Genomic DNA, 121,896 nt, shown 5'->3' on the forward strand with positions numbered 1-121,896 from the left:
GGACAAAGCTCTCTCTTTCCTTGTTTTAGAAACAGCTTTTAATATCCGTCCCCTTGGGGGGGCGCCAAAGATCGCAGGGGGGACGCCAGGCCTCAGCTGATTTGAGGCTAAATATCATATTTTAGTTTTTTTTAATAATTTTGTTTACATATAATTGTAACGCAATACATGATTATCACTAAAAGCCTTGTTTTTACATTACAATAAAATATAAAAAATAGTTGATTAATTAATTTGAATACAAATTCAAGTTAGTAGCTATTAAAGGCATAAAAAGACAGAAATGTATAATTCTTTCTTTAATATAAATGTTTCTTCTGCCCATAAAGTGTCCAAACCAGGCATGTCTGGATAAGCGCATTTTTAAAACATAGTCATTGTCCATGCCTGTTTCAGTTGGATTATTTGTCACAGTTGCTCCGATCAGATCGGTCTCCTCCATTTTGTAGATTATTTACGACTTTTGAATCCACATAAACACATCGGCAAAATCCAGCTTACTTTGAGCATGTGTTGAACAGTTTAATCCCTTTGAGAATTGTTTCCACTTGCGCCGTCCTTTAATTTCTTCATACAGCGGGAATCCAAATTAATTAATCTTGAGTCCAATAACCATCAAAGTCACTCCAATAGTGCTCCTTAATTACGCTTTCATCCTCCTTTAACAACATACTTCACATTCATCCAGTTTGTGACAGTAGTTGTAGCATTTTTGAGACTTTGACACTTTAATTACCGCTGCTGCTGCGGTTCTGTGGTAGAAATATACTGTATAATAGTAACGTTATTTAAGATGATGCCATATTTATTGAAGATTTTACACTTGAAATATTCCCCAAAATTATTCAAAAGCATATTCTTCCAAACTCCTTGCTGTAGTATGACACACAGGAGACTATTGATGTGTGTGGTGACGAGTTTGGTAGTAATAAACTGTATAATAGTGATTGAATATTATTGTATTCTCTTTTTTCGGAGTTGCACTTTGCAGACGGTCCCTGAGAACTCGTTTCTTCTCCGGCTGCGGAAAGAGACCAATGTAATGTGTCCAGCTCGGAGGACGGCGTGTATTGGCTTTTTTTAAATCAAAATGTGATTGTAGTTCGTTGTTACCACGGTACTTAGGAGACGTCATTTGTGTCTGAATAACGTTTTGTTCATGAGTTATTGATCCGTGAAATCAGAATCTCCCTATATCGTTCCAACTTTACTGAACTAAGCCAGAAGACCGTCTCATTTCGTAGACCGCTCGGTTTGCTGTTCCTTCACTTTATTTTTATATTTATATACATTTATTTTGGACGAAAACTTAGCGTGAGGAAAGGCAAGTGTGGCGTGAGTGCGTGAGATATGGGTTAATTGCGTGACTCTCACGCTCAATGTGTTGGCAGCCCTGACAAAACTGAAGATACTCAGGGTAAAATGTTATTATGTATAGCATGAAGGTCTGGGAGGGAATTTGGGATCTATATTATACTGAAAAAACGGAAACGTTGACTTGAATGAAATGTATAATGTCAACACATTTCACTTTCACTGTAATAGGTTAGTTGAAAGCAATAATATCAAGTTTAAATAAAAAATGTAGGTTAAACTTAATATCATTTATTTCAACTAACCTAGTACAGTTATGTGAATTCAACATTTAATTAAAGTCAACGTTTATGTTTTTTCCGTGTATGCGCCGAGGTCAGAGAATGAATTAAACAGTCATTTGGGCTAAAAACAAATAAGAAATATGCTTTGGGTTAACTATGTGAAGTGTTGTATAATGGCACATTTCCATTGCAGGGCCTTGCTCGGCTTAGTACGGTATAGTTAGGCCTTGTTAGGCCCGGCTCACTTTATGCTGCGTTTCCATGACAGTTTAGTAGCTGGGGTAGTAACTATAGTAACGCAGTGTAGGCGGAGCTGTGACGTCATCTTCAATGCGAACCACAGAAAAACATCATCAGCCGTTAGCTGTTAGCACTCAGAGCTCACAGCTCTTCATATCTGTTCAGAAACTAGACCAACCTGATCTCACCAGAATGCGTGACTCCACCACGACTCCTTTACACCACAATGCGTGGTGGAGTCACGAACTTTGTTACATTTACGTGTCGGCACCACGCAAACAACGTAAAGTGAATGAGGCTCCTTTGTCGTGGTGCACACACGCATTTCTACAACGTCCCGCAGTGAGCTTTTATTCTATAAAACGTTTTTTAAATCTACTTTATAGCGTGTAGTAACTCACGGGAGGCTTCTTTTATTTTATTTGTATTCATAATTATTTTTATTTTTCGTCAGAATGTAAAAATTACATTAGTTACGAATTTGTGTTCTCAAAAAACAGTGCATTGTGTGTAATGCAACTGTGATTTTTATTAAATTAGTTAGTTTTTAAGGAAGGCCAGAGCTTCAGCTGTGTCAAATAGATTGTTCCCTTCAGTTAACGTTATTTAAAAGATAATGATCATGTCCCCTGTATTGTATTACGAGCGTCCATTCCCATTGGATAACGGAGAATTGTACACCCGGAAGTAAGATTTCTCCTTACTGTCGATTGATTTTACAGTGATATCTGCACTACTCATCGACTAAAAAACACCAGATTATCCTTGTTAATTACACAACATTGATTGGTTTGAATTGTGTACAATGCTTTTGTATTTTCCCCCTTCGATTCGGAGAAACAAATGTTTTTTCTGAGTTTTAGGACAGCAGAAGACACTACACTACCCAGAATCCTCAGCTATCGTTTGGGACTACACCATGTGCTTAGCTTGACAAACCCGTGATCAGTCCTCAACCTCTGTGATTGGATGTTGGAGTGGCAGTGTGCGAAGTTCACACAGAGCGTCAAAAAGGACTTTGAAATGGAATGAAACCCATCGACGGCACACTATTCAAAACAGGAATCGAACGTGTCCTACCCCCCCCCCCCCCCCCCCCTTAGGTCACAGGCTCCTCCAACAGTGCTACGCAATAAAACAGATACACAGAAAAAATAGTGAAATAGTGCAATAAGAGTCTACAAGTGATTGGAATATGATATATTAGATAAATCATTTCTAAGTAGCAGCCAGATGAATGTTATGGATGTTGTTTCTAAGTTCAGGTGTTTAATAATCGTATAGCCTGTGGGATGAAGCTGTCTCTGTGTCTGGTGGTTTTAGTCCGAATGCTGCGGTACCGCCTGCCAGACGGCAGCAGACAGAACAGTTTGTGGCTGGGGTGATGGGAGTCTTTTATAATCCTGAGGGCTTTCTTTAAGGTTAACCTGGTATTTTTACTCCACTACATTTATTTTAGTTACTTTACAGATTCTGACTAATGATGTGAAATATAAACAACCCTTAAATCAGACTTTAGTTACACCTGAGTGAAATTCAGTGAAGGTGATTGTCAAGTGCCAACAATCAGGCAAGATATTTGATAGTTGGTGCTTGAGAAGACTACATATTTATCTGCAGATCCGTTTAAAGCATATTCATTACTCGTTATTCTCTAATAGTTCATTAAAGACTGTATATAATTGCTACTTTGTACATCCCTTTCAAGATTTCACGATTTTCTAAGGTTTATTGACATATCATATACACAATAGTATAGTTATGTAATGAATGAAAAACTTGAGTCACAGGTTCCTCAACAGTGCATTACAAGACATCTATCAATATGTGTGTACCTTCCACCATTACACTGTCGTATTCTGCACATTTCTTATACTATCTACATACATAAGATTATAATTAATGTGTATAATATCAGTTAAAATAAGTGCTTCAACATAGTTAACATTGCAGGAAAGTTGATTGTCAAGTTCCAAAACAAACCATGCAATTTAGACTTTGTCAGGCTTAATATTTAGATACCCCCAAAGCTTTTTTCCTATTTAAATGAAGACCTTAATCTAAAGTATTCTTTAATGTTTAAATAAAGCCTTATTAGTTAGCACATCCTCCTATCAGGCACTAAACTGTTTTATTCTAGATATCATTTGAGTATCTTCTTGATATTTTCTATTCTATATTTATATCATTGCCCTTCTACTTTCCCACTATTTTGTATGTACTCTTAATATTTAAATGCGTTCATAAAATATAAACACATTCAAAAGTGCGTTACAAAAATGAAAGACATTAAGAAAAAGGCATTTTAAACAGTCGTTAAAAAGCAACACAATCTTCCTGCATTGCAATTACTAACGTGCAATAACGTGCTTTAACCAGTAGGTGGTTTGGGTTAAAAAGCTGTAAAGTTTACAGTGTTAACAAAATAAGATATACTGCTGTTTCTGGTTTAGTTTACAACGAATATTATTTTGTTATTGTTTTGATATTTGTAACACAATAGCGATGGAAAAACCCCACAGCAACACAGAAAAGATGGCCTTAACATGACCCAGCGGTCTAGTAGTTAATAAAAAACAATAATATCAAAACAAAATATGACTACTAATTTATTGTGAAATTAAAACAGAACGGTAAAAGAATAGTTTCCGGTCTATTCTGAGCCCGATCTCTGGAGATAAATAAAGAACTACGACAGATGTGTAATATTTAATGCAGCCAAACCATTTATTACAATGCATTCATGTGATGACTTTCAAAGAGTAAAGCAAGCACTGCTGAATAAAGTATGATTTTCTCTTTTACGAAACCTTTTTTTCACATGGAATGCAGTTGGAGGTCAACCAATCAAAGAGCTTGAGGACTGATCACAGGGTTTGTCAAGCTAAGCACATGGTGTAGTCCCAAACGATAGCTGAGGATTCTGGGTAGTGTAGTGTCTTCTGCCATCCAAAAACTCCGAAAATATATTTGTTTCTCCGAATCGAAGGGGAAAAATACAAAAGCATTGCACACAATTCAAACCAATCAATGTTGTGTAATTAACAAGGATAATCTGGTGTTTTTTAGTCGATGAGTAGTGCAGATATCACTGTAAAATCAATCGACAGTAAGAGGAATACTTACTTCCGGGTGTACAATTCTCCGTTATCCAATGGGAATGGACGCTCGTAATACAATACAGGGGACATGATCATTATCTTTTAAATAACGTTAACTAAAGGGAACAATCTATTTGACACAGCTGAAGCTCTGGCCTTCCTTAAAAACCAACTAATTTAATACAAATCACAGTTGCATTACACACAATGCACTGTTTTCTGAGAACACAAATTCGTAACTAATGTAATTTTTACATTCTGACGAATTCTTTTAATTATTATGAATACAAATAAAATAAAAGAAGCCTCCCGTGAGTTACTACAAGATATAAAGTAGATTTAAAAAAACGTTTTATAGAATAAAAGCTCACTGCGGGACGTTGTAGAAATGCGTGTGTGCACCACGACAAAGGAGCCTCATTCACTTTACATTGGGGTTGTTTGCGTGGTGCCGACACGTAAATGTAACAAAGTTTGTGACTCCACCACGCATTGTGGTGTTAAGGAGTCGTGGTGGAGTCACGCATTCTGGTGAGATCAGGTTGAACTAGACACAAGTTAAACAAGTACAAACCACAGACTGTCTGTGTCATGGCGAATACAGTCGCTGGTTTATTTATGTTTGTATAGGCCGTTGTTGTGAGTGTGGACGGTCGGAGCATATACTGCGTTAGCTTAGCCGACCTCCATTCAGAAAACACGCATTTTAAAAGGGTTTTTCGCCTGCCGTCTGTCTGCAGACTTATCAAAGCATTAATTCATGGTTTTTACTAACCGGTATCAGTATGTTGTTACTTCGGCATTATTTTGAAACGTGTATTACAATTAAATCACGGTCAAATATGTTCATCTTGTTGTAGTTGTAGCCCCCTTGCCAGCGATTCTCTCTCTAGTTTAGCATACTCAGCCCGACTCAGCCTGGTTGTTGGCCCGCTAAGAACCTCGATTCTATGGGGCCAGAAAAACTGTGAATAGTACCCGCTAGCCGGTACTACGCCTAGTGGAAATGCAACCAAAAACGGGCCGTGCCCGGCACGGCACGCTTAAACCGCGCTCCGCGCTGTAGTGGAAATGCGCCATTAGTGTACTTCTGGAAAGTACAATACTACTACTTTTGAAAACTAAAGTGTTCATGTTTTTTGTGTTTGTATTGTTTTTTTTGGTGAGATGAGTCTGTAATGAAAGTCTAGCAGACTGGACCTCCATTAGCCTACTTTCAGACACACACACTCAGCAGCACACCCACACAACTCTGTACATTAATAGAAGAAATTATATCTCTTCATTAAAGAATCGTCTTTCTGAATGGACAATCCCAGGCTTTGTGAGTAGGTCTCCTCATGACCGAAACCACACCAATGCAATGAAAGAGGAAAAAATGAAACATCCAAATTGCTACTTCAATCTCCAAGAGCTTTGAAGTGCTGTTTTCATCCCATTTTGACCAAAATAAATGTGTATTTTTATTATAGCATGTGTCGGGAGGTTGCTAATGGGTTTGGAATAAAAGACAACATTTTGATTCAGCCGAGCGCTGGAAGCACAGAGACCCTTTTTACTTCAGCTCATTTTAGAGCCGGAGTGCCGCTGCTCCCCTATCATTGGTTGATCAAGTCAAAGATGACGACCCACTCAGTGTTAATGCTTGTCTGCAGTTAGAAGTGATCCCCATGAACCAAATCAAAAGCCTGGCTCCCTGCTGAATGGAAGCAGTGTCTTCTCTGCTGCCTTCAGTGAGGGATCAGCGCAGGGTGTCCTCTGAAAGGCTAAGGGCGTCCGGCCAAGGCTGCTCTCTCTCCGGAGCGACTCCTCTGTGACTGAGGGCGAGCTTATTCACGCCGGGACCAGTCAACGCTTCAGAACAAAGCTGAGGAGCCAGTGAGGGGCCGCTGATATCTCAGGCATTCTGCACTAATGCTGCAGACATGTCATCGTGTTACACTGTGAAATCATCCTGATGCCCACAGGAACGTTTTTAATCAAACAGGAGAAGGGGATGAATCCACAAACTGTCCACACAGACCTTAACATGTGTAAAACAACCACAGAAGATTTGTGGAATTATATAGAATTATATATGACTTACAAAACTAGACATGATGTGAATTGTCAGTGGCAGTTCTAGAGCTGGGGGGCCAGGTTGGGGCCAGCTATTTCATGAGAGGGGCACAATAAAAGCGGGTTAAAAAGACAAAGACAGTATAAAGTAATTGTGTAAAATAAACATAAAATAGTAGTTGTTTTTGTAAAGGTATTTGTTTTAGTAAATTTAAGTTACAGTCCATTGTTTCAGTAGTTTCTTTTCATTTAGAGCAGGGGTGGGGAACCTTTTTCCTCTCAAGGGCCATTTCAATTTTTTCAACGTCCTCCGAGGGCCGCACAAATTATTGACCTCTGCTTAAAAATCACAGCCCATTCATTTGGCCTTTCTTTCATGCTGTGCAAAGAAAAAGCAACCTCTGAATCCAGATATCTTGCCATGACTCGCGCATGCATGCACGTGCACGGTTGTGGCATTACCACCAAACAGAAAGATATGGACACAAGATGTGTGCAAATGTCTTTAGTTTCCTATCCATGTGGACATTATTTAAGTGGGGGGGGGGGGGCTAACCTCCTCTAGGGGGGTCCGGAGGTATGCTCCCCCGGGAAGATTTATTTTTAAATGTTGAAGTTAAAGCATCAATCTGGTGCACTTTGAGAGCAACATTAAGAGATCTATGGATACATCTCTCAACACCCATATGAAACAGAACTGGAAGCAGATTTACTTTTTCTTTATGGATATTTTACAAATCACTCCTCTTTCAAACTGTATTCTTGTTTATTAATAACAACTTTTGTTACTGTCATATAGTATTTTATACCTGTTTACTTTATTCTCTTGTTTTTTGATAAGTATAATGATCATATAAAGATGTGCCTTTACCTCACTGGTTGGAGAAAAAGCTTCTTATATTCGTTAGCATAGCTAGCTAACCAGATGCTAATAGCAACAAAGTTATTGTCTGTATGATCAGGATGACAGATCGCCACTGGACTTTCAACTAAAGACACAGCCACGCAGAAACTGCAGCATGTGTACGGCTCCTTATGGCTACTGCAATTCTTTGAAGTCCCGGAGTGGCGTTCTGGTGCTCTCCTCTCCATCAGAATTGCACCCTGTCAGACGAGACATATACCACGTGATGACACGTTAGGCTCGTGTTGTGTTCAAGGACCATGACCGTTGCCAGGAAAAACAGGCACTCGCTTGTTTCATTATTTTGCGGTCGAGATTTCTTTAATTTTTTTCTTTTTTGCGTGTGTTTATAAATTACCTCGAGGGCCACACCAAATGGTCTCGCGGGCCGTATACGGCCCGGGGGCCGGAGGTTCCCCACCCCTGATTTAGAGTATTTGTTTTAGCAACTTTAAGTGACAATTGAATCAAAATAGGTAAACAGTATTTGCTTTTATACAAGGTATAACAGTTTAATCTCCACTGTACATCCGGGTCTCTGATTTGATTTAGTTCCAATAAATCATAATATGGGGCCCCCCTCCCCCTAGAACCGCCCCTGCGAATTGTACAGTGTGTTTGTGATTCTAACAGTATACGTTTCTGATAGTGGGGATAAAGTGTGTGTCTATGTTTCTTCTGTCTTTGTCTCTATAGTGGCTTCAGTAACACCTGAAGAAATCTTCATTTTAGAAGCTAATAAATAATTATACTGGGGGACTAGGTGTCAAATTTAAATGAACAAACAGTAGTCTAAATATCTCAAGTTTATTGATTTGTGTTATAATTATAGAAGGGATTATATGAAATGATGTGCTTTATGTTGATGTAAAGACTACCGGTCAAGTGTAAGCACATATGATTGGAGATAAGAGCTACAAGCAGGGTTCCAGTTATAATCTGAGCTTTATGGGGGTCTTTAAAACTAACGCGTGCAAGCACACACATACACACACACACACACACACACACACACACACACACACACACACACACACACACACACACACACACACAGCAGCAGCAGCAGCAGCAGCAGCAGCCCTCTTGCTACAAACTTAAATATGAAAAGGTTCAACTCCGCACAAACACATCATGTTTTTCTGTTAGCCTGTTCACCTCGTTAATGTAAATAATACTCATTACATTGACACATGCATTATCTGTGATTAAAATAGTGGTTGTTGGTAATGTATTAGCGACCCCCACAGATGTATGGTTTCACTGCTTTCACAGGAGTCAGACCCCTCCTCATGGAGCTCAGCTCCCATTGGCTCCCACATAGTCGGACCCTGGCTAGTGGCTACAAGTGTATAGAATGACACTTTGGGTCGCTGTTGGGTTACAGAATCACATCGCCAATGATCATGTTATCTTCTGGCAGGAAACATTTGGGATTTTGAAACAAATATTTTACTTATTTTACAGCATGCTGGAGGAGTAAATATATTCATTTCAAACAGCTTCCACATTAGAAGATATAGGATTTGTCCTGGTGAAGGAAGCTCGTGTTTATTAAAACATATAACAGACATGATATTCAAAGATATTTCTGTTTTTCTAACTCGTGGAGGAGAGTGCCATGTCCCAACCAAACTCAGACTCCATCACCCTGACCAAAAGGAAAGATCCAAGAGTAATTTATGTAAGAAAAATACTTAAAGGATTTGAGAGATATGGAAGGAATTCCTCCCATTAGAAGAGGGAATATCATTCTGTCTTCTCAAGAGTTCTACATGAAATGATAGAATGATATACTCTGATGTAGCACTATCTTAAACCATGCTTAACATGATTAAAACCGCAATTGGACAGCAAACAATGGAAATTAGGGTTTTATTGGAACAGAAACAAATGTTTTCCAATATATCACTAAATACAGATTATATTCCAGAATCTAAATGTGAGAATCTTTTAAAGACAACCAGTAGCAAATGATATTTAATATAATATGCGCTTTGGTTCTATTATATATCTGTCAACTAGGGATTTTTTTAATATGCAAACAAGTTGATATTTGAAATTCATTAATGTTGTTACAAATTGACAAATATTGAAAGATATTTAAGTGTTAATGTGAAAACATGTTGATGGACAACCATATGATTGGTCATAATCATTATGAGAATAGGAATAATTATGAAACAGATACAGAATTTCCAATTGTTACTGAAAGACAACTCAGAATCAGAATCCAGTTTGCTGCCATACACACATACAAGGAATGCTCTTTAGTGTCAGGCGGTCCTCAACATACAGAACATGTTCCCGCTTCTTTATTCGTCTACTGTGCACAGTGGTACAAATGATTTAAAAGATGACATTCATTTAGCGAAGTAATTTTCTAAAGGGACTTATTCGGTTTACATTAGCAGTCTTTCTTGAGGCAGAGAGAAATGACTCCATGTTGACTTTGTACCAGCTACCTCTGCTCCGTGAAACCTGCACATCCTGCTGTCTCTGGGATGATTTACACCAGCGGCTGGCAGCTTCAAGTAAACAATGTTCTCTTCTCTCAAACAAAACACTATTTGCCCTTTTGGCAGGGAGCATGGACTTGATAATGAGAGCTATTTACACTGTGCTCAAAACTTCCTATTTTATCTGTAACAGCTTCTAAAGGGCTCTTGAGCTCTCACAGTGTTGGCTGAGATGAAAAATGGCAGAGAGTGCCGTGCCATGTTTGAGGCCTTTCTCAAGGCTGGCTGCTGTCTCAATTTGTCAAACCTGACACCTTTATACACCATCCGAGCCCAGGACGTCAAATGTTGCTTGAAAAGTGACTTCCTCTGTTTGAGCGTCATACATTGTGTACGTTTTAGAGGGAAACAAGTAGAGCATAAAGGACAAGGACAAACATTGCTCGTTTAGGGGGTTTAATTTATGCCTGTTTCCATGGTAACTATCTCCTTGGTCTTTGCGAAAGCAGTCACCTGACAGAGGTCCATTAGTAACTGTATCTTCTGCCTGTTAGGGAAAATGTGTATCAGTGCATACAGGCCGCTAGTCTAAACAGGCCATCTGTCAGGCTGTCATTTTGCCACCTTTAAGTGATGCCTTCAAGTTTCCTCGGGCAGCTTAGTGCTCATGAAGGATGGCTTCTCTTTAGGCCGAGGGAGACCCTAGAGTAAGTGATCACAGGTCTGCTTAGTGTCAAGTCTAAAGGGAGCCTGAAAGCCAGGGCTATGGGATGTTTAAGGAAAGATTGAGGTCAATTCAGATTGTAGGATATGCTATAGGTTTAGGCAACGAAAGCACTTTGTCTTGGTGAGACACACTACCATCACGTTAAAGCTCCTGTAATATGAATAGCAATAAGGCTGTCATTATACTGGTGCAGGAATGAGCCCTAACAAGTCAATTAGTTAGCATCTAACCACTTCCTGTTCCCTTGTCTGGAAGTCAACATTGAATGCGTTTTTACTTTGGTTCAAAGCGCAAGAGATTTCACGTGTTATTCGACAACATAGCGCTGATGGGAAGTCATGTGACAGTGCTAGTTCCATTAACATTAGCTTTTGACTTCCGGCGTTTGCATTTATGCTTCAGAAATGATAAAATGAGTGTAATATGTAATGATATCCTGCTGAACAAAACGTTCAAGTATCATTAACGTATATTTGCCGATGTTTTATGTTCTGCAATATTCCAAAATCCAATAGAAAAATCCCATTGCTTCTTGTCGAGGGAGCTCTTGCCATGCCAAAGCGATAATGGAGTCAGATCACCGCGGGGCAAAGAAAATGTCAATGTTTTGTCTTCAGTTCAGAGGAATGGTTGTCTTCTTTAGACTCGCTGGGTACTTGGCTCTCAATCAAAGTTAATGACGTGAATGATTATTTTCACCTTATTTATCGTGCTCCTATCATTCAGAAAGACGAGTGTCTGCTTCGTGTTGAGTCTATTCAAAAAGCTGACTGACTGAGAGTGGGTGTGACCTGTCAGTCTGAAAGGCTTAAGAAGAACGTTAGCAATGATCCTTTTGATCCCGATGCAGCTGTTATTGGCCCCAGATGCTTTTGACCCAAAGCATCAGCAGCTACAGCTGACGGATGGATGGATTCTTCTTCAGTGCACAACTATTCCACCTGCTGTTACTTTGCTGTGTGTACTCTAAACATACTGTCAAATAAAAGAAAAAGCCACGTTGCTCAAGTCCATGGCTGTGTTCAAAGGGGCACTCGTTTGCTTTAGTGTCTCTCCTGTTACATTTGTCCAGGCTTTAATGTTCAAAAACATCTATTTGTTTTTGTTACGCTTATTGGTTAGCTGGACATATCTAACCTCTTGGATATGTCCCGCCCCTCAGCCTCTCACAGTACAATGTGTTGGAGCACTAGCCAATAGAAATGCCAGATAGATAAATTACTTTATTGATCCCAATTTGGGAAATTATTATTTTAGATAGATAGATATACTGATTTATTCCAACAGCACAATGTGATGTTATCTTGTGTGTGTCTCTTGGAACTCTCTAACTGTCACTTGTTGCATTCTGAGCTCCATGATCATACGGTCAGTGAAGCGAGAGGTGTTCCACGTGTCATGTAATCACTGTTCATTGCGTCCGTACTGAACAACAACCAGACCCAGGCTGTTGATTTCTGCCTGCCAGCGTTAATTAGCATCATGTTGACTTATGAACCAGGCGAGAGGCGATCTCTCAGCTCCAACTTCCAGCGAAGCTCCAATCAGACAAATGAGTCAACCCACTTGCCCCCCCCCCTCCCCCCACCCACTTCCACTGCAGTTGTGCTGAATATAAACCTCAGGCCTCAGCCGATGACGAATCAGCAGCAGCCTCACAGGTCACACTGTGTTGTGTTAATAAATCCAATGTTTATGAGATAGTAAGACAAAAAAGTATTATAGTTAAATATAATAATCCTGTCTGGGTAAAGGTCATTCAACAGCCAAGACATTTCCTCTCTCTTTATCCACCTATCCCTCTTCAAAGCCTGATTTCACAGTAACCTTTAAGTCCCTTTAAAGATCCAAAACATATATTATATATAAATATTTTCATTTGACTATTGTGATTGAATATTAGGTTTACACATTTCACTCAGACGACCACAGAGCTTCACTTAAATATTCCTCTGAGTACCAACACGTCCTTCGATGCTCACCGCTGATGTTTTAAACTCACAGTTCACATCTGAGATGTATCAGGAGTTTGGAAAAAAAACATTATTGTACAATTATAGGGGTATTACTTTTCAGAAACAGAGTATGAACCCAAACTACATTTTAGAAAACAGATTTATTTCTTAAACCGAAGCACTTCAAAATGGTGCTAAAATGCGCTAGGCGTTTTTCATAGTAGTTACAGACAGTAGATACATCGGGTATACATTTCACAGGATGTCATGTTGAAAAGGAAACACAAGCCCCGCCTGCTCCATCTATTCAGTGCCTCGTGGAGTTTGCAACAAGTCTTTTTGATGAAGCATAATGAGACAAATGAATCTGACGAGTCACAAAATGGTGATACTGAATATATCAGCAAAATGTTCGCTGGCAATGTTTGTATAGATGTTCACAGACAGATTGTTCTAATGTCACGTCTCACCAAACAGGAAAAGCACAGACACCGTACATGTTTTAACCTCCGCTCTGATCATCAGGGTCCCAGAGACATGTGGAATACAAGACCCTGAAACATGCTCCATCTCTGTATCCATTCCAACCGTAGTGACTACACACTTGTTGTGTTAAGCCACTTGTATGGACACGTTGTGGTTTGATACAGACAGGCTTGGGGACTAACGGATTTCTTGTGACGACATTAGGTCATCAGGATTTTTTTTTTTAAAGTAACTGTATTCCCGTACAGGTGCATTACAAACAGATTGTACTGTTACATTTATTTAAAAACCGGGTTACAAGCAGGAATACATTTCAAAATAAAAATGCATGTATTATATGTAGACGTACTACTTGTTCTTTTTGATTTTCCCAAACCTGAATACAGAAAAGTACACAGTGACCTGAGACATGTCCTAAATCTGAGCCTGACTCCCGCACTTTGTACGCCTCCATGCATCCTAACCCCCCTCTGCATGTTTCCTTGGCTTACATCAGTTATAGTTCTATGAATGAGGCATACTTATTTCATCCACTTGAACACTTTTTAACCTGTATCTCATTTCTAATAGCACTAAATATTCTTTATAACTTTATTCTCACTCAGAGTTGTATTTATAGCTTGGAAATCAAAATAAAAGTGCAAATCAATTTGAAACACCCACATCAGTATTGATCACCGTTACAAGGTCTCAGTCTGTTTGAAAAGGTGATTCATCTTAGAGTGACTGTTTAACTGATTACACACATTCATGGTGACTTCAGATGTCACAGCCCTGTGTAGTTTCTCTGACCAACAGGGACCAGGTTGATATAATATATATCGTTTTGTATACGGTATATATATATATATACTATAATTTCATTAGTTTCCCGTCTGTGAACACAACGCTTGCACCATGGTCAATTATTTCCAAACAACACAACTGTTTACCTGAACAAGTAAACATCTTCTACATCCTGAGTCTTCTGTACGATGTGGAGTGGAGCAGGAATGAATCCAAAAACCCGGACGATGAGTCAGCATTTCACAACTGTGTTGGAAGCCAAGGACTGTGGTCAGAGGAGGCTAGTCAACCAGGCTTACACGTAAGCACACTCATTAGCCACCTTTAGCTTAGCTCGTGCAGTTTTTACTTAAAGTTTATTTCACCTCTGGCGATTGCATTTAAGCTTCAAAAATCATTAAGGTGGTGTTAATATGTTGAGTGTATCCTTCTGAACAAAACATGTACGTATCATAAGTGTGTGTTTGCCACAGGGCTGATTTCAGCAATTTTCCAAAATCCAAAGAAAACAATGTCATTGCTTTTGGTAGAGGTCGAGCCCCAGGATCGGCCGAGGAGAATATGTTATCATGCTCCATGTAAACCATTAGTGTCTCTTCGACATAGAAGCTATTGGAAATAGGAGATGGCTAAATGTGTGGACTTTGCATGTGGAGAGATTGAAACAAGTTAAAGGATTATATATCTTGAGTTGCCAGCACTGGGAACCTGGAAAGTGGAGTACCCAGCACATAGAAACGGCCGGATGCTAACTTCATACATTGGGTGATTAGCATAAGTTGCTTTAATTAGTATTAATCAGCATTATAGCCTGTTGACAATAGTTTAAAAAAAATGGCTTGGCCGATTTTGGATTGGTTTCGGGGGTTATTGAGGATGCTAAATCCATTTGTGACATTTGAAGGATCAACTCAAGAAGTGGCCATATTCTTCCTCTCGTGGGCTCATTTTTATCACCATGATGATGTTGTGACCATTGGATATAAAAAATGATCTCATCTACCCAAAATGCATCAAAATCCCCCACAGAGTACATAGATGGCCACTTTCTGGTAAGAACGGCCGTCGTTGATCCTGATGATGTCAGAAATGGAGCAGCGCGTTGGAAAAGCATGCACACGCCCTCGTGGTGGCCACACTGCTACAAACACCCATCCAGCATCAATTAGTGCTCCGTGAATATGAGTTAACGAGCAGCTCTGAGTGAGAGCAGCCACTCTTCACAGTGATGGCTGCTGCTGTTACTCACCCTGCTCCATCATCCTGACCAAAAAGAGAAAGAAAACTAATTGTTACATAATTGCTATATTACATTACATTGAGCTGAACATACAGGAATGGCGTTTGCATTGTGGACATCTTTTTTTAATAAAAACAACACCTCATGTCAAACTAGCCGCAACAGCTCTCACTCATTCTGCTTCAAAGTGTGTCCTTGCTGTGATTGTGCAGCATGTGTCATCACATTGACGGTCAAACATTGGTCGTGAAATGAAAACGAGTTTTTCTCTTTGGCTCCGTCTTGTCATTTCCATCATTTAACGATAACAATTCATCAAGCTTAGGATTCACTTTCAATGAGTTGTCCTCCCTGACCGCTAACAGTTCATACTTGTTCCTGTAAGTTGAGGAAATGTTTCTTTATGGGAGGACACACATCTTCAGAGTACACACACAAGGGATCTGTCTGTGTGTCTTTGGTGCGCACGTAACATAGTTCAAGAAGAACACTTGTAAGGAAAGGACCATCAAATAAAACAATGAGAACAAATATTTTAAGAAAACTAATAACATTAAAATAGAGCAACATTTACATGGAATACAGATGAAATATAGATATACCCGTACAAATCAAATAGAAAAAATAAACAAATATGTGCAGTATTGGTATGACAAGTCAAAAGCCAGGCAGATGGAGGACAGCTTTCTTTGGCTGTTCTTCCTGGGGTCCTCACACACACAACATACATACAACAAATGATCCACAAATGCTTTGTGTACAATGTGCACAGTCTGGAGGGTTGTGCAGGACTGGCAGTATTACAACGAACAAGATATTGTGTGCATTAATGTAAAGTAAACTTGTACATCAGGCTGATCGAATGGTTTTGAGAATAACTGGACCAGATATATTTATACCTCACTTTGACATCAGCGCAGCGCAGTGATACTGTGTGACTATTACATCTAAAAGCAAACCATTGTTTATATTGTAGTATTTCCTTAATGCCAAAACCGCACAAAAGGAAAAGGAGAGTTAAAGAGTCATTTTTATAATAAGCTACCAAGTAATCAGATTCATTTGTTTAGTTGTATGTGATTTTTTTGACATGTGCGTTTGTGTGTGTGAGAGAAAGAGAGAGAGAGAGAGAGAGCCCTTTTCAATAATGGAGAAGGTCTAATTATAATACAAAAGGAACCCCAACGCCATCGAGTTAGCAGACCAAACAATAAAGGCACAGAGAAATAACTGGTTTTGGATGGGATGATATACAGGGGTGTTTTGAGTTGAATTGGTTTAAATTAAATTCCACTCAGCATGAGCCGAAGAGGCTTAACAACCTGAGGTCTATTGAGGAGATGGAAACAGACATTTTAATATTAATCAATTAATAATTGTTTACGTCATTTGGAGCTGAGCGGGGACAACACAGAAAAGGCTTTATTCTATTTAAACCTACATTTATTACGGGCGCATTATGTCTGATGATTGACATCTGGCTGTGAATAATCCTTAGGTCAAAGTTGAAATCAAGTTTGGCTGGGTAGTCTATCAATGTTGTGTTTAAAGAAAATGACCAAATAACAAATCAAGTACATCAAACACTGACAAACCAAGTTAAGTTTGACTTAAAGGCCCCATGTCATTTCTACTGATCATAGTTCCATCGTTGAGGTCCACTAGAATAGATTTACATCGTTCAATGTTCCAAACTCACATTGGTTTCTCACAGCATCTGTGTACAGTCTGTGTATTCTCTCTGTCCTAAACGGCTTGTTGGAGCTCCTCCCCCTCCCTGTGAGCCCACTGTGCTCTGATTGGTCAGCTCGCCCACTCTGTTCTGATGAGTCCACCACCGTTACAGCGGAACATCAGTGTTTATGTGTTACAATGGCGTTTGTGAGCAACCAGGAAATGACACCAGTAATGACAAACAGGTGAGAATGCTGCGTGGGGTCTGGGTGCCGTGTGGGCGGGACGCTGCGGGGCTCGCTGCTCGAGGAGGGGACAGTGTGAGCTGGGTTACTGGTGTGGTTACCTGGTCGCTGCGTGGGGTCGGCGAGACAGAGAGACTCAGCGGAACTCTCTGTGTGTGTGTGTGTGTGTGTGTGTGTGTGTGTGTGTGTGTGTGTGTGTGTGTGTGTGTGTGTGTGTGTGTGTGTGTGTGTGTGTGTGTGTGTGTGTGTGTGTGTGTGTGTGAGTGTGTGTGTGTGTGTGTGTGTGTGTGTGTGTGTGTGTGTGTGTGTGTGTGTGTGTGTGTGTGTGTGTTAGGGGTGTAACGGTTCACAAACTCGCTACAGGGTGCACTTTGCGGGTTGTGACTCTGCAGACCGTTTACATGCAGAAAAAGCTTCATAACACAAGGGACGGGTCATAACCGGAAAAGCATGACATGGGACCTTTAACTTTAGCTATAAGCGACATTTAAAAATGCTGCATTGCTTTAAAAAACTTTCAAAATCATTCTAACACTGTATGATGCCTGGTTTTATTTTTGTTAAAATGTTAAGTACTATCGTACAATATATGTTGTTCTTAAGGTTTGCCATGTTATTGAATTTAAGCAATTGTTGGTGTATTGATCTTGTGTTTTATATAAAATTGTGATTTTAAACATTATTTAGGTAGATGCTTTAAATAAGCCTCTTCCTGCTCGTTTTGTCATGTTATCTTTTATGTGTATTATTAAAAATGAGCAAAACCATTAAAACCTTAAAATAAAAAGTATTTCTCATACAAAATAAGGCCTCTTCAAAGGTTGAACACTAACATATGCAGCATTAGACCAAATAAACAAGAACAATTCCAGAAAAAACTAGTTTTTCACGAAGCTGACAGAATACTCTGAGTTGTAATCTTCTACTGTCCTGAACACAACACAGAGCGGGCGATGTGTGGCGTTCAATGCGCAGCTAACAGAGCCGATCACTGCACACAATCAGCACTTTCAATATTTAAAATTGCACAAAATAAAATAAAATGCTGTCCTTGTTCTCCTGTAATGCTGAGTGTGTAACGCCGCTCCTCTGATCTGCTTGGTGCTATCCATGGCGTTTTGCAGCCGCGGCTGAGCTTCCATCTGACTTGTGATCAGATTAGAAAGTGGACTTAATCTCCGCTGCCCGCCCAGCGCCTTTTTCAATATTACTAATGTATATTCTATTGGCTGAATTTGACAGATGTCTAACCCTCGTCCATCCGACCCGCGTGACACTTTCACTGCTGTTCCAGCTCACTTATCTAAAGCCTGCGGCCGGAAACAGGTTGATACACGGGGCCATGTATTCGGGTCATAGCCTACTTTCCTCTCTCACAATATCTGAAGGCTGTGTTCAAATATAGGCCTACACTCAATTATACCGTTAACATTGCGAAAAAGAAAAAAAGCTGAATAGTATAAAATAGTATACAATAATTTATTTTAATGGTATGCTTGATTCTGGATGTTTACAGATTGCAAAACCTTTTATTTTAGTCATTACAATTTTTAAAGACACGTTGCTAAAATGCCACAATAACACCAACAAATGTCATCCCCTAGGTAATTCACTTCAGAAACACTTTTAACATCCCGATAGCAATGAATAAATTAAATGCTTTGACAATAAATATATACAAATATTTCATCTGTGGAAGCCGTGGCACTGTACAAAGCAAGACCAATAATGTGCCCCGGTCCGCGGCAGATAATTGGATGGCCTACCTGCCTGTCAGCCTTCCATCTCGTACACATTTATCTCGGGCCCTCATTGGTCATGTGCGCGTTCGAGGGGGTCTGTAAGGAAGTCTGAAGGAAGGGGCAGATTTTCTTCGGTTGTGTACTTTCAAATTCTAGCTTACTCGAGCTGGTTTCTCCATGCTTACCTACCCTACCTTTAAACATAATAATTGACTGTAAAACTAAAAAAGAAATAGTAGCCTACTACTGGTGATAGCCAACAAACGGGGCTGGCTCTTCCACATCAAACACAACAGCAGTTTAGCAAGAGAGATAAATGACAACATTTCTGTAACTCTGAGCCTGGATCCGTCAATGAGAAGCCGTCCTCCGTATATACTGTGTGAGAGCGGGAGACAGTCTGCAGTCTGTCCGCTGATGAAGAGCCTCCGGCGGCTCCTGCTCACCCTGCCAGCCGGGATCAGAATGACTGGAGGGAGGCTGTGTGACGGGCAGAGGCGAGCTGCTGTGAGCCGGGACGGTCACGTGGTGCCGGTAGCGTCACTGTGCATAGAGCTGCACTGACACCTGCTGGACAAACAATAGCACTGCAATATGAGCCAGGGTGCTGCCTTCAAGTGCTGCTCGGAAACACAAACTTTGGAGTTATAGGACCAGCAAGAAGGACTAACTTCAAAGTCAACTTTATTGTCAATCTCAAAATATGTTTGTACGCACAGAAAGATCGAAATACTGTTTCCCACAGTCCCGAGGTTTAAAATAAAAATGTAATTACAAATTAAACTAAGGGGGGATTAATTGGCAGAAATGGAATATAATCAGTGGTGACAGGTAACTAAGTACATTTACTCAAGTACTATACTTAAGTACCATTTTTGAGAGACTTGTACTTTACTTACTTTGCACTCCACTACAATTCAGAGGTAGCCTAAAGGTGTACTTTTACTCTACTGTGTAGCCTATGTATACCTTTAGTTACTTTGCAGATTTGGATTAATGATGTGAAATATAATCAACTCTTAAATCAGACTTTAGTTCCACCTTCACAAGCTACCCTGCAGTATACACAGTCATTCAAACTAGCTGCACCTTTACCAGCTTTGAGAACACTTTAATGCATCAATAAATATAATCAAAACATATCATATTATTCTGAAATTGGCCAATCTTCATAATGATGACAATACTTTTCTACTTTTACTTGAGTGACATGAATGCAGGACTTTTACTTGTAACAAAGTCTGGTACTTCCACTTTTACTGCAAGAGGTGAGTATTTCTCCCCGCTCTGATCGAAAGTGAAAGCAGGACAGAGGGCGCCACAGGGCTGGTGTGCTGTGTTCAGAGCAGACAGTCTGTGGTCAGAGACACGGTGCTGCTCGGTATGAAGGTAAGGAAACATATATTTATACACAGCTGAGCAGTTAGGGGGCTGAAATAGGAAAGCAAAACTCGTTTATAGTCGGTGAAAGGTTTGTTTTCAACCGTCTGGTAGTCATAGTGATAGTCACGGTGTTTGTCGTTGTTTTTTTTGTACAAATAGCCTACCAAGAAAATGGCGGCGAATGCCTCTCTTCATTTTCTTTAGTTTAAGACTATGCTTCTGTCGCAAAAGCAATCTTCTTTAGTTTTAAAGATTTCATTTCCTACTTAAAGGTGGGGTAGGTAATTCACTCCAGAAACACTTTTTGTTATATTCCATGGAATGCTCTTAAAGAGCAACTTGCAGGTTAGACACACCCATACTTGCCAACCTTGAGACCTCAGAAATCGACTGCGGTCAAGCCAGCCTCCACTCGGGAAATCCTAGTCAAGCCAGCCCACACTTGATATTGCGGTGCGCGAATATCCTATGCATTACGGTAGAATCCTGGAAACACTGCCTCTGTGTTTAGATGAGAATAAAACAAAAACTGTCCAGTATCAAATACTCATTTCACTTCAGGGTGATAGCAGGACATCCCATCGAGTCACTTAGAAAAAAATCAGGACATTCTGATATACAGTTTCAAAATAAAAGACCTTTGAAATCTTTATTGTATGAGCTATCATCCCTGTTTTTAGATGAGAATAAAACAAAAACTGTCCAGTATCAAAGACTCATCTCACTCCAGGGTGACAGCAGGACACCCCATCTAGTCACTTAGAAAAAAATCATGAAATTCTGATGTAGTTTCAAAATAAAAGACCTTTGAAGTCTCATATATGGACGGGAGGAAGGACAGATGAGTTCTGTACCGAGCGGTAGTGGTGCCGGCCGCGGGACCTTGGAGCCAAGTAGGCTGTCTGGTTCTGATAGCGATGGAGTAGCGCAGGGGTGGGGAACCTTTTTCCTCTCAAGGGCCATTTAAATTTGTTCAACATCCTCCGAGGGCCGTACAAATTATTGACCTCTGCTTAAAAAAAAAAAAATCACAGCCCATTTATTTCTTCTTTCTTTCATGCTGTGCAAAGAAAAAGCAACCTCTTAATCCAGATATTTTACCATCACTCACATATGCATGCACGTGCACGGTTGTGGCATTACCACCAAAACAGAAAGATGTGCAAATGTATTTAGTTTCCTATCCATGTGGACATGATTTAAGTTGGGGGGGGGGGGAACCTAACCTCCTCCTGGGAAGATTTTTTTTTAAATGTTGAAGTTAAAAGCATCAATCTGGTGCACTTTGAGAGCAACATTAAGAGATCTATGGATAATCTCTCAACACCCATATGAAACAGAACTGTAAGCATATTTACTTTTTCTTTATGGATATTTTACAAATCACTCCCCTTTCAAACTGTATTCTTGTTTATTAATAACAACTTTTTTTTACTGTCATATAGTATGTTATACCTGTTTACTTTATTCTCTTATTTTTTTATAACTATAATGATCATATAAAGATGTGCCTTTACCTCACTGGTTGTAGAAAAAGCTTCTTATATTCGTTAGCATAGCTAGCTAACCAGATGATAATAACAACACAGTTATTGACTGTATGATCAGTATGACAGATGAACAGATCGCCACTGGGCTTTCAACTAAAGACACAGCCACGCAAAAACTGCGGCATGTGTACGGCTCCTTATCTGAAGTGCCGCCACGTTCTGGTGCTCTCTGTCAGAACTGCACCCCTGTCAGACGAGACATATACCACGTGATGACACGTTAGGCTCGTGTTGTGTTCACGGACCCTGACCGTGGCCAGGAAAAACAGGCACTCGCTTGTTTAATTTTTTTGCGGTCTAGATTTCTATTCTTTTTTGCGTGTGTTTATAAATTACCTCGAGGGCCGTACCAAATTGTCTCGGGCCGTAGGTTCCCCACCCCTGGAGTAGCGGGAGAGGAAAAACAGACAGGAGGGACATTATCTGTTGGAGGAGATGGAGAGGACTAGGGGTGCAACAACTAATCGACTTAATCGATTACCAAATTAGTTGCCAACTAATTCAGTCGTCGATTCGTTGGTGACGTCATCACGTGTGTTTTACGTGCCGTTAAGCTCCAACGTTATCGGTCTTTTTATCGGTACTGGAGACATTTAAAAAATATCTGTCATGTATTGTTGCTACATAAGCATTATATCGCAGTCTTAGTGTCGCCAACTCGTTTCTAAAATGCAAAAAGACAACATTGCATGACATTAAGGATTTTGGGAGATGGCCCTGTGGCCATCTAAGCTAATTTACAGATGGCCCTGAGCCCAATAGAGATTGCCCTGAAAAATGCGCGCGGACAAAATGACGCACGAAGGGTTTGGGGGGCCTCCCCCTAGAACATTTAGATGTTTGCAGGTCTTAGATGCTGTCTGGTGCATTCTCTAGACTGAATTATAAGATGAACCACCACAATATTATATTGTACAATTTCAATTTTATTCTTCATTTCACTTGTTTGTGTTTGCTCGCTTGCATGCCCTGCATAGCTTTAAGAAATACTTAAGTTGTTGGTCAAGACACTTTCCATCTGATGAAGGCAAATGCCTTCCCAGATGGAAACAAGTAGAAAACATTACATTCAGTTATAACTGCCAAAACAAACATTATTTACACTATTATGGCCCCTGTTAAAAATGTTTGTAATGTTAACTACTGTAAGTTGGTCGAACGAATGCCTCCTCACCCGGAAGCTGACCGAGCAGTAGTCGAGAGGAGCCGAGCGCATCCGCGAACCACACAAAATGGCGACGTCAGAGTTCCCGTTAGCCAGCAAATCTAAATCTCTTCGGTCAAAATAATTTCCCTTTAGCGCATTTCAGTTGCGCCACTTATGTGACAGACAAGAAGAGTATGTGACAGACAAGAATAGTCAACTTTAATGTCTAACACTTAATGTGGAGAAAGAGATGTCCTGTATGGGTTGATTGTGCGTTGATCTGTTGGTAATGCTGCGCTATACTTTGTGGCCTCACCCAGTTGCATAGCGACACTTATTGTTTAGGTGTCTTTTAGGGATCGACCGATATGGCTTTTTCAAGGCCGATACCGATACCGATTATTAGTAATCAAGGAGACCGATAACCGATATTTGGAACCGATATACATTTGCAGTAAAAAAAAAAATCTTGGTGTCAAAATGTAGAATAACACAAACTCCAACACAACTTCTTTGAAATGCATTTAAGCATAGCCTATATTATGTTTAATTAACTTTTAAACATCTTACAACTGGTTTCCTCTCTGTGCCCTTTTCTTTAGTGCAGTCATCTGCAATGAGTTAGAGAGAGACAAGAAGTGGGGCTGCAGGCTGACATGTTTAACTAACAATAATGCTTAATTTATTATATCTGTCTATCTAGTATAACATCCCAATAAGCTGATAGCAACTGCAAAACACTAGTGCTAATGTTTTGCAAACTATTAAAAGTGAGGCTATTACAGTAGACCTAACGTTAGTCTAGTAGCCTCACTTCTAATATTTTGCTAAACATTTGCTAGATACATGTTGGCTAGCTAATGAGCTTCACATATCAACCTGAAAAACTGCGAGGCTCCACTCGCAGCCCCTCCCCCCCCCACCACAGTTACTCCGCTGCGAGACGCTGCACGCACCCCCAACTCTGACTGACTTCCCGCATCCCTGTGTAACTGGGAAACTGATAGAATTGGATCATAAGATCGTGGTGTTTTTGCAACTTCAGCATAGGGGATAGGGATGTTTATTGAACTTCGGTTTAACACATGCATGGCTCTGCCGCTCAGTGCTGCTGCTTGCTTCAGTCTGTGTCTGCGTTCTTTCGCACCTGCCTGTAATCTGAGAAGGTCCCGCCTCTCTGGCTGGCTCCCGCCCGGAAAATCTTCAGTAATAGCCTATCAGATAGCGCTGTGGGCGGGACATTGCTCGTGTACACAGAGTGGTGACTGCAGCCAGAGAAACGGCCGCATCAGAGCCAAAGTTTTATCGGCAATTTGATAAAAAAAAGGCCGATACCGATAATCGGTCAAATGCAGAATATCGGTCCCGATAATCGGCCAAGCCGATAATCGGTCGACCCCTAGTGTCTTTTAATAAGCAGGTCGTCATATCATTAGCTAGAACTAGCTGGATCTGATCGATATGGACATAAACGCGAGTGAAGTCTAATCTGACGGGAGAGAGAGATCAGCTGCTGCTGACGAGTCGACACGCAGCTCTGCATGATCACATGCAGCGGTGAGCGGACAAAATACACACTTCAGGTTAGAATATCACACGTAGCTATTTTAATTACCTCTCAAACTACCTAAACTAGTTATAGATAAGTTTAGTTTCACTGTCGGGTCACTCATTACTGGATCCGCGAGCTGCATGAGACTGGCATAATAGATTGCCCGATCGGGCAACCAGCAGGTGAGGCTTCATTGCCCGGGCCGGCTAAACGGATTGGTTGTACTTTTTACAGTATTACGGCTTCTACAGATGACATTTTTGTATGGATTTTTTGTCAAAGCACTTAAGATATTCATTGCTATCGGGATGTTAAGAGCATTCCATGGAATATAACAAAAAGTGTATCTCGAGCCGGTTTCTGAAACTTACCTACCCCACCTTTAATAAATGAATAACAGTTAGATCTGCTATCAGAGGCTACTCAGTTGTATGAACTTTTTCCACGTTAGAGGTTTTGATTCATGGAGCCAGTGGAGGTACTGCAGCTGATAATTGCTTTCAATAAATGGTTTTATTATATTTATCTGTTGTTAACAGATTCAAAAACCCTAGCCACAGCAGGGATAAATGTTAGTAACTAATCATGTCGGAAACAGTTTCCAATTATCTGGATCTTATAAGGAGTCCTGTATGAACTAAACAAAAGATGGAGATGCAGCTCCTGCACAGATACAATTCATTATTTTTAGGAATTTATGCACATTCTAAGTTAATGTGATGAAGGACTGAAAGTCAGTGCAAATGTCTTTAATAATAAATATCTTCCCTGGAATAAATCACAGCTAAAAAATAAATACATGTTTTTTTCAAACATTGCTATCATGCCTAACTTCAACTGTCGTATTTTGTAGCAGATCATCACAGACCTCACTGTCCAGATTGACGTAACTTATTGCAAAGACCCCAGAAGAATAAAGAAGATTCTTCAACCGTACAAGCATGAGAAGAAAGCTCACGGCTACATCGTGAGAGGAACCTTCGAGGAGGTAGACCAACTTATGGAAAAACTGTCAGACGTGATGAACCCAACCTCTCCCGTCACAAGGGGACAGATCAAACCTGTGGATGTATCCGGGGTAGTCATGGCCTACATTAAGCAAAAATGTGATGGAGAGCTTAAGAAAATTGAAGGGAATACTTTCCACATTGAACCATTGCACGATAAAGCCAGCAGCACAGAACAGGTGACCTTCAGATCACACCAGGGATCCTCAGAACCTGTTCGTGCTGACTTTGTCCGGCAGAGGTTCATCACGTTCTACCAGAGAACGGCCTCCGACCTGCAGGTCACATCTGTCTCTGTGAGTCCGCACCACCTCAGAGACCTGCAAAGGACATTTCCACGTCTGCTTTTTGAACCCACAACAACAAGCCCCAGCAGACCTGAAGTAACAGTGACCGGGCCTTTTCTGCACATTGCTCAGTTGAAAAAGTTCCTTTCACAAAAAACACCAAGCCCGAGCAAGAGTCCAGAGAACAAAGGTCCTGCAGACCTTCCAAGCAGCAGAACCCCAAGTCCTTCATCTACACTCAGCAAGGACCCTGAAGTAGAAGCATGTCCAATCTGTATGGAAGCAATCGAAAACACAGAGAAAGAGACTCTGCGCTGCAAACACTCGTTCTGCAGAGACTGTCTGAAGAGAGCTTTTGACTACAAGCCTGTCTGCCCGACGTGTGGAGCGTTGTACGGCACTTTGACCGGGACACAGCCGGATGGAGGCAGCATGGATATCACCAAAAGCTCTTCGTCTTTGCCTGGTTACCAGAAGTATGGAACAATAACGATCAATTATTACATCCCAAGTGGCATCCAAAAGGTAAGACAACAGACTCAACACTGAATAATAAAACATGGGAATGGACTTTTGTTTTACTTTAGCCATGTTGCTTCCATTGCACGACAAAATGCAGTTCAGGTCCATTTCGGAATCGCTTAAGAAACACAAACTAACTAACCAATTGAGGCCCAAGTAGAACAGGAACCAGCAAGTTTATCAAATAGAATGGTATATGCCAGCTGATAGCTTTAGCAAGGCATTCCCTGCCATTAAGACTGCCTGACAGCAAGGTAATGTGGTACAAATATTCTAAATGTATACATTTACGTTTTTCTTTCTTTATGTAACGTCTGTCTTTTGAGCAACATGGTGCAAGAATAGATATTTTTGTGATTAAGACACTTAGTGTCAGACTGCAATTCACACACAACACTGTCTGAACCCTCGTATTAAATTCACATTTTGCACCTGTTGGTTCAAATTGACTTGAGACATAATTGTGGTATTAAAGAAATATATAAAAATGAAAAATAACATAAGTCCCTAATATATATTTTCTTTATCTTAATTCCTAACAACATTTGAAGCATTTATGATTAATGTTTGCAAAGTCTCTCTGCTAGATCACTTTTAACAATGGAAGTTTCATTCGTTTTTTGTGATAGTTATAATTTATGTCAAAATCCACATCCAAAATAATAAAGACTTGGAATGCATATTCTTGCTTATCCAGCAATATAACACTATTTTCTTTCTTTGACGTTTATTATTTTGAACTTATTTAGAACATTATGTTATTATAATCAAAGCCGTAAATAAAATATGTTGTAACAATGCTTTTTGGCAACAAATCGTTGGAAAGCCTTTTTTCTTACCTTTCCAATGGTACCACATTTGTGAGGAACAAGCATTTGTGGGATGAGCAGCAGAGCTGAGTATGTCGGGTGCGCCCATGACAAATGGGACAAATCTCCTCTACCAATGCCAAACAGCAGCCACTCTCCGGTCTCGTATTGCTGCCTGGAACCTGATAGAGATTTATAGGGACAACTGGTCCGCTTTCCAAATCTCCGCGCGTCCCTAACAAGCTGGTTATCATACAGGAAGGAATCCAGAACATACAAGTATCCGTTAAAAACAATAATCTATTTTAATGGTAATATAACAATGCAATACAATCTATACATTACCATACAAAACCATATCATATCATATGCGTAATGTCAGGAGTATGCCTACTCCTGGCCCTTGTTCACAGGCTGCCACGACCTTCCGGTCCGGGCGGCGCGAGAAGAGAGAGACAGAACAAAAAGCTGAATAGGCTTTCATACCAAGAGAAACAGGAAGGGGTGGAGTTTACTCAGCCTCCACACACCCCCCCCCCCCCCCCACACATTCCAGAGACCTCAGATGTGTCTTAAAGGATATTTAAGATAACACAAATATTTCATCTCTCATATCTCCAACTTCTGGTTACACAAAATACAAAGTAATTAAACCCACACATATACTATTCAAGATATGTAGACTTCCCTGAAACATGACATGCTAGAGATATTAAGCAGAATATACTCTTCCCCCACCTAGCACCCTGTCATGCAGGCCTACACCTCCCCCACAGGGCAATAAAACCCTGTTTACTCTAAACAGCCCTTTTTTAGAGCCATTTTAGTCCTCACCTTTATGAAAGGATAAAACAGAGAAATCAATATAAAACACAAACACAAGTATTGTTTGAACAGTATTCACTTAACTGCTACTATTGATAATTACCAGAGAAACTCAAGGGACCTCTTTTAATATCTGGAAATTGCAACAAGACTTTCTGCCATTTCAAATGTAACACACTTCTTAAATATCAGATGCTGCAAACCTCAACATGTGGAGGAACATTATGTTCAGAGCACTGGAACCTCAACATGTGGAGGAACATTATGTTCAGAGCACTGGAACCCCAACATGTGGAGGAACATTATGTTCAGAGCACTGGAACCTCAACATGTGGAGCAACATTATGTTCAGAGCACTGGAACCTCAACACGTGGAGGAACATTATGTTCAGAGCACTGGAACCTCAACATGTGGAGGAACATTATGTTCAGAGCACTGGAACCTCAACATGTGGAGGAACATTATGTTCAGAGCACTGGAACCTCAACATGTGGAGGAACATTATGTTCAGAGCACTGGAACCTCAACATGTGGAGGAACATTATGTTCAGAGCACTGGAACCTCAACATGTGGAGGAACATTATGTTCAGAGCACTGGAACCTAACATGTGGAGGAACATTATGTTCAGAGCACTGGAACCTCAACATGTGGAGCAACATTATGTTCAGAGCACTGGAACCTCAACACGTGGAGGAACATTATGTTCAGAGCACTGGAACCTCAACATGTGGAGGAACATTATGTTCAGAGCACTGGAACCTCAACACGTGGAGGAACATTATGTTCAGAGCACTGGAACCTCAACACGTGGAGGAACATTATGTTCAGAGCACTGGAACCTCAACATGTGGAGGAACATTATGTTCAGAGCACTGGAACCTCAACATGTGGAGGAACATTATGTTCAGAGCACTGGAACCTCAACATGTGGAGGAACATTATGTTCAGAGCACTGGAACCTCAACATGTGGAGGAACATTATGTTCAGAGCACTGGAACCTCAACATCTGGAGGAACATTATGTTCAGAGCACTGGAACCTCAACATGTGGAGGAACATTATGTCCAGAGCACTGGAACCCCAACATGTGGAGGAACATTATGTTCAGAGCACTGGAATCTCAACATGTGGAGGAACATTATGTACAGAGCACTGGAACCTCAACATGTGGAGGAACATTATGTTCAGAGCACTGGAATCTCAACATGTGGAGGAACATTATGTACAGAGCACTGGAACCTCAACATGTGGAGGAACATTATGTTCAGAGCACTGGAACCTCAACATGTGGAGCAACATTATGTTCAGAGCACTGGAACCTCAACATGTGGAGGAACATTATGTTCAGAGCACTGGAACCTCAACACGTGGAGGAACATTATGTTCAGAGCACTGGAACCTCAACATGTGGAGGAACATTATGTTCAGAGCACTGGAACCTAACATGTGGAGGAACATTATGTTCAGAGCACTGGAACCTCAACATGTGGAGGAACATTATGTTCAGAGCACTGGAACCTCAACATGTGGAGGAACATTATGTTCAGAGCACTGGAACCTCTACATGTGGAGGAACATTATGTCCAGAGCACTGGAACCCCAACATGTGGAGGAACATTATGTTCAGAGCACTGGAATCTCAACATGTGGAGGAACATTATGTTCAGAGCACTGGAATCTCAACATGTGGAGGAACATTATGTTCAGAGCACTGGAACCTCAACATGTGGAGGAATATTATGTTCAGAGCACTGGAACCTCAACATGTGGAGGAACATTATGTTCAGAGCACTGGAACCTCAACATGTGGAGGAACATTATGTTTAGAGCACTGGAACCTCAACATGTGGAGGAACATTATGTTCAGAGCACTGGAACCTCAACATGTGGAGGAACATTATGTTCAGAGCACTGGAACCTCAACATGTGGAGGAACATTATGTTCAGAGCACTGGAACCTCAACATGTGGAGCAACATTATGTTCAGAGCACTGGAACCTCAACACGTGGACTCTCGGTTCGGGCCGGCCACATTTCGCTATCCACTGCCTCCGAATGTACTTCTTATGCTTACCTTTTGGCAACAGATGGAACTGAGCATTCTGTGGATTGTTCCTATCAGAATTGTGGCAATATTTCGCGATACAGTGAGGCATATTTGAAGAGAGAAACTACAGTAAATAACATGGAGATCAACGTGTCTTCGAAAACCAAACGCATGGATTACGTCACGTCCGGGAAATGGCGGCGCCACAGTGTTGATGTTATTTCGGTATATAATCAGTTTAAAATCACTGATAATGTCATCGGATTAAAAAAAAAAAGAGAGAGACTGGCAGAGACTGGTCTGTTTTATCGGATGATAATTTTAAAAAAATGAGTGTCATGAGCATACCATTCCTTTAAATAATCTGTGGAGTCTCAGCTTTAATCGGATATATTGTATGTGCAGTTTCGATAAGTAATAAGGGTATCTTTATTTTGAATTCTGTGCTAAAGTGCGTTAGCATTTTTTTTTGTAATGAATAAAACCGCACGTCCCTGCGGTGTGAATACCGCGCATGCGAATACCGTGGTTATCGCCATGACACGGTATATCGTTCAGCCCTAATCAGACTTCAATCATCCAATCCAACAAACAACACCAAACTAGAGTCAGCAGCAAAAAAAGCTGTTTGGCAGAGGAGATTTGTCACATTTTTCATGGGCGCAACCCACATACTCAGCTCTGCTGCTCATCCCACAAATGCTTGTTCCTATGGAAAGGTAAGAAAACAGGCTTTCCAACGGTATAAGATGTATTGCCAAAAAGCATTGTTACAACATAGGGGTGCAACAACTAATCGACTTAATCGATTACAATCGATGACCAAATTAGTTGCCAACTAATTCAGTCGTCGATTCGTTGGTGACGTCATCACGTGTGTTTTACGTGCCGTTAAAGGGGAAAGGAAACACCAATTACAGTTATAATATTCCGGTAGTTTATTCATTTTACAATGGATATTGATCGTAATATTTATTGTATATGATATTACTCGCCAAAAGAAAATTAATTATCCGCCGGCCGGGTGGGGAATTCCGGGACCATGCCGCCGCCATTAGGGGAGTCCCAAATGGTGACGTCACTGGCTGTGTTTTCGCTCCACCTGAAGTCAACACAACGTAGCAGATATGGCAGCGATGGAGGAATTTTGCAATGAGATCGACGTTTTGAACGATGAATTTGACTATTCGTCGGGAGATGACATTGATGTGGAAGCATCTACAGTTACCAGGCATCCCATGGCCTATGCTTATGAACCGATTCGGTCGAATAGAGTGGCATACGATCCGGAATAAAAAAATTAAAAAAACACAATGCTAACAGTGAGCCTCTGAATTAGCCCCGAGCGAAAATGCTAACCTATTACTGCACCGATAGCTCCCTTATTACTTATCCTAGCCGCACATCCAACACATCGTTTATGATCGCAAGGAGACACAGAATCTAACGGTGCCCACCTCAACACTGAAAGATACAAACTCGCGAGGTTATCCACAAAAACGTACATCAAAACAAGTGGCGCTAGGTACTAACATACGCCAGGCTAACGGCTTACCTTCCTCATTGTCTGGTCTAAACTGGTCTTCAATGGCATTACAACGATAAAAACGATGATGTAGTTAATCCATAGGTTAATATCCAATGGGGCTGTGTCCCCTTTGAAATGTTCTGATAATCTATAAGCAATACAACTGCAATTCCGTTATCTGCTGTCCGCTCTGGGTCCTGCAATACCATCCATTGATAGCAATACTAGCCTTTTTAGGGCTGTTTTCGACAGATGAGCGTGTGTATGCCAGTTTAATTAGTTGAGCTATAGAACACCCCCAATTCTCTATTGTGCGTCATAATAATAGCTACCATTTAGTTTGGACGCGATTGCATTAATTAATAAGGTCACACTGTGTCAGTAAATACATGTGTGAGCTAGTAATCTGGTAGTGCTGCAATATTTACCTCTCTCTCGGCAGCTGAAGCAACTCGTTTGGTGGCTCAAACTTCACGTTTGTTGACACTGTCATTGTCTTGCGCGGCCGACGTGCTGGGACGGTCGGTGTTCCCGACTGCATACGTTGAGAAATCGAATATTGTGGGAACAGATCCTGGCTTCAAATCCAATGTTTTGTATTGAACCAGGCATCCAGACTGGACTTTGAGCAGCTTCTCATCCTTTAGTGGCAGCCTATGGAAATGTACTTCTTCCTTCTTTGTATAAAATCCATTTGTGCAGCCTGGGGCAATACAATAAACTCCTGACGACGACCGTTTTCTTGTAATGTAAACTACTGGTGCATTGCACGCCATGTTGTTTGTTATTGAGCTTTGGCCCAGGAAGCCAGTCAGTGACGTCACTGGAAAAGTCCCGGAGCAATGGAAGCGCCCATGGTCATTAGGCACGTATTTCAAAAAGTAAATTCGCGTATCTCGATCGTTTACATTAGAAATAGACTAGATAAATACATTTCCTAATGGTAATATTGTCGCATGGAAAGCAGTTTGAAAAGTGTTTCCATTTCCCTTTAAGCTCCAACGTTATCGGTATTTTTATCGGTACTGGAGACATTTAAAACATTTCTCATATTTATCATTGCTACATAAACATGATATCGCAGTCTTAGTGTCGCCAACTCCGTTTCTAATATGCAATAAAAACAAAATGCGTCTATGATGTATTTTCGATCTTTCCAATCCAGACGAGAGATCTCCCCTGTCTGTGTGCGAGGGGGCGGGGCAGTTTATACACGCGGCTACTACATGCATGCAACACACACACGGCGGAGAGAATATAAGCACTCCAATGTGTGGTTAAATGTTACCCGTCTTGAAGTGGACAATGCTAGTTACCAAAAGTGCAATAAGAGTTTAGCATGTAAGGGCGGTAACACGAGCAATTTGTCTAAACATTTTGCAAAAGTGCTCCACATTCAGACGGAGGAATGCACCGGGTTCCACTGTCTTACTAGTAGCTCTGTAGCCCCAGTTAACTCAATGATACAAACATGGGTTAAAGATTAGAGGTAACTGAGTTATTTATTTTGTTAAAGTTTCAGCTATTCTGTTTACAATTCTGTCATCACATTATTTAATACGATTTGTTAAAACATTGTCGTTTCTTTTGATGTGAAATATTATTTATTTTATTTAAATAAAAAGCAATGTTAATTTTGTTCACAATTTGTTTTGCTAATTTACCTTGTTTTTTTTCAAAAGAACTGATAAGAGTACAGTGTTTCCCCTAGGATGGAGTCATAGCAGTGGTGCTAAGGCACGTGGGCCCAGCATAATGTGAGCGTGGAGCGCGTGGAATTTTTAGTGCGTGTGAAGTGCGCCCCGCCAATTTGTTTCTATGTGTCTGCCAGCACAAGAAAGGCTCTTGAGGCCTAGTAGGACGGCACATCCTCTAGGGGGGTCCGGGGGTATGCCCCGCCCCCGAGAAGATTTTTTTGTTGTTGAACATTTTAAAGTAAAATGCTTTAATCTGGTGCACTGAGCACACAATTGATAGAGACCAGGGGCCTGTACTACGAAGCCGGTTCAACATAACCTGGATATGTTTGAGTTAGCCGGTTGGCCTAATCCAAAACAAAGCCGCTCTCGCTAAACGGTCCTACGACGCGGGTTATCAAGTGGATCGCTTAAGCCAGCCGTGTCCTATCTAGTTAGGTGCGCGTTCACATGAAAGGGGTGGTATCTGGAGCATTCGACCAATCACAAACATGGAGAAGCATACTGACAGCGCAGCGCGTCATACTTCCTGAATGAAAAGTCAACTATAATATTAGACATATGAAGAAGTTAAACTTTAAACATCCATGACTTAAACACTTTATCCAGGATCAAAGCCACATAGCTGCACCTGCAAGGTGAATACAGCTGGTAACAGAACAAGTGTTTGAATGCCTACATTAACAGGTTTATGATATCACTGCCCCGTCTAAAACACGATCTGACTTTAATTACATTTAACTCGAGTGTTTCGTCAACTTAATGTGTTGCTTAAAATAATACTTCTGCATTCAGTATGTGACACTGTGAGTGTTGCACGGCCAGATACGGCTCAGCTGACTCAGATAAGGAGATATATGATACATTATGAAGTGATATGAATGATAATGGGACACATTGACGTCTGCACTCACAGTGCCGCGGACTGTAGGCTACGTAATGTTACTTTGATCCGGTTACTTATGTTGTGGCAGATATTTAATTAAGCTTTCTTAACGCTAATGTTATAATAGTCAGATTGCTCTGAAGATGGGAGGTGATATTCTATTCATTTTCACGTTCACTCAGTCGGTGATATTTGCCGGCCGTCTTTCCTGCAACGGCAGTTTTCTGTATTTCCTTTCTCCTGTAATATGACTTGATCGCTTTAAACTCCGCACACTGAGCTCTGATTGGTCAGCAGGCGGTGCTTTCACTGAGTTGATCTCTTAGCCTGCAACCTAACCTGGTTAGCCGCTCAGCATAAGTTAACATGGAGATCTAGCCCGCTAAAAAGATAACCAGCGTCGTAGGACCGGAAACCCAGAGTTTTCCCTGAAGTTAGCTCGCTAAGCGAAAATCCTGCTTCGTAGTACAGGCCTCTGATCTAGGGGATACAACTCTAAAACACCCATATGAAAAAGATCGGTTTACATTTTAATAATCAAATAAGTATATGAACATAACCAATAACCTACCATAGCCAATAACAAATAAATGTAACTTATTTTATTTTTGTTGTTCATTCATATCTTATTTTACCTAATTAACATATTTTTGTATCTCTCCAACTTTAAACAATATTTTTGGTTTACTGTCCTATAGTATACATTGGAATGATTTCAAACCTGTTTTTATTCATCCTAATAATTATAAAGGAGTGCCTTGGAAATATTTGTTTACATAATTTGTGGTCAAAACGTTTGAGACCCACTGAGATAACTTAGACTGAAATGAACTATCTAAACACTCAGAGTCCTTTACCTCACTGAGCCTCTCAGTCTGACAGGAGAGCTCTCCTCCACCCTGGTTGTAGAAACATCTACTTCTTATATCCGTTAGCGCAGCTAGCACCAGATTCTAATAACAACAGCGCCGGTACTGGTGCCCCCTCTCTCTCCCTCGCTTCCACGCTCGCACTTTGGCTGTGAGCTGCGGGCGCCAGATAAGCCAACATCCCCTACTTTCATCACTTACAGCGCCCATCGTACAGGGCACATGAAAAGTGTAAACGGGATGAAAAGGGTGTTACATTTACTTAATTATGAATGTTGTTACATCAAGGCCAAAAATTAGGATGAGCGCCAACGGTCAAAAATGTTTTTTCCCCTCCCAGAGCTATCAGCGCAGCACCTCCACAGATCTGGTGCCCTAGGCGACCGCCTATGTCGCCTATGCCAAAAATCGGCCCTGCCTAGTACATACAGTGGCAATGTCTCAAGATTTAGCAAAAATACACCTTTATTGAACATACAGTAACACAATACTACAAATCCACATAACAAACAATCAAAAATGAAACTTATTATTTTAATAAAAAAAAAACTAACCCTTTAATTATTTTTTTTGGGTACCTGGCTGGCGCCCCCTAGCAGCGGCGCGAATATTTCAGCAGCGGCGCTGCGCCGCCACTATTTGTATATAGGGGAAACACTGAGAGTACCGTTAAAAGACCGGATCAATAAGCGGTATCGATAAAAGTAGGAGTACCGTTAAAACCTTAACGATACCCATCCCTACTTGACAATGCAAAAAAGTTATCTTTTATCTGATCTGCTATCCTTGGTTTAAAATGTTGGACAGATTTTTTATTTATCTTTCAGCAGAAAGTTTAATAAAATATGTATTTTTGAATCAAGTATTCATCTGTATTGTCTTCATTGTTAGTTTCCACATGCCTAAAACAACCTCAAGCTAAATCTAAAAGTTGATGGCTAAATAAGAGCGTTTGAGAAATTGTGCAAGGCATAATCCGAATAGTCGATGAATCGTTTCATTAATCAATAGATGAATCGATTATCAAATTAGTTGTTTGTTGCAGCCCAATTACAACATAGAAATCATCTACCAAACACAAATTGCCTTACGTGTGTTAAGTTTAGATAAATAAACACCACCAGGCGTGCGGACGCCTGCGGTCAGAAGCTTTCTCAACCACCTTGTAGTCTTCCCCATGTCAGACTGGTGAAGCGTCATTTTAAGCTCTTAGACCTGCGCACTAGAGTCTGCTTTACTGCATGAAACTCAGTCGTAAACAATCATAAAAATAAACCTTGCGCAGTCCAGAAACAAACAGAGATACAAAAACGGTTGAATTATACCTCAAAGAATATGCAACTGTCTCACCAAACATACATATCTACCATAATGATAATACACCTATGGCTCTCACCACCTGGCTGAGCAGGAGACCTGAGCTGTGTTTCTGTGTGTGTGCAGGAGGAGCACCCCCACCCCGGGCAGCCGTACGAGGGGGCGTCCCGGACGGCCTACCTCCCAGACTCTTCAGAGGGCAGGGGGGTCCTGAAGCTGCTGACGAGGGCCTTCCGTCAGAAACTCATCTTCACTGTGGGCCACTCCACCACCAGCGGACGGAACAACATCGTCACCTGGAACGATATTCACCACAAAACATCCACACATGGGGGACCAACTCAGTAAGGACTCTTTTTTCACAACATATTTTATTGACAGACGTGTAAAGTAAATCTTCTCAAGTACTGTGCTTAACTACAATTTTGAGGTACTTGTACTTTATTTGAGTATTTCACAGTTTTGCTACATTGCCCCACTACAATACAGATGTAAATGGTGTACTTTTACTCCATTACATGGATTTAATACCTTTAGTTACTTTACAGGGTACTTGTGGGTCATCTGTTTTTCAGACTCTCTAAATAACCCTAACCCATCGCCGCAAAATAGGATTAATGTTTGCTATTTTGAGGAATGAAAAAGTTAATATGGAGGAACCAGCTACCCGCTATTAAAAAGTGGCGACAGATAACCCACAAGTACCGTTTACAGATCTGGATTAATGATGTGAAATATAAGCAACTCTTAAATCAGACTTCAGTTACACCTGGAGTAAATACCCTGCAGAATACTACTGTAGTATATTGTACTGCTATAATTACCTCTCATGTGATGGCACAACCTGATTTCTTTCACTTTACAATGAATCATTAATTCCTATGAATGTATAGCATGAGTACCTTCTGACACTGACATCCAGTACAGATGTCTCGTATGATTTCCCAGGAGGCACAGCAACCGTAAACCTGATATTCTTGACATGAAGTCCCTGAATGTGTGTTCTTGTGTTTGCAGCTATGGATACCCAGACCCTGAGTATCTCAGCCGAGTCCGAGATGAACTGAAAGTCAAGGGAATTGAATGAGACCCATTAAGGTTGGTCAACAAATACATGTGGAGATCAGACTCCATATTAAAGTGACCAAGTAGGAAGGATTACTGCAGAGCACGACAAACAGAAGGGATACCTGATGTCATTGTATTGTAATTACCAATCAACCATGGCTTAAACTGTCTTTATTACTGACTTTATTTCTAATGTGTGTTTTGATTATTGGATGTTTTTTCGATTTTGTTTCAATTATGTTGGACATTGTAGACTTTACTCCCTGATATGTCTCCAGAAGCGGTCATTTCCATTTTCACCGTAGGCTCTGAATGAGTGCAGTATAACACAGTTCAACACACAGCTGTCACTTCAGTGTTGTGTAGAGTTTTAAAAAGACTGACGTTTTTATTCTGCGTCTCAATTTATCAGACAAATAGGATTAAACCTCAACTGTGTAAGACATTATTATAGGGCTCGGAGCAAAGGACCTATTGAAATTGCTCTGTTTATTTTTTCTTATTTTATTTGTTTCCTAGAAGTAAATAGCCTTTTTCAAGACCATAACGTTTACTGATTTATTTATTTGTTCACAATCTTGTCAGGACTGGTGAAACATTTTATATTTAGGGGGGGTCGCGTTCTCGGACCGTCAGCATAAAGCTCTATAGCAGGGGTGCCCAACCAGTCGGGAGATTCCCAGTCGATCGCGAGATGTGTCTAAAAATAGAACAACAATATTCAGTTTTATCCTTAATGTCCTATAACATAATCTTCCTGTGCCAGAATAATGCACTTGAACGCATCAAAGCTTTGTGATTGGCCAGCGTGACCCCATGTGTCGGGGCGTGACTTGTGGGCAGTGGGCACTAGTTCGCTGACGTTGTCCGTGTCAACAGCAGTGACAGTCCGCACACACACAAGACCGCAATGGCAGAAGCAAAAAAGCCCCAAATATATAATTGTCACTCCGAGTGGGAGGATGATTATTTTTGTATCTATTCTATTCAAAGTCGATCTGTCTCATCTGCAATGCGAGCGTGGCTTTATCGAAGAAGGGTCATTTAGGAGCGGCATTTCAAAACAGTGCACAAACGCTACGAGACGGAATTCCCTCCTAATTCTGCCCCACGCTCCAAAAGGGGAGGGGCCTGAAAGGACAGCTAAATGCACAGCAGTCCATTTTCACCAGGCGCAACAACAAGAGCAAGGCTGCTCCAGAGCATCTTATCGTGTCAGTCACGTTCTTGCGAAACACATGAAGTCTTTCAAAGACGGCGAAGTTATGAAAGAAGCTTTCCTGGAGGCTGCCGACGTGCTTTTGGGGGGACAGTAAAAATAACAGAAGCATTTCAACAGGTTTCTGATATAATAAAACTCAAGTTAGATACCGTTATTAATCAGCTGTAAGTTTTAGTTTGTTTGAACTTATTCATTATAATTATTGTACAAAATGGTATAAGAATGCAAACATTAAGATCTGTTCTGTTTAAATTGATTATAGTCTATCAATTCAGGTTAAGAAACTAGTGTTGCTTGCATCCTATTTTAAATGCATTTCTTTGTATACTCTAATAAAATGCAACAAAAAAAGGGTTTGATTCTATTAATGTTGTCTCTTATTGCACTTTGGCAGCAGATTCCTGCGTAGCTTCAGGTCTGAGTTGTCTTATTAGTAAGCCTCATTTATACTTTTGGAGCAACACTATTTTTATATAATGGCAAAGAAAGGGTTCAGAGTATTTTCTTTTTTCCCTGTGTCACATGTGGCAGCACTGTTCAATGTTTCTTGAAAACATTACCCACTGTAGTGACGTGTTAATAAACTCCAACTCTGTATCAACAACACTGTTGTGTAACTTCAGTTACATACTTGTATGTGTGTCGATTAGAAAGAGGAAAGATAAAGGATCTGCAGTATTTTATGAAGTATTAATCGTACAAAGGTCAGTTTTATACAAGTAGAAGTGTGTATTTACCTGGTAGTAGGCTGTCAGTAATGGCTCTAGTTCATTTTGGACTAAAGTCCCCCAGCTGTTTGGTACGTGAGAAATATATCTGAGTGAAACCAAAGGGAGATTCACAGACAAGAGTCCACACAGGAGACAAACCATTCGGCTGTGATGTTTGTGGGGAAATATTTAAACAGCAGGGAAGAGACACATGAAGGTTTGTTTGTTGTGAAATATTATCTAGGTATTACATGGGTAAATGTGTATATAAGAACCACAACCTTTCTTATTAGGCACTTTCACACTGGAGTACTTTTCCCAGTATAGTACCGATAGTTCTTGAAATGTTGGAATTAGAACTTAGTTCATGAGAAGCTTTTCACCCCCTTTTCCGTCCCTGCTAGAGAGCAAGTACTTTCATGGGAGAAAAAGGTTCCCATTTCTGATTGGCTGGGCGGATTGCAAACCACGCCCCGTAAAACTCGGAAAAGTTTTGTGAAGCCGCCATTGTATTTGCTGGCATTAGCATTATTAGCATTAGCCCAGCACACCAATGGAGAGAGACTAACTTATGGCAACACAAAAGAAAACATGGGAGCGGTGGAGATGAGGAGGTGTCTGCGTTCTGGCGATTCACTCGGTAAAGCTTCAGTAGAAGCTTCGGTCACTTGTTGATTTGGGTGGTCACACGTCACAGAACTTCTGTGACGTGTGACCACCCAAATCTGTGACAGAAACCAGGAAGTAAACAATGGAAAAAGATAAATGTCCAACGAGGCGTTCTGGGGCAGCATAGACAGGTCTTCTCTGTGTTAGAGTTTTACTCGCTACAGGGTGTACTTTGAGGGTTGTGACTCAGCAGACCGTCTACATGCAGAACAACCTTCATAACACAAGGGGACGGGTGATAACCAGAAAAGCATGACATGGGACCTTTAAGAGGAACACACTTATGAACAACCGCTCTCTTTGCCTGGTGTAAGAGCCACAGTAGATCCCGAAACATTTGTGTCTGATTAATTTAACAAATTGACCGTTACATTTATAAATGTATTATCTCAGATGTATTAGTGCAGCTAGAAAATAAATGAAGTTACAGTCTTCAGGTGTGTGTTCTTTAACACTTTTAAATGATTTCTCAAACTTTACAAATATGGAATTAAATAATTATCTATTAAGTGTTATATCTGTAAATGACTTGGAGAAGTACCAGAGTGTAGGAATACTCTGTTACAGTAAAAGTCCTGCATTCAAAAATGTTCCTCAAGTGAAAGTAGAAAAGTATCAGCATCAAAATATAGTGAAAGCAGCGACAGTAAAAGTAGTCGTTGTGCAGATTGGTCCTTTTCAGAATAATATATATGATATGTTTTATAATGTACGGTGGCCCTGAAGTGCAAGACACCACAGCATTTCAGAAAACACTACAGCATTTCACATTGGACGGAAAGGGTATTCCTTTAGGGAGAACACTTCTTGTTTGTGATTGGACAGAGCCAGCCAGTTTTTGCTGCCAGTCAATAAATGACGCTTCGTGATTAGCCCAACACATCAGCCGTTAGCTCAGCTGTTAGCACACACTCAGATCTCACAGCTCCTCATATCTGTTCAGAAACTGGACAAAAGTTAAACATGTACAAACCACAGACTGTCTATGTCACGGTGAATACAGTCGCTGCTTTATTTATGTCTGTATGACGTTGTGTGTTTTGTGAAATGCTGTAGTGTTTTGTGAAATGCTGTGGCGTTTTGTGAAATGCTGTAGCGTTTTGTGAAATGCTGTGGTGTTTTCTGAAATGCTGTAGTGTTTTGTGAAATGCTGTGGCGTTTTGTGAAATGCTGTGGTGTTTTCTGAAATGCTGTAGTGTTTTGTGAAATGCTGTGGTGTTTTCTGAAATGCTGTAGTGTTTTGTGAAATGCTGTAGTGTTTTGTGAAATGCTGTAGTGTTTTGTGAAATGCTGTAGTGTTTTGTGAAATGCTGTGGTGTTTTGTGAAATGCTGTGGCGTTTTCTGTAATGCTGTAGTGTTTTGTGAAATGCTGTAGTGTTTTGTGAAATGCTGTAGTGTTTTGTGAAATGCTGTAGTGTTTTGTGAAATGCTGTGGCGTTTTCTGTAATGCTGTAGTGTTTTGTGAAATGCTGTAGTGTTTTGTGAAATGCTGTGGTGTTTTGTGAAATGCTGTAGTGTTTTCTGAAATGCTGTAGTGTTTTGTGAAATGCTGTAGTGTTTTGTGAAATGCTGTAGTGTTTTGTGAAATGCTGTGGTGTTTTCTGAAATGCTGTAGTGTTTTGTGAAATGCTGTGGTGTTTTGTGAAATGCTGTGGCGTTTTCTGTAATGCTGTAGTGTTTTGTGAAATGCTGTAGTGTTTTGTGAAATGCTGTAGTGTTTTGTGAAATGCTGTAGTGTTTTGTGAAATGCTGTGGTGTTTTCTGAAATGCTGTAGTGTTTTGTGAAATGCTGTGGTGTTTTCTGAAATGCTGTAGTGTTTTGTGAAATGCTGTAGTGTTTTGTGAAATGCTGTAGTGTTTTGTGAAATGCTGTGGTGTTTTGTGAAATGCTGTGGCGTTTTCTGTAATGCTGTAGTGTTTTGTGAAATGCTGTAGTGTTTTGTGAAATGCTGTAGTGTTTTGTGAAATGCTGTGGTGTTTTGTGAAATGCTGTGGCGTTTTCTGTAATGCTGTAGTGTTTTGTGAAATGCTGTAGTGTTTTGTGAAATGCTGTGGTGTTTTCTGAAATGCTGTAGTGTTTTCTGAAATGCTGTAGTGTTTTGTGAAATGCTGTAGTGTTTTGTGAAATGCTGTAGTGTTTTGTGAAATGCTGTGGTGTTTTGTGAAATGCTGTGGCATTTTCTGTAATGCTGTAGTGTTTTGTGAAATGCTGTAGTGTTTTGTGAAATGCTGTAGTGTTTTGTGAAATGCTGTGGCGTTTTCTGTAATGCTGTAGTGTTTTGTGAAATGCTGTAGTGTTTTGTGAAATGCTGTAGTGTTTTGTGAAATGCTGTGGTGTTTTCTGAAATGCTGTAGTGTTTTCTGAAATGCTGTGGCGTTTTGTGAAATGCTGTGGTGTTTTGTGAAATGCTGTGGTGTTTTGTGAAATGCTGTGGTGTCTTGCACTTCAGGGCCACCGTAATAATGATTGATCATGAAGGTGTTCTCAAAGCTGGTAAAGGTGCAGCTAGTCTGAATGACTTTGTAGACTGCGGGGTAGGTGGTGGATTTACTCCAGGTGGAACTAAAGTCTGATTAACACTTGATTATATTTCACATCATTCATCCACATCTGTGAAGTAACTAAAGGGATTACATAAATGTACATGATTAACCTTTGAATTGTAGTGGGGGTGGAAGAACAAAGTACAAACATCGTAAGTTATTGAATACATCTACTTAGTCACTTTACAACACTGCTTGTCAATTTGTACAGATTTCTAATGATATGTTTCAGGGTTTCAGAGCCAATTGGTCCTCTTTTGGGCTTAGATATTCTCAGTAGAGTAAAGCTGGTTTATATATGTATTTAGCTGTGGCTCAAGAGATACACGGGCATCTACCAATCAGAGACCATGTCTGCACTGTGCAGCTCCTCCAGCGACAGGCTGCGGCCCCGGTATCTCAGAGAGGTTCTGCAGGTCCTTCCTTCCAGCAGGGATCAGACTCAGGGTATAGCAGGAATCCTGAAGTCAGATGTAATGTTTTCTAAGACGCTTTCCATACATTTTAAGACCTCATCGCCACTTGGAGTTTTAACCGGTTACATTGGCGACACACTCTACATTTACTATATACAGTATTGATTGTCCTTCCTCCTTATCTTCCAACCATTTGGACGCAGACTTGTATTTCCCCATAACGATGCTGTTTAACAACCGGCGTAAACGGAGCTTCGTGCTATCAAGCAGTGAGCGTGCGATGTCCTGTTCAGATGACGTCACATCCAACGGGATGCCATCAATAAACTTCACAGAATCACACGACACACCTACGCCATGATTACATTCAGGCACACTGTAGAACACAACCTCTTTGGACCATTCATATACTTATTGAAAACAAGCTACAAAATGTAAAACCTTGGAAAATGTCCTTTAATACTTTTTAATAGCCTTAATTTTCACTAAATTGATTCATCAACTTTTAATACTTTTTAAGACCCCGCGGACACCCTGAGACTGTATAACCAACATGGCCCCTGGTAGACCCCACACTCGCAGACTGGAATACTACCCCTGATGTGCAATAACAGTCTGGAAATATAAAACATTTTATATGGTCTCCTTTAAAATAAATAAATAAATACTGCTACTTTTTTTACCCATGGTGTACTTATCTGCAATTTGTTTTTTTTACTTTATACTACTTAATTATTGTTCAATATGTATGTTTATTCTCTTCACTTTATCTGCAATATACGTCTGCTGTTGTATTGATGTTCATTTCCCCACTGCGGGACAAATAGAGGAGTGTGGATACTTACCCTCAAGATGATTACATCGGCATCTGAGAGGCGAGCTTTGGATAGCGTCAGCTCAGCGACATGTGATGTAAGGTTTCCAGTGAAACTCTTCATCCTGCACACATTGTTCTCTGTCCTCAGATGTGACTGAGAAGTTGTGTTAGAAAGCTTCAAATAAAACTTAAAATCAGTCGTATGTTTAGGCACTTCCAAGCTCTTGGTTTATTTTTAGTGTCAAAGAAAGTAGTACACAGACTAGAGGTCCCTTTATTTAGATAACATATATAATCTCAAATTCACGTCGCATTTGGAGGTGATTTCTGGTGCATAAATCTCTTGGTCACCACTTCTCTTCTCCCACCACCACTCACAGCTCTTTGCTACATACTATACCAGAGGGAGGCCATCTGTAATAAAGCAATGTCTGAGGAGCAACACTTGTTACAACTGAATAATGAAACAAATACAAACATTGAGGCAAAGATAAACTAAGAGCAAGGTATGGTTCATGTTTTAGAGCACGATGTAACAGTTTGAAAGACAGTGCAGCCGAGCCATCACAGACAACACAAGTATACACATCACCACCTGGAATGTGAGCCCATCGTGTGATTCCTCTGAGTCCACTGTGGTGGGCATGTTGGACCACCACGTTGAGTTCATACAATGGATTGCACTTAAGAGCATTCACAAGTAGCTGCAAAGACTCATTAAAGCATCGCTGACATTTAAGAAAACACGTGGTCGCCACGCAGAGCTCTGGAGCCACCTGATCGCCATGTGCTAGAACGTGTGCTCGAGGTTTGTTGTAGTACACAGGACTCTTACGTCAAAAAGGGACAGCACTTCAACTCGTCCGTGTTTAGAGGCAGAGAATTAGAACTAATCCCGCACATGATGTTTGAAGGAGCAATGGGAACACGTGTGTGTGATCCAGTCCGTTGGAAACACCCCCAGAACCTCTCCTTGGGCTGGAGAACAGCTGAAACCACATTCATTGACAGATTGACCAAATGTTTTCGGTGACCTCAAAACATTTGACTTGAAGGTGTTTCTTAAATGAAGTCTAATAAGTGACAACTTGTATTGATTGGGTCCGAGTCCAGAGTGTGCTTCTGCCACCAACACCTTTGAATTTGACACTGAACACTGAACAGGTGCTGATGCAAAGAGGGTTTGAATCATTCGACGGACATAACGATGAACCACCGAATCCAGTAAACTACACATTGTATCACGATAAACCCAGACTAAGATGTGAATGCTTTCAAATGATAGTACATCCTGGAATCCTGAATGTACTTCATGTTAGACGTGCACACATGTTGCCAGTGCATCTGGATAAGATTCGATACGAGCCCAAATCCTCCGCCAAAATTCCCGTGAAAAAAAACACTACTGGCCAGAGGATATTTAAAACAGTATGATCTTTTTATGACAGAAAGATTAACATAATTTTCAATTTGCCTTTTATTACCATACGTAGCACTTCTACCAGCCCCGTCAATTAGACATGTGAGCAACATTTTAGAATTTCTATTATCTCGGCACTGTGTTACCCTAAATGGGTCCGTTAAATTAATTTCTCTATATGTTGGCTTTTCCTTTTAAACTGGTTTCCCAGAATTCAATGGGGCTGAGGTGTAAGTCAGTGATAAGTCACACAAGTCAACACTCCATATTCCAGGGCCTGTGTGTGTCCATGCATGTGTAGGCAGACCATCTTCCACACACTCGTGGCCAGCAGCGATGGAATGTAGGGCGCTCTCAGGCTGGGGGGGTTAGTGCTGTTGCCATCTTTACCAAGTGCCTGCAACACCCCCCCCCCCCAGAGTCCAAAGACATGCAGGTCGGATGAACTTGAAACTGCCTGCAGGTGTGATTGGCTGTCTGTCTCTGTGTCAGCCCAATGATATATTGGTGACGTGTGCAGGGTGTAGCCCCCCCCCCCCTCCCAGTGTCAGTCTCCAGCGCCCTGCACAGGACCAACAGGTTAACATCCAGGATGGATTTAAGGGCATATCTCACATTAGTTTCTACCCAGTCCTTAATTTTAAAGTTGATGAATGCTGTGACACCGAACACATCGTATCCATACATTTAAAGACAGGCTAACCTTTCCTTCCTGTGAGTGAAGCATCACCGCCCTGCACATCTCCGTTAGTTATTTTATTCTCAGGGGGGTCAGGGCGCTACCTGGAGTCGCCTGTGCCTTACCTCCATAAACAGTTCCAAAGATACACCCGATAGAAAATTAAAAAGGATATGACTCTTGATTTCAGCCTCCACCCATATCATGACCCTACCACTTCATCCAGAGTTCTATTAGTTATTATTTTTAGCAAAAGTGAACACGAACGTCACAGGGGGGGGGGCCGTGGCCATGGAGGATCAACATGGACAGTCATCTGGAAGGAAAATAAAGAGCAGAGGAAGAGGGATGAGGAAAGAGGGCAGCCCATTCCAAAAGCCCAGGTGGGGGGGGAAACTGTAATTCAGTCAAGTCACCATGTTGGGGGCTCCGATTCCTTCCCCAAAGTACAATGCCACTTGAATGCCACAACTGCTCGCTGTCCTCTCTGTGGGCCTCATTTGGTGAAGGCGGCCACCACGGACCAAAGCAGCTCGTTGGCGTTGGCCTTCAGGCTCTCCCCCTCGGGCTCCAGCTCCAGCAGCGTGCGCACTCTCTTCATGGCCAGGTCGTACTGGTCGTCTAGCAGCGGGGCGAAGGCATTCTCCAACACATCAGAGGAGTGGGCTAAGAAGATGAGCGCCAGCAGCCGCTTGTCCATTCGATTCGGGTCGTTCACCCACTTGTCCAGAACGGACTCCTGGACCTTCTTGATGAGGCGCTGCTTGATGTTGTTGTTGGTCAGAGGGTGTGTGGTCATGTCGAACAGCAGGAAGTTCTGCTTCTCAGTCGTCAGGACGCCTTTCTCCACCAAGTTCTTGGCCAGCCTCTCACGGACGTTCCGCAGCTGATAGTGAAGCTTCAGGGGGTTCCACGTCTCTCCTGAAGAGAGACGATAAAAAGAAAGACTGTTAATCCACTAGAACACCCCTGTTGTGAAATACTACTTAAGTGCAAAATATTTATATATATATAATTATTATAATAATTATTACTACTACTACTACTACTACTGGCTGCTTCTTGTTGTTAGACAATTCAACTTCTGTGATAAATCTGTAAAAAAGCTGTGCAATATATACTTTGACCTTTAATACCATCACCTGGCTGCCATCTTAAAACTGTATACATGCTACACTTATAAATACTGTCACTTGTAACAGATGTGTATTTTGTAAATTGGGAAAGTTTAATTTCTACTTTTATCTTTAATATTTTATGCATGCTTCTTCATAAATATTAAGCGCTCTTTACTCGATGTAACAATGTAAATCTGCCCTCTTTGGGATGGATAAAGGTAGTCTGACAAAATGTTGATGTGCTCATCTATAACTAGCCGCTTTGAAAAAGACAATAAAAACGAGTCAGTATCTCGGATACTGCACACATCGCTGACGTAGGCTTGGACTGAAATCTTATGATATTAGAGCAATTATTCATTATTATTAAATTACGATTTAAAAAGAAACGTAATACAAAAGATTCCAATGTGTTTTTGTTAGTGCTGGGCAACGGTTACAATTTGTATTGCGATTAATCGCATTGTTATGCACAAAATTCAATAATTAATTCAAAAAGTAGTGTACTGCGCACTTTATTAAAAAAAATACTGCTATATGAACAAAAGTGCAATAACATTTGGTTTGCAAACACTTTAACCTGTTAAGCCCTGAGCCTGTTTTTCAGGCCTCCGGCTCGAAAATTACATTCCCAGAACAAAGGACTATAACTTCACTTCTACAAGGGGTAAATTAATCATCTTCTTTCTCAAAGTAATGATAAACCTGTGAGTTGGATGTAGAAAAGTCAGAATCAATATAGATGTTTTTATTTTAAAGTTAATTCAGATTGAACATAGTAAAAAAATGTAAATTATAATTCCGTCCAAAAAAATAAACATACCTTATAGTGAAAACCACCCTTGAATGATGGGTTAGTCGACTAAAAGCTTTAGGAATCCAAAGTACAACATATAATAAGTACCCCGTATCAAGATTGATGCAAAACACGTGAAATCTGACCTTTTTAGAGACCACCTCTGGGTACATTTGCCATATCTCTGGAACCCATTGGACGATTTTGGTGATTGACACCTCTTTTGAACCGTTAGAGCCAATAGAATCGAGGGGGGGTTCCTAAATCAACCTAAACATTACCATTGAGGAGTGAGAGTGATACGCACGCAGTTTTCCCAAACCGAAACTTTGTTACACTCTATATGAAAAATCTGTTTATTGTAATAAATGTTATGATGGATTATCAGTAATCATTTCAAAGTGACACAGAGACATTGGATTAACCTTCAGCAGAGTGTATATGCTTTTCAATGACCTTGAACACAAAGTTGATCAGAAAACAGCAAAGGTAAGACGTATTTGACGTTTTGGCCCGTAAAGTGAAGTTGTGTTTGTTTTGTAGCCTTTATTTAACCAGGTGAAGCCCCTTGAGATCAAAAGATCTCTTTTTCAAGGGTGACCTGCAGGACATTAGTTACACATGTAACATAAAAACAACAATAAGGATGACATACAACATAATGTACAGGGTACAGTGTGTTGTCTTTCCTTGCTTTCGCTGCCGTGAGTTTTGGTCGCAGTAATGATACTTATACCATTGGAATCTGTGGAATCTCAGCTTTCACATGATATCTATCAGATAGCATTAAGTATACCATATTGCTACCGTGAGTTATGTGCTAAGTGCGTTAGCACTCTTTCGCTTAGTGTCAATTCAGACGCTCGGCGTTAGACTTGTGTTTCGTTTCCGTAAAAATGGTTCATATCGGCAGTTAGCTGAGTTTCTTCCCGTTAATAGGTTGTTATATGTAAGAAGCCCCGAGACACCGTTTGTGAATATTGTTGCGCGGGCGGGGGGGTTTAACAGGTTAAACAATAAGGTGCTTTTTAACAGCAGTATTCCCTTTACAGCAGTTACAAATATTTCTTGTAAATCTCAACTTCAACATTAATTAATGTAATCAAATCAAATATAAAACCAAAGATATTTGCCACTGCCACAGCATTCATGTGTTATCTAGTTGGTTACAAATAACTCTGGTTCTATCAACTCCTCCGTCTGAAGAGATATAAAATGTCCTTGTCAGAGTTCGGTACCTTCCTCCATGTTTCTGTCCCCGCCACTTGTTTCTGTTTCCGTTCATGTGAGCGCTGCAGCAGTCTCAGGCCCTCCCCCTATGCTCTCAGTGGTTGAGACGTGTGATGATTCCCATCCTAAGCCAATATTGATCAACATCCCACCGATGACCCATGTTTGGTCTGTATGTGTATTCAGAGCCATTGAGCAACGGACTTTCTAAATAATAATAATAAGAAAAATAACATTTTTGCCGGCGATAATAACGCGTTAACTTGCCCAGCCCTGGTTTTTGTACAAAAGCATAAACAGATTATTTCTTCCCTCAGTATCATCAATTCTTAAAGTTAAACAGTAAACTACCATCACTTAAAATTATTATTGTTGCTGCCTCAAGTTGAGCATCACCACGGGGTGCAGGGCCGATGCAGGCCCTGAACTCACCACTCAGCAGCTCGATCCAGCTCTGCACGGTCTCGGGGGGCTGAGTGTCTTTGATGTGTTTGAGTGCTTCGTCCAGGAGCACGTCACCCGTCGGAGCGTCTGACTTACAGATCACCTGCACGGTCAGAATGATGACGGTTACAAAGTGTTATCAGAGGACAGACGCTGACATTGACACAAGCTTCAGTTTTTTCCGTTAATTCTCTACTAACATCGCTGAGTAACATTCGCGTCACAGCACACACGGAAACCGATGGCAGGTCAGTTGTAAATTGTGTGTTGTTTGGTCAATAAAATATGTGAAGACGATGTCAAATGCTAGAGGCCCAAGCTGACATCTTTAAATTATATGTTTTGTTCAACCAACAGCCCAAATATAGTTTGTTTGTTTATTTAAAAGGACAGTGCACATTAATCCACATTGCTGTAAATGAGCCAGTATTAGCCAACGGGCACATTCTCAGCTGTTGTGCTTGGCAAGATGTTAAATAACCACAACCAGACTAGAGAAATAAAAACACAATTAAATAGAATACAGACAACAGCAGTACAACAATAAATAGGAACAGACAAACATGCAAACAGATGAAATACTATCATACTATGATACAGTTATAAGTGTTCACGTTTTTGATTGCTGAAAAGCCAGTTCTTATGATAGTGGTTAAATGTATGATAGGAGGTGTTATTCCTTATCTGTATCGGTATTGTGTTCCAGAGTGGTGGTGCCCTTACAGAGAAACAGTGTTTACCAAAGGACCTGGACCTAAGAGGGACTACACAGTAGGGCTGAACGATATACCGTGCCATGGCGATAACCGCGATATTCACACCGCAGGGATTTTTTTTTTAAAATGCTAACGCACTTTAGCACAGAATTCAAAATAAAGATACCCTTATTACTTATCGAAACTGCACATACAATATATCCGATTAAAGCTGAGACTCCACAGATTATTTAAGTATAGTATCTAAGCGATCCGATCTCGCAACAGTGAAAGCAAACACAGACATCACAGCACGTACCTTTTACGGGAGATCGTCTCACCGTAGCGGTCAATCTGATCAAAAGACGTGTTCAATGGCATTAAAACGAGAAAAAACGCGGCTGAATCGGTTGATCCATAGGTTGATAATGTATCTGTGGCTTTGAAGCAATTGTTTATAATCCATAATTCCATTTTAATGTAAAAATCGGAGCACAACAGTTAGCTGCTAATGGTAGCCACCAGAGTGTATGCAGCTTCCGGTTTTGGCTACGCGTCACTCTCACTCCTTATTTGGTAATGTGTGCGTGTTATACTCAAGCCCCCAGGAAGTGCGCTGGAGTCTGATGAGAATATTCGTTGTGGCCAAACGGCGGTACTACACTTCCTTTAGGTTGCTGGGCCCGGAAACACTTTTTCCCATTGACTTACATGGGGAAAGAGTGGTCTGTAACTCGTTGGATAATTTTTTTTAAACTAAATAAACAACCCAGTATGAACACCTGTTCTTATTATACATCCATAGTTATACTGTGCTGGACTGCCGCGTAGCCAAGACCGGAAGCAGCAGCATGGTGGCTACCATTAGCAGCTAACTTTTGCTCTGCGATTTTTACATAAAAATGGAATTATGGATTATAAACAATTGCTTCAAAGCCACAGATACATTATCAACCTATGGATTAACCGATTCAGCTGCGTTTTTTCTCGTTTTAATGAACACGTCTTTTGATCAGATTGACAGCTACGGTGAGACATCTCCCCTAGAAGCTAGGTAAAGGTACGCGTTGTGATGTCTGTTTGCTTCCCCTGTCGCGAGTTCGGATCACTCAGTGATGATACTATATACCTAAATAATCTGTGGAACCTCAGCTTTAATCGGATATCTTGTATGTGCAGCTACGATAAGTAATAAGGGTACTTTTATCTTGAGTTCTGTGCCAAAGTGCGTTAGCATTTTTCGCTCAGGGGTCATTTAGATGCTTCTTATGAGACTTGTGTTTTGTTTTGGTAAAAATTGTTTGTATCGTCAGTTAGCTGAGATTATTCCCGTTAATCTGGTATAACACATTAATAGGTTCTTAAATATTAAGATCCCCTGAGACACAGTGTCGTGAAAAAAAAAAGTAAAGTACCCGCCGGGACTTTGGGGCTTAACAGGTTAAAAAAAACGCAATATATATACCGCAGGGGGGGGGGGAAATCGCGATGTCAGTTTTTTTCAATATCGTGCAGCCCAACTACACAGTCCCCTCTTAGGGCACACCTTGTGGTTCTGCTGCTTGAATGTTTCTGCTGTATAAAAGTGCAGAGTGGTGGGGGTGCCTTGCCGTTTAGAATCTTAGAAATGTTTAATTTCACATTGACGTAAAACAGAGAAAAGCAGACATTCCTCAGATTGCAGAATGTTGTAAATGAATCAATTCATCCGAGTACATTATGAACATAACTGGAAAACTCCTTTGGTTTCACTCTGCGCTTTATAAATAACGATGAAGAAATGTGGAACAGTAAGGAGTTTAGGCATGTAGAGAATAGAGTTGAGAGGAAACTTTCCTTCCGGAATACACTTACCATATCATAGACAGAAAGCATCCATTAGTTTGAAAACATATCTATAAATGTTTCAAATACTTAGACTTTACAAGTTGAATAGCTTGCAAGTTGATTAATGGGTAAACTTTGAAATGTCAAGCCAACAATAAACACTTAGTGCAAAGCTAGGGTCTAAATAAGTGTTTACAAGAAGAATACTGGAATAGGATAATGCCTGCTCAATGATTCTACACCCACAGGTAGCTGAAACCTAGCAGAAGATGTTAATAAATGATAAACTGTGTACTTTTCTTTAGGTAACCATCTGCTGGTAATTCAAATATAATTAATCTCAACTATATACTCTTCGGTATTATGATGCCTGCAGTCAGTAAGCTCAGACAGTGCACATAAGACCTAGTATTGTTTCTATATGTGCCCCCCCTCGACCCAAATAAGTTCCCTTTTTAAAAAAAAAAGGTGCACTTAACTTCCCTTGGAAAATGTCCACACATTCACTAAGTCTTTGGAACACTGGTAGAGTTAGTTGTTACGAGTTTGTTGAAGCTGGTTGTGAATAACTGTGCAGGTTGCAATACAAGATGGTGGTAGAAACACAGATTAAGACAAACGAAAAAAAAGCTGCACAAGCAGACACAGGCGTCCTACCTTCCTGGCCAGCAGACCTTTCCTCCTCATGCCACACGCCTCCAGCTGCAGACGTCCTCGCAGAGCCAGCTCGATCAGCATGCACCCCCGCAGCCCTGATGAGATGCAGTCATTCCAGAACGAGGTGTAGCCCTGCAACATGGAAACACATGTAAGAATCCTGGTTTGTCAAAAGGTTACCGTGCAACTGCTAAACTAACAGAAGAGCTCACTGGACCCGGACTGGCTGCCAGGAGAATTGCTGTTGCTCAAGTGAGTAAACAGACACTTTGAAAACAACACCTACAGTTCCTGTCAGTCAAGTCATAGACATGAGTTTTAAAAAAGTTAGAGAAAGCTTTACAGAAACACAAGCAAATAAAACCAAAAGAGCTGATGCAGATTTTAAACACAGACACGAAAGTCACTTGATACCAATCTAATACGTTTTCGGTTGAAAAACAAACCTGAGCTTTCAACCATATTGCACTCGGTCTATTTTTTTTATTTTATTTGTATAGGTGCCGGGGGAAGTATGAATGATAAACCAATACCATACCACAGCATTTACAGCCTGAGCAAATTAGCAACGCCTATCCCTAAATACTCTACTTTACAAACATCCGGTGCAAGCAGTAAGAACTCAAACTGTTGGGGATCTAAACTTGTAGGCATCAAACTGCCTATCCACACTCAATTGTAGTTAAAGGATGAAGAAGCCTTCCTATAAAATGCAGGTCAAGTTCCTTAGGTATGTGCATTGCTTTGTGTGCAGCATCAGGTTTTTCTCCATCAATCACTGCAACAGAGTTGGCTGCAAGATTGGAATGTGTCAGTCAGTCAAAAGTCAAATTGAAAGTTAAACAAATCAGCTTTTGATATTGATCGAATAACACTTTCCTGACTCATACATTTCATCTAACTTGTAACAGATTAGATATGGATTTTTTTATTTGTATTATGTAGTTTCTTTTGAGATTCGAAAAGAAAATGCACTAGCCATGTTAAGACAGTAATCCTCCGTAGAAATTCTAACAAAACGTATATTTGAAATGGGTGCCCGAGAGATAGTTCAGACTTTTAGATTGATTTCCAAATATTGGCATTTTTTCTGTAAATCAGTGTGAACAAATCCGAATCAACTCCACTGGGATACGATGTGTCAGAATACAAATTAAAAACAAGTACAAGTGGGTTGACAATACTTTAGAATTCTCTCACGAGTACCACCTTTTAATCAGTGATAGGTCACATTAAATTCTGACCCTATAGCAGAAGATTGACATTCAGCATTCCTGTTATCTAACATGTTTACCAGACTGTACAAACCAACAGATCATTAACACATGGCCATTTGTTTAAGTTACTCTGGCCACTGTTTGTAATCGTTTTCTCTGTAGCTAGCTAGCATCAGCGTACCGATAGGCACAAAAGTCCCAAGAAACACTATCTGTAACAAGATAATATCCAATTCACTGACCACCACTGCTGAGTTATGTTATTAGTCAAAACCGTGTTTAGACTCAAGGCATAAAGAGCTCGGCCTGCCGCTCTGAGGCCCATTATTATTGTTAGCTATAGCTAGCGTTATAGCAAACAAGGGCGCTAACGTTAGCTTGGGCAACATACCATCGTCTAATGTTAAGATTTACCTTCATGTTACTGCGTTAGAGACCAGGATGTATCTGCTATTACCTCTCGGTCCTTCAGTCCTAACAACAGCACTTCTTCCATCAAGGTGAGACGTGTTTCTTTGGAGTCTCCGGTATCATCATCGTCCGGCTCGTCTCCCCGGCGGGGCTCCTCGTCCTCCTCGCCGTCCGGATGGTCTTTGTCGGCGGCGTTGCGCGAGGCTTCGGTCCGCCTCTGCACCAGGCCCGAGCTCCGCTGAACCAAGGAAGTCATGTCTGCCGGCAACTCTACGAAACAACGACGAAAACAGCACGCCTTGGACTGCACTGCCCGAGATGTTTGACTCAATTACTCGTTGTCAACCATAAAACATTCACCTCGAGTGTTTTTAGAATTGACTACTGCGGCCTGAGAAGCCTTGTCATCTGGAGTCCAGTTCCCTTTCCTTGGCTTCGTCCGCTGCAATATAATGTGTATCTAATATGGCGCCGTGTGGTGATGTGGTACCGAAGTCCTCCAGCAGGTAGAAACCGAGATAAATTGAATACCGCAAACAGGATCTAATTTAAAGTCAGGTTTAATGCCACATCATCTTTTTACACTCAATATTAACAACAGTAGTGGTGTACAGTAACTAAGTACATGTACTCACTACAATTCTTAGGTAGGCCTACTTGTACTTTACTTGCAGGACTTTTATTTTTTATTTAAGATAAGATAGTACTTTATTGATCACATCCCAAGAGAAACTATATGGAGCAAAGAGTTCTCTTCCAGCCAGAGGTGATTTGTTGTACAGTGTTATTGCAGTAGGCAGGAATGTGTTCCTGTATCGGTCCTTGTGACAGTGGAGCTGCAGCAGTCTGTTGGAGAAGGAGCTCCGCTGTCTGTCCAGCTGCAGGTGGAGAGGATGGGTGGGGTTATCTGTCTGTCCAGCTGCAGGTGGAGAGGATGGGTGGGGTCGGTGGGGTTATCTGTCTGTCCAGCTGCAGGTGGAGGGGGGGGGGTATCCAAGATGGACAACAGCCTGCTCAGTGTCCTCTTCTCCACCACAGCTGCAAAAGGGTCCAGCTTGATGCCGATGACAGACCCAGCTTTCCTGATCAGTTTATTGATTCTGCTGGTGTCCCCGGCTCTGATGCTGCTGACATTAATATAGGAATGAATATATGTAAGAATGAATAAATACAGATATAAATAGATGCAAAAATAGTCCGCCAAAACCGCTCGCTTCAAAAACAGCTTCTTCCCCTTTGCAATACGGACACTAAATGGACTCTAAATAACCCCAATGAACAATAACAATCCACCACACCTTGAACTTTATGTTATATGTCTTTGCCCTGTGCTGTGTGTTGTACTTTTTATTGTATGTTGAACTGTATGAAACAAGCTGTAATACTCTGCACTGAACATGAATTCCACCAGCCTGGCTGTGTGGTCATTAAAGATTCTAATCTTAAAGATTCTAGAAGTAATTTCATCGAGCAAGTGTTCAAATAAATATAGAAAAAAATGAATTAATACATTTATACAGATATAAATACATCTATAAATTAACATAGGAATTGATAAATACAGACATCAATAAAAGCAAATCTGGAAATAAATACAAATAATAAATGAATGCTGAAATAAATATTTACATTTATATATAAATACATCTATAAATAAATATGTAGTACATTTGAATGACACCAGAGGGTTAGTCTAAACTGTGTTGATCAATTGGAGAGCCACATAAGTAAATCTGCTTCTATAAAATGCAGTTGCAATGAAAATGTTTTATGGTGAATTCAGGTTTTAGTTAACACATGTGTTGTATGTGTGTGTCTTTGTTCAGGCCTCTGAAGATGCCAAGATGGACATGGCAAACACAGTCATGGGCATATACACACTTCAAAGAGATGTGGATGGGCAGCCAGAGGACATGGGAATTGTCATCGAAGGTAATATAGTCATGGACACCTTGGGCAGCGTGATTGTGGGGTTTGTCATGCTATTGTGACTTATTTATGCCCTGGATTTGAGCTCTCAAACACACCTTCGAGTTCATGCAGAAGGTAGTGATGAATCTGGCACAAGCTGAATGGTAGAATAGAAAGTCTGAAGATCAAGTTGTTCGATTGAAATATGAAAAAGAAGTGACTCATGAGTTCATTGTTGTCATTTTATTCACGAGTTTCCTACTCAGAGCAGATTAAGCAGTTATATCAATCATTTGTTCTGTGCTTTTCTGTATTTGTTTGTTTCAACTGTGAAACTCTATTTCCATATGTTGGTGTTTGCACTCTTTATGTTATGTGTTTTATTTCCCTGTTAGAAGAGCAGTGCACCCATATACCCTGTTATATTGTATTCATTGTATTCATTGTATTTGGCAAAGGGAGATTTGTAAGTTAATTCTAGGAGTTCCATTTCTCTGCCATTTTAAATTTTTTATTATCTTTCAGAAATGTTTTTCATCTTTCAGTGTGAATTCATTCATTTTTAAAACACTGTATTGAGTGGAATGGAGGATTGTTTTGAATGATGTCAATTTCAAAATAAAACAAACTAAACCATGTTTTCTATCATGTGTAATGCTGCGTTCACACCGGATGCGATGTTTGGGGGCGGCGCGATTACATGTAAAGTTAATGCAGAGACGCAGACAGACGCGAATTCGCTCCGACGGCGAGCATGAAGCGGTGGACGCGGCGCGAATCACACGATTGAGGCGATTGAACTGTGATCAAACGCGAGAGTTCAATTTTTTCAACTCGAGCGTCAAATTCACGTGACGCGTTCTCGCGGAAGCCAATCAGCGGTGAGAATCTCAGCCTGCTGTTACTGACGTTCAACCAGAAAACATCAGCCATTAGCTGTTAGCAGTTAGCACACAGAGATCACAGCTCCTCATATCTGTTCAGAAACTGTTCAAAAGTTAAACAAGTACAAACCACAGACTGCCTGTGTCATGGCGAATACAGTCGCTGGTTTATTTATGTCTGTAGGCCGTTGTTATGAGTGTGGAGTGAGCATATACAACGTTAGCTTAGCCTGGACGACCCAATCTCCATTCAGAAAACAAGCATTTTAAAAGGTTTTTCGCCTGCCGTCTTGTCTGCAGACTGCATTTACATTATACTGCATGGATGTCATTAGTTTGAGTTTGTGCCACATATATACATTTTATTGGATGGAAAACCTGCCAACAATCAAATTGAGTTAATCCAATGAGTTATTTCTTTGAGTGCAGTAAATATACAATACGCCTAAATAGCTAAGTGTGGCTACTTAAACAAAACCCAGGATTTAAAACCTGCATTTTAAAAAAGTCGACATTAATATGTCTTCAGAGATAATATAATAATACACTTCATTTATACAACACATTTCAAAACATAGTTACAATGTGCTTTCCCATATAAATACATATAATTAAACAACAGTATATCATAAAAACAAAGAGTAAAACACATAAAGTATAATAAAACAAAAATACATATATTAAGAGTAAATGAAAAATAAAACACCAAACCTGCTCCGGAGCAGGTTTGGTGTTCAGCATAAGTTACCATGGAGATCTACCCCAGTAAGAAGTGAACCAGCGTCGTAGGACCGGAAACCCAGAGTTAACCCTGAAGTTACCTCGCTAACCGCAAATCCTGTACAGGGCACTGGTCTGATCTTTAATACCAACGTCAAGTGAAAAAGTTAGAAATCATCCTCTGTGGACATTGCCTTCAGCAGGCTGCAAGTCATTACAATAAATACATGCCTAAAGAAATCCACCATTTTTTATAAACATGGTGATTAGGAGTTTTAGCTGTAGCCTATATGCCAACTATTTATTTACATTTAACTGAATGTTGCATTGGACAAATGTGTCTGTCGAATGAATAAATGTACACGTTGTGAATTATATTTGGTTTGTAATTCCTTTCTGTAAATCTCTTTTGATATTCTAACAGAGATTCTTGTGTTTACTATTTTAGTTAATGATCTTTGTCCGTCTCCGCCGTCTCCAGCGACGCCGGAGTAGCCAGCGACGCCGGAGTAGCCAGCGCCAGCCAATCAAATCCCGTTTCGGAAAATCTGACAGCTCAAGCCGTAGCCAATAAAACCGTGTTTAAGCTGGGAGAGATATCCCGCCGTTCATTTCTATATTTCAAAAAAAGTTGGAGGAGAAACTAATTATCGCTGTAGCAAATCACCCGGTTTTGTATGACCAGACCCTCTTCACCTACCGCCGCTACCGGGATACAACCGGAGGAACCAGGCATGGTGGCAGAGACAGTGGGTGAAACTGGTAGGTTTTCGCCTGTTTGGGGAGTTTATATATATATTGCTCCCATAAAATCCCTGGGGTTTTTTGCTTTGTATGTCGGGGGCGGGAGATTCATGTGATTGGTTGTTGGTCGTGTTGCTTGAATAAAATCCCCAAGCTACAGACACGCCCAGCTCCAAGCTTTTTTTGAAGCTGTAGTGTGGACGCTCCGTAACACAGAAAAGACCTGTCTGTGCTGCCCCAAAACGCCTCGTTGGAGATTTCTCTTTTTCAATTGTTTTCTTCTTAGTAAGTACAGTGACGTGTTGGGTATAGTGACGTAACGTACCAATCGGTGGACTTCCTCACACACACACACTCAATCTTTTCTCAGCTGCAGCTCCGCGGATTTCTCAGCCTGAACTCAGCCTTGAGTTTCCACTGGGTCCGTCTGCGCCGCGCTGCGCCGAGTCACGGCTGCGCCGCGTCACGGCTGCGCCGCGTCACGGCTGCGCCGCGTCACGGCTGCGCTGCGGTTTTGGTCCGGCCTCCTCTGGCGTCATACCCTACCGGGCGCGTTTCACGAGCGTTTCAGAAGCATTACGGAAGCGGAGCGTCGTGCATGCCGGCTCGCAGTTCTTGTTGATTTGGGCATATTTCCTGGACATTTGTACTTCTACAAGAAAGTAAGTAGGCTACGTAGTTAAATGGTTTATTTTTGTGTCTGTTTAAATCGTGTTTATTGTTGTTATTTCCTATTTTGTTGTGTTGTAGACTACAGACATAATTAATAATAATTGTAATAGTCCAGTTAAAAACAACATGAATCAAAGATGGGTTGCTGTATTTTAGTGGTAAAAAAAATGCATTCATCATCATAATTATTCTATATAATTTACACACAGTGCCTGTAAACCGAAGGAGAACGCTGGCCTTTATTTTCCTACTGGAAAGACTACAGAGGAGGGATGGGGGGAGGAGGGATGGGGGGAGGAGAAGGAACCGGTTTTGGGGGGTGGGCCAGATGCTGTCACCGTTCCACTTCCTGCCCGACATTACCTTACGGCTGCGTCACGTCAAAAAATAGACTTCAATCCTATTTCGAGCAGAGCCCAGCGGCAAGACGCTTCTGGGACGCTTCTGAGCCGTAATGCGGCGCGTGTAGTGGAATAGCACCCATTGACTAGAGTGGCCACGATCCTTGCGGACGCCGCGGCGCAGCCGCAACGCAGCTGCAACGCGCCTGTAACCCCCAGTTTCCACCGGGTCCGTCTGCGCTGCGCCGTGTTACGGCTGCGCCGCGGCGGTCGTAAGGATCGCGGCCACTCTAGTCAATGGATTCTATTCCACCAGACGCGCCGCGTTACGGCTCAGACGCCTCCCAGAAGCGGCTCGGCGCAGCGCTTCTCTAAAATTAGGATGAATGCTGTTTTTGCCGCGGCGCAGCCGTAACATAAGGTCGGGCAGGCAGCCCCCCCTTGCAGGAAGTGGAAAGGTGAGCATCCGGGCCAGGCCCATCCCCCACATATACTAATTTAGCAGACCCCCCTCCTTCATCACAACACCTCCACTATGATACGTACAATGGACGACGAGGTTTTCATCATGGAAGTGGAAAAACACACTTATATATGATGTAACCAATGCTTACTCCAAGGACAACATCAGAAAGGACAAGGCCTGGTTTTTAGTCGCTGCAGTTTGTGGAGTGGAAGGTAACAACTACATATTAATGTTTTAAAGTTAATTAATACTTGTAGGTACAGTACAGAGCCATTCAATAAACACAATTTAAACAGACACAAAAATAAAACATTTAACCACGTAGCCTACTTACTTTCTTGTAGAAGTACAAATGTCCAGGATGCCCGAATCAATAACAAAACTGCGAGCCTGCACGCACGGCTCTACGCTTCTGAAACGCTTCTGGGACGCGTCCGGTGGGTTATGGCGCTAGAGGAGGTCGGACCAAAACCGCGGCGCAGCCGTGACGCAGCGCGGCGCAGACGGACCTAGTGGAAACTGGGGGCGCCGCAGACGGACCCCCTAGTTTCCACCGGGTCCGTCTGCGGCGCGTTACGGGCGCGTTGCGGCGTCCGCAAGGATCGCGGCCACTCTAGTCAATGGGTGCTATTCCACCAGACGCGCCGCGTTACGGCTCAGTAGCGTCCCAGAAGCGTCTCGCCGCTGGGCTCCGCTCTAAATAGGATTGAAGTCTATTTTCCGACGCGACGCAGCCGTAAGGTAATGTCGGGCAGGAAGTGGAACGGTGACAGCATCCGGCCCACCCCCCAAATAAACTAATTTCACATCACTACATCGTCTCCACAACGACACGCACAATGGACGACGAAGTTTTTATATTGGAAGTGGAAAAACACTTTTTATATGACACAACGCATCTTTTTTACGAGGACAACACCAGCGTTCTCCTTCGGTTTACAGGCACTGTGTGTAAATTATATAGAATAATTATGATGATGAATGCATTTTTTTTACCACTAAAATACAGCAACCCATCTTTGATTCATGTTGTTTTTAACTGGACTATTACAATTATTATTAATTATGTCTGTAGTCTACAACACAACAAAATAGGAAATAACAACAATAAACACGATTTAAACAGACACAAAAATAAACCATTTAACTACGTAGCCTACTTACTTTCTTGTAGAAGTACAAAATGTCCAGGAAATATGCCCAAATCAACAAGAACTGCGAGCTGGCATGCACGACGCTCCGCTTCCGTAATGCTTCTGAAACGCTCGTGAAACGCGCCCGGTAGGGTATGACGCCGGAGGAGGCCGGACCAAAATCACGGCGCAGCCGTAACCCGCCGCAGACGGACCTGGTGGAAACTAGGGGTCAGTGGAAACTAGGGGTAATTTTAGAGAAGCGCTGCGCCGAGCCGCTTCTGGGACGCGTCTGAGCCGTAACGCGGTGCGTTGACTAGAGTGGCCGCGATCCTTACGACCGCCGCGGCGCAGCCGTAACGCGGCGCAGCCATAACGCGCAGACGGACCCGGTGGAAACTGGGGGTGTATAGCGAGACGCGGCGGGGCTTGTCCTGGGCTTGTTCTGAGCACACACGCAGACTCACAGCCAGGCTGCAAGTGTGTGTGTGTGTGTGTGTGTGTGTGTGTGTGTGTGTGTGTGTGTGTGTGTGTGTGTGTGTGTGTGTGTGGTGTGTGTGTGTGTGTGTGTGTGTGTGTGTGTGTGTGTGTGTGTGTGTGTGTGTGTGTGTGTGTGTGTGTGTGTGTGTGTGTGTGTGTGTTTTTTGCTGTGTCTCGCTATCTCGCAGATATATCCCCCGCAGCAAGCTAGCTCACACTGTCCGCTCATCACAGCAGCGAGCCACGCAGCGTCCCTCCAACACGGCACCCAGACCCCACGCAGCATTCTCACCTGTTTGTCATTACTGGTGTCATTTTCTGGTTGCTAACGCCATTGTAACACATAATCACTGATGTTCCGCTGTAACGGCGGTGGACTCGGAAGGGGGGGGGGGGGCAGGAGCTCCAACAAGCCGTTTAGGACAGAGAGTGAATATACACATACAGAGATGCTGTATGAGAAACCAAATGTGATTTTGGAACATTGAAAAATATAAATGTATTTTAGTAGACTAGACATCAACAATGGAATTATGATTAGTAGAAATGGCCATGCCATGGGAGCTTTAAGAAAAATCTTAGAAAACAAGCTTACTCACATGGCAAACAGTAATTCCATAGTGAGATTTTTCTACACACTGCTGGGGACATTGATGGGATAAAGAGGATGCTGGAGATCTGCATTTGGTGAGGAGAGGACTTCTAGAGCTGGACCTATGCGCTATATGTGATGACAGGAGGTGGATGGAGGTCAGATTTAAAGTTTGACATCAGCACAGTGATTGGCTGTTGGAGGTAACATCTTGTTTAACTATAACATAACACAATCAGCATATAGATGTGGCTGAGGAGTGACGGAGAAATGAGAATGAATGAACGTAAAGGTAGTCTTCCTGATTTAATTTACGCAAAGCCTCATGGGCAATGCCATATGCTTAACTTGGTCCTCCTAAGCCTATTTCAAGACTCTGTGGCTTCAAGCCGTCCTCCCCCTGTTTTGACATCCTTCGGCTAAATGAGTAGCCCCAGAACAGTGAGAAAACAGTGTTCCCAGTGGAACTTCTTTAGAGACAAAAATGGAAATAAGCTCTCAGGCTTCGTTGGGTTTCATCAATTCTGACAACTATACTGATTTGATGCCTCCAGGTGAGCCGTAAACTGTGCATTTTTTTTTGTCAAACATGTATTTAAAAAATATATTTTATCGATAACAAAATCTATTTCAATTCCCCAGTTCACCACTGGTAATGCCTGTACTGAAAATATGTTTAATTCTCAACATTTCATTATTATATTTTCTACCTTCCCACCCTTCATGCAATAAGTGTATAGACTTTTAAGTTGTGCAGGCTCAAACCTTTTTTTAAATTGCATTCTGATATAAATGCATTAACCAGTTTCTAACTGTAAAAATATACATCAGCAAAATGTACTTCAAATATCAAAAGTAATCTCTCCCTTTTCTAAGTAGGCCTATAGAATAATATCATGGTTTTATCTTTTTACATGTTGTTTCATTTTAATGTTGTAGTTTGTAAAGGTTGAGATATTTATTGTTACTTTTTAGAATACGTTGTAAAAAATAAGTAAACTAACGTACTGCTGTAGGCCTACATGAACAAAGTATCCAGTAGGTTATGACTTCTGAGTGTTATATCATGGGGGGAGTAAAAAGTTCAACATAGCATAAAATGAAGAATACCAAAGTGAAGTACAAGTATGTCAAAATAGTGCTTAGTTTATACTTTTGTGCCTTTACTTGAGTAACATTCTGAATTCAGGCCTTTACTTGTTACAGAGTATTCCTGCACTTTGGCATTTCATCTTTTACTTGAATACAAGATGTGAGTACTTCTCTTCCTCTGTTGAGTAGCCTACATATACTTTTTCCCATCCCAACGCGGTATATCCTACAGAGCACGGTCCAAGCAGCTGGGCAGGCCGGGCGGAAGTGCAGCCTGGCAGGCGGAGCTCAGGGAAAACAGCCGTCTCGACAGAATGCTGACTCCGCCCTCCGCCGAGAGAGAGCTCATCAGGTCCCTGAACACATCACCCATACCTGAGCAGAAAGGCAAACGCAGCACATTAATGACTGTAATCCAACTCTTTTCTGCATTCCTGGATGGGTTTTCATGCAGTGGATATCTGATGAGTGGAGTTTGGAGTTCTGGAGCCACTTTTTTTCAGGCTAAACCCAGCGTTACCCTACTTTATTTTTGCACGGATTTACCGTTAAATCGCTTTTATATAAAGTGAATGTGTAGTTTTGGAAGGACCAGATAACCTCGGTATCTATTTTTTTAAACACCTGAAAACATGGAATATTTTAATGGTTTGACCTGGAATTGGGAGTCTTCGAAATGCATGGCCATGTAATGTAACCCAAAGGTAGGATACTCTGGATTATATTTTAATCTAGGCTCTCTCAGACTATGATGCGTCTGACCATAATGGAATATGGTAAAGTAAATACTAGTGCAGTTTAAATTACTATTTCCCCATCAAAGTGTGTTAAAACAGGGAGACAGATTGGTCATGTAAAGAAACACAAGTATCCTATAGTCACGACGCAAAAGGCACGATCAACCCAAACTATAAAACCAGACTGGAGGCTCCGTTCACATCACTGCTGCTGCTTTCATATTTCAACCAATGGTGTGAACTCGAAATTAAAACGTGTTTTTAGGTAGACTATTGCCTCTCAATGTATTTTAATTGAAGCAAGTAGTAGGCTATGTATCACATCAAATCAAAGTGTATATAGCCCAATATCACAGTTACCCTCAGTGGGGTTGACAGATTAACAAACATGAATGACAGTGCTAAAAGATAAATACAATTACAGGAAAATAATGAAAATACAAGATAGATTGTAAAATAAAAATACAATGAATTAAATACAACAAAAGACAATACAAATAAAATAAAAACAATACAATTAAAATAAGATACCATCAAATGTAGGACCCAGGAGAACAAACATACGGAATAATGTGAAACCAGCCCTAACTATGGGCTTTATTAAAAGAGAAGGTCTTCAGCTCACTGTTAGATTGATGCCTCTGATAAGAACAGGAAGTTCACATCTGTGTTTCTCTGGATCAGCCTCAAATATCCTAAGAAGCTCCATTACCTTAAACTGATAGATTCACTTATTTATTTCCATGTAAAGAGCAGTTGATTTGGAACAAAAGCTGAATCACAGAAACTCACTCTCACAGTTACAACACAGTAACAATGAATGCTTACTACATTGAACATTAACAAAGTGAGCAGTGAGCTGTGGCTTTATTGTTGTTGACATGTAAAATATACCCTTTTATTATACTATTAACAATCAAATCCATTCTCCAATTCACTAACAGTACTGCTGAAAAGATGTATAATTCTCCACATTCCATTATTACATTTTAAATTGTCTAATCATTCATAAAAGGAGTGTACAGACATTTAAATTGTCCATAATTAACGTTGTATTCTTAATAAAAAAACGAATAATGAAATTACATATGAATTGCTATATCTGTAACTATTTATTGTAAAAAAAAACACACAGGGTCAATACAATTACCACATTAAGCTTGTGTGTAATACATTACTTATACTGTACATTCACCACAAAGCAAAGCTGTTTCCAGAATTTAAACATTGCTTACAATGGGACCCTAAAGTTAAAGAGCCTAGTTTAAGCAGCCAGTGGCGCATTAATACATCCACTTCCATATTACACGCAGGGTGTGTAGATAGATGACAGCAGGTAGGATAAAGCATTGATTTCACCATACCCACAACACATGCACATTGACTAAGTGCTCCAGCTGTGCTTTGCATTGTTTTTGTAGGTTAACTGAATGACATTGGATGATTCTGCACCTATTTGACACACATTTAAATATAGGAAAGACATCCTCTTTGTGTGCCTACTTGAGCAGTTTCCCTGTTATAGTTCAATGAAGGAGAATTCATTTGAGATGTTTATAACGTCTGCATTCCTGCTTAGGAAATCTCTGCTCTCTGTAACTCCATTCAGTGTTTTCTCAAGCTCTTCTGGCTGCAGCTTCAAAATGACTTCACTATGAAATAATGTGATAGCTTTTACATCTCGAGGCTGCACTGATCCCTCCCAGCATGCAGGAAGCAGACAGGAGTCACATGTAGGGAACAGAGGCTCTGGATGATGTTCAGTCTCTGAGTGAGCACATCTATACGTCTGTGGATCAAGCATGTGCTGAAGCCTCTGTCATTAGTTTAAGCACTGGACAAACTTCAATAACAGAAGCTTATTCCCAGAGGAGAAAACCAAGGAACTTCTTTTAAACATTTGATTGCTTATTTTATTTTACTATTTTTGTTCTGTATTTAATTTGTCATTTTCGGGTCTCTAAAAATATATGATTTGCAAAACTGCACTTTTAATATAATGTGACTCCAAATAAATAAAGAATTACAAAAAAAGAATAACAAAAATCCCATGTTCAGTAATGCATGCAGAATTATTGATGTGATTCATGTGTTCACATAAAGGAAAATATAACATTTAGCGTACATATGTACCATTGTTTATTAAAAGGAACATGGACACATTAGATGTTATTGGCCATTCAGATGGCAGAAAGCAGTACAGGTCACTCAGACATTTGTTTTCTGTTCTAGCCTTTATCAATAATAAACATGGTTTCACTCTATATTTCATGTTAATTCATTTACACCTCTATATTAAAAATACTTGTACTATTTTTTTTCATAAAGTGAAAACCACCTTTTCGGAATATTTGTGATCACTATCGCCGGCGTCCATGACAAATCGTTTCTCTGCTGCGCTTAGTGAAGCATCATTTCACTGACAGCTGATCAATCAAATACATCTCTCATTGTGTTTATGTTGAATGATCGAGGCCTCCGCTCCACTGTCGCTTTAAGTTTACAGTTGATAAGCGGATTTAAATAATTGATAAATACCATATCCAGACCTTTCACCCTGTGCACTCGGAGTGTTTGCCCAGTAAAGTTGTGTTGTCACTCTTCCAGGAGGGCACGGTGTGGCTGGGTTGGGCCTCTGAGAAGTCTCTGTCTCTCCAGCTGCTGAATGTTCCCCTGTGTTCCCAGCTACTCTCTCTCTGTCGGTCAGCTGGGCTGTTTCTTCAAAAAGAGCGAGTGAAAACAACGTTTATGAGAGTTTGCTTAAAGCGGCTGAACAATCTGAAAAGTCTGTCTTTGTCATTGCAACTGATCCGTTTTAGTCATACTCTTTGCAATCAATATTTATATTCGGAGGTGGAAGAAGTATTCAGATCTTGTACTTGAGTAAAAGTAGAAGTACCAGAGTGTAGGAATACTCTGTTACAAGTAAAAGTCCAGCATTCAAAATGTTAAAGTAAAAGTACAAAAGCATTAGCATAACAATATAATTAAAATACCAAAAGTCAAAGTAGTCGTTGTGCAGATTGGTCCATTTCATAATAATATATATATGTTTTATAATGATTGATCATGAAAGTGTTCTCAAAGCTGGTAAAGGTGCAGCTAGTCTGAAGTACTTTGTAGACTGCAGGGTAGCTGGTGGATTTACTCCAGGTGGAACTAAAGTCTGATTCAACACTTATATTTCACATCATTCATCCACATCTGTGAAGTAACTAAAGGTATTACATACATGTAGTGGAGTAGAAGTACACCATTTACCTCTGAATTGTAGTGGAGTAGAGTAGCATGGGAAATACTCAAGTAAAGTACAAGTATCTCAAAATTATACTTTAGCGCAGTACTTGAGTAGATGTACTTAGTTACTTCCCTCCTCTGTTTATATTAAGATACCGGTTATTGACCCGTTGAGTCCTGTTTAGCGATTTAGGCACAGGGCCGGCCAACACAGCTCTGTGTGTGTGTGTGTGTGTGTGTGTGTGTGTGTGTGTGTGTGTGTGTGTGTGTGTGTGTGTGTGTGTGTGTGTGTGTGTGTGTGTGTGTGTGTGTGTGTGTGTGTGTGTGTGTGTGTGTGTGTGTGTGTGTGTGTGTGTGTGTGTGTGTGTGTGTGTGTGTGTGTGTGTGTGTGTGTGTGTGTGTGTGTGTGGCCTAGCATTACTATACTTGTGGGGACCTAAATCTGTCTACACAGTCACGTGTGGGGACTCGCCTCCCTTATGGGGACAAAATGGAGGTCCCCATAGGGGATCATTAATTTTAGGGTGAAGACTTGGTTAGGTGAGAGAGAGAGAGAGAGAGAGAGAGAGATATATATATATATATATATCAGGGTTTCCGTTAGCCGGTAATTACCGGTTTTTAGCTGGTAAAATTTATAAAAAACCGGTAAATTCAAAACCTGACGGTCAAAATGTCTGGTAATAATTAGGGAGGCTCCGATCGATCGGCCGCCGGTCATTATCGGCCGATATTCACTCTCAATAGTTGGATCGGTGCTCTCTATGAAGGCCGATCAGGAGAGCTGGATCTGATCGATATGGACATAAACGCGAGTGAAGTGTAACCGGAGCCGCCCTCTGTTTAGCGAGCTGCAGGAGCTGCATGAGGAACTGACGTGCTGTCAGGAGAGAGAGAGAGGGGGAGGGAGAGGATCCGTTTCTCCCGTGTTATTATTCAAAGTTGATGTAAACTTCTGAATAATGTACGTTATCTACTACAAGTAGTTTGTTTGAATGTAATAATTATGTTGTTTGTTGTTTGTGGAATCATTTATTGAAAAATGAATCTGAATTTTTCGATCTGTTACGATTATAAACTGAAGAAATATAAAAATGAGCCCGTGAACTGAGTTTTAAACTGAAGCATATCTGCTCATAGTCCGGTAATTACCTGCTAACGGAAACTCTGCTACACAACTCTTATTATTATTATTGAAATATGACCGGTAAGTTTCAAATTAGTCCGGTAAAATGAATTCTGCCCGGACATTTGACCGGCGAGAAAAAATCCTAGCGGAAACCCTGATATATATATATATATATATATATGCAGGTTGGTTTCTGCTGTCAGGACCAGGCTGGCCTGGAGGATTTCATCTGGGTTAAGTATTGGCTTAAAGGATTTATTTTCTTTTGTCTGTCATTTAGGTGTCCAAAACCTGGTTTGGCTTGCTGCAGTCATTCCTCCTGTCGATACTAGTCATTAGGATATGCATTCTAAAGTTAATCTGAGGATAATATGAGGCCTCCGCTGTCTGAAATATGGATACGTGAGTATTGTTTAAAGACAGATTTTAAAAAATGTGAACCAATCTTAGGCCAGTCAGATTTAGAGGGAGGGGCACGGGTTGCTTCCAGCTTACTGTCAGAATGCAAGTTCCTACAGGTACAGTGCTTTAATGGCAGTCATGTCTGAGCAAAGGATCTATTCCACATAAACACGAGTAGTACCTGTGAGACTGACCGTCGAGCGGCCCGACCAAGCAAGGAGGCAGAGGCAGAACGTCCAAAATACAACCCGGTGTGGGCATTTATTACTCACTGGCACATGACACAGCCTCAATCTGCTGTTCACGTGAGCACAGTCACCAGCCACAAGGGTCTCACACACCCAACAAAACAGGAGACACAGAGCCTAAATACCCACACTAATTAACCCAACAAGACACAGGTGAGGGGGAGGAGACAACACAGGGCACCAGGTGCACACAATCAACAGCAACAGACATGGGGAAAGGGAACACTTTTCAAAATATGTGCAATATGCAAAGCACGAAGCCGTCAGTCCACAGTGACGAAGTTACCTTCGAAGTTACCTTCGTCACTGTACCCACACCTCTTGCAAGCATATGAAAACACATTACATTATTTAACTGTCCGGCAGTGACTCAGTCAGTAGGTGCTTGGACTGGGAGCTGTAGGGTTGCCGGTTCAAGTCCCCGACCAGACATAAAATATGGAGTGTGGACTGGTACTTGGAGAGGTCCCAGTTCACCTCCTGTGCCCTGCCGTGGTGCCCTTGAACAAGGCACCGGTGACTACTTCAAAAGCCTTTTTAGCTTAACATCTACCTACTGTATACCTAATGCTAACTAACTAATTAAGAAACTGTTAGCATCGCCTTGTTGCAGCTCAGCCTGTTTTCTCATCATGTGGCTAATCTTTCTACATGGTGTAAACTCCCACAAGGCCCATATTCACTGACATTTTATTTGTAAACAAACCACAAGTTGGTGCACCGGTACTAGCGATGTCCCGATCACCTTTTTTTGCTCGCGATCCGATTCCGATCATTTGACTTTGACAATATGCAGATTTTTCCCGATTCCATCTTTATGCATAAGAGAAAAAAATCATCCATGGCTTTCACCATATTTCGCGCGTTGTCCCGTAAAATGACATGGCTTATCTATTCCCCAACTGTTAAGCATCCCCTCGATCGCTTCTCTCACACGATCTGCTGTGTGAGATCCGCGAAAGTTCTGAGCTGGCAAGGCCGCATGTTGTAAATTAAACGGGAGTTGATCCACTGTGCAGTGAAGCTAAGGAGTGACATTGGACACACAGAAGAACTCCATACGTCTGTGGTATATCCGAAAGCAGGCACGTCTGTTAACAGGGCTTGCAGGTGGCCACGAAGCTTGTTGTGAAGGGCAGGCAGAGCTTTCTCTGTAACGTAGTGACGAGAAGGCAACTCATAACGTGGCTCCAAGTGCTCCATGAGACTGTTGTTATTTACACTGTTCTGGGGCAGTTTCTCTTTCCTTTTAAAAGTCTCTGAAAGTGTCGGTTGTTTCAGTGCCGTTACCTGAGTGGCCGCTGTGTACTCGTCGTGTTGTTGTTGGTGTTTGTTTCTCAGGTAGCGTATTAGATTGGTCGTGTTGAACGTAGCTCTGTTCTTTCCACCACGCGGAACCTCTGCCTTGCAAACATTGCATCTGGCTGTTACACTGCCTTCGCTTTCAATTTGATAATACTTCCAAACTCCTGACATTTTCTCTGTCCCGACTCCCGAGTCACCAGCTGAACGTAGCCTCTCGTTAGCTTACTGCTACTATTAGACACTGCGCCCACTCTGTTGCCAGATTTCAGAGAAATAAGCAACCAGGTCTGAAAACAAGCCCAACAGAAGCAACACATACATGATGGGGGACCTTGGGGTTTAACAGGTTTTTAAGCTTAGCTATAGTTAGCCGCCTGTATTAGCACTACCTTTATTTGTTTGCAGTTCTAGGCATGGAATAAAAACAACCTTTCACTTGGTGAAATTAGCAGTTGTGGCTTCTACAGGCCATCCATGATGTTGTGTAATTTTAAACCAAAACTAAGTCCTCAGGATGACTTTAAGACGTGAACATGGTCATTTTTGTTTTGTAACATTAAATAAAATAATACAAATGTTTTCTTTTAAATATCCCCGATCTTTTTCTCCCGATTCCGATCTTTTGAACATCACGTGATCGGCCCCGATCCCCGATTACGTGATCGGATCGGGACATCTCTAAACGGTACCCTTTTCGTTATCACGTCACGTCCAGCCAATGGTTGTTCTATGAATCAGTAGCTCGTGCGGATCTTTTTAGGATGGGTATTCATCAGGGATCAGCATTTTTTTACTTTAGCTTCAATGGAGGTATGTACACAATACACATTCTGTAATCAGTACACTCTCCCCAACACCCATTTCTGTGTTGGTTTCCTGAATGTGAATACACATAGATGTGCCCCTAAGTGATACAAATTGAAGTGAAGACAGCATGGCTTAAGGTGAAATAGTTTGTAATTGATCTTGATTCAACTTGTTTAAACTCCTGGGCTGTATGACTGTCAGGAGCCAAACAAGAGGACCTGTAGGGAGAAGAGGGAAGTCTGTCTGACACACTAACACATTCACAGCGCTCTGCACAGCGCTCACATACTGCTGACAGCAGCTCAGCTCGGCCTGAAACAATAAATATCTCTAATCCCTGACACGTTCCAGTTCCCCGTCCAGCCTCAGAGCTCTGAATCAGTTTCAACCCAAACAAACCATGTCCTATTGTACATGGTTTGTAAAAGTGTTAACAGTTTTGTTTAAAGAGATAAATAGAAAATGCTGATTAATAACTATAAATCAACCCGACTTGAAACAAGCTCTCTTGAGTAAACAATGTGTCTAGCCCTAACCTTAACCCAAACACTTGGATCTGCAGCCTGTTGGGCTTTTTTAGTTTACCTATATAACTTCTTGTTAATCCCTAACATTGCGATGGGCTGCTTTGAGTGTTCGAAAGAGGTGAAAGTAAAATATGATTCATCAATCACTGTTAGCTGCTGATCTGATTCAGATAACCTTGATGCAATGTTACATTTGCAAATTGTAATATATGCTAATGATTAAGTTGGTGGTCTCTATCCCACGAGAGGTAGAACTGTGAAAGGCAAGACAACTCATAAAATTACTTTTTTCTCTCTGGTTTTGTCGGATAATGTCCACTACTTTTGCCTCACTATATCTTTCAGTCTGATCAGATTAAGTCTGATTGTCCTTGTCCTGATTTTCAATTTCAGATCAGGTCAACATGGATTCTGTCACTGTCCATGTAAAACTGTAGTTGTGCACCATAGATGACTCGTTGTTGGGAAAAACTGCATAGAAGGAACAATCTTCATCATGTTTGGCTTTAAAATGGTATCATGCATGGCAGGATGAGGGCCTGACTAAGGTTCTACTTAATGTTGATATACTGTTCTTCCTTCACCAACTAATCAATGTTTTCCCGCTCCTTCTGGTGGTGTTTCCCTAGATAAAATATAAAATCATTCCAGTGTGTTCCTGATCAAACTTGGGGCTCTCCTTTAAATTAAACATGCCCCAAAAAATAAACAAGGGATGGCGCCTATGACCCAATACATGAACCACCTTAACTGGCTTCTTTTGACACAAAGGATGTCTGTTCTCATTCCCCTATCTCTACTGAACCTAGCCATCCATGAAGGAAACTCATTTTCGGCTGGTTTATGAGTAGATTTATTCTGTTGGTCCCTTACCAAAGATCGTGACCATAGCTGAAGGTTAGTATGTAGATGGACTACTAGAAAGTTTGGATTTTGGGCTCAGCTCACTCAAACATATATATTATAAAACAAATCAGATACCATCACGGCTGACACTGCATCAAACCGTTTGTCCATCTCACCATCCATTTCACGCTCAATATGAATAAGACCCCAAGACACGTGGACTCCTTTACTTGGCGCTCTTCTGCTGAGGAGCTTCCTAACTACCGCAGCAACCTTTAGCAGGACTATGGGTGAGACTTCCTCAGAAGTCTTCCTATCTGCTGCCTCCAGAGAGAATATGTTGGTAGGGTTCAGGAGTCTTCAATGTGACAGTATCCCGAGTCTGGGGTAGCAATGTTCCTCCCCTGCTGGGCACAGCCTGAGCCAGACCCTGCTTTCTCTTCTTGACTTGTTTGACAGTTGATCAAAATGTCTTGAGGTAAATAGAAATTCCTTCTCGCTGAAACGCTTCCCACACCTGAGTTTCTGCTTTTTTCACAGAAACCCCTCTTGGAGAGTTGGACAGATTTACTAAATACTGCAGAAGTGCTCATCTACCGCTCACATTTACTTCATAAGTAGCCTCAGTCTTTCAGATTCAAAAGAGATAATCTGAATCAGTCGTTTGTAAAATATTACAGGAAAACTTGGAATGATACTTAAATATTCCTCATGAGAGGGTGTATTAAAATGCTTTGCAACATGTTTGAAAGTCGGTGTCACTAGCTGATTGAAGTGTCTGGACCACATTAATGTAGCTTCCTGTATTCTGTAACAATGTGACATTTTTGGATGTTCGGAAATGCGGCTTTTTCTAATCCATGGCCATATGGCGCCTTGGAGAAGAGCTGGACAGAGGGGGAGGGGTGGGATGAGACATATAGGTCAGCCTGAAACATGGAACAATAAGTAGGGAACTAATCCTTGTAGTCAAAGTAGAGACATTTATTTAACTACAATACAGCACAATTTTCAGTTGGCGCATTTTGAGAAACACGGTGAGACTTTTAAGTTGATGGTGGTCTGTGCATTTGGGAATATAAGGAGGTGCAGTACCGTGTAGCAACAAATGTAGAGACTTTTGCAACGGACAACATACATCTTAAAGGTCTCCTATCATGCCAAATGCACTTTTTGATCTCTTTTATACATAAATATGTGTCAGAAAATAAAACCCTCTCTCTTTTCCTCCGTACCCAAATCTCTAAAAACGGGAGTACAATGGAGCTGATCCAGATTTGCTGCAGATATGACGTAATATCGGAAATGTGGGCTGACTTTATACCCACGACCCTATCAGAAACGTCGCTATCAGAAACAATACGCGGCATGTTTTGGAAGCAATATGGCCTGTTTTTACATTAGCAAGCATCGCTAACACTCAGAGCTAACGCTGTACTGGAGAGAGCATGTGTAAAAAAGCAGGATATAAAAAGGTTCTAACCCGCGAGAGAGAAAAGCATTTGAGCTCCATAATGTTTCAGAAATAATCCTTGATGTAGTTTGGAACATAATATGGCATTTAATCGCGGCAGCGTTTAGCTGAGTATCTTGGTAGAATTCTCCTGCATGAGCTCTCGTCTCGGCGGTTGTTTTTAAAGCTTTTTTCCTACAGTTTTGACTATACTCACATGATAGCTGAGGTCAAGAGCTCTCTATAACAGTATGTCCCATGTCTGTAGTCCCTTTTGTTGCTTAATTATAAGCCTTCAAACATGCACCGAGGTCAAGGTTCAAAGGTCAGTATTTCAAAGCAGGAGCCATGTGCAATCTTCATACTGACATATGTTACTCTCCAGGTCAAGATCTTTCCAACAATGTATTTGGTAAAGCACAATATCTATGGCAAAGTTTTCATTTTCTCATTTCATGGTTTTTAAAAAACTATTTTATTTCATACACAGAGATGTTAAAAACCTATGGATTAACCGATTCAGCTGCGTTTTTTCTCGTTTTAATGCCATTGAACACGTATTTTGATCAGATTGACAGCTACGGTGAGACATCTCCCTAGAAGCTCCGTAAAGGTACGTGTTGTGATGTCTGTGTCTGCCTCCCCTGTCGCGAGTTCGGATCACTCATGATGATACTATATACCTAAATAATCTGTGGAACCTCAGCTTTAATCGGATATCTTGTATGTGCAGCTACGATAAGTAATAAGGGTACTTTTATCTTGAGTTCTGTGCCAATGTCCGTTAGCCCGTTAAACCCCAAGGTCCCCGTCGGCGGGGACCTTGGGGTTTAACAGGTTTTTAAGCTTAGCTATAGTTAGCCGCCTGTATTAGCACTACCTTTATTTGTTTGCAGTTCTAGGCATGGAATAAAAACAACCTTTCACTTGGTGAAATTAGCAGTTGTGGCTTCTACAGGCCATCCAGCCACATCTTTAATCTTATTCCAGCATACACAAGTCTAATGCATATCTAAGTAGAGATGTCCCGATCCGATCACGTGATCGGGGATCGGAGCCGATCACGTGATTTTCAAAAGATCGGGGATCGGGAGAAAAAAATCGGGGATCGGGATTTTTTTTTTTTATATAAAATATTATTTTTTAATTTAATGTTACAAAACAAAAATGACCATGTTCACGTCTTAAAGTCATCCTGAGGACTTAGTTTTGGTTTAAAATTACACAACATCATGTATGTGTTGCTTTCTTTGGGCTTGTTTTCATAGACCTGGTTGCTTATTTCTCTGAAATCTGGCAACAGAGTGTGCGCAGTGTCTAATAGTAGCAGTAAGCTAACGAGAGGCTACGTTCAGCTGGTGACTCGGGAGTCGGGACAGAGTCAGCAGTTTGGAAGTATTATAAAATTGAAAGCAAAGGCAGTGTAACAGCCAGATGCAATGTTTGCAAGGCAGAGGTTCCGCATGGTGGAAAGAACAGAGCTACGTTCAACACGACCAATCTAATACGCCACCTGAGAAACAAACACCAACAACAACACGACGAGTACACAGCGGCCACTCAGGTAACGGCACGGAAACAACCGACACTTTCAGAGACTTCTAAAAGGAAAGAGAAACTGCCCCAGAACAGTGAAAAGGCCAACACAATAACAGCCAAGATAGCTGAATTCATCGCGTTGGATGACCAGCCGTTATCTGTTACCTTTTTTTTCTCTTAATGCATTGCATAAAGATCGGATCGGGAAAAATCGGTATCGGCAGATTGTCAAAATCAAATGATCGGAATCGGATCGGGAGCAAAAAAAGGTGATCGGGACATCCCTATATCTAAGTATAATGTTTTGGGGGAAAGTTGACCCAGATATCAAGCATTCAGAACTGTATGGTACTGAATGTGTTTGATGACTTCATCATGACTTGGTTTCTAGCACAATCATGTAGGACAGCTACAGATAGAGTTATATATTCCTGCTTTTCAGCTGATGTATCTCTTATTTCAGTAATGGCTAGCCTCTCCGTTAGCCTGAACAATGTGTGCCCACTTTGTTCTGAATTGATTCTTTGTGTTCCATTAACAGGCATAATTCCCATGCAGGCTGCGTGGTGTAGAACCTCTCTGATGTGCGCTGAGATTTGAGGGGAGGTTTCGGTGCTTCTGTAATTGTTGTCAGTGAAAGTCTTTATTGCCAATTTCATCCAGCCATATTGGGCCAATTTGAATCAGATAAAGGAACGAAAATGTTATTTGAACTCTAAAATGGTCATGAGCTCTATCTTTTGCCTGTAGCCTATGTCACAGTGTCATTGTCTTCATGCTAACCATAACATGTCACTACTATCACTACTTTACAATCCTGTAAGATAGACATTATCAAACTCTGTCTTTATTGGCCAAATATATAGTCGTCATTTTTATCAGACATAAATAATTTGCAGAAGGGCGCAATGGTGCAGGAGCCCTCACTGTCTCATTACAACAAGAGGGTTCAAGGTTTGACAGTGGGGGAAAGTAACAAAGTAAATGTACTTAAGTACCATACTTCAGTACTATTTTTACATATTTGTGACTTTACTTTAGTATTTCAATTTGTTGCTACTTTAACTTCTACTCTACAACATTTCTGAGGCAAATATACGGTAGCACTTTTTACTCCACTACATTAATTTAACATTCATAGTTTGTTACTTTTTTCTTATAACAACTTGTGATTTGCTTACACTACCAATATACAAAAATACAACCCAGTATTTTAAAAACATCTACAATTGGCTTCAGATTGACAAACTACACCATTAAGTTAGTGATAGAAACAGGAATATATATTATTATATACAAATATAATATTGTGGTAAGTGCCATTGAGTTCTTATGTAACTCAAAGTACTTTCTAGTAACATTTTGAATTTGGGGCTTCTACTTCTAATGGACTATTTCAAGACCATACCACTACTACTTTTACTGAAGTAAAGGGTCTGAGTACTTCTTGGGGTTGAACCCCCTGGCTGTCGGAGTATCTCTGGGAGCTCCATCCTTCTCCCACAGTCAAAAGACATGCACAGTAAGACGACCATTAATCCTATGAATGTAGGAGTGTCCGTCTTTATGTTTCAGCGCTGTGGTTGCCAGGTGACCCATCCTGGGTGTACCCCGCCTCATGTCAGCTGTGATTGTCTCCAGCCCCCCACGACCCTGTAAAGGATAAGCTGTTTCAGAAGGATAACTCTATCAGGGATTTGAAGAGACAGTGGACGAGTCGTACTGTAAATCTGTATCAATAGATAGTCTTTCATTATGTTACAAGTGAGCAGAGATTATGTCCAGAGGGGGGAAGGGCTCCTTTCAGAGGGATTTAGGTCGTTACTGGAAATGTCATGTTAATACGATTGTTATTTAACTGATGTGTGTCAACAGTTGAACTGATTCTGCTTCAGTGTGTCTGTCTGAAGATTACAATGTAAAGCCTGTATATGAAATGGCCTCATTTACACACATTCTGTGATTTTAAATATGTCATATCAATCTACATGCTATTTAATCAGAAACAGAGTTCCTTTACATTTACATTGTGACAGCAAAGTAGGGGAGACTGGGGTACGTTGAGCCAGTGGGTAAGTTGACCAGATCCTAGGGAACTGTGCACATTTGTCATGTGACCATACATTCATGAAGCACCCATCATTTATATTTGGTTGTGATGGAGTGAAGCACAAGTGGTACATGTGTTTTTTTCACTATAAACCATATTTTGCTCGTCAAAGTACATTTTGAAGATGTGAGGTATAATTACTGTTATGTCAAAGCAAATATATGCAGCATTATCAGTTTCTCTGGTGTTACTACTTAGGTTTGTGTTTGAGTAAAATGCAATTTTTTGAATGTTATTGCATAAACTACTGACAACATATGTCTGTGTTGGAATTCCACAGACAATGGAATGGAATGGCTGCCATGCATGTATAGATTGAAACATTTGGAGTGGTCCCTTAATTTTACAACAGACTAATTCACATTGGTTTCTTTTATAGTCAGTATGTGGAGCACAGGTTAAGTGCTTTGGACGTTTAGGGACAGCCTGAATCTGCTCACAGTTGTTCCAGAGCATTACATAAGTCAATGTATACTGATATGCTCCATCCAACCTAGGGCTGCACGATATTGGAAAAAACTGACATTGCGATTTCCCCCCCCCCCCATACGATATATATTGCGATATGAAAACATACAGGAATTGAAGAAAACCGCAAACCATCCTTTCTTGAACTTTAATGCTATAAAATTGGTATTTTTTAAACTATATTTAACCGGATGAAGGATTTTAGTCACGGACGTCTGGATCTTAAGTTATCAGAGCAACAAGCTGAGCTAGCTCGGTTAGCAGCGCCGAACTGCCCTGGAGAAACACATGAAACTACTTTATTCAGTGTTTCTACCTTTAATCACCGGGTCCGTTTGCTTTGGAGATTTGATTGTGATTGGTGGTTTGCTGTGCATGCAGAGCCTGCATGTCACTCACTCAAGTACCCCTGACATGAGAGCCACGCACGTTTTCCTTTTGTAGCAAGCAGCAAAATAATTGTAACATGACGTGTTTGAGTTCATTTGCCTACTTAATATCGCACGTCCTCGCGATGTGAATATCGCGCATGCGCATATCGCGATCATCGTCACAACACGATATATCGTGCAGCCCTAATCCAACCCTTAAATCATGTTTGCCCATGACTTATCACAGTAGGTGGCCAATATTTGGAACTCATTCAGTCAACAACTCTGAGCTCTGTATCCTTGCTGCTAAACGTCTTGCCTACTCCTGTCTCCTGCATTTATTGTAGTTGTGAATTGTAACACTTCCTCACCACTTCTTAAAGTATAATTTGTATAATTTGTTAAATAAGTATTGTTGTCAAATGTTCAGAAATAGCATTCACAAAGAAATGTAATAAATTAGAATACTTTGAGTATATTTGGCATATTTGCGCAATCTTGAGAACAGTTTGTCCGTCAACACTTGGCGGGAGTATATCTGGGGAAGTATTTGTAGCAATAATGTTGTGTTAATCCTGTAAAATAGATTGTTTTTGTCCTGAAAGTTGGGATAATAATCTGTAGCCTGTCACTGTAATGTATGTATACATATCTAGGCCTACAGGTTTTGATATTGCCTAATAGGTCATGATTATCCTGTAGCCTGATATTGTAAATCCTGCATCTACGGGTGTTGACAACAAATTGTAGGCCTACGTTACTATTGTAAGGGTGAAATAGGTGACGCCTGTGATTGTAAACTTAAGAGATGTTCTTTTTCTTTATGGATATTTTACAAATCACTTTTAAACTGTATTCTTGTTTTACTGCCATATAGTATTTCATAACTGTTTTTCCTTATTCTCTTGTTTTTTTGTATAACGATAATGATCATATGAAGGTGTGCCGCGGAAATAATCTTTTGAATAATTTGTGACCAAACCGTTTGAGACCCACTGAGATAACTTAGACTAAAGTGAACTATCTAAACACTCAGAGTCCTTTAGCTCACCTGAGCCTCTCAGTCTGAGAGGAGAGCTCTCCTCCAGCTTGTTGTGGAACCAACAGCTCCGTAGTGCAGCTAGCTAACCAGATGCTAACAACATGGTCCCTGCTGCTGGCACCGGTCCCTCTCTCTCTCTCTCTCTCTCCCTCTCTCACACATACTAAATGTGGTATTTCCGCGCACGCACACACACACACACACACACACACACACACACACACACACACACACACACACACACACACAGAGCCGAGCTTGAATGACACAAGCACACTTTTATTTCCATGCAACTCTCTGATTGGTCTGGTGTCTTGCCTCTGTTGCATTCACTGAACACGGGAAATTACAGTCCTGCCGTCCTCTCTAGTGTCTTGATGAAGTTCACGTAAAGCACGGTTAGTGTATTATATTATTGAGGTAGAATTGTCCGGAGCTACAGAATTGTAGCCAACAATGTGGAATTTATTGGCTACATATTACACAGATTATGCACAGCGGGAGCAGCAATAACCGTCAAATAATAATTCAGACAGGGGAGCTCCGCACCCCCTGCCTGCCGCTAGGGGGTGCTGCAGCGCCCTCAGCACCCCCTTCCAGCGCCCATGGATAACACCGTCTTCAGGGTCTGTCTCCTGTGATGATGACTGAAAGTACCCATCTCTCTTCCTACAATGGGAAGATGTCTACACATACAGTGAACTGTATGGGTAAGAGAGCCGTGTTAGAGCCTGAGAAGAGTCATCCATGGGTTTGTGTTATCTGATGGATGGGTGATAGATAGATAACACAATTGCTGTCACTAAACTGCTAAATTGGACAACGGTAGAGGTTTCTGGTGGCCAAAATGCATTGAATGCATTTTCTGAGTGGATCCAGGTTTACATTTAGCCCCAACAGAGGCAAGATTTGTGAATACTGAAACCACTGTACAGCAACACTTATGTGCAATATCTTCTTCTAATACTACTCCTAGTTAGTCCATCCATTATTGAACAGGGATCTTTACGTTACTATGTGCAATAATCCTTTTACTACTCTTATATACCACACTTCATTCTACAGTGCTACACTTATTTTATCTTATAAATACTGCTGCTACCTATCAACTTGAATGTGTACTTCTTAAAATAAAATTATTTTATATGATAGTGTTCTATTTTCTTTGTGTCTCTCTATAGAGGAGAGTGGGGTAAGATGAGCCAATTTTGACTTATGTTGTCATAGATATCCTTGTAAATGTGGCTGGCACGAGCGAGAGAGAGCGCACCGGTACCGGAGATCGTTGTTGTTAGCTTCTGGTGCTAGCGAGCTAGTGGCCGGGTCTCAAACGTTTTGGTCACAATTAATGTAAACATTTATTTCCGAGGCATACGCTTATATGATCATTATAATTATACAAAAATAAGAGAATAAATGAAAAACAGGTATGAAAAACAGGTATTCTTTTATGACAGTAAAAAAAGAATAAAGTTTAAAAGGGGAGTGATTTGTAAAATATCCATAAAGAAAAAGTAAATCTGTTTACAGTTCTGTTTCATATGGATGTTGAGAGATGTATCCATAGATCTCTTAATTTTGCTCTCAAAGTGCACCAGATTGATGCTTTTAACTTCAATATTAAAAAAAAAATCTTCCCGGGGGAGCATGTCTCCGAACCCCCCTAGAAGAGGTCCACTCCCCACAAATAGCACTTTACCCCTGCTTACACCTATATGCCGTGAGCTGATTATCGAGCCTTCATTGTAACTGTCACACTGCGTATTTGCGTGGGGAGTGTTGCAATAGAACATTCCACTATAGCGACCGGTACCTTAATGGGAAACCCTACATGTTTGAGCACCCTATATGAAACGTCAAGCTACCCCACAGCACCCTCAAAAGAAATATCTGGCGCCGCCACTGAGCCTGAAGAAATGTGCAGTGCAAAACAGGCTCATTGCAGCCACCTGTGATAAGACACACTTGTTTGCCAAATATCAGCATTTTCTTTCTTTTCATTTTTTTGCACTTATTCCAGTTGCTGGTTCAGCTCGAGCCAGAGCAGGGCAGGGCCCAGCTTGCTCTGGTTGCAGAGTACAGGAATAGTAGAGGCAGATGGTTACCACAAAGCCCACAGTTTATTTGAAGCCCGAGCTCTGCATAGTCATTAAAGTGTGGTCTGGTGGTAGCCTGCATTTTTGTCTATATCTGCCACAGATGTGGCTGCACTCTGTCTGTAGTTAAGCGTGCAGATGAAGGGTCAACCTAGATTCCTCACTTCTCCATAGGAAGCCCTTTACTGTGAGCGGGGGCCCCTGAAAGACTCTGCTGGTTTAGTGTGCTTTAGACCTTTTCACAACAAAGTTAACATCAGTTATTAAAGTTCATACGTTTATTATGCCCATCCTCAAGCCTTGTTGGTTTAAATGTATTGCAGTGTGGGAAAGTGGTGCAAGACCAGCAACTTTTTAGTTTTGGTGTAAGTGGGTAGACAAAATAACTCTAATCCAGTGCTAATACATTTTCAAAAAGCAAGCCAAAGCAATAGGCATTCAGTCACATGTAACTGCTGATTATGCATGAATTGTTGCTTTTTAACTCATACTTAAAGTTCTGCAAAATAGAAATGGTCACATATATCATGTGTTAAAGGCGCCATATTATGCACAGTTTCAGGTGTATATCAGTATGTGTCTCTGTGACATGTTCTCTTTATTTTTCTCATACTGCCTGTGCTGCAGCACCTCTTTTCAGCCTCTGTCTGAAACCAGAGCCCAGTCTGCTCTGATTGGTTAGATGGTAGGCTTTGTTTTGATTGGTCAACCACTTAAAGATGCCCTGCCCCACCTATCACGTGCAATGTGATGGAGCACTAGCTAATGGAAGCATGCATGTTACATAATACATAACAAAATAGTCAAAATGCAGGCGTTTCAGGCCGGGGGGTTCCCTCCAGAGGGAGCTGGAGAAACTCCCTCTGGAGGGAACACAGCACATGTTTTAGCCTTTGCAGACCATTTACACGCACAAACACCTATAGGACACACGAGAGGAGAGGGAAACCCCCCAACAGCATAACCACCAGGCCTCTTTAATATGCATACTGAATTAATGGCTCACATAATTACACTGTATGTGAATCATTCATTAGCATTACATTACCTGTTATTTGATTTGAATTTTACAACATCAAGTAGCCAACATCAAGTACAACTATTTCTTTCTTTTTTGCACAATATCAGTTTTGATTGTGCTATACTAATTTAGGCCTTTATTTGTCAGTTAGAGGGAGAACAGACATTATAACCCTTCATAGACAACTTTCTTCAGTGAGCCTGTTGATGGGAAATGTAATGTAATGGGACTAAATCATGCTGAGTAATATAAAGTTAGCAGTAATGTCTTTTCCTTATGACGACTGCTTTGTTCTATGTATCTGTTGGTTATTTCCCCTCTAGTGTTCAGACAATGCTCAGGATGCAGAATGACACTCAAAAATGTTGAATAAAAATATAATCTGTCAGTAATGTTATGATCATACATGAAGTTGTATTGTGTATTGTATTTTGCACATTTTAATTTAAAAGGGTGTAGGAACCCTGTAATATCTACACTGAAATGTGACTTTAATCACATGTATCATGTTAACAAATGTCACATAACTGTAGTAGGTTAGTTGAGAGCAATAATATTACGTTGAACCTTATATTACCTAATATTTTTGCTTTCTACTAACCTATTTATGTGAAATGTGTTTACATAATACATTTAATTGAAGTAAACGTTTCTGTTTTGTCAGTGTATAATGCACCATAGTACAACATTATTTTTGTTTCTGAGAACTCTATTTTAAAATTGCACCCTAAACAATCTCTATGACAACACGTTGCTGATCACAGACACAGATCTCCATCTATTGTTATAAAACTGTGGAGTTCCAGTCAGTCATTTGCCCAAAGTGGTTAAATTGGCATGCAGCTGTTTGCCCCAGTTGTCTGGTGTCGCGGATGGAGACACCGGGAGAGGGACAAGAACTCTTGGAACTCTATAAACTGTTTTCAATATGTGTGTTTCCAACATGCAACAGTTTTACAGTAGAAACAATGTCTATTATTTGGTGTGCTGTTGAGGAATCGCTCAGTAATCTTCATTCTATCTGCTGGGATCAGAATAACATATGACTGTGTGTACACAGGTCAGTACTCAACCTTGCCGAGTTCACATAGTATTACAAATTCTGTGAATATGGATTATTCACGAACATTGTAGATGTTAAACTCAAGTACTAAATAAGAAAGACCAAAGATTGGCATGGTAACAAATAGAACAAAATCATTTTAATTCATCTCGTTTGACAGTTTTTAACATTTGTATCTACTTCATTAATGTGACATGGTACTATTTTCTCTTCAGGAAATGGCCTGATGCGGCAGACGCCACAGCTGACATGTCCTGCCAGTAATCCCATAGTTTCCACCCTGGCTCATCTGGAAATCTGTGAGTAGAGTTAGTCCAGTTTCTCTCTTTCCGAGATGGATTTGGGGCTGTCGGCCCACACTGGCCCCTGTGCCGGCTCTCACTCTTTGAAGCGTCCCAGTGTGTGTCGGTGAGAGACCCCCAGCAGGCCCAGGATGCCAGGATGCCCCTCACTCAGGACAACGCCCTCAGCATCCTCCCACTGCTGGAGAACTGGCAGGGGGCTCAGAACACTCGACCACAGCAGGACTTCAACCTGAACCAAGACAATTCTAGCTACAAGGTACTTTATTTGTATATGGAATATCAACTTCACAACTGCAGATTTCTGCCACTATAACCGGGCTTGGGGAGTAACAGATTACGTGTAACAGGATAACCTAATCAGAATACCAAAAAAAGGTAACTTTATTCCCTTACAGTTACATACAACAATACAGATTACTGTTACATTTCAATTAAAAAAACTAGGATTACTTGCAGGATTACAATTTATTAATAAAGTTCAATTTGTTATAGGTAGACCTACTGCCTGAATTTTCTTTTTAGTTTCCATTAAGGCTACTTTCACAGAACGGTATATACCTGCTGCTGGGCTGGTGGTCTCGGACAGTAAACAGAAGCAATCCATGAGCACCAACCAGGTCAGGCCAGTTTGTCTGCAGGATTCAAAGATTCAAAGGTTTTAGTGTCATATGCACATAGCTACAGTGTAGAAATGGCAATGATATTCTTCTGACCTGAGCTCCTCCAACAATGCAACATATATAATAAAATACAAAAATACAAAGTAAAAAATTGTGCAAAAAGCCTATATACATGTAAACAGAATATGATATGTACAAGAACAGAATATGAAATTAAATAATGTACATTAAGACAAAATTAATTACGGCTTATTGCGGTGATAACTATTTATAAAAAATAAGTAGATTGCAAGATGATAACAGGAATGTTTATCGGGGCACTTAGCAGAGCTCAGGTGTTTAACAGTCTTCTGGCCTGTGGGATGAAGCTGTCCCTGAGTCTGGTGGTTTTTGTCCTGATGCTGCGGTACCGCCTGCCAGACGGCAGCAGACAGAACAGTTTGTGGCTGGGGGGATGGGGGTCTTTAATAATCCGGAGGGCTTTCTTCCTGAGCCGCTGGGAGTAGAGGTCCTCCATGGATGGCAGCTCCGTCCTGATGATGTTCTCTGCAGTTTTCACCACCCTCTGTAAAGCCTTACGATTGAGGGCGGTGCAGCTGCCGTACCAGGCCGTGATGCAGCCAGTCAGGATGCTCTCTATGGTGCTCCTGTAGAAGGTCAGGATCCTCTCCTGTAGAAGGTCAGGATCCTCTCTATCGTGCACCTGTAGAAGGTCAGGATCCTCTCCTGTAGAAGTTGCAGAGTATCCTGGAGTCCATGTTGAACCTCCTCAGCCTGCGGAGGAAGAAGAGCCGCTGTCGAGCTTTTCTGGTGATGGTGGTGGTGTGAAGAGTCCATGTCAGGTCCTCAGTGATGAGTCCATGTCAGGTCCTCAGTGATGTGGACCCCGAGGAACCTGAAGCTGCTGACTCTCCACCGTAGTCCCATTGATGCGATGGGGGCGTGTCCCTCTCTCTGCTGCTTCCTGTAATCCACAATCAGCTCCTTGGTTTAGCTGACGTTGAGATGGAGGTTGTTATCCTGGCACCAATATATCAGGTTTTCAACCTCCTCTCTGTACGCCGTCTCGTTGCCGTCGGTGATCTGGCCGGTGACGGTCGTGTCATCAGCAAACTTCACGATGGTGTTGGAGCTGTGTGTGGCCACGCAGTCGTGAGTGAACAGGGAGTAGAGGAGAGGGCTGAGCACGCAGCCTTGAGGGGCTCCGGTGTTGAGGATCAGGGTGGAGGATGTGATGTTTCCCACCCTGGGGTCTGCCCGACATTTATAAAAAAAACACATACTTTTAAAAGACTCAAGAAATTGTGTTTTTCAAGGGTGGTACAGTGGTCGTATGAATTAGGCTTTCTTGATAACTCTCTTGTACATCTGTTCTATTGGTTTCAGGTTTGTGGCACAAGCAAACGACCAGTTTGTAAAATGTGGGATAGAATTATACAATGGAGGTATGACTTTGCAGCATTGACAGTTAAGAAAGGTCTAATTTGTTTAAAATGTTGCAAGTTGAATTTAATGGTATTGGATACTTTCTTAATATGTTTCTTAAAAGTCAAGTTCGAGTCCATTATGACTCCAAGATACTTGAAGTGGGAGACTAGTTCTATTTTTGCTCCGTTTAAAAACACATTGGATCCTTCGATTTTGACTGGTCGTTTACTGAACATCATGCATACTGTTTTTTTACGTTTAACAAACGTTGTTCAGCCAGTGTTGAACCTTGTCCAAAGCATTTGAGAGACAGGATGAGATCATTTCAGTGTTTTTCCCGTGTACAAAGATGACCGCATCATCGGCATACATTTGCACATTCAACTCAGGACATACATTAGGCAAGTCATTAATGCACAGTGAAAACAGTAATGGTCCAAGAATGGAACCTTGTGGAACCCCAACAGGGTTGACAAGGTAGGGGGATTTGGTACCGTTGACCAAAACACACTGTTTTCCGTTGGATAAGTAAGACTTAACCCACTGTATTGAATCTGCCGAACATTTTAAATACGTCAGCTTTGTAAGGAGCACTTGGTGGTCAACAGTGTCAAAAGCCTTTCTGAGATCAAGGAAGACAGCTGTTTTCCTGTTTGTTGATGAAAAAGTTTTCTTTGGCCTGTCTTATTGTTTGAGTTACCTTGTTACGAGCATGAGTGGATTTCTGTCTATCAGTGGATAGTCTGGATTTCAAGCTCTGCTTTAGTAGTTGGTCTCTAGATTGCATTAGATTCCTGCACTGTTGATTCAGCCAGGGAAGATGATGTTCCTAGCTGTCCCTAAGGCACCCTCTCCTTGAGAAGGAAGACATTGCATCGTTAATTTTTAGATATAAACAGATTACTGTTTTCACCAATGTCTTCAGAGGAGAGAGTGTCCCCCCAATTGGGATATATTTTTTTAAATCCTCTGGAGCAGAGAGAGGAGCTGTGGATTATTGTTATTGATTAATGCATCAGTGTTTCTTGGGGTCAAAAACACTAAACTCACAACTTAAAATGAAAGCGTTTAGTTTGTTTAATAAAAGAGCACATGTTCAATGTGAAAAGTGACAGTAGATATAGATTAGTTGCAATTTGGTTCCAAATAATATAAAAAAAATTATTTTTGAAACACCTTGAATTTCAGGGGGGGTGCGGGGCTCCGTTGGCGGGGCTCCGTTGGCGGGGCTCCGTTGGCGGGGCGCAGCGCCCCTCCAAGACAATGGTAGGGGAAACTATAGATTACTTACGTAACCCCAGTACTCAGAGTAACATGAAGTGAGATGTCTCACTATGGGATGCGCCTCAATGCGTATGCAAACAGAAGCATCAATCTCATTACGCCAATCCTGATTGGCTGGTAATCTTGACGTCTACGTCAGGGAATCCACCCACCCTTTAAGTAGCTTGCGCTACGTCGCAGCGTCATTCAAAATAAACACCTCTTCTCGCTTCGCCATAGCAAGAAGGGCCGTCTGGTGAGACATCTCACTTCATGTTACTCTGAGGACTGGGGTTACGTAAGTAACCTATAGTTCTCATTCATAACACTCCGTTCGATGTCTCACTATGGGATATTGAAACTCCCGTATTGCTAGACATGCTTATCTCGAAAATCACCAAAAAAAACAGAACTTAACAGGTAGAACCCTGTCTCAACACGGGGCCCAGCACTGTGCGGGCCACACTTGGAGCAGAGACATCTAGCCTGTAAAAGCGGACAAAAGTGAGCGGTGAGGACCAGCTCGCTGCTGCACAAATGTCTTGGATGAAGCCCAGGATGTAGCCAGTCCACGAGTAGAATGAGCACGCAGGCCTGTTGGTGCCTGCAAACCCTGACTCGTATAAGCCAGAGCAATCGCTTCCACAATCCAGTGGGAGAGCCGTTGCCTGGTAACGGGCTTGCTCTTCTGAGGGTTAGCCCGGGATATAAAGAGTTGGTCATTGCATCGAAACTCTTTTGACCTGTCCATATAGGTGCGTAAAGCACGAACTGGACACAGCAAATTCGGCCGCTGTTCCTCAGAGGAACACAGTGGCGGAGGAAATGCCTCAATGTCAATGGGGGTACATGAGCCAACCACCTTAGGTATAAAGGCAGGGTTGGGCTTCAGCAACATTCTCGTTTGCCCCGGGGCAAACTGAGTGCATGAAGGATGTACAGAGAGTGCATGAATGTCACTGACTCACTTGGCAGATGCCAGAGCCAGTAACAGCACTGTCTTCAGTGACAGGTGTTTCATGTCAGCTTCTTCCAGGGTTTCAAATGGAGGTCAAGTGAGCCCATCTAAACCCACTGCCAAGTCCCATAAGGGCAGCAGTGACCTGGAGACAGGGAGGAGCCTGCGAGCCCCTTTCATAAAACGGCAGACCAAGTGATGTTGGCTAGCCGTCTTTCCCTCAAAGCCCACATGGCATGCAGCAATAGCAGCCAGGTACACTTTGATCGTAGAGAAAGCTCTGTGTTTATCGATCAGGTCCTGTAGAAATGATAGAATCACCCCGACAGGACATTGAAAAGAGATGTGCCCTTGAAGGCACCACTCCTCAAACACCCTCCACTTACAGTCATAGACATAGAGGGACCTGGTGGAGGAAGCTCTTGCACTCTGAATAGTGTTTATCACCTTCTGAGGGAGTCCCACTGTATTCAGGTTATACCACTCACGGGCCAGGCCCATAGTGCCAACCCCCCCCCCCCCCGCCTGAGACAGTATGTCCCTGCGTAGCGGGAGCTGCCACGGCTGCCCGCACAGCAGCTGATATATCTCCGCCAGCCAGTACATTGCAGGCCAGTGTGGAGCTATTAGGATCAGTGTGTGGCGTTGTTCTCTCACTCTGGCCAGAGTTGGGGGTATCAGAGCCAGGGGTGGGAACGCGTACAGAAAGACCGGAGGCCAAACGTGCGCGAGCGTTTAAAACGCGCATTGAAAAGAACAGCTCCATCCACAGCTGACTCACAATTATTGGATGTAGAGTCCAGTCTGCATATGTGACCCGCTCTATCGAAATCAGTCGGAAGTCGCAACGGCTCATTTCAGAATAAACGTGGATTTACGTAAAAAACTATTTTTTCAGGGTTCGGGTGTTTTGTTTGATTTTAAACAAACCAAGTCTTGGCTTTCAGAATATGAAACTTTTATTTCCAAAATCACACGATAAGTACATTTTTGAAGCTTGTGAAGGGACGAAGACAGGCACCTCTCACTCGCACTCTGCTCTTCCAGCAGCGCCGCCCCCCTCCCTCCGGCTGACATTATGAACGTAAGAGTAAAGTAATCATAGATAACACGGCAGGATCCTTTACAGTTTGTTTTCATCTGATTTAAATTAAACAGAGTCTTGGCTTTCAGAATATTAAACTTGTTTCGGCAAATTCAGATGATAAATATAACTTTGAAGCTTGTAACGGCATAATTACAAGCGGAGAACGGAGTAATTTAACGCCACAGCAGGCACAACAACAGCCGGTGTTTCTCGTGAGGGTTTTCCCCGGGAAACAAACACAATACACACAAACGCAAAAATACACAAACACACACACGCACACACGTATACACACACACTCGCGAGCTTCCCCTCCAAACGAAAATATCTTCCCTCCGTAGTATTTTGATCATCATCAGCTAGCTCCACTAATAATCAATCAGATCGATGGATTCCAGAGAAGAGGAAACTTTAAAGGCCTTTTTCTCAAAATGAGGACTCTGTGACAGTCATTATATAATGTGACATATTTCGCTTAATATTTGGAGTACAAAAACAATCCTGATATCATTAGAAAGCTAGGAATCTCCTCTTTCCAACCGTGTATACAACTCAAAATGTGTCTTTGGGTCAATGCGACTGATTTCGATGGAGCAGGTCACATATAGTGGTGCACCTCTGGACAGCAGATCTGCCCCGAGGTTCATCACTCCTGGTACGTGCGTCGCTCTCAGAGAGAGGAGACGTCCGCAGCTCCATAAGATCAGTTTGCGTGCCAGCATGTGTAACTGGAGAGAACGCAGACATGCGTCTGTGGTGACCACCTTCCGCGATAGGACAGCACCCATAGGCACTCCCCTGTACTAGAACAGTCGGGTGCAGCCAGTGGCGCAGTGCCATTATGCATTTCATAGTGACCATCACTCTCCGCGCGCCATGACGCACGGGGTCCAGTCTGAGGGCAGCTACCCAGCGCTGAAACTCCCTCATGTGTAAGCGTCCCAGTCGTACCACCAGGATGGCTGACGCCATGAGCCCCAGTAACCGCAGACATGACCTGAAGAGAACGTATTTGCGTGGCTGGAAATGAGCGAGGCAAGCCCTGAAGGCTTTCACTCTCTGCTGACAGGCGGGCTGTAAAGGACACTGAGTTCAGGCGTAGGCCCAGGAAGAGTACAGTCTGGGCTGGGGACAACATGCTCTTTTCTGTGTTTATTACGAAACCCAGGTCGAGCAGGTGTTTTACGAGGACATTCGTCTGCGTAATAGCCTCCTGCTCCGACTGTGCGAGAAGGAGCCAATCGTCCAGATAAGTTGCCAGGCGAATACCCTGTTTTATTAACGGGGCTATCGCGGCTTCCGTACACCGTACAAACACGCGTGGGCTGAGAGACAGACCGAAGGGAAGTACTCTGTACTCGTAACAGACACCCTGAAAGGCGAACCTCAGATATTTCCTGTGTGGATAATATTAATGGGATGTGGAAATACGCGTCTTTCAGGTCGACTGATGTGAACTAATCGTTTTGGCGCACGAGACGCAACAGAGATGTGTGAGTGAGCATTCTGAATTTGTATCTTTTGAGATATTAGTTCAGAGCCCTCAAATCTAGTATAGGGTGAATCCCGTTCCCTCCCCGTTTGGGAACGAGGAAATACTTGGAATAAAAGCCGCTCTGACTCTGTTCGGAGGGTATTATAGATATAGCCTTCTTGTCTAGTAGCGAGCGGATCTCTTGCTCTAGAATATGGGCCGACTCTCCCCGGGCTTGCGAATGCAGAATGCCCGAAAAGTGAGGGGGGGTGACAGCGAATTGGAGTCTGTAACCCCGTGTTATTGTCTTGAAAACCCAAGCAGAATCTGTGAGCATCCTCCACTTTTCGCTTCTCAAAGCGAGTGGAGATGTCACATCCCTGTCGTCTGCCCTCTGTTTTCTTTATTTGTTGTGTTATGGGGCCCTCTAGTGTCTGAACACGGTGGTACCCCAGGTTGACAACCCCGGTCGACACTGCGCATGCGCGTGGCGGTGATGCCTTCACAGCCCCGTCCGCCTTCTGAGAGTGGTAGCAGCCACTCTTAGAAGGGGGGTAGACGTCAGACTGTTTATTGTTTTTATTGTCTTTCTTTTCATTTTTATTGACTGCGCCCTTGGCTTTAAGCCTGGAAACAACAGTGGAAAATTATTTATTAAAAGACAATAGTGATGACGTGTTTGTGTGACTTAAACGAGCAGCGGAGCTTGCTGTCTTTGATGTTAAGTCCATTTCCCTCATGGCGCGAACTTGAGGATGACGTTCTGACATCACTCGAGGCGGCGGGAAGATGGGGGCATGGTTGCACCCCGGAAACACATGAGCATCTAACACTGGAACGTGTTCTGGAGCTGGGGAACAGGAAACTTCCAGCTCCTTTATTGAGGAGAGGAGGCTGTCAGGCCACCCTCTTCTTCTTCCTCGTCTGGTGACTGAAAGTCTGGGCCGGCTGTGCCTGAGTGGCTGCTGCCGGAACCGGATACTTTCTTGGCCAGCTCGTCCTCGCCTCGTGTCTGGGCTGGAGACCCGAGGCGGGCTGTGGCCTCTGCTGTTTCGGGATCTTGAAACGGGCAGGACGTGAGGCAGCCTGAGCGAAGGACTGCCGCGGGGCCATTGAAGGCGGCGGCTGGACCCTTCGGGGAAGACAAAGCTGGAGAGCCTCATCCTCCTTCTTTTTGGATTCACACCGCTGCTGCATCGAAGCTAGAGCGGAGCCAAATATGCCCTCGGGAACAATAGGCATGTCCAAGACATCCTCTTTTTCCCGGTCTGGAAGGTTCGTCAGGGTAAGCCACCTGGCTCTCTCCTGTACCACCATTATCCCCAGTGCTTTGCCCGTGGCTTGGACTGCACAGCGCTGCACACGGAGGCAAATGTCCGTGATCGCTGCGATTTCGTCCCACACGGCAGGCTCAGGTTTGATCGTCATGTCCTCGCAGAGCTCTGCCTGGTAGGCGGTCAGCAGCGAGGAAACGTTGAGTGCCCTGGTGGACAAAGCTGCGGCTTTATAGGCTCGTTCGGTCATTGCTGACTGGAAGCGGTCTGCCTTTGCCGGTAGCGTGGGGTTCCTGCTCTGTGCCAGACGCGGTTGGAGGTGGGCTGCCACCAGCGGTTCCATGGGCGGCATGCGGAGCAGGCCGAGCTTCTCCATGCCGACACAGTCCAAAGAGGAGGCACCCTGGATTGGGGCCTTGTTGCTGAAAGGGCGGTCTCTCCACGAGACCGACACCTCGTCCAGCATCTCTGGAAAGACTGGGAGAAGCTGCTCCCTCACCCTCGCTGCTTGGGGCAAGTCCTTCCCCTCATAGCAAGATCTGGAGGTCACCTTTGCCACTTCAGGCCAGGGGATGTCCAGCCTGGATGCAGCGCGTTGGCACAAGTCCATACTGAGGCAGGGCGAAGCTGGTGTGCTTTCGCCCGGGGGAGCGGACATCGCCTCCGGCTTGGCAGCCTGGGCAGATGAAACGAAGATGTCATCTTCGTGCTCATCCGAGTCGGATAAGAGGAACTCAGAGGCATCCTCTTCATTCTCCTCCATATAATCCAGCTGTAGGACATCCTCCGCGGGTGGAACCACGGTGAGGTCCAGTTGGGAGCCCCAGCTTGACACATGGCGGGGCTCCGCTCTCGCGGCTCTTGTCGCCACCGGGCCCCAGCCTGACACGGCGCGGGGCTCCGATTCCGCGGCTACCGCCGTTGTTGAGCCCCAGCCTGACACAGCGCGGGGCTCAATCTCCGCGGCGGTCGCCACCATGTCCCGATTGCCGGCCGGCGAATCAACATGAAGGGGTCCCATCCCGACAGGCTAGCTTGGCGTGCTAGCCGTCGGCGGAGGCTCTTGATGGTGAAGCGGGCACAATGCCCACACGAACCGGGGGTATCGATAGCTTCCTGGGCGTGTTCCAGCCCAAGGCGGGACGAGCAGACCTGGTGTGAGTCCGTGCCCGAGATCCTAGACCCGCAGCCACAGAGCCCAGCCTCCGACTCCTCTGGTGTGAGGGAGAGAAGGGTCCATCCTCGTTTGCCGGGGTGTCGGCGCGGAGGGACAAGCTAGTAACAGGTATGTTACCGAAAACAATCCTACCTTATCGTTATTCCGAAAGGAAAAAACGATGTGGTAGATTTTTCTTATAAAATATTAACTGGTGTGTTAATATCTTTCTTATCTCCGTCTCCTCTTGTGTGAGGGAGAGAAGAGTCCGTCCCCGCTCGCCGTGGTGTCGGCGCGGAGGGATAAACTAGCAACAGGTATGTTACTGTTTGAAGAAAAAAATCAAACCTTACCGTTATTTCGAAAGAAAAAACGGCGGGGCAGATTACAATATTAACTGGTGTGTTAATATTTGTTCAATTCTTCTGCAAAGCGAAAAAGTAACCGGCAAGCGCCCGTCGACCGAATGTTAGCTTGGGTTCAGTCTCTGGACCGTTAAGCTAGCCCGGCTACTGATATTCGAGATGTGCTCTGAAGCGAGAAGAGGTGTTTGAATGACGCTGCGACGTAGCGCAAGCTACTTAAAGGGTGGGTGGATTCCCTGACCTAGACGTTAAGATCACCAGCCAATCAGGATTGGCGTAATGAGATTGATGCTTCTGTTTGCATACGCGTTGAGGCGCATCACATAGTGAGACATCGAAACAGAGTGTTATGAATGAGAACACTGCATTAGTTGTATTAAGTTGTGTTTATCCATGATCCGTTTTAAGCTCTTTCTATTTTGTTTGTCATTCCAGTTGATGTTAAAGTCCCCTAGAATAATTAGCTCTTTATTGGAGTCACAGGAATTCAGCAGGAGTTGTACCTGGTCATAGAAATCCACCTTAGCGGTGGGTTGTCGATACAGGCAAATCATGGTGAGGGACATTTCCTCAGAAAGTGTGATTTCCACACCAACACAATCAAACTCAATATTAGCTGGGAGTGCAATCTCCCTACAAGTAAAGGTATTCCTCACATAAAGCAACACACCCCCTCCTTTTCCCTTCAGTCTGTCCTTCCTAAACACATTATATCCTGGCATAGATACAAGAGTGGATGGTGACGACTGTTTTAGCCAAGATTCCGATATTCCCAAACAGTTAATATTGGACTCAAGGAGGAGATGTTCTAGCTGTTCATGTTTATTGCAGATGCTGCGGAAATGTAAATGTCCACCGAATAGACCCTTCGGCTTGCACCGAGGATCCCACACTATTTTAGCTTGATTCACTGTTTGAAACATTTGTGTGCAACAGTGTTTTTTAAATACAGGATTTCTAGGCTTTACCTCGGTGCCGTTGTTGACAGTGGAGCAGTCAAAGCTAGCTGTGTCACAATCTTAGTTTTATGTCACGGTTTTGTTTGGTCTGTCTTGTCATGGTTTTATTTTTGCCATTCTGTTCACCCTGTGTCTTGTCTTACTCCCTATCGTTAGTTTCCCTGGTGTGTCTGATTGTCTGATTGTGTTCACCTTTACACACGGCATCTATTGCCCGTCTGTCCATCCTGGGAGAGGGATCCCTCCTCTGTTGCTCTCCTGAGGTTTCTCCCATGTTCCCTTTAAACTGTGGGTTTTCTCCGGAAGTTTTTCCTTGTACGATGTGAGGGTGTCGTTTTTTCTCATACTGAAATTCTGAACAATCTGTGCTGTTGTATTAGCTGCAAAGTGTCTCTACTGTAGGCTATTTTTATTATATGTACAGCACTTTGGCTCGACCAAAAATCGTTTATAAATGTGCTATATATATAAAACTTGATTTGATTTGATTTGATTCACCTGTTGCCCTTGTGTTTCTCCTTCCCTGTCCGGCTGTTTCTCGTCTCGTGATTACCCCTCCCTGTATTTAGTCTTGTCTCTTCCTGTGTTCGGTGTTGGTTCATTATTTGTCGTTCATGTCTCCCTTCATGTTGGTCACAGTCACCTTTGGTTTGGATGCTTCCTCGTGCCTCGTACCTGTTCATGGATTCTTGTTTTGTTCAGCTTTTGTAAATAAAGCTCGCTTTTTGTTTCCTTTTGAAACCTGCTTCCTCCTCAATCTGCATTTGGGTCCTATTATTCCCCAACCCTGACAGAATGAACCAACCAGAAATGGACCCAGCAGACAATCCATTTGAAGTAGAATTACAGCATTTTACCTTTTTTTTTGCTGCTTTGATTGGTGGAAGGGAGCGTCCAGTGTTCGGCAGAGGAAGGCCGCTCTGGTCTGCGCACCGGTTGGCAACAGAGAAACCATGTTTAGTTAAGTTCTTACCTGACTGGATTTTGGAGTTCCTTTCGACATGTTTCCCGGCCTGCTAGCCCCAGGCATGCTAGCTCCCTGCCTCCCAATTCCCAACCTGACACCATACGTCTCGGTGTGTTCCGTCTGGAGTCAACCCCTGCTTCTTCCTCAGTTCCTGCTCCTGTCCAGGAGCCATTCTTGGGTACTCGTCTGGCTTTTGGAGGTCCACGGAGCCTCCAAAAGGCTCCTAGAGAAGGAGTCGCAGGTCCAGGCTAGCAGCCCGAGACCCAGAAGCCATGCTTTTGGCTCCAGTACAGGCCCCAGCTGCCATGGTTCCGGCTCCAGTACCGGCCCACACAGCCATGGTTCCGTGCTCCAGTGCCGGTCCACACAGCCATGGTACCGTGCTCCAGTACCATCCCACACAGCCATGGTTCCGTGTTCCGTGTTCCGGTTCCGTGCCCAGCAGCCATGGTTTCGGCTCCAGTACTGGCTCTCCGGCCGACGCCAGCTCCCCATGTCCTGTCGGCGTACCGGCCGACTCCAGCCCCTCGTCTCCTGTCGGCATTCCGGCCGACTCCAGGCCCCCGTGTTCTGTCGGCGAACCGACCGTCTCAAGTCTCCTCTCAAGTCTCCTCTCGAGTTCCCTCTCAAGTCCCCTCTCAAGCCCTCTCTCGAGCCCTCTCTCGAGTCCCCTCTCGAGTCTCCTCTCGAGTTCCCTCTCGAGTTCCATCTCCAGTCCCTACTCAAGTCCCTTCTCTAGTCCCTACTCAAGTGCCGTTGGAGGTTCCGCTGGGGGTCCTGCCAACTCCATGTCCTGTCCCGTTGGGGGTCCCACCGACTACTCTTCTGCCTGAGGTCCTGCCAACCCTATGTCCTGGGCCTACTCCTTGCCCTGTTGCGTTGGTGGTCCAATCGACACCAGCCCTTGCTCCATCCGGGTTTCCATTGACACCAGCCCATGTGATGTCCAGGATCCCGTCTACGCCTGTCCCACCGGCTCCGGTTCCTGTCCGGCTGACACCGGGTCCTGCCCGGCCTCCGGAGCTGTCCGGTCTTCGCCCTCGAGCCCGGCCCCATGAGAGCCGCGGTCTTCGCCCTCGAGCCCGGCCCCCTGACTCTTCCAGCCGCTACCTTCGCCCTCATGCACGGCCCCCTGAGTTCGCCCGCTGTGGCTCTCGCCCCTTTATGAACTCTGTCTTGCCCCTGGGCCGTCCGCCCGAGACCCCCACAATGAACTCTGCCTTGCCCCCATGCCGTCCGCCCGAGACCCCTTCCTGGTCCTCTGCCGTGCCCCTGGGCTGTCAGCCCAAACCCGTCCTCCAGACCCCCTCCACCCATCCTTTTTGCCCTAGTGATGCGTCCCTCCTCCGGACCCCCTCCACCACCCTTCTAGAGGTTTTGGACTCTTTGTGTGTTGTAGGGACGTCTGGAATCCGTCCCTTGAGGGGGGGGGGGGGGGGTTCTGTCACGATCTTAGTTTTATGTCACGGTTTTGTTTTGCAATTCTGTTCTCCCTGTGTCTTGTCTTCCTCCCTGTCGTTAGTTTCCCTGGTGTGTCTGATTGTGTTCACCTGTTGCCCTTGTGTTTCTCCTTCCCTGCCCGGCTGTTTCTCGTCTCGTGATTACCCCTCCCTGTATTTAGTCTGGTCTCTTCCTGTGTTCGGTGTTGGTTCATTATTTGTCGTTGATGTCTCCCTTCATGTTGGTCACAGTCACCTTTGGTTTGGATGCTGCCTCGTACCTGTTCATGGATTCTTGTTTTGTTCAGCTTTTGTAAATAAAGCTCGCCTTTTGTTTCCTTTTGAAACCTGCTTCCTCCTCAATCTGCATTTGGGTCCTATTTTTCCCCAACCCTGACAAGCTGGTGTTTTATGGATCTCTGCCGCTAGGCTGCTAGCCATCAGTCCTCCGATGGTGTGGATGTTGGTCCAGATGCTAGGTCACCAGCCGCCGGCGCGAGCTCACAGAGATCCTCCGGCCGAGCTAGCTGTTTTGCTAGCCGGCCTCGTGTGCAGCCAGCTGGTGATGCATGGTTCTCCGGCTGTGCTTTTAGCCCTCGGTGCGGGCCCCCAGTCCTCCGATGGTGTGGATGTTGGTCCTGCTGCTAGGCCAGCAGCCGTCAGCACGAGACCACAGAGATCCGCCGGCAGAGCTAGCTGTTCAGCTAGCCGGCCTCTTCTGAAGCCACTCCGGTGTGTGTGTGGATCTCCGCTGCTCGGCCACCAGCCCTCTGCGTGGACCCGTAGTTCTCAGATGGTGTGGTAGAGGTCCTGCTGCTAGGTCGGCAGCCGTCAGCGCGAGACCACAGAGACCCGCTGGTGGTGCTAGCAGAGCCAAGAGCCCAATATTCTCCTCTTTTAGTTTAGACCCTTTTTTTGTTGAGGAGAGTCTGCCAGGAGTGCCAGATAAATGAACTGTAGATAATATGCCGACCATGCCCGAAGGTGCTTGATATTCAAAGATGTTGCTGGTGCAGATAATGATGTATCCTCAACATGTTGTTTTACATGGGGGCAAGATGAGTGGTGTAGCTACACATAGGTTTGACATTTAGGACAATTATACAGAGATAAATTGCTGCCACTGCGCCAGAACTGCCTCCTGCCATCTTGGGAAATGGGTCAGTCTTGAAACTGCATGAATTTGCTGAGACTGGAAAGCTAAGGCTCTTTTGAATTTATGAGCCCAAATCTGAATTCATGTGTGATGATGTGTTTGATGTTATAATTGCCATAAAACTTCACCTCGCTGTATACAATGGGCTGTTGGAAGCTCTAGGACCTAGGTTAATCACAGACTCAGGAAAGTTAACCACCACAAGCTAGGGACTGAGGACATTCAGATGATAAATAGCTTTTCCTAATAGAATGTCAATCAGCAGGTGTCTCAGTATTCCCAGAGATAAAGTGCTCGTCATCCACTTCTGACATTCTTCCAGCATAACACTTGTTGTTGAACACATCTGCTCAAATCATCAGTGTTTTAATCAGGATTTAAAATCAATTATGTGAAATTAATCTTCAGGTTTCCAGCTTCCAGATGTGATATTCCACTTCTGTGTGGCACATACTGCTTTCTCCTCCTCAACATCCCCGCCCTCCACTAAAAAAGACATGTGGGTCTCCAAGGGTTAATAGTTTTACTTTTATGAAAGACCTTCTACAACAGCTTACAACCTTTTTGTTAGAGAAAGTGTGAAAAAGGACCCATATCTAAGTGTTTTAAGGCCCCCAGATCAGTAAACCCTCTCCTAAGTATAGCTCAGGCGTGTAAACAGGAAGTCTCATTGTCCGTGATATCTAATTTTGGAAACCAAACCCTGTATAGTAGACAAATGCTGTCATGGTTGATGGGTGTGTGGCAGGGGCGGCGGGTACTGTAGGCTAGGGAAGGCTAAGCCTTCCCAAATATTTTTGTCACTGCATCCTGGTAAAATACAAATATAATGTATAATTTTGTGCCCTGTACTACGAAGCCAGTTCAACAGACCCTGGATATGTTTGAGTTATCTTAACTAACCCTAACAAACGAGATCTCGCTAAGCGGTCCTACGACGCTGGTTATCAACTCGGTAAATCAAGCCAGGGTTTCTCTCACCAGCTGAGAGCGCGTTCACGTGAAAGGGGTGGGGTTAGCTACATTTGACCAATCACAAACAGGGACAAGTGTACTGACAGCGCAGCGTCATACTTTATTAATGAAAAGTAAACTAATATTAGACAAATACAAACTTTAAACATCCATGACTTAAACATATAATCCAGGATACAAGCCACATAGCTGCACCTGCAAGGTGAATACAGAACAACTGGTTAAAAAATAAAAAACTACCAAGTGTTTGAAAGCGTACAACAGTTTTATGATATCACTGCCCCGTCTAAGACACGAGTGGATCTGACTTTAATTACATTTGACTCGAGTGTTTCGTCAACCCAATGTGTTGCTTAAAATAATACTTCTGCATACAGTATGTGACACTGTAAGTGTTGCACGGCCAGATACGGCTCGAGAAGCTGACTCAGATAAGGAAATATATGATATGTTATGATTAGTGCTGTCAAAATTATCGCGTTAACGGCGGTAATTCATTTTTTGTATTAATTGCGTTAAAATATTTAACGCATTTAACGCATGTGCAGAATGGCCCGCCCCATACGTGCCACCAGTGGCAGCGCCAGGGTATGGCTGGGGTAGGCTACACCCATACCAAGAAATGGCTTAGCCCCACCATGAAAAATGATGTTAAAGTAAGCAAAATAAAGTCTGCCAACTCACGGAGTAAATTGCACAGACAGCAGTTAGTAAGATTGATTTCAGTAGCCACGGTTTTGAAAACTTTTGTCACGTAGTGATCGTCTTCTCAATAGAACATCTTTGATAACGGCGTGGTGTTGTTGCAGGAAGTCCCGACGCAGAATACTCTTGCTGTAGTACAGGGCAGAGCCATATAATAGTAATAATATGGCTCTGGTACAGGGGTGCACATAACTGGTACGCAGGTTATGTGCGTAATCTGAAATGCGTACCGTCACTTGTGTCACAAAGCGCATTTGCGTACCGACGTACTTGTGAAGCTTTTCCAGAAGGCGGTTAGATCACCGGACGACAGAGTCGGTCTCCGTGTGCACATACAGGGCTGCTGTTAACGTCGGTCTGTACAACGGAACTGTGTCAAAACTACGCCAACCGGCTGCGGAGGGAGACTCCCCTCTTCACTGGAGAACTGCGCTAAAACAGCTGATCACAACGTTCACACTAGGCTTGTTTGAGACAAGCAAGACCTGCGCAGACCTGCGCAGTTGCGATCAACGTCTTGCTAGTGCGTTGCATAATGGTTAGTCATTTTGTCCGACTTGCTCTGGAGGCTCGCCCACATGAGACTTTGAAATCTCGCGGGACAAAGACGCCCGCAGCCTTGAGAGCGAGGCCAGGCGAGTTGGCGCAGTTGCTCTCCACGAGCTGCGGAAGCGAAATGCTTGATGGGAAACGGCTCGCTGGTATCTCGAGCTGAGCGCTCATTGGTGGTTTTTACCACGTGCTGCTGATGAAGCTCTCCTATTGGCTGGCAAAAGTTTGTTGTTGTTTTGTGTCAGTTTTACGTCGCCACATCCATTCCCATTTTTCATCATTGTTCCACAATGTTTATCATCATGAAATTAATATCTATATATGTTATACTATACTGCTTACCGTTTTCATACTTTATATATCTTAGCATATTCATACACACTGTTCATACTGCTCACAGGCTGATATCTAGTGTATTCATACACACTGTTTATTCATCATTCAATTCATTCTATATGTTATTCTGTAGATTGTGTACATTACTTTCCACTTCACTGCTTGTTGCACCTGGTCAGAAGCTAAACTGCATTTCGTTGTCTCAGTACCTGTAATATGTGCATTAACAATAAAGTTGAATCTAATCTTGAGCAGGAACAAATGTATTTACTTAGTACATATCTGACATTAACGATTAAACACATGTGTGCATTCTTTATAAATGCAAACCGAGTCAAGCCGACTCCGGAGGTGGCAGTATGCACCTTCAAGCTGTTTGCAATCCGCCAAAAAACCGAGAGAAGAAGAAAAAGATGAAGAAGCCGACTCCGAGCTGTCCGATTTCAGGCGAGCTTTTTGAGACCTCCCCCGGCTGCGATCGGCTACTCTCGTCTACTTTCGAGGCGAGCCGCAACGCGTCTCAAACAAGCCTACTCTGTGGTCACGAAGTACTCCACTCCCCCCCCCTCTCTGTCGACTTTCCTGAAGTACTCCCCCGTTGATAGAAATCAACACGTAATGAATTAAGACCCCACGGGTTGATGATTGATAGGTGTGTGGGTTGTCTTTCATTTTGACACACAGACAAATGTTATAATAAACATAGATACTGTATGTTAAATGGATATATCCGCCTTCTTTCATTTATCTTTCCATTCCCACAACAATATACATAAATAAATGGCATATTTTGGACATAGTTCGAATGGTGATTAATCATGATTAATTAATTTGTAAACTGTGATTAATCTGATTAAAAATTGTAATTGTTTGACAGCCCTAGTTATGATATTATATGATCTCATTGATGATGTGATATGAATGATAAGTGCGACACGTCGGCGTCTTCTCTGCATACGGCAGTTTAAACTGTATTTCCTTTATCCTGTAATATGACTTGAGAGATTTAAACTCCACACACTGAGTTGATCTCTTTTCTATAGACGCGGGCAGCGTTAGGTAAAAAAAGTTATTGAGCCTTCCCAAACCTGAGCCTCACGCACCGCCTATGGTGTGTGGGTGTCTGAAGGAGAGTTACAGTCCACTACTGTCCAAATCAAGTTACTCTGTCACATGGTCATCAGGTTAGTGTGTTGAAATACTTTCTGGAAATAATTTAAAGAGGCCCTATTCTGCTTTCTGAGGTTCTCACTTCCTTGTACTCTTCTATAGGTTTTAGTGCATGTAAATGGTCTGCAAAGGCTAAAATCCCTGTGTTCCCTCCAGAGTTAGTTTCTCTCCCATAGACTCCCACCCCCGAAACCTGAATCTTTTGCCAAGTTTCTTGGGTTTTGGGGCGCCTAAGGCCAAATGGAATTTGTTGTAAAAACAAAAATAATTCCTACAGTTACAATACTTTCCTCGCCCAAGTTGCTGTGCTCTGAACTAAATAGTATGCATGTAAAAATAAAAACATGACACCATGCAGCGCTTCTGAATGTTAAAACAAATGATAATTTTATTTTGTGTCAAATGACAGTGACATCCTTTAAGGCTTTTCATTCACTCATTGGTCCCTCCTCTTCCTCCTGCAGGGGGACCAGGACTGCCAGAATGTGGAGGGGGACAGTGTGTGCAGCAGCAGCAGTGTTAACAGTGTTAATGTGGAGGACATGCCGCTGTGTCTGGCTGCCATTCAGAAGCTGGTTGAGTACATTAAGTTCAACTTCATGGACAGTGACACAGCTCCGACCCCCAGCCCCCCTTCCTGCAGGGAGGGGCTAGACATCGAGGTCCGGGCCGTGGCCTTCAGCAAAGATGAGTTTGACGGTGCTGAGTTTGGCCTCAGCTTTGGAAACATCCCTATTTTTGGGGACCCTGATGGAAGGAAGAAGGGGGGCCCGAGGAGGAGGAGGGACCAGGGCCCCATCATGGATGTGGGCTGCATCTGGGTGACAGAGGTGAGGAAGAGGAGCCCAGCCGCCCGCTGTGGGGGGATCAAGCTCAGAGACGAACTGCTGTCACTGAACGGGCAGCTGATGGTGGGAGTAGACGTCAGTGGAGCCAGGTAAGACTGCTGAAACCAAAACTGTAACCATGAGCCACACTGAACAAACTGAAACGTTGACTTTAATTATTTTGTATTTGCATTGCAAACATGTGAAGAGAAGAGATGTTGCAATGATCAAGCACATTGTATTCTGTAAGCTCATAGCAAGAAGATGGTGAATTAAATGATGTGATAAATTCACTGTACCTCATCACAGCAACCCGACTGTCCAAAAAGAACAATAGCCGAGCAAAGCCAGAGATGTGCCTGCATGGTCTCACGGTTCATAGCTTCATGCCAAGGCCTGCTCTGAAGTACAACACGCAGCTGTTATATGAAATACACTCATTGAGTGCAAAGAGTAAAAATGGTAAAACCTTAGAAATCGACTACACTTGAGAAATGAAAGACACTCCAGCAGACATCTCAATGTGTGGTTTGTCTTTGTCTTGTAGTTTTAAGGAAACATATGGAAATGTTCTGTTGGTATTGCACTAAATCACGGTGTAATAGTGATGAAAACAATCCTCATACCGAAGGCTGGCTCCTCTGCAGGTCCATTCAGCGCCCTCTCCTTTCTCCAGCCGCAGCAGAAACAGCTGACAGGCCGTTTTGTTAAATGAAGAACTGACTAAACTGAGAGAATTTGACTTCAAAACACATTTTAAAGGAATGCAGATTTTATGCAAGTAATTTTTATTGGTTGTTATAAATGTTTTGTCACTGCTACTGCATGCTGAGATCCACAGATGCTGCTTTGTACACAATCAGAGAAGATATCAATAATAATCCACATTCAAACCATTTTAAGATACTGATTTTTATTTAAAGCCTCTCCCTCGTGTAGAAACCTGACTGGTTTAAGAAGAGTCCTTCATGGGCTTAAGGTGCATTAGTTAAAGTCCTAAAGGTCAATGGTAATAATGTGGTTTGATACACACATCAGGTCCCAGAATACTGAGGACAGTATTACAAGCTAATGTTGTTTAAAGGGGACCTATCATGCCAAATGCACCTTTGTACGTCTGTTATACATGAAGATGTGTCCCCGGTGTGTCAGGGAACTCACCAAGTGTCAGAAAGCACAACCCTCTCTCTTTTCCTCCATACCCAAATCTCTAAAAACGGGTCTGCAACGGATCTGATACAGACTGATCCAGATTTGAAATATCTCTGACATCAGAAACGAGGAGCTCCGCCTATATGCGCAACTCTTCACCTATCAGTGGGAGACAGCCACGGCCATTGCCGTTCGACAGCGCTGGAGACGCTGTAGTACATATGCCAGGCCTGTAGGTGGCGCTGTAGTCTGCCACAAAAGCAGCGAAGAAGGCTTCCCAGAATCAGCCCTTGCCAAAACAGGGCTAAAAAAGAGCAAATAGAGCGAAATGAGGCATGGCTAAAATGCATGATCTGTTTGGTATTTTGAAAAGAAAACTTTGCAGACATGTTTTATATAGGTACGGCCCTACAATATATTATTCAAATATAGCATGATAGGTCCACTTTAAATAAAGATGCCGGCCAATCATTTGTCTCTTTCCATCATTCCCTGAGCAACTATGATGTAATTGTATGCTGCTCACTGTAAACAGGCTAAATGAAGGTGGTTGGTTACCTGGCTGAGGATATGGAGGTGTGCAGCTCTTCATCTAACAGTGCTGGGGTGTCACACTCAAACTTATTTACTACTCTGCTGTCAGGAAGTGTTTGTAGATTATTTTTACATGAGTGATTGCGGTCATTGTCAAGCTCACAGACAACCACATTGGATATCCTGTTAACATGTTATGATAAAAGTCAATTGAATGCTTTAAATGTAAAGCTGCAGCATTAGGAGATACCAGTTTTTTATGTATATTATGTATTTTGTCCATAGCACAGAAACATTTCTAAAATAGTTAAGAGAGAGTAGTTGACGTCATGTAGACGTCATGTAGACGTCATGTAGACGTCCTGTACAATAGGTATCACGCAGGTTCACACTGTCAAATGTTCTGCAATATAAAACCTGTACAGAATGCCAGAAGAGATGACTGTGAGGATTATGTGATCCTGGATGTAATGACGGCATTATCCGTGTTTATTTTCCACAGTTACCTGGCGGAGCAGTGCTGGAATGGAGGCTGTATCTACCTGATCATGCTGAGGCGAGTTAAGCGAAAGGCCCCCCCCCTCCCTGTAATGGCAGCGTCAGTACTGTGAGCAGTGACATTTGTGAGGACCAGAAGCAGGATAGGGGGGCCCCGGAGCCCCCTGAGGGCCCCGCCAACTGCAAACGCACACGCAAGTTTGGAGTCATATCGAGATCGTCCTTCAACAGGGGCAGCACGGACTCAGACCTGCAGAACTGTTACAATGGCTCCTCGGCCCCCCTGATGCAGGGCTCAGTCCTCCAGGAGAGGACTCAGGGTGCATCCCCCCCACCACACACCCACAGAGGAAAGCCCTGACATCAGAAGTGTTCCTCAGCGGCTCCACAGAGGCACGGCCACGCTGCCGGCACGCTGTCACAGTCAGCTGTTAGAATACAAGATGGACTCCTTCAGCAGCGAGCCGTCAGGCCAGGTAAGGGATGGGGGGGCACTTTAAAATGTAATCCATTACAATAACTCGCTACATGTCAAAAACTGTAATCAGTAACCTAATCTGAGTGTCACAATATAAAAGTAATATAGCCTGATTAATTTCTGTTTCTTTTGTGTTACCTCAATATCAAATGTAATGCAAATCAAAATGTTTTTAATTAAGTGTATGTAACCTCAGAAAAGTAGAAACAAAAAATGTGAAACAGTAATAGTTTACAAATGCTGCTAAACTTAATACATGAATCTACTGCAATTAAAGAAATGTATTTAAAGTAGCCATAAAGAATATTCATTCAGTATATATCTTTATTTTTAAATGTATTGTGACACTGTAATCCAGATAGTAATCTCAATTTGTTTTTAATGTAACAGTAATCTTATCACCTACTTTTAGAATGTATTTGTAACCGTATTGTTAGTGCAATTTCTGGCTCACCAACCTTAAATGTTAACACAGAGAGAGATCAATAAAACACAAACACAGACATGGTTGGGATTAATTATTATTTAGTTGCACAACAACAATAATAATCTTGGAGTACAACATCACCTGCCACTACCTACCTACCTACCTACCTACCTACCTACCTACCTACCTACCTACCTATACCTACCTACCTACCTACCTACTACCTACCTACCTACCTACCTAGTACTTCAACATCAATGCATACGAATGTATGTGCTCGATATAGGCTGTATTGAACAAATACACAAACTAACTGTATCACTATAACATGATGGTGATAAAGAATGCACCTAACGTATTGATGTTCATTATAGTAATACAAAACAACGCATTAACCCTCTTGAGTCTTTTTGAGATGTCTCCTTACATCACCTTTTAAATGTACTTGTTATACATGGCACCCCGTGTGTTACATATCAAAGTGTTCTTGGTATAAATTCACTCACCTTAGAGCACTGTGATGAGATACTTAGCTCTAAAGCTGAACATTTGACATCCCATTTTTTTTAAATCTTCAAAACTCTTGTGAAAACGCAGACCTACTCATGGTCAATGCAGAGACGGTTTTGATGTGAGAATACATATGTATTGCCAGGAATACACAAATTAATGTAATGGAGTTTTGGCGATTAGGCCCCGTTGTGCAGGAGTATCATTCGGGAGGGGATAACCGATGAAACCCCCCAGGGTCTAGACCCTGGTGGTGGTGAATGGATAGTTGGGTTCGGTCTGAAGGGGAGGGGCTTATCTTGACCCTGGATTCGAGGGACAGGAGGTGAAAAGGGGTGGAGGAGGGTTGCGTTGAGTCACCTGAAATGACAGCTGTCAGAGGGGGAAGAGCAGATTTAAAAGGTTTAGCGGAGCGTTGTGATAGGGCTTGTGGGAATAGAGTGAAGTGATTGGTTAAGCTGGGGACTGAGGCCCCCGATCACTTTTTGAGAGGAGAGAGAGTAGTGACATGGACATAGTAAATTAATGAGAAAAGAAGGTCTTCCTGGTTGAACTTGCGCTGAGCTTCATTTCATCCATTTGGTTTCCCAAAGTCTTAGGTTAACAACAGTCACAAATATATGACTAACACTGTATTGTACATTTGTCTAAAATGAACATGTGTAAATTCGGATTTTGATACATGCTTGATACATCAGGACTGAATAGTGACTTCATATTACATACCAAGGTTGTGTGATGTGTACAAATGTGATGTGTACAAATGCAAATTCAGCATTAAGAACTCTTTTTCAACCGACATTTATTATAAATATGTTTTTTTCAACAAACTATTTATAAAAATATAAGAACTGGACAATCGTGTTTATTTCAATATCAGAACTTTTTTCACCAACTACTCATTATAAATGTAAAGGCAGGGTCTTTGTCCGTCTTCCAAGACAGTGGGGCTGACTGCTGTGCAGGTGGGGGTGATGGTGATGGTGCAGGCTGCTGGTGGCTGTGTTGGAGGGAGGGTACGTTTTGATTGTCCCGGTTGTTGATGCTGGTGGCTGTGTGGGAGGTACATGTGCTCTACGAGACCTCCTTTCTGGCCGGGTTGATGGTGGTGGCAGTGGGGGGTACGTGTGTTCTAAGAGACCTCCTTGCTGGCTGAGTTGATGCTGGTGGCTGTGGTGGAGCCTTTGTGCTGAGGTGTATCTTGACCTGGTGGCAGCCACAGATGCTGGTCTGCTGATCCTCAAACTGCATTGTGGTTCCGTAGCGTCGCTTTTGCCTCCGTTGCCGCTTCAACTTTTCAAGCGTCGACGGAAGCATCAGCCAATCAAATCCTATGCCAGTACAAGCTCTAGCCAATCAAACCGCGTGCTTGTGTGTCCGGGGCGGAAGATTTATGTGATTGGTGTTGGTCGCGCTCCAGACACGCCCACCGGCAAGCTTCAACGCACACTGCAATGTGGACGTACCGTTACTTTGAAACCTTGAAATGCGGAAATGTCGTCATCAGCAGGCCCATCTCGTGGTTTCGGAAAAGAAACGAGTGACACGAGCAGATTTCAGCCGAGACAGGCGGAAAGTTTGTCTCAAAACTGTGTAAAAAGACGATCCACGAGCAGAGATTTGAGATCCACGAGTAGAGATTTGAGATCCACAAGCAGAGACTTGAGATCCACGAGCAGAGACTTGAGATCCACGAGCAGAGATTTGAGATCCACGAGTAGAGATTTGAGATCCACGAGCAGAGACTTGAGATCCACAAGCAGAGACTTGAGATCCACGAGTAGAGATTTGAGATCCACAAGCAGAGATTTGAGATCCACAAGCAGAGACTTGAGATCCACAAGCAGAGATTTGAGATCCACAAGCAGAGATTTGAGATCCACGAGCAGAGACTTGAGATCCACAAGCAGAGACTTGAGATCCACAAGCAGAGACTTGAGATCCACAAGCAGAGATTTGAGATCCACGAGTAGAGATTTGAGATCCACGAGTAGAGACTTGAGATCCACGAGCAGAGATTTGAGATCCACGAGCAGAGATTTCAGCAAGCAGAGATTTGAGATCCACGAGTAGAGATTTGAGATCCACGAGCAGAGATTTGAGATCCACGAGCAGAGATTTGAGATCCACGAGCAGAGATTTGAGATCCACGAGCAGAGATTTGAGATCCACAAGCAGAGATTTGAGATCCGCGAGCAGAGATTTGAGATCAGAGATTTGAGATCCACGAGCAGAGATTTGAGATCCACGAGCAGAGATTTGAGATCCACGAGCAGAGATGTGAGATCCACGAGCAGAGATTTGAGATCCACGAGCAGAGATTTGAGATCCACGAGCAGAGACTTGAGATCCACGAGCAGAGATTTCAGCAAGCAGAGATTTGAGATCCACGAGCAGAGATTTGAGATCCACGAGCAGAGAGTTCAGCAAGCAGAGATTTGAGATCCACGAGTAGAGATTTGAGATCCACGAGCAGAGATTTGAGATCCACGACCAGAGATTTGAGATCCACGAGCAGAGATTTGAGATCCACGAGCACATTTTTGGTCGACAAATACAAAATGGATTCACAAATGCCTGATCGAAAGTTGTCAATGTTAAAGAGATATTCACAAATTCCTTTTGTTTATTTGTACATTAATTATAGTATTCACAGATCTTTTTTTAATTTGCTGATCTGTTTTACATTAGCAAATGTATTTGTGAGTTTGCGAATCTTTTAAATGCATTTGTGGATGTGGATGTTTTACATTTACAAATCACATATTTACACACAAATTATTTTTGTGTTCACACAAATATTCATGAGACAAATCTAAGCCCATAGAAGAGAGGCTCGCTGTCCGAGTGCTCAGGAGCCGTCGATGAGGAGGAGGCGACTCTGAGGATCATATACGTGACCACGGGACCACAACCTCCGCTTTGATTGGTTGCCCTTAATAAGGCATTGTTTTCACCTGCATAATTAACTGTTCAGTATGTAGATAATGAAGCAACAAACAAAGATTATTAAAGGTTATCAACAATACCATAATACACTGAATAAACGGAAACATTGACTTTATTTAAGTGTATTATGTCAACAGATTCTACATAACTGTATTAGCACCTGGACCAGGACCTGCCCCGCCTTCTGTGTCAGGAGGGGACAAATCCTCCTGATTGCATAACACTTTATCACAACAATGGAAATGCCAGAAACAGCTGGGTCCAGCAGCCAGGTGTTCAGTGGTGCACAGATGTGTGTCCAGATGTCTGATAGCATGAATAGGATAGTGATAGTGTTTAACATGTGCGTCAGAGGATTGAGACAGACAGCTGGTGCATCCTCTCATCAGAGCGATTGCAGATGATAATGTCTGCAGCCAGCATCGGTGGAGATGGCCTCTCTTTTAAATCCTTGTACAAGTCCTGAACATATCTGATAAAGCTGAGCTGTGGAAGTGCAGACGTTAAAGGGACAGTTTTGGTGTTTTGATGTGGGGTTGTCTGAGGTACTTCTACACCGTCATAAGATGACAGATTTGAAAGTAAGAACAGGTTCCAGGTGACGGACATGTGTATATTCCAAACAAAACAGACATACTATATGAGCATAAAATGTAAAGGGGCCCTCTTCTGCTCATTGGTAGGTTCATATCAGTATTTAGTATCTCTACTGCGACATGTCTCCGTGCTTTAATGTTCAAAAAGGAAAAGTTGGAGCGCTAGCCAATAGAAGCACGAGTGTTACATTGTGAGGTCCAATGGAGGTGTTTCAGGCAGGGGGGGGGTGTGGGAGAGAACACAGGGATGTTATCCTTTGCAGACCGTTCACATGCACACAAACCTATAACACACTACAGGGAAGGGACACACCTCAAAAGCATAATGGGGCCTCTTTAATATATATACTCTTGAGCATCAGATGCAGCCTTTTCTATGTATTCCTTCTCACTTCATCCGGTTGATTTTCTTTCCGCTTTATGATCTATATAAATTATTTGTCTCACAACCCTGATTTGACATCGTGTTTGACGTATGTTTGTTTGTGCTGCTTTGTAGCCCAGAGAGGGCAGCCACATCTGGAAGATGCATATGGTGAAGGGGGAGGAGGGCCTCGGCATACAGATCACAGGGGGGCGGGGCTCCAAGCGCTCCCCTCATGGCATCATCATCGCCCGCGTGGAGAAGGCGGGTGCCATTCACAGGTACATTGAGCATTCATCCCGTCACAGCAATTCAATTACTATGTCTTTATTAGGTGTAGCACTGTCATATATGCTGATGATGTGATGTTTATTTGTCTGTAGAACTCAAGCTGCCACACTTATTTACCCAAACAAACCATGATGGAAACTCACTATGTCTACCTTAATGCTAGATGCAGGTTATGTTGTATAAAATAGTTATAAAGAATTGAAGAGTTAAACCTCAGTGGAGCTTTGAAAGATGTGCAAGCTATTGTAACATATTGGACACCTGTGATGAGCGGTGTGATGAAAGTTCTGCTTGAGTGTGAGGTTGTTGTAAATACATGCACAGTATTATGTAAGTGTGTGTGTCTGACTGTGTGTGTTTCAGGGACGGGCGTCTCCATGCCGGCGATGAGCTGCTGATGATTAACGGTCAGTCTCTGGTGGGGCTCACTCATCAGGAGGCTGTCGGCATCCTCCGCTCCACGTCTGGTCTGGTGCAGCTGGTGGTGGCTAGCAGGGTAACACACACACACACACACACACACACACACACACACACACACACACACACACACACACACACACACACACACACACACACACACACACACACACACACACACACACACACACACACACACACACACACACACACACACACACACACACAAATATACCTTCTGTCCCTGCCAAATGGATATTCATGCAAATGTTGGGGAACATCCCTGGAATCAATACACTGGACAGAGTGGAGACAGAAATGGACTCACTGAAGACAAACACTCCACATCCTAACGAGGCTGCTAACTGTATACAAAGTGTATTTTGTCTCAACGGTGGGAAGACATTTTTGTCACAATTTCAAAAAACATTCTCCCTATTTCATGCAGGAAGCCATTAAACACAAATATATAATGACAGACTTGAGAAAGTTCCAGGTAGGGTTCCTGTTGTGATAACATCATGCAGCCATAGTATTTCATACTGTACCCGTTGGACACGGCAATACATTGTAGTATGTTTGTAGCACAATGAATACACATTCTTGAAAGCAACATCTTACATTTGACTGTTTCTGTCTTTGCGTCCCTGCAGGAGGAGGCAGATGTTGGTTTTGAGCGCTTCCCCTCCACCAGTCTGCCGGACCTGGTCAGTACCTGCAGTTCCCTGTCCTGCCCCCCCCAGACTGCCCCCCCTCTCTCCCCCCAGACCTCCAACTGCAGCACCGACCCCTACCTGGTAGATAATATACTTTGTTTTTGTGTGTGTGAGGAGTAAGGGAGTTTACATCAGAGCCACCCCCCCCCCCCCGCTGGACGTTTGACTTTTCTTTCTGTCTTCACGTTATGCAGATAATAGTCGGAGACCTTAAAGTAACGCAAGTAACAAGATTATTTTGTGCTTAGTAACTGTAATGTAATTACTGCTGAACCAACAGGGACGCGTGATATTACAAATGTAATCTGATTAACCCAATGCCCGCCCCCAGCAGAGCCGCAGCGCATACTTGCCAACCTTGAGACCTCAGAAATCGCCTCACCCTCTCAGACTTTCAGTTGCGTGCGCTACTAAAGAGACGCGCTACCATGGAAACCAAACAATGGTGGAGCTGTATTAAAGTCAGAGTGGAAACAGTCGTGAGTAAATCTGATTTTGTCAGAAATCGGGAGAAATGCGGAAGAAATATGATGCCGGGAGGAAACCGGGAGAGGGCAGTGAAATCGGGAGTGTTGGCAAGTATGCCGCACAGTCGAATATATGTCACTGCAGTGAGAAGCGTAGACAAAGTTTACGCATTGTAACAATCTAGTGGGGAGCAGATTAGGGGGAACACACACACACACACACACACACACACACACACACACACACTGGAATCTCTCACTATCCATCACTCTTATAAAACACTTTATCATTAACACTCAAGGTACGAGTAATGTAAGTTATGATATTACACTCCTATAAAGTGTGTGAGAGTGTGAGTGTGTGTGTGTGTGTGTGTGTGTGTGTGTGTGTGTGTGTGTGTGTGTGTGTGTGTGTGTGTGGTGTGTGTGTGCGTGCGTGCGTGCGTGTACGTGCGTGCGTGCGTGTGTGTGTGTGTGTGTGTGTGTGAGGTAGCAGTGTTTGGCCTCTAGCTCAGAGATCCCTCTGGTGGACGAACTGTTTTATTCTATGATCAATCTGTAATGGTTCTAGTAAGGATTAGAAGTGTTTAAAGTGTTACATCTTATTTGAGTGCTCTAATTGATAAATCTATACTTTGATGTTGATCTCTTCTAACTTGGGTAGTTTAAATGAGTTAACATGATGCATTTGTCATGCACACTAAGGCCATTAACTAAAAGCACATGCATTATTTTTACATTTGTATTAACATCATTATAAATAGGATAACATTTATTCCGATATACAGTATATAGACAATATATCATGATATTCAACATCAGGAAGATACGCCCACAGCTGACCCAGAAATCGACGCAGGTTCTGGTCCAGGCTCTCGTCACCTCACGCCTAGACTACTGCAACTCCCTCCTGGCAGGTCTACCTGCATGTGCCATCCGACCTCTGCAGCTCATCCAGAATGCAGCGGCTCGTCTGGTCTTCAACCTTCCTAAATTCTCCCACACCACGCCGCTCCTCCGCTCCCTCCACTGGCTTCCGGTAACTGCTAGAATCCACTTCAAGACACTGGTGCTTGCGTACCATGCTGCGAATGGATCTGGCCCTTCCTACATCCAGGACATGGTTAAACCGTACACCCCAGCACGTGCACTCCGCTCTGCATCAACCAAACGACTCGCTGCACCCTCGCTGCGAAGGGGACCCAAGTTCCCATCAGCAAAAACACGTGGGTTTGCTATCCTGGCTCCAAAATGGTGGAATGAGCTCCCCATTTAAATCAGGACCGCAGAAAGCCTGCACACCTTCCAGACTGAAAACTCATCTCTTTCGACTCCACTTCGAGCGATAGAACTATTAACAAAGAACTGCTAACAGAGCACTTATATACTAATAAAGGACTGGCTTAGCCAGTTGAGCAGCACTTGAAACGATTGGCTCTTTGAAACCTGATGTTCTTATATGATTCTGTTTTCCTCAAGGTTGTGTCTTCCTGGTCGAATGTACTTATTGTAAGTCGCTTTGGATAAAAGCGTCAGCTAAATGCAATGTAATGTAATGTAATAAATAGGAGAAACCAAGCCATTATCTTTAGACTGTCATCAGCCTCATACAGCCCGAGAGATCCTTTGTTTCATAACCACGTTCCATGAGACTCAGACTGTTTGGTTATGGAGGAGGCTCCTCAGATAGAGCAGTCGGCTATTTGGGGTCACGCCTAATATTATGTGTGTACACAATGGAAGTGTTGTGATGTCAAACCAAACAGTTGTATTTATGTAAACAGTTTGTCAACGTCAACAAATATATATATATATATATATATTAGTATTGCTCTGTAGGTTAATTGTGGATGTACAGATATCAGACACTTTAAAGAAGAGATGAACTGATACCTGTGTGTGTTTTCTGCTTACAGACTAACATGGAGAAGGTAGAAGGACAAAGTGAGACAGAGGCCCCCAGAGGGTCCTGCTGGAGCCCCACAACCACCAAGATCTGCAGTCGAGCCCAGGGTCAGTACCTCTCAGAAAAAAGATTTACACTAACACCAAAGTGCTTCTGGAATGGAAAGATTGCATCTAATTTGGTACAAATATTCATACATACAGTATACTGTATAGCTATGTATTACATTACATTGCATTTAGCTGACGCTTTTATCCAAAGCGACTTACAATAAGTACATTCGACCAGGAAGATACAACCTTGAAGAAAACAGAATCATATAAGTACATCAGGTTTCATAGAGCCAAGCATTTCAAGTGCTACTCAACTGGCTTTAGATAAGCCAGTCCTTTATTAGTATATAAGTGCTTTGTTAATAGTTCTATCGCTCGAAGTGGAGTCGAAAGAGATGAGTTTTCAGTCTGGAAGGTGTGTAAGCTTTCTGCTGTCCTGATGTCAATGGGGAGCTCATTCCACCATTTTGGAGCCAGGATAGCAAACCCACGTGTTTTTGCTGATGGGAACTTGGGTCCCCCTCGCAGCGAGGGTGCAGCGAGTCGTTTGGCTGATGCAGAGCGTAGTGCACGTGCTGGGGTGTACGGTTTAACCATGTCCTGGATGTAGGAAGGGCCAGATCCATTCGCTGCATGGTACGCAAGTACCATTGTCTTGAAGTGGATTCTAGCAGTTACCGGAAGCCAGTGGAGGGAGCGGAGGAACGGCGTGGTGTGGGAGAATTTAGGAAGGTTGAAGACCAGACGAGCCGCTGCATTCTGGATGAGCTGCAGAGGTCGGATGGCACATGCAGGCAGACCAGCCAGGAGGGAGTTGCAGTAGTCTAGCTGTGAGGTGACGAGAGCCTGGACCAGAACCTGCGTCGCTTTCTGGGTCAGCTGGGGCTAGCTAGTCAGGTCAAGAGAGGGACAATCTTTTCCCGGAAGGAAAAGCAGTTCAGTTTTGTCAAGGTTGAGCTTGAGGTGATGAGCAGACATCCACTGAGAGATGTCAGCTAGACAAGCAGAGATGCGTGCGACGACCTGGGTCTCTGAGCGGGGAAAGGACAGAATTAATTGGGTGTCGTCAGCGTAGCAGTGGTATGAAAAACCATGCGGGCTAATGACAGATCCGAGCAAGTTTGTGTACAGGGAGAAGAGGAGGGGACCAAGAACAGAGCCCTGAGGGACCCCTGTAGTTAATTGACAAGGGTCGGACTCGGACCCTCTCCAAGTAACCCTGTAGGTGTGGTCTTTGAGGTATGAGGTGATGAGGGAAAGTGCAGAGCCTGAAACTCCAAGTTCTTGGAGAGTGTGAAGGAGGATCTGATGATTCACCGTGTCGAATGCAGCAGACAGGTCCAACAGGATGAGGACAGAGGAGAGGGAGGCTGCTTTGGTAGTGTGCAGTTCATCAGTGACAGCAAGGAGGGCAGTTTCTGTGGAGTGGCCTGCCTTGAAACCAGACTGGTGCGGATCCAGAAGGTTGTTCTGATGGAGATAACAGGAGAGTTGTCTAAAGACAGCGCGTTCAAGTGTTTTAGACAGGAACGGGAGGAGAGAGACAGGCCTGTAGTTTATAACATCAGACGGGTTGAGAGTGGGTTTCTTCAGGAGAGGGTTTACTCTTGCCTCCTTGAGACTGTTTGGAAAGTGACCAGAAGTTAGAGAAGTGTTGATGAAATGGGTGAGAAACGGTAGAATATCAGGAGCGATAGTCTGAAGGAGGTTTGAAGGGATAGGGTCCAGAGGACAGGTGGTAGGGCGGGCAGAGGTAATGAGGGTAAGAACCTCACTTGGAGAGAGAGGGGAAAAGGAGGTTAGTGTGTGGGTGAAAGTAGGGTCTGGTGACCCAGCGGTGAGTAAAGGTGAGTCAGAAAAAGAAGAGCGAATATCATCAACCTTTTTTTCAAAGTGGTTAACAAAGTCGCTTGACAGAAGGGAGGAGGGGGAAGGGGCTTTGGGGGGGTCCAAGAGGGTGGAGAAGATGGAAAATAGTTTTTTAGGATTGGAATAGGAAGATTGGATCTTATCTTGAGAGAAAGTGCTTTTTGCCTGAGAGATCGAAGCAGAGAAAGAGGAGAGGAGAGCCTGATAGGTTAGGAGGTCGTCACGGTGTTTGGATTTCCACCGTTTCCGCTCTGCTGCCCGAAGGACGGTTCTATTAGCACGCAGTGCGTCATTTAGCCAGGGAGCAGGAGGGGACTGACGAGCCTGCCGAGATGTGAGAGGACAGAGAGAGTCCAGAGAGGATGAGAGAGAGTAGAGAGGAGAGTTTCTGCAGCAGAGTTTGGAGGCAGGAGTTGGAACGAGTCAGAGGAAGGGAGGGCTGAGAGCACCGAGGAGGCAAAGGTAGAGGGGGAGAGGGAACGGAGGTTACGGCGGACAGGTGCAGGATGAGAAGAGATTAGTTTGTTATGTTTGGAAAGGGGTAGAGAGAATGAAATGAAGAAGTGATCGGAGGTGTGGAGCGGGTTTACAGAGAGGTTAGCAGTAGCGCAGTTCCTTGAGAATATGAGATCAAGGACATTGCCAGCTTTATGAGTCGGTGGGGACGGAGACAGTGAGAAAGCAAAGGTGGATAACAGAGATGTTAGTTCGTCTATCTTCCCCGTCTGGAGGTTGAAGTCTCCGAGAAGTACAGCGGGAGGGCCAGTTTCAGGGATGTGTGAGAGGAGAGGATCTAATTCCTCCAAGAAGTCCCCCAAGGCGCCTGGTGGACGGTAGAGAACAACAATGGTTCATTGTATAGGATGTATGGATGTGTTTGTGTGCAATAAACCTGCAATGTGCAACACAGACACTTTTCTTGCAATACCGTGCAATAATCACCATTGTGTGAAAAACAAGCATGGTTTTAAATGTCCCAACATGTTCATAATGTCTCAGCACCTAATATGTAACCTCATTTTTACCCATGGATGTGTACTTTTTTTGTCTTTATTTTATTCAAGTATTACTAACGTGTGCTTTTCTTCTCTATATCAAAGTCAACTTTAATGTCAATCTTTCAGTTTGTGTGTACAGACAGGGAGATCTAAAATAAAATTATACAATATACAGATATGTATTAAAATATGTATATCCTACTGTAAATACACACAATCAACAGACACATTTACACATATGCACACATTAAGATAAAAAAACACAACAATCGAGATATACAAAATAACAGTCACTTCAATATCAATACCTTTGGTGCAATAGAAAATCATTTAATAAATGTGCTTATTCTTTATCATTGCATGCCTTCTTTTCAACCTGCTATGCCACTTTTAGCTGTCACACTGTAGATGTCACTGCTGTGGGACTAATGAAGGGATTCTGATTCGGATTATGTTCCATCGCATACATAAGACTGAAATACAGTTCAAACTAAAACACGTAAAAGAACAGTCCACAGGTTAAAAAAATAAATGTATTCTCATTTTCATCTCAAGAACATACTTGTCAAATCTAGCCAGAGTCTGTATTGGTATTTTGTACCGTACCATGGCTACTTCTGTGCAGAGGACTGAAATGATTGTGTTTGCGGCTCAGGTGGGGGCACTCGTCTGGAGTCGGTGGGGGAGGACGACGAGCTGCTGGTGGAGAACGGGGTGAGCAGCTGTGAGGTGGTGGAGAAGCCTCCACCTGGACGACGGAAACACTCCTTACCTCAACAACTAGATAGTGCTGGAGTGAGACAGGTCAGTGAACGCACCAGCTCGCTCTTCATACAGCTCAGGGTGCTAATGTGTACACAAAGCTTACAATGTGCCCTTAGTTGTATTATTTATCATGACACAACAAAGAACAAAAGTTAGTTGGGTTTGGAACTTACAAATTGTTCCAGGAACTGTATAGCTACTAAAAACCAAACTCAGGAATAAATGTCATTTTTGATTTGTTTTTCCCTTTCGTCCAAAGAACTGAGAATATAAGGCAGCATGACACAAAGTCATCCAGTATTTTAACAAATGAAAAAAACAGATGGTAATAATAAAATATGACAACGCACAAAAAATATCACCAGCCGGTAAAGAGCAATGCAGGAATGACCCATAAAACCCAGAAATGATTTAGCGTGTACCACTCCCGGGGTTCAGGGGGAGTGGCTGTACCCGTAGGATAGAAAAGGGGGAAGTGACGTCTGACTCAGAGGTCGCGCGGCTGTGGAGAAGAACGTGTTGCCCACATTCTGTACACTGAGTTTAGGCTAGTTAGCTAGCAGGTTTATTGTTTTGGGTGCAGTCACTTTTGCCTCCACTTGCTGTTCAAATAAATGTTGAAATAAAAAGTAAATCTGTTCATATGGGTGTTGAGAGATGTATCCATAGATTTAGTCCCTAATTTGGCTCTCAAAGTGCACCAGATTGATGCATTTAACTTCAACATTTAAAAAAAAAATCTTCCCGGGGGAGGAAACAATCGTTCTGTTTTTACAAGGTGAATGTGTCTGACTCTCTTTGCCTTGTTTATCTCCCTGTCAGGAATATCAGATCATTAAGAAATCCGCCCGCTCGCTGAGCACCATTCAAGTGGAGTCTCCATGGCGACTGGCCCAGCCGTCCATTATCTCCAGCATAGTGCTGATGAAAGGCCAGGGCAAGGTGAGTGCACTCCTTTGACATGAATAAAGCACAGAACATTTAAGAAGCATATGTATATGTGAGCACACAGTGACAACAGCACAGAGGGTCCTGACATTAATACATGTTAAACAAGGTGGACTCACTCTCTTAACCTTATGTAACAAAGGCGCTGCACCATCAGGATCACACTGTCAGGCCTGTAGTCATGCACAGTGAGCATATTATTAAACGCCACTGTTGGTAACAGTTGTATGTGTCACACAAAACATTAGAATATAAAGGGGTAGAGTATTTAATAAAGGGTATGTGGTTTTGTCAGGACCTCATGTACTTGACATGACAACATCACACCTCAGAAGCTTATCAGTAACCTCTTCACAGTTGAACAGAATCAGAATACTCTGTTCAAGCCGGGGGGGTTTGGCTTTCATGACAGCTATAGAATGAAAACACACAAGATACAAAAATCAAATAATGAAATGATGTATATAAACATAAGATGCTAAAGTTAGAATGTGCAGGGAACAAAAATGAATACAATTAAATAAAAACACATTTATATCAATTCTTATACAACTTGGATCATACGTGGTACAGTACGTTTGGTACGTTCCAATAAGATTACCAGACCGTGATGATTGTAAGTAATGTATAACATCGATGTTATATTGCAGTAATATCTGATACTGTCAACGGCTTTTTGCTGTAGTGGTTTTATATTACATACACGTCACTTGTTAGATGCTTTTATCCAATACTGGTGGGCAGTCCCCACAGGAACAATTTGGGGTGAAGTGTCTTGTCCAAGGACACAGCGGAATGTTGACTGCAGCGGGATTCAAACCAGTGCCACCTGTGATCCTAAGATCAGCGCACTAACCACTTGAGCCACAACCTCCCTTTATTACATGTGATTACATCCATTACACAGATAATCAAGCATGTTCCTGACGTTGCATTGTCTTTTCGGAGGAAGGGCCTCATGTAGAGAGACGGTTTAAACTATCAGTTAACCTACCAGTTGTTTTTCTGGGTTAATCGCTGGTCTATGTAATAGTGAAAAAAGAGTTTCCCAAAGTGACACAATGACATCTTTATTGCCTTGTTGTGCCAGTTCAAATCCAGTTAATCATTTAAATATAAAACAAATCTGGAAAAATCAGCAACTCCATATTTGACAGAGTGATGAGATAAGTTCTGACCTTTTGGAATAAAAATAGTTAATCGATTATCAAATTAGAAGCATATTCTTTTGCATCGGATTGATTAAGATATCATTGCAGCCCTAACTTAAGTAATGAAATCAGTTAGAATATTTGTATCTCTTATGTAATGACAAATGAATGCACAATCTCATAGAAAGCAATCAAATGCCCTCTGTCAACTATACATTCAAAACAATAAGGTTTTAGTTTAGTTGAATTGATAGTGTCGTGGACGGTCCCCATCGATGAACTGTCACAAAAACAGTAAATGGTGCAGCTTTAGCCGACATGGCTAATTTCCAGCTGTTGTCCCCGGCCAGATGGTAATAGACACCCTTAAAATGACAATATATCAACAGCATTAGTTATAAGAAAATATATAAAATAAAATAAAAAGGAGGAAAGACAAGTAGATAAAAGAGAACAATAAACAACACACGTTACTACATATAGTACATGTCACATATAGCACTTAATCACATAACAGAAACGAGGGGCAACATCCATGATCACAACATGTAACACAACATGTAAAGAAAGCAGCAGAAATGTGAGTCTTTAGGGCAGAACATTTTTTATTAATGTTATGCTGGAAACAATACACATAAGAAACATGACAATATAAACACACACACAAAGACATAAAAACCTCTTGACATCTTCTCTCTTGTGTCACCACCCAAAAATGTAATGCTAAAATTAATTTTCTCAGAAAAGCAAAATGAATGAACATCGCCTGGTGTGTGTCTTTGTGAGTCATTCTTTACTTGAATAACAATGTGATTTCTGCAGGGCCTGGGCTTCAGTATAGTCGGAGGGCAGGACTCAGCACGAGGTCAGATGGGAATATTTGTCAAAACCATCTTTCCTCATGGAGCTGCAGCAGCTGACGGCCGACTGAAAGAGGGTAACCTTTCACGTTCATTCTGGGAAGGAACTGAGAGAGCTTATAGGAAGTCAAATGCATACTAGTGGGATCTACATTTACACTTCTCAGAGTAATAGTGTGCTTCCCTGTAGGAGACGAGGTTCTGGAGGTGAATGGAGAGTCTCTGCAAGGACTCACTCACCAGCAGGCCATCCAGACCTTCAAGGTGAGCCACATGAGGACAGTAAGTTCAGAACTGTTTGATCTCACAGGACAAGCTGAAGGAGCTCAAACTGTGTGCATGGCCGTATCCACCATTCAGGTCACCGAGGTCCGGACCTTGGTCATTTTTTCGAGGTGTATATAATAACAGTTGTCAAATAACTGCACATAATTCACAGGGTTATCTGTAGTAGTTCCATTTACTAGCGGTGGGGGCGCTGCATAACTACGTAGCCTACATTAAAGCAAACAGAAGAAGACGACATTAATTTATCAACAAATCTCCGCGGCCCGGACTTGTATCGGAGCAGCGGAGTGATGAGGTATCTAGAGATCTGAGTCCAGTGGGCTGCTTGTGTTTCTGCTCATCAGGACATCATAGGACCAGCAGACCCTGTGTGAACGCTCTACGTTAGTCAGTGGACGTCCGACAACATGCACAATAACTTATATTGCAGCCATAGGCTAAACTTTTGTGTAAATCCCATGAAGAAAATAGCTAGAGAGCTAAAGTTAATTTCTTTCATCAATCAATCAATCAATCAATGTTTATTTATATAGCCCAATATCACAAATGTTACATTTGTCTCAGTGGTCTTCACAGTGTGTACAGAATATCAGTATGACAATACGACACCCTCTGTCCT

At 42.5% G+C, this 121,896-nt stretch overlaps 4 protein-coding genes across 4 annotated transcripts; 3 read left to right on the forward strand and 1 right to left on the reverse strand.

The window, feature by feature from the left end:
* Positions 1–14,541: 14,541 nt before the first annotated feature.
* Positions 14,542–39,538, forward strand: LOC117452163 (E3 ubiquitin-protein ligase DTX3L). Its single transcript, XM_034090641.2, has 5 exons — positions 14,542–14,615; positions 20,514–20,604; positions 25,701–26,666; positions 36,771–36,988; positions 37,662–39,538. Exons 1-5 carry the CDS (start codon positions 14,542–14,544, stop codon positions 37,729–37,731), a joined length of 1,419 nt encoding a protein of 472 aa, XP_033946532.1. The 3' UTR covers positions 37,732–39,538.
* Positions 39,539–45,508: 5,970 nt separating this feature from the next.
* Positions 45,509–55,101, reverse strand: golph3a (golgi phosphoprotein 3a). The gene is made up of 4 exons (XM_034090888.2): positions 54,632–55,101; positions 52,958–53,089; positions 49,767–49,881; positions 45,509–47,111 (listed from the first exon to the last, which is right to left on the reverse strand). Exons 1-4 carry the CDS (start codon positions 54,839–54,841, stop codon positions 46,687–46,689), a joined length of 882 nt encoding a protein of 293 aa, XP_033946779.1. The 5' UTR covers positions 54,842–55,101; the 3' UTR covers positions 45,509–46,686.
* Positions 55,102–63,996: 8,895 nt separating this feature from the next.
* On the forward strand, positions 63,997–105,346 carry LOC117451926 (PDZ domain-containing protein 2-like). Its single transcript, XM_034090298.1, has 4 exons — positions 63,997–64,324; positions 84,237–84,582; positions 102,675–103,147; positions 105,226–105,346. The coding sequence occupies exons 2-4, from the start codon at positions 84,463–84,465 to the stop codon at positions 105,332–105,334; spliced, it is 702 nt and encodes a 233-aa protein (XP_033946189.1). The 5' UTR covers positions 63,997–64,324; positions 84,237–84,462; the 3' UTR covers positions 105,335–105,346.
* A 248-nt stretch (positions 105,347–105,594) lies between these two features.
* On the forward strand, positions 105,595–121,651 carry LOC117452164 (PDZ domain-containing protein 2-like). The gene is made up of 10 exons (XM_071204250.1): positions 105,595–105,697; positions 110,681–110,826; positions 111,200–111,332; positions 111,910–112,053; positions 114,356–114,452; positions 117,921–118,069; positions 118,853–118,972; positions 120,952–121,066; positions 121,180–121,271; positions 121,622–121,651. The coding sequence occupies exons 1-10, from the start codon at positions 105,665–105,667 to the stop codon at positions 121,649–121,651; spliced, it is 1,059 nt and encodes a 352-aa protein (XP_071060351.1). The 5' UTR covers positions 105,595–105,664.
* Positions 121,652–121,896: the final 245 nt, after the last annotated feature.

This window comes from Pseudochaenichthys georgianus, chromosome 9, assembly GCF_902827115.2.
Source record: "Pseudochaenichthys georgianus chromosome 9, fPseGeo1.2, whole genome shotgun sequence".
Classification (NCBI taxonomy): domain Eukaryota; kingdom Metazoa; phylum Chordata; class Actinopteri; order Perciformes; family Channichthyidae; genus Pseudochaenichthys; species Pseudochaenichthys georgianus.

Bases quoted from the DNA above. Each gene is read 5' to 3' on its own strand.
- LOC117452163 (XM_034090641.2), top strand. From the start codon at position 14,542: ATGAGTCAGCATTTCACAACTGTGTTGGAAGCCAAGGACTGTGGTCAG. The intron at 26,667-36,770 runs GTAAGACAACAG...GTGTGTGTGCAG, and splicing joins TCCCAAGTGGCATCCAAAAG to GAGGAGCACCCCCACCCCGG. The intron at 36,989-37,661 runs GTAAGGACTCTT...TTGTGTTTGCAG, and splicing joins ACACATGGGGGACCAACTCA to CTATGGATACCCAGACCCTG.
- golph3a (XM_034090888.2), bottom strand. From the start codon at position 54,841: ATGACTTCCTTGGTTCAGCGGAGCTCGGGCCTGGTGCAGAGGCGGACC. The intron at 49,882-52,957 runs GTAGGACGCCTG...CTGACCGTGCAG, and splicing joins AAGGTCTGCTGGCCAGGAAG to GTGATCTGTAAGTCAGACGC. The intron at 47,112-49,766 runs GTGAGTTCAGGG...GTCTCTCTTCAG, and splicing joins CTGGATCGAGCTGCTGAGTG to GAGAGACGTGGAACCCCCTG.
- LOC117451926 (XM_034090298.1), top strand. From the start codon at position 84,463: ATGCCCCTCACTCAGGACAACGCCCTCAGCATCCTCCCACTGCTGGAG. The intron at 84,583-102,674 runs GTACTTTATTTG...TTCCTCCTGCAG, and splicing joins AAGACAATTCTAGCTACAAG to GGGGACCAGGACTGCCAGAA. The intron at 103,148-105,225 runs GTAAGACTGCTG...TATTTTCCACAG, and splicing joins GTAGACGTCAGTGGAGCCAG to TTACCTGGCGGAGCAGTGCT.
- LOC117452164 (XM_071204250.1), top strand. From the start codon at position 105,665: ATGGACTCCTTCAGCAGCGAGCCGTCAGGCCAG. The intron at 105,698-110,680 runs GTAAGGGATGGG...GCTGCTTTGTAG, and splicing joins GCAGCGAGCCGTCAGGCCAG to CCCAGAGAGGGCAGCCACAT. The intron at 112,054-114,355 runs GTAGATAATATA...TTCTGCTTACAG, and splicing joins GCAGCACCGACCCCTACCTG to ACTAACATGGAGAAGGTAGA.